Genomic DNA, 132,643 nt, shown 5'->3' on the forward strand with positions numbered 1-132,643 from the left:
CCTGGCCGCGGCGCTCACGTCTTTCCACGCCACCGGGCGTTCTTGGTTTTCCCCTAGTCAGGAGTCACCTCTGGGGAAGCCCCTTCTAGCAGGCCTTCCCCCGAGAATCCCCCAATTCCACTTCCTCCTTCAGACCTACTTGGCCAGGTTGACCAGTCATCCCAGTTTTATTCCTGTCTCAGCTTTAATTCTGGAAAGTCCCCCTTTGAGGGAACTTCCTCCTCCAACCTGGCCACCCCCTGGGACCGTTCCAGGGCCGTTCTGGCCGGTTTTCCATCAGCTGCCGAGGTGTGGGGAGAGCTTGATACTATTTTTCTTTGGATCGGGGCACACCCAGCAGTGACTACTCCCACCGGGTGGAAATGAGACTCGAACCCAGGGCTTCTGCCTGCAAAGCCCGAGCTCAACCCACCAAGCTGCCTCCTGGGCTGGCAGCCCAAGATGACTCAAATGTCTGGAGCGTTTGCTTTGTTGCAGACACCACATGACTTCTCAGCACGGTGGGGTGTAGCTCTGGGGGCCCCAAAAAAACTCTCCAGAGAAGCCCCAAATAAAATTAAGAAGGAAAATAAAAAGCACTGGAGAGGATCCAGAGAATTCTAGGCACCCGGCCCTACGGCCCAGCAGGGGAAAGAAGAGGAAAATGATTGTCCTGATTTATTGTCCTGACTAGGTTTATTACCATCATTGTTATTATTTGGCCCTTGGGAACTTCCTGTGGAACTTGTCCCAGGTCCCACCTCAAGCCCACTGCACCCCTACGAAAGGCTGGCTGGGAAAGAATTTGGCTCCCCAGGGTCCAGGGGTGGAATTCAATGCACTGAATCCAATGTGCTTGGTGGGCAGGAAGCCCAGATGTCACCCCTGGCACTGCATGGCCCCCTGAGCACTGTGCCAGGAGTAGTCCCTAAGCTCCATTGGGTGTGGTCCCAAAATCAAAACTAAAAACCAGAATCTGGCTCTCTAAGGTTCTTCCTGCCACTTTTTCAGAGATGGGGAAGTTGAGACCAGAAAGCCAGAGCCAGCCCTTCCGCCCAGGCCCGACCAGCTCCCAGCCTCTTCACTCCACCCGCCTCTGGCTGGCTCCCAGGAACCAGACATAGTGCCAGGGGCTGTGGACACAGTGAGGAGCCCGGTGGGGGACGGACATTCTGAAGTGCCATGTGGGAACTGTCTATAGGCCTCAGAGAAAGCAAAACAAAATAAGGGAGACAGTGGCAGAATGGGAGCTAGGGTCGGGGTAGCTGGGAGGGTTTCTTGTTGCTTTTGTTTGAGGGGTGGGGGGGGGCGCACCCGGCTCTGCTCTCCTGGCTCCGCGCTCAGGGATCGCTCCTGGCAGGGCTCCATATGTGGTGCCAGGGATTGCACCCAGGTTAGCTGCTTCCAAGCAGTGCCTTGGGGCCCGCGAGTACCACCCACAATCACGTCCGAGGGGCTGGAGCACTGGGGCAGCGGGGTGGGTGCTTGCCTTGCATACTTCGGACCCGGGCTCAATCGCAGGCATTCCAGAGGGTCCCCCGATCTAATCCCTGAGTTTAGAGCCAGGAGTAAGACTGAGCAGCGCTGAGAGTGGACCCAAAGCGAAATAAATAAAACAGCGGCTATGGAGGCCGAGAGACAGCGCAGTGGGGGCGGCGCTAGCCTTGCACGCGGCAGACCCACCCGAGGTGGGTCCCCCAAGCGCCGTCTGGAGTGAGCTCTGAGCCGCACCACGGGTGGCGACTTGCTGCACTGGAGCTCAGAGCAAGCGGGGCGCCACCCTGAGAGCAAAAGGGGGCTCCGAGGGGGGAACCAGCAGGTGGCCAGGAAAGGGATGTAGCTTGGGGGAGCCGGAAACACCACCCCGAGCAGGAAAGGGGGGTGGGGAGTCTCAGCAATGTTGGAGGTCGGCCAGGAAGAAAGCCAAAGGGGAGCGGGGTTCCGTGGGACCGAGCGGCGGCCGGAGGCAGCCGGGGCCCGCGAGGGGCAGCCGCGGGAGCGGATTTCACTCTCCAACGCCCGCGGGGTGACAGCGACCCGCGAGTGCGTGGGAAGACCCCGCCCCGTCCCCCCTCCCGCCGCGCCCCGCCCACTTCGCAGCAGCCAATCGTAGGCCCCGAGGGCCAGGCAGGGCGACCAATGGCTGTGCGCGTTTCAGCTGGCCAATGGAAGGCGGCCTCTCTGCGGGCTCGCTCGGGACCTCTCAGGGCGGCGGGGCGGGGTCTCGGGTCCGACGGAGCCCGGGCGGCGGGTGAGTGTGGCCGCGGGGCCCGCGGGGGGCGCCCCGGGTGGGCGGGGGACTCGGGTGGACGCGGCGGGCGGGAGACGCCGGGACCCGCCGCACTTGGCCGCAGGAGGGTCGAAGCGCCTGCTGGCGGGTGCGTGGCGGGTTCCTGCCGTTGCGCAGCGGTGATGGCGTTTGTGGGGGCGCAGGTTTCCGGGGTGCAGGTCTCACCTCGGTCCCACTTTTCGACATGGGGTCGGGGTCCAGAGGGAGACCAGAGAGTGGTATAGAGCCCATTTGCATGACTTTCTTTTCTTTTCACTTGTTACTATTGTTGTTTTGATCTTGGGGCCACACCCAGCAGTGCTCAGGGCAGACTCCTGACTCTGTGCTCAGGAGTCATTCCTGGTAGGGCTCGGGGCGCCCTATGGGGTTCCGGGGATTGAACGCGGGTCAGCCATATGCAAGGCAAGTGCCCTCGCCACTGTACTGTCTCCCCCACCCCTCATAGTCATTACTTACTTTTCATGGATTTGCTTGAGTGGGCACCAGCAACGTCTCTATTGTGAGGCTTATTGTTACTGTTTTTGCATATCGAATACGTCACGGATGGCTTGCCAGGCTTTGCCGTGTGGACGGGATACTTTCGTAGCTTGCTGGGCTCTCCGAGAGGGGCGGAGGAATCCAACAGGGGTCGGCCTGGCAGCCGCTTGCAAGGCAAACACCCTACCTGCTGGGCTATGGCTCCAGCCCACTTTAAGATCATGTTTTTGAAAGGGACACTCCTGCCAATGTGGTTAGGGTCACATCAGGAGGTACCAAGCTACGTGGGGGTAGAGAGGTACTGAAACCCACCCACCCGACCACATTCCCTCCACATGGGTTCCAGCAGGTGCTTTGAGAGATCTCCCAGGTACCCCCTTTCCACAATCTTTTTTTTTTTAAGCTTTTTGGGCCACATCTGGGGATGCTCAGGGGTTACTCCTGGCTCTGCATTCAGGAACTATTCCTGACGGTGCTCAGTGCTTCAATCAGGGTCGGCTGCTTGCAAAGGCTGTCCTGTCGCTCCTGTCCCTTTCCACGATATTAGCTGGACCAGGGGAGCATTGTCCAGCAGTTAGGCTGCAACGGAGTCTGTGGAACCCTTTCTCCTCCTCCCCTCACTGAATCTCCACAGAAACCTACACCCTCATTTTCCAGATGAGGAAGCAGGAGGAATGGAGGATTCTGGGGGAACCTAACACTTCCCCTCACCCCCCACCCTGCATATTGCACCATTCACTTCTGTCTCTCCAGGTCTGTATTATTGGGCAACCCCTGATCACTCTTGGGAAGTCCAGCAGGGCTGAGCTCTGGCCCCAGGAAAAGTGCTCAAGCTGGGGCCCAGAGCACAGAGGGGAGGGCGTTAGCCTTGCTTTGATTCCCACCCCTCGTCCCCGCCTTGCCCCTCCCCAGCACTGCCAGGAGTGATTCCTGGGTGCAGAACAAGGAGTAACCTCTGAGAACCACTGGTTATGACCCCCACCAAAAAAATAAAATTAAGCCCTGAACTGGACTGGGGGTGGCATAGGGAGATGCTGGTTATGGGGGGGGGGGCTCCACAGGACCTGGGTGGAGGGTGTTAGAGGCAGGACAAAATTCAGGAAGATGTTGAATGCAATCTAAGGGCTTCATTATTATGATGATGATGGTGGTTTGTCTTGGGGCCACACCTGGTGTTGTCCAGGGTTTACTCTTGTCTCTGTGCTCAGGCGTCAGACCTGGCGGGGCTGGATGGAATCTGGGTGAGCTGTCAGCACCCTAACCCCTGTCCTGTCCCTCTGCCCCCAGGATTTTATTTTTCCGTCCTGTTTGTGATGTGCCCATGCCCATATCGAAGTGTGAGCCCAGCCGGTCACCTGCCCTGGACTCTTGACAGATCACCGCTGTCTTTCAATGGCTACAGCCTCGGCTTCTCCAAGTCCCAGATGGCGAAACTGAGGCCAGGCATGGCTCAGTGACTGGCCTGAGTTGGCCCAGGGGGCGCCAGGGCCTGGGTGTGCTGGTCCACGCATCCATGCCCGGCAGCCTCGGGGAGGTTTGTTCAGAGCAGCACCTGTGCTGGGGCATTTCTCTAAGTGACGGGCTGGTGTGATTGTGTGGGCGGGAAGGTCACCGTGCTCTCGCGAGGGCTTCCACCTGAGCCCCGAGGCCCAGTGGCTTGTCCCTTTGCAGCCAGGCCAGCGCTCTGGACCATGCCCGTGTGCCCCTGGGTTGCCAACGGCAGGGGCCGCCGGCGCAATGGGGATGGGGGGCAGCCCGAGGCCAGCAGAGATGGCCTGAAGGTGCTTCTGCACTGGGCCGGCCCCGGCGGCGGGGACCCCTGGGCCACCTTCAATGACAGCACCCTGACTGCGGAGGAGGTCTGCATCCATGTCGCCCAGAAACTCGGTGAGACCAGGGATGTGGGAGCATCTGGACCCCACTCGCTATCCACCTGTCTGTCTGTCCATCCATCTGTCCATCCGCCCATCCATCTGTCTGTCCAACCAGATAACTGTCTGTCCATTCTTCTCCCTGTCCATCCATCTGTCCCCCCTTCCATCTATCAATCTGCCCATCTATCCATCCATCCTCCAGTCCGTCTTTTCATCCATCCGTCCACCATCCATCCATCTATCCACCCTCTATCCAACTGTTCATCATCCATCCATCCATCCATCCACTTGTCTTCATGTCCATCCATCCATCTATCCAACTGTCCACCCTTCCATCCACCCATCTCTCCATCTACCATCCATCCAACTTCCATCCTTCTACCTACCCGTCCATCCATCCATCTATCCATCTGTCCATCCGTCTGTCCATCCATCCATCTGTCTTCCTGTCCATCCATCCGCCATCCACCCATCCACTCATCCGTCCGTCCGTCCGCCTACCATCCACCCATCCATCTGTCCATCTTTCTACCTGTCCATCCATCCCTCCGCTCGCCTGCCCGGCCCTGACCTCTCGACCCCCTGCAGGCATCACTCCTCCTTGCTTCAGTCTCTTCGCGCTCTTCGATGCCCAGGCCCACGTCTGGCTGCCCCCGAACCACGTTTTGGAGGTCTCCCGGGCTGCCCCGCGCACGCTGTACTTCCGCATGAGGTGGGGGAAGCTGGTATTCCCTGGGCCTCTGTGCCGTCCTGCCCCTCGGATCCTCCCGTGTCCTAGCCATGTGCCACCCCTGCAGGTTTTATTTCCGGAACTGGCACGGCCTGAACCCCCAGGAGCCCACGGTGTTCCGCTGCGGGCCCCCAGGCAGCGAGGCGTCCTCAGCCGAGGCCCAGCAGGGTTTGCCTCTCCTGGACGCGGCCTCCTTCGAGTACCTCTTCGAGCAGGTGGGTACTGGGCGGGGAGAGCCTGGGCCCCACTGAAGGTCCCCTGGCCCCACTTCCTGCCATCAAGGGTCCAGGCCATGCCTGAACCAAAGGGTCCTGGGAGCGATGGGAAAGCCGGAGTGAAGGGGGCTGGAGAGTACAGTGGGCAGGGCGCTGGCCCAGCATGTGGTAACCTGGGTTCAAGTCCTGGCACTGCAAAGAGTCCCTGGAGCCTGCCAGGAGTCAGCCCTGTGCACCACTTAATGTCCCTCATCCCTCAAAAACACAGGTGCTCCACTCCTGAGCCCAAGCCCCCACCCTCATTTTGTTTTTGGTTCAATTTATTGATGTGGGGCCACACCCTGCTGTGCTCAGGGCTTTCTACCAACTCTTCTCAGGGGTCACCCCAGGAACCGTGTGCTAGGCCAGAGATTGAACCAGGCTCAACAGTTTAAGGCAAGCACCTTAGCCCTCATTCTGTCTTTCCAGCTCTGGCCCTCTTTCTTATCTATTTTTGTTTGTTTTTGGCCCCTCCTGGTGATTCAGAGCCTACTCCTGGCTCTGTGCTTAGGGCTCGCGTCCAGTAGTGCTCAAAGAACCGCAGTGCTGAAGATTGGAGATCCAACCCAGACCTCCCATATGCAAAGCCTGTGCACTGCCCATTGAGCAACCTCTTTGGCCCCCATGGAGTCTTTATTCTTGTAGCCTATCCCAGTGTGCCATATGTCAATGACCCCTCTCTGTGCCTTTCTGCCCCATCCTCTGTCCGTAGGGCAAGCACGAGTTTGTGAATGATGTGGTGTCTCTGGGGGAGCTGTCCACAGAGGAAGAGATCCATCACTTCAAGAATGAGAGTCTGGGCATGGCCTCTCTGCACCTGTGCCAGCTGGCACTCCGCCGGGGGGTCCCCTTGGAGGAAGTGGCCAGGAACATCAGGTGCCTGGAACGAAGGGGGGGGTGGTGCCCAGGGCTATTGCTCTGCCCGTGTCCATCCCATAAACACAATCTGTCTGCAGGCACTAGTTTTGGAGGTGCTCGCACTGGTTCTGGGGATGCACTGAAGTGGTACAGGAGGTAGCTAAGTCTTGATACATATATAAAAGACAAAAAAGCCTTCACTTGCCTTGCATGCAGCAGACACAGGTTCAAACCCTGGCATCCCACAGGGTCCCCCGAGCACCACCAGCCATAATTCCTGAGCGCAGAGTAACTCCTGAGCATTGTTTGGTGCAGCCAAGCCCCCCCCACCCCCATATCAAAGGGAACTCCAGAAACTGAAGTTACAGCCACAGAGGAAGAGATCATCACTTTCCCGTCACCACCAGCTGCCCTTTACCACGGCTACTGGTGTGTGTGTGTGGGGGGGGGGGGTTGGCATTTGAGGTTCAGAGAGGTTAAGCCACTGGTCTCAGGATGCCCAGCAAGGCAGCCCCCCCCCCCCCCCCCACTGACCCGCTGCCCTCCGCAGCTTCAAGGAGTGTATCCCGCGCTCCTTCCGCCAGCAGATCCGCCAGCACAACGCGCTGACGCGGCTGCGCCTGCGGACCATCTTCCACCGCTTCCTGCGCACCTTCCAGCCCGGCCGCCTCAGCCCGCACCTGGTCATGGTCAAGTACCTGGCCACGCTCGAGCGGATGGCGCCCCGGTTCGGCGCCGAGCGCGTGCCCGTGTGCCGCCTGCGCCTGCAGGCTCAGGCCACCCCGCCCGAGCCCGAACCGCAGTCGGACCCCGGACCACCGACCCACGAGGTGCAGGTGTCCGGCACGCGGGGCCTCCAGTGGCGGCCAGTGCCCGCAGCGGTGAGCAGACGCCTCTTCCACCGGGGCCCGGGAGGGGGCGCTCGTGCTCAGCTTGGCCCTTTGCTGCTGCTGCCTGCTTGGCAGGGTGGGGGTGGGGGTGCGTCTGGGGAGCGCTCTGTCGCCTGCAACTCTGGGGAATATGGCCTTGGGGGGCGTTCATCGGTCTGGGGAAGCCAGCTGTCTTCTGGCTTGGAGGCCCCCCACTCCGTGATGCTGGAGGGATACAGATCTGTGCTCCAGGAGATGGCAGGGATAGAACCCCGGCCCCCGCTTGCATAACGTTTGTCCACTTCGTCCTGTTTTGGTTTAGGGGTCACTACCTGGGGGTATTCGGCAGGATCCTGCACCCCTCTGGTGCAGTGTTGTGGGGAGGGGGGACAGAAGGGGCGGTTCACACCCAGTGGTGCTCAGGACTGACTCCTGGCTCTGTGCTCAGGGGTCTGGGGACCCTCTGCGATGCTGGGATGGAGCCACGTACAAGGCAGTGCCCTTCCTACTGTCTTATCACTCTGGCCTCAGGGCTATTTCGCCAATCCTCTTTTCTCCTTTCCTTTTTATTTCTTTTTTTCTTTTTGGGTCACACCTGGCAATGCACAGGGATTACTCCTGGCTCTGCACTCAGGAATTTCTCCTGGCGGTTCTCGGGGGACCAAATGGGATGCTGGGAATTGAACCCAGGTCGGTCGCGTGCAGGCAGACACCCTACCCGCTGTGCTTTTGCTCCAGCCCCTTCTCCTTTCCTTTTTACTCGCTCCCTTCTTTTTGACTTCTTTCCCGTTGCCTGCCCTTTGGGGTGAGTTCCAGGGTTCTCCACTTTTCTCTGGGGCCCAGCTTCTGTCCTGTATGATGGTGGGGGGTAGTACCTGCCCCCAAACTCCCCCTCTCCCAGGGGCTGTGTAGGGGATTAGCCAGGCACAGCCCTGCTTCATTCACCGACCACATGTGCCGGTTTCCAGGGTCCCAGTGATGATGGCGGCGGTGCTGACAGTGATGGGGAACCCCAAGCTGACCCATCTAAGAAGAAAGCCAAGGCCCAGGGGGTGGACAGACCCCGCGAGACACCCTGGGTCTATTTCTGCGACTTCCAAGATGTCACGCACGTGGTTCTGAAAGAGCATAACATCAGCATCCACTGTCAGGACAAGTGCCTGGTAGGGCCTGGGGTGAGGGGATTGGGATGCCTCTGGGACACCCCATGCCTGCCTCACATCTCCCACCCCCTGCAGGAGCTGACGCTTCCTTCCCGGCCCGCCGCCCTGTCCTTGGTGGCCCTGGTGGACGGCTACTTCCGCCTCACGTCTGACTCAAGCCACTACCTGTGCCATGAAGTGGCTCCCCCGCGGCTGGTGATGAGTATCCAGGAGGGGGTACACGGGCCCCTGCTGTGAGTTCCGGGAAGGGGGGCTTGGGGATGTGCACTGCAGTTGCTGATCAGGCTGGGAGCTTGGGGCACTGCATGGCTCGAATGAGCCGCGTGTGCATGCATGCCCGTCTTCCCATCTGTGTCGTGTGCTTGCTCCCGTGTGGGTACATGCACGCTCTTCTGCATGCGCACTCCTGTGTGTGTGCTGGGGGTGGGGGCCAGCTCCTGTGCACGTGTCTTGGCATGCAGGTGCCTTGGGCTGGCCCCCGGGTCCGTGCACTCGTGGCCTTGCTGATGTGCCTGTGCGTGAGTGTGTGCCACTGGGTCAAGGGTGGGGCACGAATATGCGCCGGCTTGGTGCATGTGGTGGCCCCAGGGATCAAACCCATGACCTACTGTTTGTGAGGCAGCTGCTTGCTCCTGGGGTCTGGGATTTTATGTCCTGGTACCCTCCCCTCTGCCCGATGCCGTGCCCTAACAGGGGCCTCCCCTCTGCCCCACAGGGACACCTTTGTGTTGGCAAAGCTGCAGCCAGAAGATGGGCTTTACCTCATCCACTGGAGCTGCCACCACTTCCACCGCCTCATTCTCACGGTGGCCCAGAGGGACGAGGTGGGCTTGGGGTGGGGGTCCTGGGCTGGGACTGCTTGTACTCCCTGCCTGGACCCCTGCCCACCGCCCCCCATCTTCCGCAGGCCTCTGACGGTGGTGCCAGAAGCTGGCGGCTGCGCAAGTTCCCCATCCAGCTGCAGCCAGGGGCTTTCACCCTGGAAGGCTGGGGCCGCACCTTTGCCAGTGTGGCGGAGCTGCGAGCCGCCTTGCAGAGCTGTGCCCTACGGGCCGGCCCTGATTCCTTCATGCTGCGCCGCTGCTGCCCACCACGACCTGGAGGTAGCCTCGGGCTTCTGGGTTTGGGGTGGGGGGACGCACATCACTTGCTACTCAGCGACCCTCCACCTGCCTGCCCCCGCAGAGATCTCCAACCTCATCATCCTGCGGGGCTCCCAGGCCAGCCCCCGGCCTCTCAACCTCAGCCAGCTCAGCTTCCATCAGATCAGCCAGGACGCGATCACCCGGGTGGGTGCAGGCTTGGGAGGGGGGTCCTGGAGGAAGGAGGTGACGTGGGGGGAGGGCTGTGTCATCCCCGAGATGACGTGTGCCATGTTCCCCCCACTCCCCCTCCCCAGCTCTCCCACTTGGGCCAGGGCACCAGGACCAACGTGTATGAGGGTGTCTTGCGCGTGGCCGGAGGAGACCAGGAGGAGGACAAGAGCGATGATGAGGGCTGTGGGCAGGAGCTCCGAGTGGTGCTCAAGGTGCTGGACCCTGGCCACCAGAACATCTCCCTGGTGAGGAGCCAGCTGGGCTGGGAGCGGGGCAGGAGGTGGGGTGGGGCCAGGACCGGCTGACTGGAGGGAGGCTTGGTGGCAAGGGGGGTGGGACAGGAAGAGGCGGGGCCTGTCGGTAGGGGCGGGATGTGGTTGGCAGGGGCAGAACAGGAAGGGCGGGGCCTATCAGTAGGGGCGGAGTTTCAGGACACTGGGCAGTCCGGCTTGGAAAGGGCGGGGTCTGGTGAGGGGGCAGGGCCATGGCTATATGGGCTGGCAGGGCCGGAAGGGGCGGGACCTATCAGTAGGGGCGGGGCTGTGGGCAGGGCTGGAAGGGCGGAGTCTCAGTAGGGGCGGGGTTTGGGCAGGGTTGGCAGGGCGGAGCCTATTGTTAGGGTCTGGACAGGGGCTGGCCCAGTGGCTGGACCTACTGCCCCCTCACCAGCCATTCCTCCCAGGCCTTCTACGAGACCGCCAGTCTCATGAGCCAGGTGTCCCACATGCACCTGGCCTTTCTGCACGGCGTCTGCGTTCACGGCTCGGAGAGTGAGTGGTCTGTCCGCCCTCATCCCAAGGGTCTAAGTGTCCTCTAAGGGTCCTCACTGGCTGGGCAGACCCAGGCTGCTGACCACAGGGCCCTCTGAACCCCACTCCCCCAGTTCTGACCCACCTTTTACCAGCCAGCCCCTCATGCCCTGCAAAGACTTCCCATTCTCCCTGCACCCTGATCCCTGGCTCCCCCCACCCCTCAACCTTCACACTGACTCTTCATCCAGCCCCCAGATCCCGCTCCAGCACTTGCCCTCCAGGGGTACCCGTACCCCAACCTTCAGTCCCTACTCCCCACCCTCCTAACTCCTGGTATGCAGGGTGAGCCCTGCTGCCGATCTCAGCCCATTTCCATCTCCATCCTCCCTTCAGTAATGTGGGTCCCGGGATTCACCTTTTCCCTACCTTCTAGCCACACAGCCCCTCTTTGTGTGCACCCTCTGCTCCTCAGGGCCAGCCATGTTGCTGTCACTCATATCAGCCTTTCGGGGCTGTCCCAGGCCCAGCACTAGACCCTCCTCTCCCTAGTCACTCCTTGCCCGCCCCCAGTCTCCTGCCCCCAGCCCTGTCCAGGCAGGCAGATGTCCCCTGCAGTGTCTGGTCTCCCGTAGGCACCATGGTGACTGAGTATGTGGAACATGGGCCCCTGGACGTGTGGCTGCGGCGGGAGAGGGGCCACGTGCCCGTGGCCTGGAAAGTGGCCGTGACCCAGCAGCTGGCCAGTGCCCTCAGCTACTTGGTGCGTGGCCCGGGGTGCAGGGGGGCTGCTTCCCTCACAGGTGGTGACCCTGGCCCCTTTGCCTGACCTCCTGGATGGCGCCCTGCCCCCACTTCCTCCTGGCAAACACCTGCTACCTTGGCCACACCCATATTGGGGCGCCTGCAGCGGACTTGCCCCCCTCTGCCCTACCTCAGGAAGACAAGAGACTCGCCCACGGGAATGTGTGTGGCCGGAACATTCTGCTGGCACGGCCGGGGCTAGCGGAAGGCAGCAACCCTTTCATTAAGCTGAGTGACCCCGGCGTGGGCCTGGGTGCCCTCTCCCGCGAGGGTGAGGACATGGTGGGGAGAGGGGTGGATGGGTAGGGATGGCTACCCACATTGCTTTTGCCCACGTGACCTCTGACCTTCCCCCCCCAGAGCGGGTGGAACGCATCCCCTGGACAGCCCCTGAGTGCCTGTCTGGGGGCACCGGCAGCCTCAGCACAGCAGCTGACAAGTGGGGCTTCGGGGCCACCGTCCTCGAGATCTGCTTTGATGGGGAGGTTCTCCTGCAGGGCCGCAGCCCCTCGGAGGTAGGAATGGGGACCCCTTGGGCTCTTCCCACAAAGGGACTTTCACCTAGAGGGGTGAGCTTAGGATCCAGCACTGCGGCTGCTTCCTCTCTGATGGGGCCTCACTTCATCACTTGTATTTTGGGGGACCAGCAGGTCATTTGTCAGTGAGGGTCAGTGACCACATCAAAGCAGATAGGCAGAGACCAGGTCAGGGATGGGGGAGCACCTGCCGTGGGGTTCTGGGACCCCCCCCAAGACATCTCTGACCCAGCTGAATGCTTCCCCAAGGCAGTTTATTTCATTTTTTCTTTGAGGGGGTAGACCTCACAGAGCAGTGCTCAATGCTGACTCCTGGCTTTGTGCTTAGGGGTCTTTCTTGGCAGGGCTCAAGGGGAGCCTAGGTGGTGCCAGGTAAGGAACTGGGGCGGCTGAGGTGGCCCCTGCAGGGCAAACACTGTACCCTGCTGTGCTCTCTCCCTGGCTCCCAGAGACGATTTTCTGTTTGTTTTGGGGGGCATAGCTGGCAGTGCTGAGTACTTACTCCTGCCTCTGCATTCAGGAATTTCTCCTGGCCATGCCTGGAGACCATATGGGATGCTAGGGATCGAACCTGGGTCGGCCCCTTCCCAGAGGTGATTTTTGTTTTGTTTTGTTTTGTTGTTTTTTTCTTTTGGGGTCACACCCAGCGATGCTCAGGGGTTCCTCCTGGCTCTGCACTCAGGAATTACTCCTGGCGGTGCTCGGGGAACCATATGGGATGCTGGGAATCGAACCCGGGTTGGCCGTGTGCAAGGCAAATACCCTACCCGCTGTACTATCGCTCCAGCCCCCCAGAGGTGGACACTTTTAATATAAGTGTCTGCCCAAGAGGTAAGAGATAGAACTTGCACACAGCCGACCTCGGTTCAATCCCTGGCATCCCATAGGGTCCTCCGAGTCCTGCCAGGAGTAGTTCCTGAGTGTAGAGTTAGGAGTAACCCCTGAGCATTGCCAGATGTGGCCCCCAAATGAAAAATAAAAATAGATAAAATGAGGGTGAAGTGCAGAGCCCTAGCAGGAGCTGTGGACTTCACTCTCTCCGAAAAGGGCTGGGATCACTGACTCTCGTGGGGTCCCCATTCTCGCAGAAAGAGCGTTTCTACCAGAAGCAGCATCGCCTTCCCGAGCCCGCATGCCCGGAGCTGGCCACACTCATCAACCAGTGCCTGAACTACGAGCCGGCCCAGCGTCCCTCTTTCCGCACCATCCTCCGGGATCTTACTCAGCTGCAGCCACAGAGTGAGTTCGGCCACCCCCAGCACCCCGCGCTGAGATGCTGGGGGCACGGCCTGGTTTCAGTGAGGTCCTCCAGGCACTGGGGACCAGAAATGGAATTTTCGACCTGCCAGGTGATGGGGATGGGGGGCAAGATGTGTGTGTGGAATTTGGAAATCTGGCCTCACACACTGGACTCTTCCAGATCTTGTTAATGTCCTGACTGTGAACCCGGAATCCCCCACCGCCGACCCCACGATTTTCCACAAACGCTACTTGAAAAAGATTCGGGATCTAGGCGAGGTGAGGGGCATGGTCTCTACAGGGGGCGGGGCCTTGGCTGAGTTGGGAGGTAGTTCTATGTAAAGGTAAAAAGGTAAAGGTAAAGGCCCTCCCGTTGATCGTCGATTTGCTCGAGCGGGCCCAGTAACGTCTCCATTGGAGACTTTGTTGTTACTGTGTTTGGCATATCGAATACGTCACGGGGAGCTTGCCAGGCCCTGCCGTGCGGGCGAGATACTCTTGGTAGCTTGCCGGGCTACTGGTGATTTTTCTGGGATATGGAAGGTCCTCAAGTTCCAAGCAGGCTCTAAAAATTGGAAGGGTCACCTCGGTCTTTCATAGCCCCACCATCACAGTCAGTAAGACCTACGATTTTCCAGACCAACCTGTCATGGGCCGTGACTTACTGTGGCTCTCATGTGAGGCCCGAGGTTTGCTCCTTAGCCAGAAAAAAAAAAAAAATGAACCCAACCAACCTGCATGGAAGCTGAACCCAAAGGAGGCAGGTGGGGGCTGACGCTTCTGCTCTCTGACCAGGGTCATTTTGGCAAAGTCACCCTCTACTGCTATGACCCGACCAACGATGGCACTGGCGAGATGGTGGCCGTGAAAGCCCTCAAAGCGGACTGTGGCCCCCAGCTCCGCACAGGCTGGCGGCGGGAGATTGACATCCTGCGCACGCTGTACCACGAGCACATAGTCAAATACAAGGGCTGCTGTGAGGACCAAGGTGGGCGGGTCCTGGTGCGACCACACCCCTCCGGGTGGGCGTGGCCACGCAGGGGGCGGAGTCGGCTGCTGGACTTCCTAGCTGTTAGGGGGCGCCCTGGTGGACCAGAATGGGTGGGAGCCCCGTCAACTCTGCCCTTGGGGAGGGGAGTCCACTCCTGCCGCTGACCCTCAGACGGGCTGCCCCTCCACACACAAGGGTCCCTACCTCTGTTGCTTGCACGGCTCTCCCCTCTCCCTTCTCAGGCGAGAAGTCAGTACAGCTCGTAATGGAGTACGTACCCCAGGGCAGCCTCCGGGACTACCTGCCGAGACACAGTGTCGGGCTGGCCCAGCTGCTGCTCTTTGCCCAGCAGATCTGCGAGGTGGGCTGTGCTCACAACCTGCACCCCCCATGTCTTTGGCCTCGCTCAGCCCTGCCCCAGGGCGGGCTCTCCTCGCCCTAGTCCAATCCTCGGCCCGCCCCGCCCGCGCCCAGCCTGCTATTGGCTCCTCGCGCCTGGCCCCGCCCCTTGGCCGTAGCCCCGCCCCCTCTAGGTTCCTTTCGGGCCTTCGGAGGACCGGACCTCAGCCACGCCCCCTGGCCTGGAGCATCGCTCCGGCTTTGGGGGTTCGCTCCGTTTTGCTGCCATCCCGCTGGCCCCCCAGCTGAGCTGCCCCCACACCCTCCCCGTCCTGCGGGGCCTCTCAGGCGCTGCCCCGTCCACTGATGCGCCCCACCCCTCCAGGGCATGGCCTACCTACATTCGCAGCACTACGTGCACCGAGACCTGGCCGCGCGCAATGTGCTGCTTGACAACGAGAGGCTGGTCAAGATCGGGGACTTTGGCCTGGCCAAGGCCGTGCCCGAAGGCCACGAGTACTACCGCGTGCGCGAGGATGGGGACAGCCCCGTGTTCTGGTGACCAGGCGGGACCCAGCCGGAGGGGGGCGCCCAGGTCACTTGGAGTAGACAGGGTGGAGACAGAGGCTGGGGTCTCCTATGCCATGGGTGACGGCCAGTGAAGCCGGCCTCCCCTTCCCACCTGGCACAGGACAGGGCCCTCCCTGGGGCCAGAGAGAGCCTTCATTTCCAGATGCAGGTGTCAGCCTGGGCTGGCTGCGCCCTGAGTGTCCCCCGCCCACAGGTATGCCCCCGAATGCCTGAAGGAGTGTAAGTTCTACTATGCATCCGACGTCTGGTCCTTTGGGGTCACCTTGTATGAGCTGCTGACACATTGTGATTCCAGACAGAGCCCCCCATTGGTGAGAGCCCAGCTGATTTCTACCCCGGATTGGAGAGTTAGAAATGCAGGGCGCAGAGAGGTAGTGCAGTGGGTAGGGTGCTTGCCTTGCAATGCAGCTGGCCTAGGTTTGATCCCAGCACCCCTTCTGCCCAAGCCTCATCAGGTGTAATCCCTGAGCAAAGAGCCAGGAGTAAGACCTGGCTTACTGTAGCATATGTCCCCTCCCCAAGAAGACAAGAATCAAACATATAGCTGCAAACTCCTGGTTCAGGCTCTCAGCCTGGGTAGGAGTTATGTAACTTTCACCAATAAGGCTGCTCTCTGCAACGATGTTGTTATGACCCCATTTTACAGAGAAGGAAACTGAGGAAGCAAACCCTAGGGGGAGGGTCCGAGGCAGTTAAAAAAATATATATATATAAGCCTGTGTGCAGTTGAGAGGCCATGGAAGAAGAAGACAGACCTCCCTTCTTAAGATGAGCTTGACTTGTTTCTCCTGTAGAAATTCATCGAACTCATCGGCCTCACCCAGGGCCAGATGACTGTGCTGCGGCTCACAGAACTCCTGGAACTGGGCCAGAGGCTGCCACGGCCGGAGAAGTGTCCTTATGAGGTGATGTCATCCTTTTCGCTTATGGGAGTGAGGGGTCCTGGCAGGACTCGGTAGAACAAATGCAGTGCCAGGGATTAAACCCATGTTGGCTGCCTGCAAGGCAAGGTGCATGATCTGCTGCACTGTCTTGGGCTCCCTTTTATTTTATTTTTTATTTTTTATATTTTTTGCTTTTGGGGTCACATTGATGATGCTCAGAACTTACTCCTGGCTCTGCACTCAAGAATTACTCCTGGCGGTGCTTGGGGGACCCTATGGGATGCTGGGAATCGAACCTGGGTCGGCCACATGCAAGGCAAATGCCCTACCTGCTGTGTTATCGCTCCAGCCCCTCTTTTTATTTTATTCATTTATTTAGGGGGCCTACCAGAGTTCGATTCCTCCGCCCCTCTCGGAGAGCCCGGCAAGCTACCGAGAGTATTCGATATGCCAGACACAGTAACAACAAAGTCTCCAATGGAGACGTTACTGGGCCCGCTCGAGCAAATCGATGATCAACGGGAGGGCCTTTACCTTTACCTTTATTTAGGGGGCAGGGAGGCCACACCCGACAATACTCAGGGGTTACTTCTGGCTCTGCACTCAGATATCACTCCGGGCAAAGCCCAGGGTACCAGAGTACCATTGTGGAATGCCAGAGATCGAACCTGGGTCAGCCTCTTGCAAGGCAAATGCCCTTTCTGCTGTGCTGTCTCTCTGGCCCCTTATTTTACTGTATTTTAGTGGTTTTTTTGGGGGGGGTGGGGAGGGGTCACTCAGGGTTTACTCATGGCTCTGTGCTCAGGCATCTCCTGGTTAGACTTGGGGATGAGGGACTCTATGGTGCCCAGGACACACTTTTGGCTCAGGATTTGGGCATCGCTGCTGGTAATGTTTGAGGTACCCTGAGATGGCAAACATCCATCCCAGGGTTCCAGCATGGCCCAGCAGACCCTCCCCGTTAGCCCTTCAAGACTCCTCAGACTCCCCCACAGCGGATGTTGAGCCACCCCCTTCCCGTTTCCTCCCCCAGATCTACCATCTCATGAAGAACTGCTGGGAGACGGGTGCGTCGTTCCGCCCCACCTTCCAGAACCTCATCCCCATCCTCAAGGCAGCCCAGGAGAAGTACCAGGGCCAGGCCCCGTCCGTGTTCAGCGGCTCCTGAGCAGGGAGGGAGGGGAGGGGAGCATCTGGTACCCCACCCTACCCCAGGAGAAGCCAGACCCATGTTTTGGGGACCCCTTTCTAGAGGGAGCTGATCCCCAAGTGTCTCCTGCAGTGACAGATACTGTGTACCCCAGGAGCTGCCATGGTGGGGGAAGGGATTTCTCCCTGCATGGGGGCCTGGGAGCGAGTTGGGGGTCTTCCTGCCAGGGGAGAGCTCTCTCTGCAGCCTTGCTTTGTGGTTGCTTGGGGTTGTTTTTTTTTTGGGGGGGGGTGATTGGGGCATACTCATCAATGCCCAAAGACTACTCCTAACTTCGTATTTCTTTTCCTTTGCGGGCCATAGCTACCAGGGTTTACTCCTGATTCTGTGCTCAGGGATTACTCCTGGTGGGGCTCAGGGGACCGTTTGGGATGCTGGGGCTGCATCTGGGGCCAGCGCCCTGCACTATTGCTAAGCCCCCTGGGGCCATTCCTAACGTGCCTAACTTCCCCAGTTGTTCTCTCAGTATTGTGCGTGTGACTGTGTACAACACATTCCAATAAAAAGCCAAACAAGTCATAACATGTATGAGATGATTCCCTTTCTTTGTTTCTTTATTCGGTTTTTGGGCTACACCAGGTGGTGATTGCACTCAGGAATCACTCCCAGCGGTGCTCCGGGGACCCTATGGGACGTCAGAGATTGAAGCTAGGTTCAATCTTGTATGCAAAGCGGCATCAGGGGGCTGGAGCAATAGCACAGCGGGTAGGGCGTTTGCCTTGCACACGGCCGACCAGGGTTTGATTCCTAGCATCCCATGTGGTCCCCTGAGCACCACCAGGGGTAATTCCTGAGTGCAAAGCCTGGAGCAACCCCTGTGCATCACCAAGTGTGACCCAAAAAGCAAAAAAAAAAAAAAAAGCCAGCATCAGCTCCTGGAGCCACTTTCCAATCCCTGAATTTTCTTTCTTTTTAACATTTTTTAAAATTTTTTATTTAAAAATTTAATTTTTATAAAATTGTTCACAATAGTTTATTACATTCAATATTTCAACATCAATCCCACCTCCATTACCACCATTATTATTATATTTTTTATTTATTGAATCACCGTGAGAACAGCCACAAAGCCTTTCAGTTTAAGTCTCGTTTGTTCATACAATGATCCAACACCCATCCCTTCATCAGTGCACATTTTCCACCACCAAGAACCCCAGTATAACCCCCCTCCCAGTCCTACCCCTGCCTGCATGACAGATTTTCACTTTACTCTCTACGTTGATCACATTCAATATTACAACAGAAGACCCACCATTATTATTTGGAATTTTCCCCAACAATCAGACCTGCCAAAAAGACATCATTAGATAATTTGTTTTCTATTGCTGATTATGAAGAGCGTATGATGTCGTGCGGCTGCTATCACGGCCACGCGATTTTGGATTTCTGATATTTTAGTAATAAGTCTGGAGAGATTACTGCCAAAATCTGCTGGGTTCTTGGTTGGTTTGTGTGCCTCTGGGATCATGGTCATTCAAGAGCCATAGGAGGCGTTTGTGGGCGGCAACTTGGGGCCTTGTCAGGGCAGGGAGCAGGGCCGGTTCCTCCCCCCCTCCCATGAGGCCCCACCTGCCTCATCACTGCAGTCTCATACCTGGCTGTCCATTAGGCTCTGAAAGATGGTGGCCACCAGGCCGCCACTGCCAGGAGGAAAAGGAGGAGGGACAAAGACCCTTCCCCTCCCAGGGCGGCATGGCGCCATAGTTTGATGCACAGTCCAGATGCATTTCTGTTGGGCATTATATTTTGCTCGAATTTTCTCGCCACCACTCAAGCCTGCCTTCCAGGGACAGATGCTAGGTCATTTGCTTTCCATTGCTCACTTTGCATATCAAGTGGCCGAGCAGTTCGGAAGAAGAGTCCTGGTGCCTACATACCAGAGCCATGCTTGTAGGAGCTCATGGTTGCCGGGATTCAATCCACCACCATTATTTTATTTTGAATTTTCTTACCACCCCCCAAGCCTGCCCCAAAGGCACATGCTACATCATTTATTTTGTATTGCTTATTATTAATAATCGACTGAAAATGATCTAAAAAGTTTTCCTTAGAGGAAAATGTGTGAAAATTGTTTTATCTTACCTTGGAGCCATTATGCCGCTGTATAAGGGAACACTAACATGTGGATACAAATTAAGCCTTGTGTGCTAATATATATCTATATCTATAGCTATATATTTGGTCAAGATGGTTGCCTTTGGAGCTGGAGCAATAGTACAGTGGGTAGGGCATTTGCCTTGCACACAGCCGACCCAGGTTCGATTCCTAGCATCCTGTATGGTCCCCTGAGCACCACTAGGAATGATTCCTGAGTGCAGAGCCAGGAGTAACCCCTGTGCATTGCTGGGTGTGACCAAAAAAAAAAAAAAGATGGTTGCCTTCTGCCTTATACCACATCAAATGTGGTGTGCTAACTCTTTTCTTTTTGGGTCATACCGATGATGCTCAGGGGTTACTCCTGGCTCTGCACTCAGGAATTACTTCCTGGTGGTGCTTGGGGGACCATATGGGATGCTACTCTTTGAATATCAGTGGCACAAACTATGAGATGGTGCTGCTTTCATGGCCGTGTGCTCCAGGAATTCTAAAAATTTAAATAGGGTGCTACAGCTGGAGTTAAAATTTTAACTGGATGGTCATTTTGGGGTCTAGAGGCGTCTCTGCAGTGTGTCTGGATTTTCTTCCTTTCTTTTCTTTTGTATTCTTTATGCTAAACCCAGCAGTGCTCAGAGAGCAGTGCTCAGGGTCAGCCCCAAACAGAACAAGTGCCTTCTTAACCCTGCACTAGCACTCTGGCCCTCGGCTGCTTTCTTTCCTTGATTACATTTTTGTTTCTTTAGTTTTTGGTTTTGGACCTTACCCCGCGGACTCCTGGCTCTGTGCTCAAGGATCAGCCCTGGGGAGGCTCTGGGGACGCTTTGGATTGCTGTGGATCAGACCCACCTCGGCCGCCCTCTGGGACGGGAAGGGGCCCTGCAGCTGGAGTGTGGCCCCGCCCCTTTGCCACTACTCTCAGCCACGCCCCATAGGGGCTGGGCTTTGGGGGGAAGATCAGCCAGGTGAGACCTGTTTTCTAACCACCACCCCCCACCCCGCCAGCTGCTGCCTCCTCTTCTATACCCCTTTACCGTCCCACTCATCTGTGGAGGAAACATCTGTGGCTGTTTGTCTATAGATTTTTTTTTTGACTTTTTGGCTTTTTGAGATGCTCAGGGCTGACTCCTGGCTCTGCACTCGGGAATTATTCCTGGCGGTGCTCGGGAACCCTGTGGGATGCTGGAGATCGAACCCGGATTGGCCGCGTGCAAAGCAAACGCCCTCCCAGCTGTACTGTCACTCCAGCCCCTGACCCCTGATTTGAGCTCTCTACTGCCTCCCTTGCCCTGAAGCTTCAGGAGTTCCTCAACCCTTTTAACTTGACCTACCCAGGATCAGATTCTGTTATTTTGTTGTTGTTTTGATTTGGGGGAGCCACACCCGGCGACATTCAGGGCTTTCTCTTGGTTCTGAACTGAGGGATCATTCTTGGTGGGGCTCAGGTCAGCCACATGCACCCCAGATTCAGTTCTCATTTGTTAGGGATGAGGTCAGAGGCTGGAGTAATAGCACAGCCAGAAGGGTGTTTGCCTTGCAAGTGGTCCGCCCTGTTCAATTCCCAACATCCCATGTGGCCCTTGTGGTTCCCCAGATCCCACCAGGAGTGATCCCTGAGCGCAGAGCCAGATAAAAGACCTGAGCTTAGCCGGGTATGGCCCAAAAACAAAATTAAATTAAAATTAAAAAAAAAAAAACTCAGATAAGTCAGGGCAAAACTCTAAGAGCAATGTGGGTTTTTTTGTTTGTTTTTCTGTTTGGGAGGACCACACACAGCAGTGCTCAGGGATCACTTCTGGTAGAACTCGGGAACCCTGTGTGGTGCAGGTGATCAAACCTGTGTTGACCATGTGCAAGGCCAGCGCCCCGGAACCCTTGTCTTGTCTCTTCGACCTCAAATACAGTTTTGGGGCTGGAGCAAAAATACAGTCCGTAGGGTGCTTGCCTTCTATGTGCTCGACCTGGATTCATTCCCGGGGTACCCCATAAGGTCCCCTCATTCTTCTCAGGAGCGACCCCTGAGTGCAGAGCCAGGAGTAGCCCCTGAGCACAGGCAGGAGAGACCCAAAAAACAAACTAAAGTTTTATTTTCCAACACATTTTTCTGAAAAACTACAAACCTGCGGGGGCCCTGGGGATAGTGAAAGGTTTGGTGCATCTGGCTGGCTCCTTTCCAAGTCCAAGGTTCGATCCCTGGCACTACCTAGGGCTCCCGAGCCCTGCCAGGAGTGAGCGCTGAGCACTGCTAGGTCTGGCATAAAATACAAGGAAAAAAAAGTTGCCAGGACAGACTGCCTGCAGGCACCCAAAAAACTTCCTCTCTGGGTACTGGTCCCCACCACATCTACAGGAACACGCGTTTCATTCGTCACCCCTCTAAGACAGTTGCGTTAGCACTTCCTGTGTGTTCATCTGGGGTGAGCCCGCCCTGTGTGGGAGCTGCTGGCACCCTCCACCCTGCGCGCATCTCCCCCACCCCAACTCGGCACACACGCAAACTTGCGCGTAGCACCTCTGGGGGGCTGGGAGAAGTCCCCTGCCCCTCTGCAGAGCTAAGCAAGGTGGGGCCCGCTGCCTCCTGCGATCTGAAACCTCTGTGGCCGAGCTTCCCGCCCTGTGGGGCCCCCGCGGACGCCTCACTATCCTGTCTGACCTCAGAGACCGTCTTCCTGCAGAAGGCCGGCCACCATGGTTTGCTCGCGGCCACCTGCGCTGCTCGGCCTCTTGGTGCTCAGTTGCATGATGACCCCAGGTGAGGCCCATCAGGCTCTGAGGGCTGGAGCGGGGTGGGGGCACTTGGAGTTGGAGGGTGGCAGGGCGGCAGAGCATAGAGAAAAACAAATCTCTCCCGCAGCTGCGCAGGGCTGCCGGAAGCAGAAGAGACAGAAAAGGCGGGTGGGGAGGGTGGGCCGCATGTCCTGCACCCAGCCAACGTGGGTTCCATTCTCGGTGCCCCGTGGGGTCCCCCAACTCTTCAGAATTCATCCCTGAGCAGAGCCAGGAGTTAGTTGGCCTATAGCACCGCCGAGTGGCCTCTGTCCCCCATCAAGAAAAGAACATGAGGGCCCAGAACGATAGCACATTGGGTAGGGCATTTGCCTTGCATGCGGCCGACCTGGGTTTGATCCCCAACATCCAATATGGTCCCCCAAGCACTGCCAGGAGTAATTCCTGCGTGCAGAGCCAGGAGTAACCCCTGAGCTTTGCTGGGTGTGACCCAAAATGAAAAAAAAAGAACATGGGGCCCAGCCTGTCCTCAGGAGAAAGTGGGGCTCCCTCAGTCTCCGGGGTCCCCGAGGCATCCTCCCTTCCACTACCTGCTTTACCCTGTGCCCACCCCCCAACTCTTTCTCCCCCCCACCTCTCTTTGCTTCTCTTGGTTGACCACCCAAACAATTACCCTTCCAAATTGGTCACAGGGGTTCAGAGTGGAAATAGTGAAAGTATAGAGGGTCATGTGTTTGCCTTGCCTTCACCTGACCCGGGTTTGCTCCCCAGTACCCCGATGGTCCCCTAAACATTGCCAGCAGTGATTCCTGAGTGCAGGCCAGGAGTAACCCGAGTGTTGCTGGGTGTGCTCCCCCCCCCCCATTAAAATCAAGACAAAAAACAAAACCAAATTGTCTGCAGGGGCGTTGGGGAGATACTTCAAAGGGCTGGTGCATCTGCTTTGCATGAGGGAGCCTCAGGTTTAACCCATGCTGCATCACTCTCCAGGTGTGGTTCCCCTTCCCCCCCAAAAAAAACAAAACTGGGGTCAGAGCAATAGTACAGCAGGTAGAGCGTTTACCCTGCACGCCAACCTGGTTTGATCCCCAGCATCCCATAGGGTCCCCCAGGCACCTCCAGGAGTGATTCCTGAGTGCAGAGCCAGGAGTAACCCCTGAGCATTCCTGGGTGTGACCCACAAAGCAAAACACAACTAACTAGCCATAATTGTTCCTCCTCCAGGAAGTCTTCCCTGAGTCACTGTCTCCTTGCAGTTTCTATGGGCCCATCCTTGCCTCCCTCCAAGCTGGGCCTTGCGCCTGCTCTGTGGTCCTGTTCGGGACCGTTGGGAAGCTTTTGGAGCAAAGAAGCTGCAAGGACATCCCCTGCGGATACGAGGATGACAGGACTCCGTACTCTGTACTCCCCTTGAGCACCCAGTGACTCTCTGTTTCCGCAGGCATCTGGGGGCAAAAGTTCCAGCTCTGGGTAGAGCCCCAGAACCCTCTGGTACTTGCTGGCACGTCCTTCAAGCTAAACTGCTCCACAGACTGCCCCCAGCCCCAGAAGATAATCCTGGAGACCTACCTATCCAAGAAGACAGTGACCAGGGGCGAGGGCTGGGAGACCTTCCAGCTGGATAATGTGACCAAAGATGCTGTGGTCATTTGTGCTGCCATTTGCCAGCAAGGCCAGATCACCAACACCTCCAGGGTCATCACCTATGGTGAGTGCATGCGCAGGGGTGGCTAAGGGAAGGCTGGGGCTTGGGGCAGGAGGTCTCTGGCTGACGAGATTGAACTAGGGTGTCACCTGGCTGTGTGTATGAAAAATGACATGCGTGGCGGGGGGCGGGGGGAATAGACAGGAACCCCGTAGGCCGGATTAGAGCTGTGAAATCAATTTCTATTTTATATTTTGTTTGTTTGGTTTTTGTTTGGGGCCACACCCAGCAGTGCTCAGGGCTTACTCCTGGCTCCGAAATTCAGGATCAGCCCTGGTGGGACTTGGTGGTCACTATGGGGTGCCGGGGATCGAACCCTGGTATATGCAAAGCCAGTGCCTTCCCTGTGGTGTGTCTCCCTTGCCCTTATTTTAATGATTTTATTGATTTGGGCACCACACTTGGCAATGCAGGAAACTGATATCCGGGCTCAGGGGAATGTGTGGTGATGGGGTTGGAACCTGGACCTCCACATGCAAAGCCTGTGCTTGGCCCTTTGAACTCGCTCTCCTGCCTTTTTTTCTTTTTGGGTTACACCCGGCAATGCACAGGGGTTACTCCCGGCTTTGAGCCCAGGAATTACTCCGGGTGGGGCTTGGAGGACCATATGGGATGCTGAGAATCGAACCCGGGTTGGCTGCATGCAAGGCAAATGCCCTACCTGCTCTACTATCACTCCAGCCCTTCTCGTGCCTTTTAATTTGCTGTTTGTCTTGTTTTGGGGGTCACACCGGGGGTGCTCAGGGCTTACTCCTTCAGGCTCTGCTCTCAGGGATCACACCTGGACATGGACAAGGCAAGCAGTTTATGGGCTGGGCTATCTCTCTCCAGACTTCTTTTATTAGTTTTTTTTTTTTGCTTTTTGGATTCATACCTGGCGATGCTCAGGGGTTACTCCTGGCTCTGCACTCAGGAATCACTCCTGGCAGTGCTCGGAGGACCATATGGGATGCTGGGAATTGAACCTGGGTTGACTGTGTGCAAGGCAAATGTCTTACCTGCTGTGGTATCGCTCCAGTCCCCTATTAGTATTTTTAATTGTGGTGCTGACAATGGAATCCAAGGCTCCTACCTGGGGATATGGGGCCGCCCAGAATGACAGAGCACCCTCAGAGGATGGTGAGAATCTGAGTTGGGGTGCTGAATCTGGGAGAGGCCAAAGTCAGCATCTTGCCCCAGTGTGGGGAGGGACAGGGCTTGACTGGACAGGACATAGAGGTGGCCACATGGGGGTGGATTAGGGAGACCACATTCCTGGCTGTGTCTCTTGGGCAAATCACCTCCCCAAGTTCCTCCCTAAGCCACAGGTTCCTCTCTGGAAAAGGAAATACTTCGTTCCATAATCCACCGTACTTCATCACATCATCCTTACACCTGCCTGTTTGCTTTCTTTCCAGTCCAAAAATTGGTTTATAACCCTTTTAAAAAGCTTTGGTTTTAAAAAGCTTTACCTGTTCAGACCAGGGAAGTCCAAAAAATTATTTTAGAAAACCTGTCCTTCACATTGAAAGCAGCCAAAGAATACTAGTCCTGTCTTATTCCAGGCAGGAATAAACCAACGGCCCAAGAAGTATGGGGGCTGGAGCAATAGCACAGTGGGTAGGGCGTTTGTCTTGCATGCGGCTGACACGGGTTCGATTCCAGCATCCCATATCCCATATGGTCCCTTGAGCACCGCCAGCAGCCAGCAGTGATTCCCGAGTGCAGAGCCAGGAGTAACCCCTGTGCATTGCTGGGTGTGACCCAAAAAGAAAACAAAAAACCAAAAAACCAATGGCCCAAGAAGTAAAGTCAACCAATATTCTGTGTTTTGTACAGCCCAAAAGCTAAGGACGATTTTTACATATTTGTGTGGTGGTGGATCAACCCGAAACATTAACATGTGAAAACAATTGTTCGAAGTTCAATTTCAGCATCAATAAATAAAGTTTTATTGAAGCAAAAAAAAAAGTGGGGGGCCTGGAGAGATGGCACAGCTGGTAGGGAGCTTACCTGGGATCAGTTCTTGGTATCACTTAGGGTCCCCTGAGCACCACCAGGAGTAATTCCTGAGTGCAGAGCCAGGAGTAACCCCTGAGTATGGCCCAAAAAGCCAAAAAAAAAAAAAGAAGAAAAGAAAAGAAAACAAAGTAACAAAGAAACAAATAAATATATTTAAAATAACTGGCACATGTTGATTAGATGGTGAGATAGGGTCGGTGGGTAGGTGCAATACGTAGATGGAGCCAATTTCCTGTACGGCTGTGTGTGAATGAAATCCAGGAAATGTGGAAAGTTCTAAACAAAGGGATACTCTGGTGACCAATATTAACAAGTGTCATAAACATTCTTCTTCATCTTCCTTCCTTTTTTGTTAACTTGGGGGGGTAGCAGATAATCTTTTGTTTTCCAGTTTGGCAAGGTTGCTGAGCACATAGGAAATGATAATCAGGATGCTAATGACAATATCAACCCCGCTCCACACTCCTTGAGTTCAGGAGCCGAGTTCACACTTCTACACCAACCACGCCACCCGGGAGGGATGCACTGAGCTATTCTCTCCTCCCCTCCGCCTCAGGATTCCCCGCGAGTGTAGACCTGGCCCCTCTGCCCCCGTGGCTGCCGGCGGGTGAAAATCTCACTCTGAGCTGCAAGGTAGCGGGAGGGGCGCCCCGGGACAACCTCACGGCGGTGCTGCTCCGCGGGGATGAGGAGCTGAGCCGGCAGCCTGTGCCGGGGGTTCCCGCCGACGTGGTGGAGGTCACGGCCACGGTGCGGGCGCGCCGCGAGGACCACGGCGCCAATTTCTCGTGCCGCACGGAACTGGACCTGCGCCCCGTAGGGCTGGGACTGTTCGAGAACAGCTCGGTCCCCAGGCAGCTCCGAACCTACGGTGAGTGGAAGGGGGTTAGGGGGAGATGGAGAGTGGTCCAGGAGCTGAACTGGACCAAGGGAGGTCGCGGGAGTTCCCCGACCACGGGCTGTCTTGGACCCCAGATGGAAGGTGTTTGAGAAGGCAGCGCGGTGTATCCGGGGAAGGGGGTGCTCCAGCGTTTACGCGTGCTGCCCCCTCCCCACCCCACCCTTCATATTCACTCTTTCCCCCAGTCTTGCCTGGCAACGGCCCACGCAACACTGTGCGCCGCTATTTGGAGGTGGGGAAGTTGTGGCCGGTGAATTGCAGCCTGGACGGACTGTTCCCCGCCTCCGAGGCCCAGGTCCAGCTGATGCTGGGGAACCAGATGCTGCATCCCGTAGTCTCCACCCACGGGGACACGCTGACGGCACTGGCCATAGTCAACGCGAGCGAGGGGCAGGAGGGCGCCCACGAGATGGTTTGCAGCGTGACCCTGGGAGGCGAGAGCCGCGAGTCTCGGGAGAATGTGACATTTTTCAGTAAGGAGGGTGGGGGTGTGTGGAGGAGGGCCAAACCTAGTGGGCGGGGCCTTCACCGTGTGGGCGGGGTCGTTGCGTGGGCGTGGTCAGAGGGGCGTGGTGGGCGTAGCTGGAACTCCTGGCTCTGAAGGCAAGATCAACTCACCCCAGGGGTCAATGCCTCTCCCGTCTTTAGGTTTCCCGGGGCCCACTCTGACTCTGAGCGATTCTGAGGTCCACGAAGGAACCACAGTGAATGTTATTTGTGCAGCCGCGCCCCCAGCCCAGGTCTGGCTGGACGGTGTCCGGGCCACCAGCCCCGGGCAGCCGATCAAGCTTCAGCTAAATGCCACGGAAAAAGACGACAGGCGCACTTTCTTCTGCAATGCCACCTTTGAGATGGAGGGGGAGACCCTGTACAAGAATAAGAGCGTCCAGCTGCGGGTCCTCTGTGCGTTCTTTCATCTCTTGCTCCCCCCCCCCCGGCCCCCCCCCCCCCGCCGCCTTAGTTGTACCTTGGTTGTCTCTGATCAGTTGTCGCTTTCACAGACCGTCCCAAGATTGACAGAGCCAAATGTCCCCAGCGTCAGATATGGAAAGAGGAAACTACCCGTGTCCTGGACTGCCACGCCCAGGGTAACCCGGACCCCCTACTGAAGTGTTTGCAGAACAGCTCCGGGCACTCGGTGCCAGTGGGGATCCCGCTCTTCGTCAAGTTAAACTACAGCGGTACCTACCACTGCCAGGCGATCAACTCACTGGGCACGTACACTCTGATGGTGGAGATTAACGTTCAGGGTAAGCAAAGGCGCCTGGGCCGCGGATCTAGGCAAGTATACCGAGAGCCCGGGGAAGAGTGCATTGACTCTCTGCACTGGTTTGCTTCCCTGCACAGGGCGTAACCCGCTCAGCGTCACCATCATCTTGACAGTGTTAGTGATCCTGGGCGTGGCGACTGTCGGAGCCGGCCTTGTCTACGTCTCCCGGATTCATAAACGGAGCGACAGCTACCACGTGAAGCAGGAGGCCAAGTCGTCTCTGATGCCTCAGTCCAACGAGACAGAGGCGGAGGTGGCAGTCTGAGTCCGGGAGCGGGGTGGGGCAGGCTCCTGGGTTCAAGAGAACTGGCGTTTGGTTGTTTCTCTGGGTTCCGCACCAATAAAGTCTTCAAAATCCGGCGTCCGTAGTTTGATTCCACCTGAATGAGTTGCGTGTCCCTTGAGTGACAGCCCCGTGGCGCAAAGGGGCAGGGCCAGGGGAGGCTTCCGAGCCGGCGAGCAGCCGCCGAAGCGGGCTGGGTTTCAGCCAATGGGGTGAAGGGGTTGTGGAGGAGGCGGGGTTTCTCCCAGCCAATCGCCCGAAGCGACCCCCGCTTGCCGCTCTAGGCCGCGGCGCCTGGGCTCGTTAGTCCCAGAAGGCGCCGGTTTTCCCAAGATGGCCGCCGACGTGTCCGTTACTCATCTGCCCCCGCAGAGCCCGGAGGCTGGGGCCGAGGCTGAAGCCGAGGACGGTGCGGAGCGCCGGGCGCCCGAGGAGGAGCTGCCGCCGCTCGAGCCCGAGGAGATCCGGAAGCGCCTGGAGCACACCGAACGCCAGTTCCGTAACCGTCGCAAGATACGGATCCGGGGCCTCCCGGGGGACGTGACTAACCAGGTGGGGGGGCGCTGTGGGAGCGTGGCGGGAAGCGCCGGCGTGCGCGTGCGCTGGGGGTCACCGCGGGGGCGGCGGCCGCGTCCAGGGGAGCCGCCGGGGGGCTGCTGGTGGGGGCGTGCGCGGGCGGCGCCGACTGCCCGCGGGGTCCCGGGAAGGCCCCCGAGAGCGCTCGCGGCCGGGCGGCGTGGCCCGGCCGAGACCCACTTGGGGCCGCCTGAGGCCGTTGCTAGGGCAACCGCGGGCACTCGGAGCTCGAAAGGGGCGGGGAAGGGAAGGGGGCGGGGGGGACGACCGTGCGTGGCAGAGGCCGGCCGGAACCCTGCGAGTAGGGCGACCCGCGGCTTCCTACCCCGATTGTGCTTTGAGACACTAATAAAAAGAAGAAGAATGTCCCCCCCAGCGCCGTGACCACGGGGGCCCTCATAGCCCGAGGTTCCAGAGTCTCTTCCCGAGCACGCGCGTGTGGACGCCTCCCGCGCAGCCGGAAGTGGAGGCCGCTCCTGGACGCTGCGCAAAAGCCCGGGATTAATTGTTGGCGAGGCTCGTCTCCAGCCCGCAGACCTTGCGGGGGAGGGCGGGGAGTGGAGCGGAGTCTTGTGCTCGCTCGGGGCTCCCTTCCCCCTCCGTCCCGTGGCAGAGCTGCAGGGGGGACCCTGCTCGGTTCCTGGAGGAACCCGCATGCCCTTTGGACCCCGTGGAGATTTGCCGCCTGTCTGCTGCGCGCTGCGTTGGCGACCCGGCTTCTTCCTGCCCCTGAGGCTCCGTGCACACCTGAGCACCGGCCGCTGGGTCGTGCTAGCCCAGGTGGCGCCATCCCCCACCCCGAGAGTGTCGAGGGGCGTGGCCAGATGGATCACCCGGAGTCCGCCCGCCCGGGCCCGCCTGGGCAGAACTTGGGCTGATTTGTTTCCAGGGCCCGGCCCTCCTCCTGGCCCCCACACCTCCCCCTCAGCCCTTTCCCCATCCGTCGGGTGCACTCAGTTTCCCCACCTCAGTGCCTTGGGCTGCTGGACGCAGTTCTCCCAATGGGTGCCAGGGAGGCCCCCTGCCTGCTGGGCTTAGTGCTCCTGGGGGCCCGGTTGGTCACATGACCTTCATCAGGTCTCACTGTGCCCTTGCTTTTCCCCCTGCACCTACAAATGGGTTCACCTTTCCGCGCTGAGAGTCCCCACTGGCGGCCCAGAGGTGTTACTGAACCTCCTCTGCCTGCTTCCCAGGGGCCTGTGGCCCAGCCAGAATTTGAATTCACATCCTCCTAGTGTTTGTGTTTTGGGGGGCTAGTAGGTTGCAGGCTGCAGCTGACCTGCTGAATGCCAGCTTTGCAGAGCACGACCTGGGGCCCAGGGCAGCTCACCAGCTCCGACCTTCACAGGCGCGCTCTCTCTCTCTCTCTCTTCCCCCCCTCTCTCTCCCCCTTTTGGAGGGAGGGGCTGCAGCATATCCAGTGCTCATCAGGAATCACTAATAGCAGTGAGCCTGTGTGGGGTGCCAGGGAGTGAATCTGTGTCTGCTGCATGTATGACATCATCTTACCTGCTGTGCTGCCCCGCTGGCCCCCTCTTTTTTGGGGGGGCATCGCCTGACAGTGCTCACATATCACTCCTGGCAGGGCTCAGGGGACCCTGTGCGGGGCCAGGGGCCAAGCCCAGTGGCTGTGCTCTGCAGGCGCCTTCCCTGTGGCCATGTCCCTGTCCCCATCAATGTCCCCCATGCTCTCTTTCCTCCTGTGACACCTCCTGCTCACTGTGGGCACCCGGGAGCCACTCTGGATGACCATTTGTCCATGGATCTTGTTCTGACTGGGGTGCTTGGGGCCCTCGGGGGTCACAAAAGCCATCTCCTTGGATGCAGCTTTCTTGGGTTTTATTGGAGGGGCCACACCCAGTGGTGCTCAGGGGTCCCTGTGCTGCAGGGGAGGGACCCTGGGTTCCCACAAACAGAGCCTGTTCGCTGCGGTCCTCTGAGTGGGTCCCCAAGGGGGATCATTCCCATCTTTGTCCCTCTCAGCTCTGGTGACACCCGGCCCGTGCTTCTGTCTCCACAGGAAGTGCATGATCTACTCCGCGACTTTGAGCTCAAGTACTGTTTCGTGGACAAATACAAAGGGACAGGTTTGTGGGCAGAGGACTGGGCTGAATGGCAGGGCTACAGTCTCTGATGTTGGGAGCTCCAGGGCCAGGAGGTGGCCTCTCTCTTGCCCTGGGGGACTCCACTTCCCACGCCTTCTCCCCAGCCAGCCAGCTAGTCACCCCAGGCTTATCCAGCCTTCACTCTCCAGAGAATGGGGCCCTCCTCGCACTGTAGTCCCGGTGGGCTTCAGGGAGGAAGCAATGTTTTCAGTCCAAGGCCAGGGTAGGCATGTTTGACCAGGGACCACTGGGGTATGTGTTTCCTGAGGGGGGCAGACTCGGGAGTCTGGGTTTCCCTGCCTGACTGCGCCTCCGTGGCTTGGACCTGGGGCTCGGGGCCTCTCCTGCACCGGCCACGTGGTGGGCAGGAGGGGGGTTAGCCCCAGAGTCGGAGCTGCGCCCCTCGTTGGGTGGGACCCAGGCGGGGCCCCACCCTGAGCCCATGCCCGTCCCGCCCACAGCGTTCGTGACCCTGCTGAACGGGGAGCAGGCGGAGGCGGCCATCAGTGCCTTCCACCAGAGCCGGCTGCGGGAGTGCGAGCTGGCGGTGCAGCTGCAGCCGGCCGATGCACTCCTGTGCGTGGCCAACCTGCCGCGCAGCCTCACGCAGCAGCAGTTCGAGGAGCTGGTGCGGCCATTCGGCAGCCTGGAGCGCTGCTTCCTGGTATACAGCTCGCGCACCGGCCATTCCAAGGGCTACGGCTTCGCCGAGTACATGAAGAAGGACTCGGCCGCCCGGGCCAAGTCGGACCTGCTGGGCAAGCGACTGGGCCGCCGCACCCTCTACGTGCACTGGAGCGACGCGGGCCAGCTGACGCCCGCACTGCTGCACTCCCGCTGCCTCTGCGTCGACCGCCTGCCCCCCGGCTTCAGCGACGCCGATGCCCTGCGCCACGCGCTCTCAGCCGTCCACGCGCCCACCTTCTGCCAGGTGAGTCCTTCCCAGGCTCTTGTCTCCCCCACCCCGCTTCCCACCTGACGGTGCTGGGGACCACCTCTTGGCTCTGCGGGGCTGGAGGACCCTCTTGGGGGTTGGGGATGGGACCCGAGTTGGCGCCTGGCAGTAAACACCCTCCCTGCATCCCATCTTGCGGGCCTGGACCTGGTTCCCTTTGCAGCAAGTGGCGGTGGGTGGGGGCAGTGGGTCCCACGTGGGCCAGCAGGGTGCAGGGCCCAGTCCCAGTTCATGGTCAGGTCCCATTGTCCTCGCTGGGCAGGCCACGGGTCACTGAGCCTCTGATTCTCACCTTGACCCCCGGGTGGCAGAGGGGCCAGGGTAAGGCGGCTTCCCTGGGGGGGGCATTGGCTTAACACGTGTGAGGGACTGGCTGGAACCCTGTCACTCGGGGCCCCCCACTACAACCTCCCAGGCTGTTGTTTGTGGTCAAGTGGCCCACAAGACCGGGGACATGTCCTTGGGCCTGCAGCTCCTCCTCGCCAAGTTCTGTGCGTGTCTGGGACGAGGCCAGGCCCAGCTCCCAGGCAGGGTGGCCTGCAGGGGACCGTCCTGGCTCATGGCCACGTCCTTCCTGCCCTTGCCCGGGGGAGTTAGCACTTGGTTCCTGCTCAGAAGTGGGGTCACCCCTAGCTCTGCTCCCACGCCCTCACTCCCCGCCGCCCCACGACTTTGTGGGAGACACGAGCCCTTTGGGTCAGGGAGGGCTTAAGCAGCCCCACACCGGGGTTCGATCCTGGCCCCGCAAAAGCAAACCAAGGCCGATCCCGGAAGGTCAGGTGTCCTAGAGAGGAGTGTCCCCTGCGGTCCCAGAGACCCTGCCCACTGCACCTTCACTTCTCTTCATGACAGAGATGCTGGACACCGCGTGACCCTAAACTTTGTCCCCTGTGGCCCCACACCTGCACTCTAGGGGGGCTCTGCAGCCTTGAGCGTCTGGGTGTCTGGGGGGGTCCCTGTAAGGAGGCTCACCATTGCCAGCCCGGGTTCCAGTGGGTTGTCGTCGGGGTTGAGGGCAGGCGATGCCCCTGCCCGCCTGGGCACTGGGGTTCCCCGCCTCGCCCCCGCCCCCAGAGTGCCTCCCTAGGGCCTGCAGGGGGCCGCTCATGCCACTCCCCCCCACAGCTGGCCTATGGCCAGGACGGGCAGCTGAAGGGCTTCGCGGTGCTGGAGTACGAGACGGCCGCCATGGCTGAGGAGGTGCAGCAGAGCGCCGACGGCCTGGCGCTGGGGGGCAGCCACCTGCGGGTGTCCTTCTGTGCCCCGGGGCCCCCTGGCCGCAGCATGCTGGCCGCGCTCATAGCCGCCCAGGCCACGGTGAGTGTGTGCCTGGCTGCCGCCTGCCCCCCTTCCTGCGCCCCCCCGGGGTGGCCGGGAGCAGCAGGGCCCCGCCCTGAGTCCCCTCCGCTGGTCCCCGCAGGCCCTCAATCGGGGCAAGGGGCTCCTCCCGGAGCCCAACCTCCTGCAGCTGCTGCACCACCTGGGCCCCTCCGCCTCGCTCCAGTTGCTGCTCAACCCCCTCCTGCACGGCAGCGCGGGGGGCAAGCAGGGTAAGGGGGTCCCCCCCCACCCCGGGACTCAGCCCCCGAGCAGGGAGGGGGACGTGGCAGCCGGAGGGGTTCCCGCGGGCCCTTGGCCAATTTCCCAGCTTCCCCCAGGCCTCCTGGGTGCACCCCCTGCCGTGCCGCTGCTCAACGGACCCGCCCTGTCCACGGCTCTGCTGCAGCTGGCCCTGCAGACGCAGAGCCAGAAGGTAACCCCCTCCTCGCCCGGCCGAAACACAGCTCTGAATAACACCCCACCCCGCCCCCCGGCCTGAGGTGGGCGAGCCTCAGGCCGAGGGCCACACCGCCCCCTGCAGCTGATTGCTCTGTCCCCAGAAACCTGGGATCCTGGGAGACTCCCCTCTGGGCCCCCTCCAGCCAGCCAACCCCCTGCTCGGGGAGCTGCCCGCAGGTAACCCACCGCCCGCCCGCCGCGCCCGGCTCTGTCTGCCCTGCGTGCGTGGGTGGCTGCTGCCCCGCTTCTCTCCTGCAGGTGGGGGCCTGCCCCCCGAGCTGCCGCCCGGACGGGGCAAGCCACCGCCCCTGCTGCCACCTCTGCTCGGCCCCTCGGGGGGTGACCGTGACAGTCTGGGTCCCCCCATTGCCCAGCTCACCCCGTCGCCCACCACTGTGGGGATTCGGGGCTCCAGCCTCCGGGGCCTCCAGAAAGATGGAGGGCCTCTGCCGACGCCCCCCGGGGTAAGGCCCTGCTGGCTTCCCCCTCGTTGGCTCCCCCCGCTTCCCCATCCGCCTCTCCTGATCCAGACCCTCCTCCCACAGGTCTCCCTGCTGGGGGAGCCCCCCAAGGACTTCCGGATCCCCCTGAACCCCTACCTGAACCTGCACAGTCTGCTCCCAGCCAGCAACCTGGCGGGTAAGGAGGCCCGGGGCTGGGGGGGCCCCGGGAGAAGTGGCCGCGCCGCCGAGGGCCCCCTGCCGAACCCTCCAGCCGCGGGTGGCAGCGGCAAGGCCTTCCCGCTGCGGGCCCGCCCGCACCCCGAGCCGGGCCTGCCCGACGGCTACGGCGGCTTCGACTACGCCCCGGTGAGTGCCCGCCTGCCCCCAGAGCTGGCCCCACAGACTGGGACGCCCCGCTGGCTTCTCACGCCTGCACCCGGCCGCCTGGGGCCTCCCCAGCTGGCATACCGCCTGTCCTGCAGGGGCGGGGGGCTCCCCGGAGCAGAGGAAGCTGGACTGTGGGTGCTGGGGAGGGGGGCACCCCAGCCCGACGCGCTCGTCTCACTTTGGTGCAGGATGTGGGGTCTCGGCGGCTTTTTTCTCACCCGCGGGAGCCCGCCCCCGGGCCTCCTGGGCCCAGCCGCCACAAAGTAAGAAGCTGCCCCCCCCCCCCCCGCCCCCCACGCTTCTCTGGGATGCGGGAGGGGGTCCCCTCTGCGCTGGCTCAGGTGGAGGGGGGTGAAGTGTCTGTGAAGGGGAACTTTCCCACCTGCCCCAGCCCACCCCCTTCTCTACAGATGTCACCCCCACCCAGCGGTTTCAGCGAGCGGAGCGGCGGGGGCCCCCTCCCCCATTTCTACTCAGGCTCCCCCACGTCCTACTTCACCAGTGGCCTGCAGGCTGGCCTCAGGCAGAGCCACCTGAATAAGGTGAGGGCCTGCGAGGTGGACACGGGACGCCCACCGTACCCAGGGCGGAGTGTGGGGGGCTCTGCTCCTCTCCTGCCCAATCCTTGGCACCGCCAGACAGGTAGTTCTCAGAGCTGGGGTGCAGACTCTGATGCAGGAGCCACACCACACACCCACACCTACACCCACACTCACAGGAGTGACTCCTGAGCAGTATCTGCTGGCCCAGGGGTAGCAAAACCCCCACAGGGCTCTGAGGCTACCCCCCCCGCCCCCCAAGAGTGACTCCTGAGCCACACACAAGCGCGTGCATACAGGGCATACACACACCCAGTGACCACACACACGTTCAAGAGTGACTCCTGGGCAGTACATGCTGGCCTGGGCTCTGAGCTTCCCCTCCCTGCTCCTCCTGTCTCCAGGCCATCGGCTCCTCCCCGCTGGGCTCCAGTGAGGGACTCCTGGGGCTCAGTCCCGGACCCAATGGGCACAGCCACCTGCTGAAGGTATGGGCAGGGGGCGGGGACGCACAGGGCCGGGGCGCGGTGACCCCCACGTGACCCCTGACCCGCCCCCCCCTCTGTCTCTAGACCCCCCTGGGTGGCCAGAAACGCAGCTTCGCCCACCTGCTGCCTTCCCCTGAGCCCAGCCCCGAGGGCAGCTACGTGGGCCAGCACTCCCAGGGCCTGGGCGGCCACTACGCAGACTCCTACCTGAAGCGCAAGCGGATTTTCTGAGCGGACGACGGGCTCCAGCGTCGCTTTGGGGGTTTCTGGTGTCGCGTTTGACGATTTTCTTTCTTTCTTTATTGTTTTTAATCATTCCTCCTGGCGGTAACTGAAGACTCTGAAAAAGACTGACCGACCATTGTGGGGACCGGGGCAGTGGGGGGGCACTCTGCTCCAGCCAGCCCCTGCCAGTCCCTCCCTACAGCCTTAGGAGGGAGGGGTGTGGCCCACTCTCCCCCCTCCCACGCCCACCTGTGTGTGTCTGTCCGTCGTTCCATCAGGCGCTCTTTCCTGCCTCAACACTCCTGTATCTCGGCCTCCTGAGTGCCTTGGAGGTCCCCCTGACCTCCCATGAGGATCAGAGACTGTGTCCCCCCCCTTTTTTTTAACTTTGAGAAATGACATGTTCCCTTTTCTAGATTTTACGATTTCTTTTTAAACAGTCCAGGCTGGTGCCCCAGCTCGGACACCCCCGCTGTGTCCAGCCCTCCTGTGCCCCACTGACGGTTACACACGACTCCTGCTCCCTTTCTCCTACGGTTGCTGTGGGCACAGCTTTCTCCTGGCTGCTGCCCGCCCTCTGCCACAGCCCCCCACCCCCGACCTTCTGATGCCTTAAAGCCAGTTCCTCTCCTGCCAGCTCCCCTCCCCAGCCAGAGACTCACAGGAGCTCCAGGAGCTTGACTCGGACCAAACATCTGTGGCTGGGGCGGGTTCCGCCTTCTCTCCCCGGAGGCCACCCTGAGGATCCTAGGAGGCCACCAAGGGTTGGGGGAATCGGGTCCCACCATCCCTTCCACCCAGGCCTGGGTGCAGAGCCAAGAGCGCCCGCTTCACTCATCTGTGGGAGTCTGGGTCCCATTGTTCCTTTCGCTGGTCCTCTGTGGACCCCACTTCAGATGATTCCAGTCCCTCCCCTGAGGTCTCTTGGAGCCGGCCTCCCTTAAAAGGGGCCTCAGTGCTGGTAACCAGGAACTTCATGCAGAAGAATTCTGCCCCTGGCAGCTAGCATGACCTATCCACCTAAGGTAACCCTGGGCCCTCGCCCCAGCCCTTTCACAAACCTTTGCAGAAATAAAGTTCGTAAGGAAATGATTCTGAAGAAAACAGCCGACTGGTTCTTGGGATATTGGGATGTATAGACGGGCCTGGGTGCGAAGATGCGAGAGGCCTTGCTGGTCTTCCACCAGTGCCCAGCGCCGACTTCCCCGCCGCCCCCACCCCATCACTTCCCCCTCCCCCTCCCCCCCCCGCCGGAGCTTCTATTCGAGTCATTACGGCGCCCCGGGCTTCTGCGAGCTTCGGCGCAGGCGCGGCTTCCGGTCACGTGACGCCTGTCATGGCCGCCTCCGTGGCCTGTGGTGGTGTGAGTGCAGGATTCCTGCGAGCCGCGCGGGGCGCCTGGAGGAGCAGACCGGGGGGCTTTTCGGGGTCCGGGGAGGCGTCGGCGACCACGAGGAGGTTCTGGGCGACAGGTACCTGGGCTGGCGGGGCAGCGTGCGCCCGTGTCGCGCCGCGGGGCGCCGCGCGGCCGCTCACCCAACCGTGTTTTCCAGGCTTGCGCCCGGCGGGGGAGGAAACCGGTGGCCCGGAGCGGCCCGAGGGCGTGTGAGTGTGGGGGGGGGACCGAATCCTCCAGACTCTGTCCCACGAAGTTCTTCCAACCCCTCACCTTGGCTTGCAGCCTCATCCCCGGGTCCCCTCAGCGTCTCCCCCCTTCGTGCTCCCAGCCCCGGTCGAGTCCCGACACCAGCGCCCCAAAACCCGCGGTGTTGTGGCCCCAGCCCCCAGCGCGGCGTCCGCATCCCCATCTGTCCCCAGGGTGAACGTGGTGTTCGTAGACCGGTCAGGCCAACGGATCCCGGTGAGCGGCAGAGTCGGGGACAATGTCCTGCACCTCGCCCAGCGCCACGGGGTAGACCTGGAAGGTGGGAGCCGGGCCCAGGGAACTGGGGAGTCGCTTCTGGGATTAAGTCGAGGCCGGGGAGGACAGCGGACAGGGCGCTTTCCCCGCACGCGTCTGACTCGGTCCCCAGGCTCCCTGCCAGCTTCGCTCCGAGTGCAGTCAGGAGTGAGTGCTGGGCATCTCCAGGTGTGCTCCTCCCCTCTGCCCCCCCAAAAAGGAATAAAGCACCCCACTGATCACCTCCGTCTCATCATTAAGCAGTGGGGAGCAGAACCCAGACATGTAACAAAGTTCAGAGACCACCCAAGCCTAAGTCCCCTGCTCACCTCTTAACCATCTCAGCGCTTCCTTGTGGTTATAATCTCCCCAACCGTTCCTGCCTTCCAGGAGCCCCGGTTCTCAGTGTTCTCAGTCCCAGGCTAATAGGTGGACACTTGACCACTTCTCGCTCACACGTGAGCGTGGCTTAATTAACTCAGATTGCAGCGCCAGTGTGTTAGGGATGTTCCGGTGGACAGCAAGAAAATGGCAAAGTAGGAGCTGGAGCAATAGCACATCCAGTAGGGCGTTTACCTTGCACGCGGCTGACCCAGGTTCGATTCCCAAGCATCCCATATGGTCCTCTGGTGAGCGCCGTCAGGCCAAGATAGTGGTTTGTGACTGACAGCTGCTTTGGAGAGATGAGAGAGGCGGAGAGAGGCACAGGCTGGGGTAATTCCTGAGTGCAAAGCCAGGAGTAACATTGCCGGGTGCGACCCAAAAAAGCAAAAAAAAAAAAAAAAAAGTAGGAGTCCAGACCCAGCCTTTTTTCACCACATATTTAGGGTGTTCCTTTGGTGGGTGGGGCACATCCAGCTATGTTCAGGAATCACTCCTTTTTGGGTGATTGGGGTTTGTGGACACCCGTGAGGTGCTGGAGATGGGACCTTGGATTCCTGCATGCGGAGTTTGCTCCTTCACCCTTTGAGCCCCCACACCCAAGCCTCACTTGGCCGAGTATTGCTCACCTGATGTGTGCCAGGCAGCAGTGTACAAAACAGAGAAGATCAAGTGGGTCGAACTGGGGCTTTTCACATCCAGTTCAGCCTTCTGGGACCACTGGACCATGAGGAAACCTGGAATTGTGTGTGCAGGTGCTCCAGGTGGTCTGCAAAAACATAGAGTTCATTTGTTGAGGTACTCTAATCGGGTGTGGGCAGCACACGGTGTGGGGGACATGGCAGCCTGGACAGTGCTGAATTCTGGCTGGGACAGTCGTACTTGTGTATTTATTTATTTTGGCATTTTCGGTCACACACAGCCGAGCTGTGAGGGTGAGACGGGATGGAACCTGGCACCCCACATGCTAAGCCTGTGCTCCCGTCCAGTGAGCGGTTTGTGACTGACAGCTGCTTTGGAGAAATGAGAGCGGCAGAGAGAGGCACAGGCGAGGGGCTTGGGGGACAGCCCATGGGAAGAGGCTTTCCAGGCCAAGGGTCACAGCAAGGGTCCTGTGCTGAGGGGGAGTTGGGGGAGGCTGGAGGACAGAGGCGTCTCCAGGACGAAGTTTTTGATTTGTGTGTGTGGGTGTGTTTGGGTCACACTCGGTGGTGATCAGGGCTTACTCCTGGCTCTGTGCCCAGGCGTCACTTCTGCCAGGGGCATGTGAGGGGCCACTGGGGTGCCGGGGATGTGCTCTGCCCGCCGTCTTCTCCCTCCTCCCCGGAGGGGTTTCGCTTTTATTGGGTGAAGAACCCTGTGGTAGACTACAGAGCAGCTGTGTCCCCAAGCAGGAGTTGGGAGGCTCCATTGGGAGGTGGGAAGGTGGTCCCAGGGTTAGCATTAGGGCCTTGTAGGGAGTCAGTTCTGGGGACCCTTGAGCTGCTCCTTTGTTAATGCCAGCCAAGGGAGATGAGTCAGGTAGGCAAACAAAATGGCCACGCTGCAAGAAATGAGCTCCCCCCTTCCCCATTTCCCCTCCCGTTCCCCCTCCCCAGGGGCCTGCGAAGCCTCCCTGGCCTGCTCCACCTGCCACGTGTACGTGAGCGAGGAGCACCTGGACCTCCTGCCTGCGCCGGATGAGAGGTGAGGGGCGAGGGGGACGCGCCCCCGCGGCCCGGCTGCCCCCACCCCCCCCACCCCCGCCGCTCACCACCGCCCTCCCCGCCACCCCAGGGAGGACGACATGCTGGACATGGCGCCCCTCCTGCAGGAGAACTCCCGGCTCGGCTGCCAGATCCTCCTCACCCCGGAGCTAGATGGCGCCGAGTTCACGTTACCCAAGATCACACGGAACTTCTACGTGGACGGCCACGTGCCCAAGCCCCACTGACGGGCAACTGGACGGGGCGCCCGCCCCCCGGGCCGGACTAGCGCGGCCAGGCGCCGCGGAGTGCAGGGGCGCCCCCAGAAGGTCGCAAAACCCCCCCCCTTGCCTGCCGCACCCCACTGGGTCGGGGACCCTCCTGGGGTCCCCCTCTAGGCACCCCTGCTGCTGAGAACCGGGGCTGGGGGAAAAGGCGGAACTGAACCGAGGACAATAAAACTGTCTAAAGCCTCCAGCATTTTGAGTGATCTTGATGGGGGCCCGCCAGTCCCCCGCCTTTTTTTTTTCCCCAACCGCATCACTTTTTTTGTTGTTGGTGGGGGAGGCTGGGCCACACCCGGCGGTGCTCAGGGATCACTCCTGGCGGTGCTCGGGGGGACCCTATGGGATGCCCAGGGTCGGACCCGGTGGCCGCATGCAAGGCCAGCGCCCACCCCTCTATCCTGTCGCTTCGGCCCCTCAACTACTTCTTGGGCACTCCCCAACTCTCCCCGCCACGCCCAGGCACGGGGTGCGGGGCCGTCAGGGGTCTGCGGTAGCATCCGGGACCCCCCCTCTTCCGGCAGGGGAGAACCCACGTGGGCGAGCGTGGCCTGGCCCCGCCCCGCGGGCAGCGCGGAGGGATCCGGAGGGATCCAGAGGGATCCTCGGGGGTGCGCGGGGCTCACCTGGGTGTGCACGCCGGAAAGGGCAGAGCCGGGGGCTCAGAGCTGGTGTCCGAGCCCCGCCCCGTTCAGGGGAGGCTGCGGCGCCCCCACCCACCCGCGCATCCACCCACCCAGGTGCGTCTCATCTCCTCCTGTACACCGGGGGGCGGGGCCGGGGCCGGGCGAGATCGGGGCTACGCGGGGGCTGCGTGGGGGCGCGATGGAGGCCCAGCCAGGTCCGGATTTCGCCATGCTGCGAGATCCACAGGCGTCTCCGTGTCTGGGCCCCGACTCGCGCCCGGAACCCCCAGCCCAGCCGATCCCGAGGACCCCAGGACGACTGGGACTAAGCGGCAGGTGTGTTGGGCCCGAGCGCTAACACGGGGTGGGGTGGGGGGTGGGCGCTCGCCTCCCACGCACGCGGCCCACCAGGGTTCCATCCCCAGCACCCCATCGGGTCCCCTGAGGGCCCGGAGCCACCTTGAGCACCACCGGAAGTGGCCCCAAACAACCAAAAAAACAATGGCAGGTGCGCTCCAGGCAAGCCCCTCCCCCCACCAGGCCCAGTGGGCAAAGGGTCATGACCTCTGGGGCCCGGGTTGACCCAAGGGTCGCGTGCATGCGAGCTATCCCGGGCCTGACAGAGATTCTGGTCCATTCCTCTCCGCGGGAATATCTCAGATCATCCCCGGGAGGTCAGAGGTCAGGCAGCTTAGCCTGCCCTATGGGAGGCATAGGTGTGGGGGGTCCCCCCAGACCGGCTAACGCTGCCCCATGTCCCCAGGTCCTGGCCGGCCTGCGAGGATGCCGTGGCAGCACTGTGCTTCTTGCACGAGGCAGCAGAAGAGCTGTGCGGTACGACCCCCACGCTGGGGTCCTGCTGGGAGCCCCTGCAGGCGCTGGGGACTCTGGGATCCCCACCTGTGACAGGGGGTGCCAGGAGCATGCTGACCGCAAAATGCCAGCAGAGCCACCGCTGCCACCTGGGTTTCCCAGGAGCGCTGGCCCCTGCCTCCCCGAGGCCTCGGAAGCAGCCACACCCCCAGAAGGGCTTGGAGCTGGAGGACCCCCAGTTTCAGGGCGTGACCCTGAAGTTTGAGATCAAGCCTGATGCCAGCCTACATATCGTGCCCCGCTACAGGTAGGGGCTGGCCAGGGTGGGGGCACTCCAGAGTTCCCTGGGAGGGACCTGGGGAGGGGAGGGACTGGCACATCAGGGACCCCCCCAGCCCTCCTCTCATTTCCAAATGACCCAGACAGAGCAAGTCCCTGCTGGCAGGGTGGCAGACCCAGCGCCTCTGCATACCCCACAGATGGACTAATCCTGCCCCAAGATGCATTGGCCCATCTCCTTGGTAATAGCCGCTGCCCCTGGTCAGGTCTCAAAACCCTCAACCGCCCCAGGCTTGATCTCAACCTCTAACCCATCTGGGCCTCGCGAAGCCCATTTTACAGACGTGGAAACTGAGGCACCATGGGGCGCTGACTAACCAGGATTATACAGCCAAGTTGGCGGGCATAGGGGGCGGATGCTGGGATGGTACCCTACAGGCTGGCCCCCAGGCCCCCCACATCTTCAAACCAGGACCCTCAGGGTTTGGATTCAAATGAGGGACTGCAGGCGAGGGGACAGATGTAAAGGCTGGGCACCGTCGAGAGTGACCCCCGAGCAACATTCTGGAAGTAGTAGCCTGAGTGCCACCCAGTGTGACCCCAAAGCCAAAAGATAAAAAGATTTGGGGAAGGGGGCCGGAGCGATAGCACAGCAGGTAGGGCGTTTGCCTTGTAAGTGGCTGACCTGGGTTTGATTTCCAGCATCCCATATAGTTTCCCGAGCACTGCCAGGAGTAATTCCTGAGTGCAGAGCGAAGAGTAACCTTATGCATTGCCAGGTGAGACCCAAAAAGCAAAAAAAAAAAAAGGAAAAGAAAAGAAAAAATTGGGGGGGCTGAGCCGCAGGATGCTGCATTAAGGGTGAGTCCCTGGGCACCATCTTCTGCTGAAACGGAACAGAAAAACACCAAAAAGTCACAGGAAAAAAAAATAAGGTCAGGAGGGTGATGGCGTCAGGCCCTCGGGAGCTTGCGATGAGCCCCAGCACCCCAGGCCAAAGCCTGCCAGGTGTCCCTCCTCCCCAAGAAACGGGGAGGGGCAGGTGATCGGGCACTTGGAGGGCGCTTGCCTTGCACGCAGTTGACCTTGGTTTGATCCCCAGCATTCCCACAGGGCACTCTGAGCACCGCCAGAAGTGATTCCTGAGCACAGAGCCAGGAGTCAGCCCTGAGTACTTCCAGATGTGTCTAAAAAATAAAATATAAAAGAAGCAGAGTTGCTGTTGACGTGGGGGAGGCTGTCTGGGATAGCAACCCCCCCCCCACACACACACACTAATGCCTTACTTTCCCCCCAGCCTGGCCTTCAGCAGCGGCTCCAGTTCTCAGAGTCCCCCTGAGGAGGCCCCCAAGAGCCCTGAGGCCAGCCTAGGAGGCAGCGAGGCCCTGGGTGAGTGTGAAGACTCAGGGCTATAAATATTTGGGGGAGACAAGAGTTCCTCTCCTCCCCGTCTTTCTCCCATCCTGCTTCCCCATTTAGACCTTTCCAGGGGAACTCAAGGTGCCCCCCCCTTGGCTGAGTCACCCCACCCCCGGCTTCCTTCTTTGCCATATGTCTCCCTTGCCTCGCCTCGGCTCTCCAACATCCAGGGCTGGCCTAGATCCAGAGCAGTGGGTGCCTTCACCCAGGACCCCCCCAAAAAAAAAAAATGTGCCCTGCCCATACCGGCTTGCTGAGCTCAGGCCCGTGCCTCTGACCCCTGCCACCTGACCTTTGCCCCAACCAGAACCCCGGCGCTGTGCATCCTGCCGAACCCAGCGGACCCCTCTCTGGAGAGATGCGGAGGATGGAACCCCACTTTGCAACGCCTGTGGCATCAGGTTGTCAGCAGACAGGAAGGGGTCGGGGTGGGGTTCTGGTTCCTAGACTTCATGGGATAGGAAGAGGTCACGCTCCTGGGAGCTGTACCCCCTCCACCCCTGGAGCACTTCCTGAAGGTTCCACTTCCTGTCTCCCCAGGTACAAGAAATACGGCACCCGCTGTGCCAGCTGCTGGCTGGTACCCCGAAAAAACGTGCAACCTAAGCGGCTCTGCAGCAGATGCGGAACGGCCCTGGGCTCCCCCACAGACCCTGCACAAGAGGACTAAGCCCAGCCCGCGGTCCTGCCTCAGTTTCTCCTCCAGGAAGCATGGAACCAGAGAGCGGTGAGAGGTCCGGCCTGCTTCCTCTCTGCCCAGTGGAGAGGCCCTGAGCCCCCTTCTCCGCCGGCCACTTCTCCTCCTGAGCCCTGACCCCTGGGCCCTGAGCCCCCTTCTCCGCCGGCCACTTCTCCTCTCCTTGGTTTCCGCTCCATAGGGGCGCCCGAGCCTCCCAGCCATCCTCACTGTTCCCCCATGGTAATAAAGAGCACTGTGCGCAGAGAGGGGGTGTTGTGTGATTGGGGGTCGCCCCATGACCCTCCCTGCCTGCTCCCTAAGTCTTGAGGGACACATGGAGAATACGGGGAGCTGGAGGCCCCTGACCCCATGGGGAGAGCCACTCCACGGCACCCACACACATCTGAACGCCTATCCCGGCACACGTCTCTGGATGTACATACACAAACCTGAAGCACCAAGGCAGCCATACATGTGAACATCCCCCCATCAGCCCGCCAGCCCCCCAATGCGCTCTCTCTTTCACGTTAGCCCACCCCATAGCAGGCCCCCAAAGACCAGGGGTGCAAGAGTGACCATGGGCAGATGTTACCCTGCAGGCTACGCGGCGGGGGAGGGGGGGGGGTGCGGGGGGGCGGCCAGGGGTTCACTGCCCTCCTGTGCTCAGATACTTCTCTTGTTGGCTGGGGATCCCCAAAGTCTCTCTAGGGCTGTGTCTGCCTTTGCTTGGGGGAGGGACCAGCCCAAATAGATACACACACAAACCCCCATGGGCCCCTCTGCCAGACACACACACACATATACACACCAGCCCCCTCTGCCAGACATATACACACACATGTACACCCTCTGCCAGACACACACACACACACACACCCGGCCTCTGCCAGAAATAGACATATATACACACACACCGAACTGAACCCGGGTCGGCCATGTGCAAGGCAAACGCCCTCCCTGTTGTGCAATCGCTCCAGCCCCTGTCTCTCACACGCTTGCTCTTCTGTCTCTCACACTCTCTTGCTTTCTCTCTCTCTTGCTCACTCTCTCACTCTCTTACACACACTGTCTCACACATTCTCACTCTCTTGCTCTCTCTGTCTCTTGATTGCTCCTTACACACGCTACTCTCCCTCTTGCTCTTCTCTCTCTCTCTCTCTCTGGTTCTCCACGTTCCTGAGCTTGGGAGAGGAGCCTGGGGGAGGGAGGGCAAGGGGGGACCAGCAGCTGTTCTCTCCTTATGTTTTGAGGGGGCGGGCGCTGTGGGGGTGGCAGCAACAGAGCCCATTCCTGTTTGGAATCAGGAGGTGCCTGCTTGAAAGGCAGGCTTGGGTAAGCTGAGGCGAGGCTGATCACAGGGTGGAGCTGAATCCTTTTTTTCTCCCCGGGTTTTGTTTTGGGGGTGGGTGGGTCACACCTCTCAATACTCAGAGGGTTACTCCTGCCTTGTGCTCAGCATCTCGGGGATCACTCCTGGCGAGGTCTGGGTACCCTATGAGATGCCGGGAATTGAGCCCAGATTGGCCGCATGCGAGGCAAATGCCTTCCCCACTGTACTATTGCTCGGGCCCCAGAATGCTCACTTGCTTTTTGTTTTTGGAGCCACACCTGGCAGTGTTCAGGACTTACTCCTAGCTCTGTGCTCGGGGATCACTCGAGATGGTGCTCAGGGAACACTATGGGGTGCTGGGGATGGTACCCAGGCTGGCTGTGTGCAAGCCGAGTGCCTTCCCCGTGGTCCTCTCTCTAGCCCAAGGAATGCATCCTTGAAGAGGAGGGATCTGCCGGGAGCTGACACTCAGCTACAGACATAAGGTTTGCCCAGCCTCTGGGGGGGAGTGTGGAATGGGGATGGGCATGGCTGCTTCCTGGCAAGGGGGCCCCACCCGTCCTGGGAAGGCAGCCTCAGCTCTGCCTGGAAAGCTGCCTGGGGAAGCACCGAGCTCTCCCTGACGCCAGGAGTTAGCTGGGCGGAAGAGATAAGCACCGGAATGGGAGGATGCTCACCTCTGCCCCAGGATCCGGTGACCTTGGGAAAATGGCTGGCATCACAGGGGCAAGAGCCAGATCCCTGTTTCCCGCACTAGAGGGCCTCAAAAATCAAAGCCAGTGCCGAGAAGTGGCCGAGTGCACATCAGGACCTGGGTTTGATCCCCAGCATTGCCCAAAAAAGGGAGGGGAATACCCAAAACCGAAAATCAAAACTGGGGACTAGAGTGATAGAACAGTGGGGAGTATGTTTGCCTTGCACGTGGCCAACCAGGGTTTTATTCCCATTATCCCATAGGGTCACCCAAGCACCGCCAGGAGTAATTCCTGAGTACATGAGCCAGGAGTAACCCCTGTCCTGTACATCGCCGGGTGTGACCCCCAAAAATAAAATAAAAACTGGCTCTGGGGAGGGTGCTCAGCCAGGCTGGCCATGGGCTGTGTGTGTAGGAGGCCCCATGTTGGGTCCCTAGCCTCTCTCGTGTGGTCCCCTGAGCACTGCAGAGTGTGCCCCCTCCATAATGGCCTGCCTAAGGCCCCCAGTTGGGTTTCCTGCACTGTGTTTTGGGTTATTATTATTATTATTATTTTTGCTTTTTGGGTCACACCCGGTGATGCTCAGGGGTTACTCCTGACTGTGCTCATATGGGGACCATATGGGATGCTGGGAATCGAACCCAGGTTGGCCGCATGCAAGGCAAACACCCTACCCATTGTGCTATGGCTCCAGCCCTTCCAGCACTGTTTTGTGGTTGTTTTGGGCCAACACTGGCCGTGCTTAATAAGGGCTCATTCCTGGCTCTGCACTTGGATTCCCTTGCTAGGCTCATGTATGTGGCAAGTGCCCTTCCCGCTGTCCATCCCTCTAGCCCACTTTGCAATTTTTTAATTTATTTTTGGGGTTTTCTTTGTATTTGTGTTTGGGGGCCACACCGGTGATGTTCAGGGCTGACTCCTGGCTCTGCGCTCACGAATCACTCTTGGTGGGGCAGGGGAAACATCTGGGGTGCTGGGGATTGAACCCAGGTCTGCTGCATGCGAGCCAACGCCCTCCCACTTTACCATTGCTCCGACCCTGTCCCAAGTTTTTTAAATAAATTCCCAGGGTTAGAGAGGTGGGGACGGGTGCACGTGGTAGAGCTCCCGAATCCTTTATAAAAACTTTATTGGGGAGGGGTAGAAAAGAGGGGTAACCGCGCCTGGAGTCGAATAAATAAATAAATAGAGCAATGAGTTGGCCCCCAGGTGTGCCTGTGCGGGGGCGACCCCCGGCCCGCGGGGTGAGGACAGCAGGCTCAGGCCGACGACGTCAGCTGGATGGAGAAGACCTCACCCCCTGCGGGGGTCTCGGCTCCGCCCGCCGCCTCGGTGCCCCCTTCGGTGGCCAGGCTGCCCGCGCCGCCGCCCGCGCCGTTGAGACACACGGCCTCGCCCGAGCTCTCGGCCTCCTGCACGTTGTACTCGCCCTTCTTGCAGGCCGTGGACTGCACGTAGAAGGCCAGGCCGGCCCCGGCGGCCAGCAGCACCGCGCCCCCCGCCGCGCCGCCCACGGCGACCCACAGCCACGGACCTGCTGAGCGGGAGAGGCTTCCTGCAGGCGCCGCCGCCGCCGACCCCGACCCCGGCCGCCCCGCCCCCGGGGGCCGCCCACCCCACCCACCCCGGAATCGCTGGGACAGCCTCCCCGGGAGTCAAGCTACTCTCCTCCGCCCCCAGGAGAATTAGAGGAGACGGTGATTCGTCCGCCCCAGAAAGACCCCCACCTCCGAGACACACGGCTCCCACCTCCATCCCCTGCTCCGGGCCCCTCGCCACCCCCTTCCCCGTCTCCATGGCGACACGGTGGCGACTCTCCACTCAGAGGCCACTTCACCTTCACATATCTCTTCCCGATACTATACGTCATGGGATTCCTCCATATGAGCAATGATCAGCGACCTTGGCCTCTGTCCCCACCCCAGCTAGCCCACCCTGGCGGGGCGCCCCACTTCTACCCTAGCTCACCCTTCAGCATGGGGGGCTGCGTTCAGACGAGCCTCCGCCGAGGCCCCGCCCCGTGAGATAGCCCCGCCCTTGCGACCTTTCGTCAGGAGCCCCACAACTCGCTCGCCCCGCCCCCAAGGACTATCGCCCCGCCCCTGCAGCTCACACGCTCCGCCTTCCACGGCTAACTCACCCCAGCCGCGGCAGCTCGCTCGCCCCGCCCCCTAAGACAGATCGCCACGCCCCTTCATCTCGCTCGCCCGCCCCCAAGGATTATCGCCCCGCCCCCTACAGCTCACACGCTCCGCCCTCTACAGCTAATTCACCCCGGCCCGGGTAGCCCGCTAGCCCCGCCCCTAAGCCAGATGGCACCGCCCCCTACGGCAGCTAGCCCCGCTCCTGCATCCCGCTCGCTCCGTCCCCTGTCGTTCACTCGCTCCACCTCTACAGTTCGCCCCACCCCCAGAGTTCGCTCGCCCCGCCCCCGCCGCCGAGCGCCCCGCCCCCGATGCCACTTACCAGCCACGCGCACCGTGATCCGCCGCGCGTGGCGCCCGTGCGCGTTCGTGGCTGCGCACTCGTACTCGCCGCCGTGGCTGCCCAGGGCTCCCGCCACGCTCAGCGTGCTGTTGTTGCTGGACAGGCCGAGGTTGAGTGCCCCCGGGGGTGCGCGCCAACTGATCTGCGCCGGGGGCCAGGCTTCTGCGCGGCAGGTCAAAGTGAAGTTCCCGCCTGGCCGAACTCCTCCCGGGGGCGAGGCGGCCAACTCGGCCACCACCGGCCGGTCTGCCGGGGACAGAAATGCACGGGGTCAACCCAGTCCAGCCGCTTCTGCCCTCCCTAGTCTGGCGGCCTCATCTGGGGGGCCTGGCATCCAATATGTGCCTCCTCCGTCTAGAATGCTGTAGGTCGTAGGCGGGGCGGAAATCCCTAAATCGCTGCGGAGGGGAGCAGCGCCAGGACCCACCTTATCCAACATTTGGGGAAGGAGGCTTCAGCATTCATCAAGTTTTCTCTGTCCCCCCATAACGGGAGAGGAAACTCCCTCCTCGAGCGCTCCCACGCCCGACCGCCACCCTTGGAATGCCCCGCCCACTCACATTCCACGCCCACCGTGACGGTCCGGGCGTCCGTGCCATGTGCGTTGGTAGCCAGGCAGCGGTAGGTGCCCGCGTCCTCCCGGGACACGCGAAGCCGCTGAGGCCGGGGCGCACCCTCCCGGGAGCAATGCACCTGAGGGGCTGGGCGACCCCGGGCGACGCAGGCCAGAGCCGCCGCTTCCGCCCCTTCCAGCCAAGTCTGCACACTTGGGCAGGTGGATTCATCCATTTGTGGCGCGGCTGCAAAGGAGCCATGGGGATAGGGTTGGGGGAGGGGGTGAAGGAGGAGGGGCGTCAGGGTGAGACCGGACCCCGGGGCACCCCTGATACCCCACCCGCCTGGGCCCCGCTCACACTCCGTGCTCACGGCGACCATCTTGACGCTGGAACCGTGCGGGTTGGTGGCATTGCAAATGTAGATGCCAGGTGCCAGGCCCCCAGGGAGGTTTGCAGCTCCGGAATTTGGCTCTGCATGTGCCAGAGGCAGCAGCACTCCTTCGCTGGTGCCCCCGGAGCCTACACACTCCACGCTTGGTTCTGGCTTCCCCTCGACCTCGCAGGAAAACAGGCGTCCAGACCCTTCTACCCACGTCCAGTTGCTGGGACAGCTCAACTCCTCAAAACTGGGTCCATCTGGGGAGCAGACGGGGAGTTCACACGAGGAAGGGTGATCCCGGCAGCACCCGCTTCCCTCCGGCCCTAAACTGGTCTCCACTCACATTCCACAGTGACCGCCACGGTTTTGGACGCAGACCCTCGCGCGTTGGTGGCCTCACACAGGTAGGTGCCCGCGTGTTCTCGGGACACACGCAGGGGACCCTCCGCGAGCCTGCTGCCCCCGCCAGAACGCACACAGCTCACAGTGGGGGAAGGGACCCCGTGCGCCACACAGCTCAGGGAGACCTCGGTTCCTTCCAGCCACGTAAGGTCTTCGGGGCAGCTCACACTGTCCAGAGTGGGCGCGTCTGGTGGGAACAGCGCGGTGGAACTGGGCGCTTGGGAACTGGTTCCACACAGGCGCCTAGTAGAGGCGGTTTCGTGCACTCAAGCCAGTGGTGCTGTTTTGGTGCCTTTATTTGATTTCTTAGTCCCTAAGAGGGCCCCAGGACCCTCCCTACTTTGGACCTATCAAAGGTATTGGAAGGCCCGCTTTCTTGACCCCGCCCACTAACCCTAGAGCCACGCCTTCCCCTTCCTGCTCCCAGAGCTTCGCTTCACCCCTCTCTGCTGTTTTCAAATGCCCCGACTCCTCCCTGCAGGAGAGCAACCCCGAGCCTCTGAGCACCAGAGAGTGGCCCTGCGCATCCCCACTTACACTCGACCGTCAGCGTCACGTCCTTGACCGCCTCTCCCTGGACATTGACCGCGGTGCAACGGTAAGTGCCGGCGAGTGCACGAGTGATCGGCCCCAGCAGGCCCAGCGCCAGCACGGCCCCACCGTCGAGCCGCGCGCAGTGAACCGAGGGCTCCGGGTTTCCGCGGGCCTCGCAGCGCAGCGTTTGCTCGGGACCCTCTGGCCACGTCCAGTTCCTGGGACAGTCCCAATCTTCCAGCCGGGGTGCGTCTACGGGCGGGGCGGGAGTGGGGGCGTGGAATACAGTCGCTACCTATGGACCTGGGGTATTGAGGCCTTGCTCCACACGGCCTGGGTATGATTCTTGGCGATCACGCACGAGGAGAGAGGAGGAGGCCAACTCACAGAGTACGCGCAGATGGGCGCTGGCATTCTTGCGCACGACCTCCCCATCCACGTCCAGAGCGGCCTCACATTCGAAACTGCGCCCGTCGTCGATCTCCGTGGCGTTTAGTTGGAGCTGGGCGGGTTGCCCTGGGACCGCAGCTGGCACGCCATCCAGTGTGATGAGGGCTCCGGGTCCGGCTAAGCAGGTCACTGTCACTACTGTCCCCTCGGGGGCACTGGGTTCGCTCAGGGTCAAGCGGGGCCCTGGGAAGCCTGGGGGCGGGGCCTGGGGCGTTAGTCTACTGAACCCTGCGGGCTAAGACCTCCCCTTACGCGACCGCACCTTCCCGACACCGCGGGAGATCCTCATGGGTTTGCGACCCTCCCGGTCTCCCACCACCTTCAGATTCTGGATTCCCAGACTCTCGCCTCCATCTGCCCCGCCCCTTCAGACCCTCAGACCACGCCCACTCCTGCAAGGACCCGCCTGCTCTTCAGTCAAGCCCCGCCCACCCTGTCCTCCTGCTCTTTCCCCAGGCGTGCAGTCTCCGCTTACTGTAGACCGTCACGTTCTCTCTGCTCTCCCTGCTCTCGCCCCCTAGGGTCACGTTGCAGACCAACTCCCTGGTGCCCTCCTGCTCCGTGCTTGCTGTAGCGGTGGCCGCGGCCAGGAGCGCCTCCTCTTCGAGGGTCACATTGGGACTCAGCCTCCGGTTGCCCAGCGCCAGGTAGACCCCAGCCTCCGAGGCTGGAAATAGTCCCTCCAGGGCGCAGCTCACGAGCCTCTCTGAGCCCACTTCCAGGAGGCGGGGGCCGGTGAGGCGCGGCGGGTCGGGAGATAGGACTGGAGAGTGGAAAATAGGAACCACTCAGAAATGCGCGACGCGCCTTCCGGGCGCTCTTGACATCCTCAAGTCACGGGGGAGAAAACAAAATGACTCTGGCTGGTGACAGCTGCATTCGAATTCCGATTTCCTCTGCCTTTCGACTTTTTCAGCACCCGCCCTGCGGCTCCCGGTCCCCCTTATTCCCGCTTACCAAAGGTTCGCAGCTCTCTGGGGGCCGAGCTGTTTTCAAACAGCCCCAGACCGTGAGGCCGCAGGTCCAGCTCGGCGCGGCAGGAGAAGTTGGCCCCGTGGTCCTCTCTCCGCGCCAGGACCGTCGCCGTGAGCATCGCGCCCCGTGTTCGGGGTGGCTCCCCGGCGAAGCTGCGGCGGATCAGCTCCTGGGCGCCCCGGAGCAGGATCAGAGTGAGGCTCCCACGGGGCCCGGCGCCGGGGACCCTACAACTCAGCGTGAAATTCTCGCCCACGGGCTGCCAGGAGGGCAGCGGCATCAGCTCCACTAGATCGGGTCGCTCTGCACGGAGGGAGCAAGGGCTGTTGGGAAACTCCGGGACTTGGCGGCGGTACGCAAGGTTGCGCCCCCCGCCGTCGGGGGCGTGGGGATCCCGGGGGTGGGGCCTAAGGGGAGGCCCCCGTGACCCGGGAGGCGGGGCCGGGGAGGGACGCGATGTAGTGGAGTCCCAGCGCGGCCGCCGACAACTCACGGTAAGTGCGAATGAGCCCACGCGCCTGCAGCGTGCGCCGCGCGCAGCGGAAGAAGCAGACGGGCTGCGTCTCAGGCTCGCGGATGTCCACCAGCTGCCGCGCCAGCCAGCGCAGCCCCCGCTGGGTCCCGTTCCGGCGCAGCGAGGTCTCCAGGCCGCCCCGCTCGGGGCGCGGGCAGTTGGTGCTGCAGTTCAGCCACAGCGACCCCCCGCGCTCCACGAGCGCCACGCGGGGCTGCAGGTCCGCCCAGAAGGGCTCCTGGGCGCGCGCTGCCCGGGGAGAACACGGGTTCAGCCCGGGTCAGGGGAACCTCACCTCCCTGGGATCTCAGAGCCCCCCTCTGCCGAGGCTGGAGGCCCCTGCCCAGGGTCCAAAGCTCCAGGGTGCCTCCAAGGAGTGGAAAGAGGAGAGAAAAGCACAGGGCCGGGGAGGGAGGGAGGGAGAGTAGAGGCCAGATGGGTTTCGGAGCTGCGCTCAGCTGCACTTGGAGGAGGGGACGGGGTAGGAGAGGGCAGTGACTTGGGGCTGACTTAAGGAAAAGGACAGATAACAACAGCTGGAGAGCTGGCACAGGCGAGAGGCGCTGGTTTTGCATGCAGGGAACCCCGCTTCAACCCCTCGCCACTGGAGCGACCCCAGGGTAAAGAGGATGGATTTGGGCTCAAAAGCCAAAGAAAAGACAGAAAACGCTGACACGAGGCTGGGCTCCCGGGTGGAAGCGGCGGGAAGTGGAAAGATGAGGCTACCAGAGCGCCCGTGCTGCCCCCTAGTCCCTACAGTTGGGAAGATGGGGTCTCCGCGGACCGCGAGTGGGGGAGATGCCAAGTCCGGTCACCGGTCACCGTGATGCAGATCAGCGCGCGAGGTGGGACGGATGGGGTGTGGGGGAGACGAGAGACATGGGGGGTGAAGTGGACGGCAGGGTTCGAGGTTTGGGGCGCGGAACAGCACCCAGAATCTCCAAGGGGATAGGGCGAGAGAGGGGAGTGTGTGTGTGTGGGGGGGGGGGAAGCTGGGTCCCCAGCGTATGTGACCTGGAGGAAAGAGGGAGAGAGCTTGGAGAAGGCACCGGGTTCAAGGGGGGTGGGGAGAAGACGCGTGGAAGCGAGGTGAGGGCGGAGCTAGGCTGAGGGCTTGTGACCGCTGCTCGGGTGCGCGATCTCCGCCCCCCGCCGCCGTGTCCACCCGGAGCCGGTCCGGCTCTTACCTGAGAGGCCGAGGAGCCCCAGGCCCAGCGCAGCCCAGAGGCCGAGCAGCGCCCGGCGCAGCCCTGGCGAGGGCCCTGGCATCGCCGCGGCGGGGGAAGCGCACGCAGGAGGCGAGGGGAGCGCGAGCGCCGAGCTGGGCAGGAGGACGGCGCGGCGCGGCGGGTGGGGTGTGGAGGAGGCTGAGCCCCGCGCGGGGATTGGTTTAACGTTGGTAACTTGGTTTCCAAGGAGGGGGCGGCGGCAGAGGCGGCGGGGGGAGGTGGGGTGGCGGGAGGGTGAGCGTGCGCCAGGCATTGGGTCTCGCCGGGGGAAGGCAGGAGCGAGCGACCCCTGGGGTTTACATGGAGGCCGATCCCACCTCCGTTCGGGCCTGCTGGGGGCCGCCGCCGCGCGCACCCGCGTCATCCCGGCCGCGGCGCAGAGGTCGGGGGCGCGGGGCTGCCCTTCTCGAAACCCCCACCCCACCCTGAGCGGGGATGCTCGGCTGTTGAGCCCGACCGGGAGCCCCGCCTCCGTGCCGGGCCCCTCCCGCCAGCGACGCTGGGAGGCGGGGATTGCTGCGGAACCGATCGGAGAGCTTTGGGAGATGTAGGGGGCCGTTCTAGGGGGGAAGGGACCCATCTAAGGGAGGAGGGTGAAGCCAGCCCTGGGAGCTTGGGAGCCCGAGGGGAGCCGCCACGCCCCCGGTTCCCCTCCGGCTCCGCCCCCGCACGCGACAGCGGAGGCGGGGACCGAAGTGGCTGCGAGTCGGGGACACGTGCGCGCGTGTGCGCGCAGCGTTTGCGGGCTTCTAAATTCGGGTCGACTCGGCGCGGGGGTTTGTATTTACCCAGCGTGCAGCGGGCACGTGTCTCCCCGGCGTGTGTGAGCTCGGGTGGCCGAGGAGCGCCCCCCTGAAGCGGCTTTCTCGCGCGGCGGGCGGGGCGGGGGAACCCCGCATGGCTCGGGCCTTGTCAGGCGATCTAACGCGGGTCCCGCATTCTGTGTCCACTCGAGACCAAGAGACTCACCGACCACGCAATTAGGCCACGCATTCATTTGGATCCCCGCTTCAAGTGTTGACATCCCCACGTGCCTGGCAGACCAGGTGACTCCCCACCTCCCCGGACATTGCCGAGTCGCGAGCCTTTATCCGGTTCCCCCCGCCTTCCTCCACCCCCCCCTCACACACACACGTGTGCACCATCTGACTGCACCTTCCCGGCAACAAGCAAGTCCCGCAATATTTCCAGGTAGTCCCAGCACGAAGGAACTGGGAGAGATCCATTTCCCTCGCCCTCAGCCCCTCCTGCTGGAAAGCACCGTGTCTAAAGGGATGGTGGGTGGGTGGGGAAAAATGGGAAAGAAAACTTAGCATCCAATCAGAGCTGCTACGAGGTGGCGGCGGAGCCAATCAGGAAAAGCCATGGGCTATGGACACGCCCCCGCCCAAACCTCGAACCTGCTGGTCTGCGCCGCGCTGATAATATCGCCCCACCACCCCCGGGAAAGATGTCTCCTACTGCTCCCGGCTGGGAATAGAGGGACCGGGGCTCCCCAGCACCCCAGGTGACCCAGAGTAAGAAACCCTCAGGTGCCGTCAGGGATGCCGGAAGTTAAAGCGGGGAGTCAGAGGGGAGACCCCTTCCTCGCGGGAGGGATATCTGTGGGGGACCTTGAAGCCCCGAGTTCGATGCTGGCTGTGGAAGGCTTTATTGATCTGGTGACCAAGGGCACCCCCAAGTTGCCATTTTTCCATTCTGCTCAGCTGGCCTGGACCAACTCTTCCTCTATGCCCGGGGCTGCATCAGCAGACACTTTCGTAGGTAGGCGACCCCCACGAACAGAAGGATCCCCGCAAGGACAGCGATGGAGAGGGACGCTAAAGCTTGGGATGCGGGGTGCCAGGCTGGGGGGTGCAGGAGGTGAGAATTAGGGACAGGGCAGCTGGAACCCTCAGAAGCGTGATGGATGGCGGGCTGGGAGCTCGTCTCACCCCCTGCACCATCCACACCCTCCAGCCCCCCGCGGTTTCCAGGGGCGTCTCACCGAGGGCTGTGAGCGTCACGGGCGCCGAGCTGCTGCGGATCACCAGGCCATCGAGGTTCAGGCGCGCGTGGCAGGTCACGGGCAGCCCCAAATCCAGGGGCCGGGTGCGCAGCACGTAGGTCAGCGTTACGTTGGCCAGGTCCAGCCCGGTGAAGCGCTCCAGGCTCTCGGAGTAGAGCAGGCGGCCGCCGCGCCGCAGCGTCACGGCCAGGAAGCCCACGGGGAACACGTGCGTGACGTGGCAGCGCAGCGTGTACTCGCCGCCCTCCAAGACCGGAGCTTCCAGGATCACGCTGCGCGGCCGTTCTAAATCGAGAGGTGGGCGGGGAGAGGGGGTGTCCCCGACCGTTTGAGCCACGTCCAGGGGCTCCCCCTGGCGTTGCGAGCGCAGCCCCCCCCCCCACTATCCCGCCCCCTCCTCCCGCCCCCGCCACGACCTCCCACCCGTCTCGACAACTCCGGCCCCTCACTGTAGGCGGTTATCCTGGCCGTGGCCCCCCGCGTCTGTCCCGCGCAGGTCACGAAGCAGTGCGCCACGGAGCTCCAGGCCCGCACGTCCAGCAACTGGTAGGACACCCAGCCGGGCCCCTGCAGCGTGTCCCCGCGCCGCAGCAGGCTGCGGAGGCCCCAGTCTTCCGGCAGGGGGCAGCTGCTGCTGCAGTTGAGCCAAACGGAACCCCCGGGCGGCACGGCGGTGTATTCGGGGCTCAGGCGCACCCAGAACGGCGCAGGGGCCCCCGGGCGCGCCGGAGGCGGATCGCCGGTGGGGGCCGGTGCCCGCACCGTCCAGTGCCTTTGCGGGCTCCTGCCTCCCGGGTAGGCGGCGGCCCGCAAAGCCAGAAGCAAGAGGGGCAGCAGAGACCCCATGACTGGCAGGCGGAACTGAGGGGGCCCTGAACCGGATGGCCCAGGCTGGCTCGAGAGATAAGGAGGCCCTCACCCCGCCTCGTCTGCCCCACCCCGGGGAGGCTCGGAGGCCCCCTAGAGGACCTAGGAACCCGGCCATACCTGACTCCCATCCACCCCAGCCCGCCCGTCACCCCCCACCTCGCTGCGGGAGGGTCCAGACCCCTGGAAGAACAACGGCCATCGCGAGTCTTTGTAGAAAGTTTTAATTTTCACGAAAAAGCTGCTCACCAGCTCGGGATTTTGGCTCAAGCCTCGGGGCTGGCCTTGGCCAGCAGCCTCTGTTTGTGAGAGGAAGTGGGGGGCAGAAGGGTTGCAGCTGGGGCCACAGGCGCTTCCAAAGCGCGCCAGGGCGGGGGTGCAGGCGCACAAAGGCGAGGTTTCCGGCGCAGGGCGGACCTCTCCAGACTCTCTTCCTCCCCTTCCGCGGGGCCTTCATCATGCCAGCATTAGGGAACAGCCTGAGTATTCTGGTGTGATTCCAGGAGGTGTAAGTCCGTCCGCCCGTCTGTGGGTCAAGGCAGGGACTGGGGACCCTTTCCTGAGACTCTGCAGCTTGGTGGCCCCGGGAGTGGACAGGGATAAAGGCTCACATACTGTGTGGTGGCAGAACGGGGTCCAATCCTTGGCATAGGGTCCAAGTAGAGCCATAAGCAGCCCCTCGGAGTACTGCCAGGTATGGCCCCGAAGCCAAAAAAAAAAAAAAGCAGAGAGGAAAATCCTGCCCCGACTGTCATCAAGAGCATATGCAGAAGGCCTGATTGGTCACCTTCAAAGCAGGCAACCCAGGTTCTAGCTCAGGTACCCTGCAGGGTCCCCCTAGCCCGCCAGGGGTGATCCCGAGCACAGAGCCAGGAGGAGTCAGCTCTGAGCACCTCCAGGTGTGGCCCAAAAACCAAAAATTGAAATGGATTTTTTAAAAAATCAGAACACTAGCAGAGATGTATCTGGGTGGTGCGCTGGTGTCCTGGGGGTCTGGGGGAGAATTAGAGCCCAGCAGTTCATCTCCAGATGTCACCAGCTCAACCATGTCACCATGGCTCAGCTCCTGAAGCGTAGCAGCTGGGCCAACCATGGGAATTCCAGCCCCACCATCTTTGGGCCTGTCACCTTGTGCGGTGCACAGCCTGGACCACTGTGCCTGACAACCCAGAATGAGATTAGACCAGGGGAAGGAAGCTAAGTTCCTCCTGTTGACTGTGCTAGCCCATACCAAAGACAATAAATAGCTAGGAAAAGAACAAACGAATAAATATGTCATCGGGAGTCAGAGAGAGGGAACAGCAGGCATCAGTCAAGACGAAGGACAGGAATTTGTATTTTGGTACTGCCTGGACTGGCCTGGAGCCATTTCCTTAAACCCGAAGGACCCGGGCACACGTAAGAGGAATGGGTCGCAATCTACTCGCTTGCCTGCCAGGGGAGTCCCCATTATTGGAGGCATATGGCTCCCCGATGTGTCACTGGCCAGGTGTGATTTGGTCACCCCTAAGTCCTGTCCCCTTCTCTTGGCCCAATCCTGGGGTGGCAGTGGGTGTGAAGTCTAGGGGTCCTTTCTGTGGTCCCAGGTGTTGTCTGCGTTTCCACGAAGGTCTCTCTCCTGTCCCCGGAGATCTTAGGGAAGGGGTTGTATCTGTGTCTGTCCTCTACTGTTCATTTCAGTTCCGGGCCACCGTGGTGGGGGCTAAGCGGGCAGCCGTCCCTGGGCGGGCTCAGGGGGGTGTGGCCGCCAATTTCTGCTTCAAGGCTGCCCCGTTCTGGGCCTTCTGGAGCTTGTATTCCCTGATCTTCCGCTGCCGGTTAACCCAGTATGCTATTGTGGCCACAGTGGCCAGGAATGCCAGCACTGTCAAGGTGATGATGATGGGTACGTGATTCCTAGGTTTCGCTACAAGGACAAAGGGGCAGAGGGTGAGGGTGGAGCCGGCCGGACCTGGCCTTAGTCCAGCCCCAAGCAGCATCCCGCCCACCTTGGCCCCACCCCACTAATATTCCAATTAGCCCCTCCCCTGTATGATGCCCACCCCTGATCCCACCCCCAAGGTGCTGCCACTCACAGATCACAGTCAGGACCACTTCCGTGGTGATCATGCCCTGGGAGCTGCTGGCTCGGCATACGTAGGTGCCTTGGATGTCCTCCTTGACAGGCCTGAGGTCCCCAATGGGCAGCGGAGACTTGTCTTCCTTCCGGAGACACTCCAGCTGGGGGTTCGGGTTCCCCCGGGGCTGGCACCTCAGGGTCTGATGGGAACCTTCGTCCAAGGTCCAGTTCCGTGGGCAATCGCTGGGGTCCAGAAAGGGGCCGTCTGGAGGGAGAGCGAGAAATGAGGGGCCCGCTGCGGACCTGTCACACCCCGCCCCATCGAGAGATGCAGGAATCAAAAGGGCTGGGGGGACTGGAGGGCGGTGAGGCCGCGCGGCCTGAGGCCACTCACACAGGACGTTCAGCCTCCGCGTCTGGTTCTTCTGTAGCCACTGCCCAGCGACCTCCAGCTGGGCAGAACAGGAGAAGGCCCGCCCGTGGTCCTCTGCGCTGGCGTTGAACGTGCGTTGGGCACTCCGGTTGCCATATGAGACGCCGTTCAGCGTCACCAGTGTTCCGGGCTGGGCCTCGCACTCCACGGTCACCGAGGTCCCTTCGGTGACCTCTGGCGGGTTCAGGGTCAGGTTGGGAGTCCGGAAACCTAGGGGGCGGAGCAAAAATGAGCCACGCCCGGTTGGCCACGCCCCTTGCCCTGGCCACGCCCCATGGTACTTACTGTAGAACCTCAAGGTCTTGGAGTGCTGCCGCACCTCTGTGCCCAGCGTCAGTGTACATTTCAGCTGCTGCTCCCCCTCCTCGGCTGCCTCTACTAGGGCCCGCGCCGAGATAAAGTCTTCGTGGTACGTGGTCATGGTAGGCAACTGGACATCGCCCAGCACCAGTTCCACCCCAGCCTCCGACACTGGGAACAGCCCGTCCAGGGTGCAGGCTACTCGCCACTCCGTGCCCACTTCCACGAGCGTGGGAGCTTCAAGGCTCGGGAGGGTCTCGGGCAGGACTGGCAAGAGAAGGGTGGGTGTGTGAGAGTGGAAACCCTAAATGCCATTTCTGGGGCATTTTCTTCTTTCCTTTCTTCTTTGCTTTTTGGGGGACACACCCTGCGATGCTCAGGCTTTACTCCTGGCTCAGGAACTACCCCTGGCAGTGGTGGGGGAGTGGAGGACCCTGTGGGATTCCCGGGATCCAACTTGTTCAAATGTCCTGCCGGCTGTACTATCACTCCGACCCTGCCTGGGGCATTTTCATTCCCACACGCAGTATCCTCTTCCTTAGCGCCCTGCCATTCCATGACTCATGTAACCCTAACTCCTTGTCACAGCCTTATAGGATCCTACAGCCAGGATACCCCACCCCAGAGCCCCAAACATGCTCTTCCCAGACGCCTTTGCATCTTAGGTCCCCAGTTACCCTGGAAGGGATTCCCAGTGTCTCACCGAAGGTTTGCAGCTGCCTGGGGACTGAGCTGTTCTCGAACAGTCCCAGCCCTACGGGGCGCAGGTCCAGTTCCGTGCGGCACGAGAAATTGGCGCCGTGGTCCTCGCGGCGCGCCTGCACCGTGGCCGTGACCTCCACCACGTCAGCGGGAACCCCTGGCACAGGCTGCCGGCTCAGCTCCTCATCCCCGCGGAGCAGCACCGCTGTGAGGTTGGACCGGGGCGCCCCTCCCGCTACCTCGCATCTCAGAGTGAAGTTTTGGCCCACGGGCTGCCAGGAGGGTAGCGATGCCAGGGTGACAGTCTCTGGGAACCCTGAAAGCCGGGAGAAACCCAGGAGAGTGTCGGGTGAGCTGCTTGGCCCCGCCAGCAAGGGACGCTACTACGCCAGCCACCTCCACCCTCCCTCCTGTCCCATTCCCAAAAATTCCTAAATTAGAGACCAGGACTAAGAACTTCAGCCTAGGAGCCAGAGTGATAGCACAACGAGTAGGGTGCTTGCCTTGCGTGCGGTCAGTCCCAGTTTGATCCCCGCACCCCACAGGGTGCGCCCGAGGACCTCCAGGAGTGATTCTGGAGCACCACAGTCTGACCCAAACACCCCTCCTCGTGTCCCTTTAAGTAAGCACAGTAAATTTAACTTGTCTGTTCCATTAGAGATTTGTTTTGTTTGGGGGCCACTTCCGGTGATGCTCAGGGCTTGCTTCTAGTTCTGCTCAGGAACCATATGTGGTTCTGCAGATAGAACCCCAGGGAAGACGTGTGCAAGACAAGTACCCTACCCGCTGTGGTCTCTCTACAGTCCCTGGCCCTCCAGGCGCCTGCCCCTAAGGAAAAGAAGTTCCAGAATGTTCTGGGTGATGCCCTGTAAAGAAGAGCTTGAAGGCACAAACCACCGTGAACCTCCCCTGAGGGCTGGGGTTTCCCAGGCTGAGATCTTATTCTGCAGCTAGCCCAAACTGCAGCTAACCTGAGGGAGATAACACAAGGCTGACATTAGTTCAATCCCTGGCCCTGCAGAGACACCCCTAGGGGTCCTTCCTGAGCATAGAGCCAAGAACAGCCCCTAATCACTGCAGGGTATAACCCTAAACCCGCCTCACCCCACCCCCAAATTCGCCTGGAGTCCAGGAGAATATAACAGAGCCCCGGAGGTACAGTACCCCACCCAGGGTCCCTGTGAACTGTCCTCTATCTCGCCTCTGGAAGACCCTGAAATGTCCCTCGGAAATGCTGTTAAAGGGGGCGGGGGCTATATTGATAGCACAGTGGGTAGGGCACTTGCCTTGCCTGTGACTGACCCGGGTTCGGGCCCAGCACCCTGCAGGTCCCCCTGAGCACTGCCAGGAGTGATCCCTGAGTGCAGAGCCAGTAAGGCCTGAGCACCACCAGGTGTGGCGTGAAAAGACATTAAAAAAAAAAGGGGGGGTCAGAGTGATAACACAGCGGGTAGGGCGTTTGCCTTGCATGCGGCCAACCCGGGTTCAATCCCCGGCATCCCATATGGTCCCCAAGCATTGCCAGGAGTAATTCCTGAGTGTAGAGCCAGGAGTGACCCCTGAGCATGGCTGGGTGTGACCCAAAAAGCAAAAAATAAATAAATAAATAAAAATTTAAAAAATTTTAAAAAAGGGGGGGCTGGAGCAATAGCACAGCGGGTAGGGCGTTTGCCTTGCACGCGGCCAACCCGGGTTCGATTTCCAGCATCCCATATGGTCCCCCGAGCACCGCCAGGAGTAATTCCTGAGTGCAGAGCCAGGAGTAACCTCTGAGCGTCGCCGGGTGTGACCCAAAATGCAAAAAAAAAAAAAGGGGGGGGGTGGGGAGCTAGAGGAAAGGATAGAGGGGAGGGCACTGTCTTGCATGTAGCCAACCTGGGTTCACCGTCTGGCACCTCATATGGTCCCCTAAGCTCTGTCAGGAGTAATCCCTGAGTGCAAAGCCAGGAGTAAGCCTCAAGCACCACTGGGCATGGCCCCGAAACAAAAAGAAAGAAAACAAAACCAGAAAAAGTGTGTGTGTGTGTGTGTGTGTGTGTGTGTGTGTGTGTGTGTGTGTGTGTAGGGGCCAGAGAGATAGTACAGCAGGTGTAGCCGCCACTATATATGGTACCCCCAAGTCCCACCAAGAGCTCAGGTCAAGGGGCTGGAGCGATAGCACATTGGGTAGGGCATTTGCCTTGCATGCGGCCAACCCGGGTTCGATTCTCAGTATCCCATATGGTCCCCTGAGCACCGCCAGGAGTAATTCCTGAGTGCAGAGCCAGGAGGAACCCCTGTGCATCGCCGGGTGTGACCCAAAAAGAAAAAAAAAAAGAGCTCAGATCAGGCTCCTAAGTGCAGAGTCCTGAGCAGTCCTGGGCACTGTCCCAAATACACACACACACACACACACACACACACACACATGCTAAAAAGAGAGGGGGGAGACCTAGAGAGACAGTCCAGGGTTAAGGCACTTGCCTTGCTCAAGCATGAGGGTGATCTCAGCAACCCATAAGTTCCTCTGAGCACCCCCAGTAGTGCCCAGAAAACTGGGATGTGGCTCAAGAAAATAGAGAACAGAAACAGAAAGAGAAAGTAAGTGTGGAGCAGAAGGACTGGAGATAAAAGTCCAGCAGGCTCACAGACCTGAACCTGCAAACCCCATCCCCCCCTTGTGAAAATGAAGCCATACCCAGCAGTGCTCAGGGCTGACTCCTGGCTCTGCACTCAGAAGTCTCTCCCAGTGGTGCTCAGGGGACCCTCTGGAATGCTGGGGATGGCACCTGGGTTGACCTCATGCCAGGCTGGCGCCCTCCCTGATTGGGGCCAGCCAAATTTTGCCTGCACAGAGGGGAGCCCTTTGTTGGGCTTTGAAGGACGTGCAGGCCCAGATGGAACTCACACCAGGCCAGACTTAGGGGGGAAGCAGGACCCGTCCTGGCCCACAGGCTCGTGGGCATGGTCCCAGCAGGAAGCCCACGGACAGCCCTTTGCAGGGCTGTGCTCAGCAGTGACACATGGCAGTGCCAACCAGAACAGCTGCTGCAAAGCCAAGGGCTCTTCCGCCCGCACTCTCGGGGTTCAGGAACCCGAAATTCAGCACTGGGGTGATGGGATGTGGGAGCAAAGGTCAGGGGCCAATTAGTGGTAAGGCAAGCCACACCTCACTCTTGTGCCCAGAGGTGCCAGGAATTGAACACAGGGCCTGCGCCCTGGGGCCCTCAGCTGCTATCGGGTCCACTCGGCCAGGAGAGCAAAGTCCCAGCCCTGCCTGGTGGCCCCTTGCACCCCCCAAAGTCCTTGCACTGCCTTTTGCTTTGGGGCTACACAGGCGACGCTCAGGGCTGACTGCTGGCTCTGCGCTCAGAAATCACTCCTGGCAGGCCTGGGGGACCCTATGGGGTGCTGGGGATTGAGGAGGGTGGGCCGCATGCAAGGCAAACACCTTTCCCACTGTCCTATGACTCCAGCCTCCTGGTTCAGAGCCTGAATTGAGCCATGCTGGGGACCGCTGGGGCTGCCCAGGCAGCAGTCTGGATGCCATGGGGTACTGTGGACTGAATCCAGAGACTAGTATATGCCCGGCAGATGCCCTTTGAGTGGCTTCCAGGCCTGCTACTTTGATGGGAAAGAGTTTTCAGCTTTGTCCACGTGTAGTAAATAAGAGGATCTGGGGGCTGGAGTAATAGCACAGCGGGTAGGGCGTTTGCCTCGCACGCGGCAGACCCGGGTTCGATTCCCAGCATCCCATATGGTCCCCTGAGCACAGCCAGGAGTAATTCCTGAGTGCAGAGCCAGGAGTCAGCCCTGAGCATCGCTGGGTGTGGCCCCCAAACAAAACAAGCAAAACACTTGGCAGTTCCTCAAGTTCCATCACAGGAGCGATCTAGGGGTGGGGGGGTTCCCAAGGACACCCCTGCAACCCCCACATCCGAAGTGAGTCTCTCCTTGGCTGTCCAACCTGCTGGGGACACCCTCCCCCCGCCCAGAGTGCTCGGACACTCACAGTACACAGTGATGGACACGCGTTGCGAGTCCTGTTTGCCGCAGTTGGAGAAGCATATGGGCCCGCTGTCCTCCTGCACGTCACTCAGCAGAAACGTCTTCCACGTGGCGCCGTGGGCCACCTCCTGCTTGCTCAGCGGCGTCTCCAGGCCCAGCGAGGAGCAGGAGTCGCTGCAGTTCACCTCCAGGCTGCTGCCCCTCAGGATCGTGGCCTCCTGGGGGAACACGGTCAGCGTGGCACCTCCAGGGCCTGGAAGGAAACAGCAGGGACAGACGTCACTCAGATCCCCTCTTGGGCCCCGCCCTGGCTGGCTGTGGTGTGTGTGGGGGGGGGGGGGGGGTGCTTCTTTGTTGGAAGTTTTCAGCCTCGTCCACGTGTAAATACAAGGATCTGGGGGCTGGAGTGATAGCACAGCGGGTAGGGCGTTTGCCTTGCACGCGGCCAACCCGGGTTCGATTCCCAGCATCCCATATGGTCCCCCGAGCACCACCAGGGGTAATTCCTGAGTGCAGAGTCAGGAGTCACCCCTGAGCATCGCCGGGTGTGGCCCAACCAGCCCGCCCCCAAAAAAGGATCCATGGGACCAGGGCTATAGTTCAGTGGAGAGGGCACCAGCCTCAAATCCACATACACTCTCTCATCTTTGCCCCAAACCTCAGAAAAATTATGTGGGTCGGTCCAGAGCAATAGGACAGAAGGAAGGGCATTTGCTTGCACACGTGGACTACTGGAGTTTGATCCCCAGCAGCCCATAGGGTGCCCCCAAGCCCTGCCAGGAGCGATTCCTAAGTGCAGAGCCAGGAGGCAACCTTGAGCACTGCCCAGTGACCAAAACCAAAAGAAAAGAAAAACGATGAGAGCCAAGAGGATAATAAAGAACGGGTGTCTGGGGCTGGAGTGCTAGTACAGCGGGGAGGACATTTGCCCTGCTTGGTGTGGACCTGGGTTCGATCCCCGGCATCCCATAGAGTCCCCCAAGCTCCGCCAGGAGTGACTCCTGAGTGCAGAGCCAGGAGTAACCCCGAGCATTGCTGGGTGTGACCCCCCCCCCACCAAAAAAAAAAAAGGATGTCAGGAAGAACATCGATGAAAACAAAGGGGGCTGTGGGGGGGGGAGGGGGACACACAGGCACAGCACGGGTGACAAGGTGGGGATAAGGAGGAGCCAGAGTGATAGGACAGTGGGGAGGGTGCTGGCCGTGCAGGCCGCTGACCTGGGCTCGATCCCCGGCATCCCATAGGGTCCCCCGAGCCCCGCCAGGAGTCAGCCCTAGGTGTGACCCCCCCAGACAAACATAACCCTAAGGAGTGCGCTGAGGTCTGGGGAGACGAGTCCCCCCCTACCCTCTCACCCCCACAACTCTTCCACCCCCAGTTCCACCCCTGTACACCCGGATGTGACTCAGATCAAAAAACAGAAACCTAATGACCCCGGAGTGAGTGCAAAGGTCCCCAGGCAGCCCGGCTAGTGCGGGCAGGGCCTCAGCGGTAGGACAGTGGGCAGGGCACAGAGACAGGAGTAAGCCCTGAGCACTGCTGGGTGCCTTCCCCCCTCCCCAAAAACAAAATAAAACAAAACAAAACAAAAACCCGCAGACAGTGTTGACCTGGCCAAAGGCAAAACCTTCCCCCTGGGCACCTTGGGGAGTCACAGAAGATCCTGCCAGGGGAGAGCCCTCCACTTTCTCATCTGTGAAATTGGTGACTAAGGCCCCCTAAATGGCTCTAAAGCCCAGGGGAGGAGGGGCTGGAGGTAAAGCAGGGCTGTGTGGGGAGGAAGTGTTAGAAGTCTTGGTTCCCTGGCTACACCACAGGCCACCCACCTTTGAAGAGAGTGGGGGGGAGAGAGTACGTGGGGGGTAGCCACACCGCTTCTTCGGGCCCTGTGCTCAGGGATCATAGCTCTTGGCAGGGCGAGCGGGACACGGGACTCTGAGGTGTCGGGGATCAAATCCACATCAGCCAGCTGTGCGCAAGACAAGCGCCCTCCCCAATCACTGTCTCACTCCCACCCCCCCAACCCCACCCCAGTGTGGATTCTCCAAGGGTGACTCAACCCCCAGGAGGAGGAGAAAAGCTTCTCTAGAAGGTGCCAACCCCAGGGGGGAGTGAGGGGCACCACACCCCACTTCTGGGCACTCAGGGCAGCCCTCCCCCGCTTCCCCTCCTTCCAGGTAAGAGATGGTGGGGTAGGGGGTTGGGCACTGCAGACAGCTCCCGGCCCCCTGGGTCAGTGAGGCTGGAATTCCCCTGGATTAGAAGGATCAGAACTTCCTCAAGGGCTGGGAAGAAGAAAGTAATTGTGTGTGTGTATGTGTGTGTGAGAAGAATGTTTGTGAAGAGTGTGTGTGAAGAAAGTGTGTGTGTCTATGTGTGTGTTGGGAAAAAGAGTGTGTGTGTGAGTGTGAGTGTGTGTGTGTGTGTGTGTGTGTGTGTGTGTGTGTAGGGCAGGAAGGGGCTGCAGCTGGGCCCGGCGCCAGATTCCTTCACCTCCTGGGGTGCATAACCCCCGCACCCCCCAAAACCGTGCGTGTACCCCAATCTCCATCTAAGCCATTTTACGGTTCCAAGAACCCCCCCAGACTGAGCCCGCTCGGAGCCCCACTTTCAGTCGATGGCTCTTCACCCCACTTTTCCGAACCAGCCGCCCCAAGACCCTTCCCAGCAGCGGCGGGCGGGGCGCGGTCGGGGACCCGGGGGGTGCGCGGCCCCGAGCCCCGAGCCAGCCCGCAGGCGCGGGCGCCTCCCCCGACTCACCTGGCAGCAGAGCCGCGAGCAGCGCCAGGAGCGCGGGCAGCGAGGAGCGGGGGGCGCGGGGGCTCATGGCGAGGTGCGGGCGAGCGGGGACCCCTGCGCGGCGCAGACTGGGGCCGCGACCCAGCGCGTGGGGCGTCTTATAGCGCCCGGCTGGGGCCAAGGGGAGGCGCTGCCTTCCGGGAAATCTGGGTCCTTCCCCTCCGGGTCGAAGGCCCGGCATTTCCGGACGGGGGGAGCACGCCCGGCCCGGTGGTCCCCCGCTTGGGCAACGCGAGCGCCGGAATTTCCCGGCGGACAAAAGGAGCGCGCGGTGGCCCAGTGGCCCGTGGCAACCCGGGGGCGGTGCCCGGGCCGGAGACGCCGCGTCCCCGAGTCCCGCCAGCTACACCCCCCCCCCCCCCCCCGTCTTAGAAACTGGCAAACCCGGATTAGCTTCGCGGTGGCCCCACCCCCAGTGGCCCCTCCACAGAGGGCGCCCCTCCCCCAAGGGGGCAGGTCCCCGTGCAGCTGACCCCGAGACGCCGGCTGGAGTGGGCGGAGCAGGCCCGGACCACCCCGGGAGTCCGCGGGGCGTGGATGCGCGTGCGGAGAGCATCCCCCGCGCCTCGATGGGCGCCCCCTTCTCCCAGTCCCAGGCCTCGCTTCCCCTTTTCGGCCGAGGCCGGGCCGGTTTTGCTTCCCAGAGAACAAGGAAGGAAGCCCCCCCAACCTACCGCGTGACCCCGACGCGCCCGGCCCCTTAGCTTCGGTTCCTAAGAGCCCTGGGGGAAACTGAGTCAGCGGCCCGGGACGGCGTGTGTGGGCGGGTCGGGGTGGAGGGCAACAGAAGCCAGTGGTGTTCGAACCCTTGCTTTGAGCAGGTAACCTGAGGCAGCACCGGGCCCCCAGGTGGGGCTCGGATAAGCGGGTACCAAGAACGGAACCCGGGGCGCCTGGATGGAGAGCGCGCGGGGCGCTCCCGGACGGCCCCCAGGTCACGCCCAGGACACCCGATGTCCGTTTCTTGGGGACAAAGGCTTCCTGTTGTGGGGCGCGCGGCGCGTTGCCGTGGAGAGCTCCTAGGGGCCACGGGGTCACGCAGCAGAAGGCGAAGGCGGGGACTGCGGGGGACGTGCCGGCCTCTCCGCGCGCCCGTCTCTCGTCGCCCCCGATCGCGCCCTCCACCTCCCAGGCCGTTGCTCAGGAATTTCCAGGGGCGTCTTTCTGGGTGGTGTGCGGGGTTCCGAGGGGCTCCGCGTGGCGTGGGCACCCGCGAGGGCGCGGCGCCGGGGTGGCGCAGGGAAAGTCCAGCGCTGGCGGATGCTGTTTCGGCCTCGGTCTGGCGGGGCGGCCAGTCCCCGCGCTCCCCGTGCGCGCGGCGCCAGCGCCTCCGCGCGGCCAGGCCGGGTCTCCCACCCGGCGCGCGGCTAACGTGCGCGTCCGTCTGTCCGTCTGCGCGCGGAAAGGGAATCCTTTCAGCCAGCCGACCATTTTCTGGGCGGGGGCGACAGAGGAGCAGGAAATAGTCCTGCGAAATAGTCGCAGGACTTCTGCCCGCTCCCTGGAGAAAACCCCAGTCGGGAAGGACGTGGGCAGTGCGAACGCGAATGAGCTTTTCGGGTTGGTTTTCTCTCTGGCCCACGCCCAGCTGTGCCCAGGGCTGATTCCTGGCTCTGCCTCAGGAATCACTCCTGGCAGCCTCGGGGACCGGGGACCGTATCCCAGGGGCATGCAGCACGGCTTGGCCCCCTGCAGGGCAAACGCTCTCCCGGTAGTCTATTGCTAAGATCCCTGATGAACTTTTCGAGAACCTTTTGGGCCGCTTCCACTGGCTTGACTGGATTTGATTCAGTCCCTCCTCATGGTACAGAGTGTGGCCTCAAAATAAATTAAAAATAAAGAAAACCTCCTGGGTGGATCTGAGAGAACTTTGATCCGTTAACAGAGCGGTGTGACAGGAGCCGAGACTTACCAGGGAGGGATTCTACAGAGAACCAACGAGGTGAATGTGCAAAGGTCCTGAGGTAGATAGGAACCCTGGAGCAGAAGGAGGCAGGAGGAGTAGGTGCAGCCTTCTGGGCCCCATGCTTGGAGACAAGCTTGCATGTTTGGTTAGCGCACTGCCCCTGCACCCTTGGGATGGAATATCTGGTTGCAGTGTTTGCACACTCAGATACTCAGCCACGGTGTTCGCACGCCGGGGCTGGGATTTGCATAGTGGTGCTCACCTGGCAACAGTGTGTATGTGACATGTTCTTTTTAGGGGGGCAGGAGGTGCACAGGGCTTACTCACTCCTGGCGCTACACTCAAGGGGATTCCTCCCGGCAGTGCTTGGGGACCCTGCAGGATGCCCGGGATCAAACCCAGGTTGGGTGCCTGCAAACTACAGCCCTCGCCGCTGCATGATCGCTCCAGCCCCCCGTGCTCCAGCAGGTGCTAAGGCCTTCTGAGTTACCATCCTGGCCCTGCGTGGGTTCCCTACACACACACACGCACACACACACACAAACACACACACACACACACCCCTAGCCGTGCTCTTCCTGGTGTTCCTCCAGGACTCCCAGGCAGCGGGAGCACTGCAGGGTCTGTGGGAGGCAAAGGGATCAAACTCGGAGTCTCACGCTGAAAGAGCAGGTGCTTCTTCCCACAGAGCCCATGGCAGGTTCTGAGGGTGTCTGGGGCAGCTGCAGGCACTATCTTCAGGGGAAGGGGGTGCCCAGCTGAGGCCTGTTGGAGCCCGGAAGAACCCCACTTGTGTGTGTGTGTGTGTGTGTGTGTGTGTGTGTCTGTTGGCTTCGGTGCTGAGACGAGCTGGAGTCAAGATGATGCTTTTTTTCAGGGTCTGAGCCCCTGAGAGGATCAAGGGCCATTTTTTTTTTCTTTTTGAGTCACAGGGGTTACTCCTGGCTCTGCACTCAGAAATTACTCCTGAAGATGCTCAGGGGACCATATGGGATGCTGGGAATTGAACCTGGGTCGGCGCACGCAAGGCAAATGCCCTACCCGCTGTGCTATCGCTCCAGCTCCTCAAGGGCCATTTTGTTTCCAGGACCAGGACCATAGGACAGCGGGGAGGGCGTTTGCCTTGCATACGGCAGACCTGGGGGTTTGATTCCTGGCACCCCATAGGGTCCCTGGAGCACTGCCAAGAGAGATTCCTGAGCACAGGAGTGAGCCCTGAGCATCGCCCCTGCTCCAGTAAAGGGCCGTTTCCTGAGATGTGGTGGCCGGCAGGTTGGATTCCCACGCTAAAGTTTTCTTAAGGGAAGCGGAAGCAGATGTTTCACTCTGCTGCCAGGAAGGGTACAGTTTCCTCGAGGGTGCCAGGGAGTCTCGGCAGCACTGCCAGGAGCCCGCTGCTGGCTGGCACAACTCGCCCCGGCCACAATGAACAGGCACACTCCTTACTAAGGTGGTGGGTCAGACATTTGAGGGGGTAGGGAGGGGTCTGCAGCCATCTTGGGGGTCCTCGGCAGGATCAAGAGCCTCCAGGCCTGCATCCCAAGTTACCAGGGGCCCTTCGTAGGAACAGCGGCCTTGATTGGGGGGGCAGGTGGTGCTGGGGGTCTCATGTGCCAGCCTCACTCCACGCCCCTGAGCACGCAGGCTGCCGAACCTGTATCTCTAGCCTGGGAGGTGGCAGTGTTGGGACAACTTTGGGGGGACTCACGGCTGATTCCTGCCTCTGTGCTCAGGGATCACTCCGGGCAGGGCTTGGGGACAGCCCTTAGCAGTGCCAGGGATCGAACCCAGGTCAGCTGTGTGCAAGGCAAGCGCCCTCCCCGCTATACTGTGGCTCTAGCCTGGCTGGTTTCCTTTTGGGAAACAAAAGCAGGTTCCAGGGGGACTCTCAGCTTTGTGCTGGCTTGGGGTTCGGCCGTTATGGGGGGAGGGACCTTGTGGCATTAGGGATGGAGCCGGTCTAGCCCACACCGTAGGGCGAGCTAAGGCTCAGCTGCCGGCCCTGCTGGACACTCGGTGGGACTCTCTGTGTCCCCTTCCTGGGGCCCATGTCACTGTGATTCTGCCTCTGGGCTGGCTCAGGGTTGTTCCTCCCTGCAGCTGAGGACAAGGCTTTTTTTTTTTTTAACTTGGGTCACACCCAGCGATGCTCAGGGGTTCCTCCTGGCTCTGCACTCAGGAATTACCCCTGGCCATGCTTGGGGGACCATATGGGATGCTGGGAGTCGAACCCGGGTTGGCCGCATGCAAGGCAAACGCCTTCCCCGCTGCGCAATCGCTCCAGCCCCATGGGGACAAGGTTTTGAGGAACAGCCAGATGCCCACAGGGCCCATTCCTGGGGTCCCATGGCCCCTGCCCCTCCGGCTCCCTCTCTTCCTCCTCCCCTTCAGCCTTCCCTCTTTCCCCTCTCCCTCTCCTCCCTCCTTTCCTCCCCATCTCCGTCTCCCTTTTTCTGCCTCTGCCTCCCCCCCCACAATCCTCCTCTTTGTCCCCTTCAGGGGACCCTGTGGCTGGTGCCTTTATCCGGAGGGGAATGTTAAGTGGCAGCCCTGGTGGATTTGCTGGCCGTTTCTGGGGATGCTGGACAATCTTTTTTATTTTTTTGCTTTTTGGGTCACACCCAGCGATGCACAGGGGTTACTCCTGGCTCATGCATTCAGGAATTACTCCTGGCCGTGCTTGGGGGACCATATGGGATGCTGGGAATCGAACCTGGGTCGGGCCACGTGCAAGGCAAACACACTACCTGCTGTGCTATCACTCCAGCCCCTGGGCAACCTTCTTTCCTGGGCCTCCCTTGCTGTGTTGGGGCATCTAGACGGGCCTGAGGCTCAGCTGTGTTTGCCGAGTCCCCCCGCTGCCGGTCCTCAGCACAGGGGGCCCCAGCCCAGGCCTGCTGGACCTTCTTCTCCTTCTCCCTGTTTTTAGGGTGGGGAGGGCATGGGATCTTGCCAGGGGCGCTGAGGTCGAGACCTGGGGAGGTGTGGGACGTGGGAGACCAGGATTAAGCCAGACCTCCAGCCACCCATGAATCCTGGGCTCCCTGACCACGTCCTCTGTCAGCCCGGGGACTCCAGGATGGAGGAACTGCCCAGGTGTAGACCCCCTTTTTTTTTTGCTCTTTCCCTGTGTTGTTTTTAGACCTCATCCGGCGATGGTCAGAGGCTTCCTCATGGCTCTGCACTCTGGGATCAATCCTGGTGGTTGTAGTGACATGGATGACTGAATGGGATGACCGTCTGGGGTGGTTATATGGGAACTATCTGGGACACTGGGGGTCACACCCAAGCAGCCGCGGGCAAACAGGCCTCTCACCACTGGGCTGTCTCTGGTCTTGACCCACTTTTAAAACCCCCGTGGCAGGTGTTTCCGTGTGTTTGGGGTGAGGACTGGGGGCTGCCCATGGGGACAGCAGCTGCTTAACTCCCAGCTACAGTATCTAGAGGGTCTGCTGTCAGGACAACAGTGAACACATCCTTTGGGACTCAGTGTCCCTGTGGGGCCAACGAGAGGCTTCGCCAGAGGCAAAGGTCAGTTTGGCTTCGGTTCACACAGCAGAACAGAAGCGGTCATCGATGGTCTCTTTGTTTAATGCTCGTTTTCTGAAAATCTCCCAACTTGCCCAAGATGAAACAGGGGCTTCCCTGGAGCTGGAAGCCTGCGTCATGAGCAGAGGGGAGAAGGCAGCTGGAATAGAGAAGGGGTCACTAAGGAAATGATGGCTGGAGGAAGCGGTCGGGATGGGAGATGTGTGCAGAAAGTAGATAATGGACCAAATATGATGACCTCTCAGTGTCTGTACTGCAAACCATAATGCCCGAAAGGAGAGAGAGAGTATGGGGAATATTGTCTGCCATGGAGGCAGGGGGAGGGTGGAAGGGGGTTATACTGGGGATATTGGTGGTGGGGAACGTGCACCGGTGGAGGGATGGGTGTTTGATCATTGTGTGATTGTAACCAAAACATGAAAGCGTGCAACTATCTCACGGTGACTCAATAAAATTACAAAAACAATAGGGGGCTTTCTCCTCCAGGAAGTCCACGCCGCCCCGCAGTGGAGGAGTCCTGCCTCCCCAGCCGTTTCGCATCCCAGGACCAGCTCAACTTCAAATCCCTGGATTTAACTTAGTGTTGGAGGGGGCCTTGGCTGGCGGCCCTTCCTACCCCTTCCTGCTTTTTCCAGCCTCGCCCAGCTGGGTGCTCAGGGGAGCACTTGGTGTCGCAGTGGCACAGTGGCACTCGGGACCCCTTGACCTTCCCATCTGCCCCTGTGCGCCTCCAGCGCAGACCCGCCCCCCCTTCCTCCAGAAGCCTTTGGAGACGGAGTTTCTGTTCCCAGAGGCTGCTCAGGAATGTGCCTGGCGGTCTGGCCCCTGGGGTGGGGTCTGCCAGGCCTCACCTGAAATTCCTCAGCCACTTCAGACTATCGCAAAAATGCACTTTTGCGGGGCCAACACCCGTGGCTGGCCCCAGCAACTTGGCTCTAGTCTTTACGGAGGGGATTTAAACTATACTTAATTTTCTCTAAATCTGGGGCACTGTGACTCACAAAGGGGCTAGTCACAGCGTTTTGGGGTCTTTAGCGTGCCTCCCTCCAAGCCCAGGGGGGTGGCCTTGTGCCCACCCCCATTTCCTTAGCAAACTCATCTAAAAAAAAAATTTCCTTATTTAAGTTTTGGTCACATGGTCCTCCGGCTGTTGACTTTGGGTGACCTCACCCCTAAACCACCCGAATGCCTGAACAACCTTGATACTTTGGTGTTAAGTTTATATTTTTTTGGTTTGGAGGCTACATCCAGTGGTGCTTCGAGGACCCTAAGGGACGTCCAGGATCAAACCCAGGTCCAAAATGCATGCAAGGCGAGCGCCCTTTCCACTGTACTATCGCTCCCGTTTTTTGTTTTTCTTAAAAACATTTTTATTCGCACTTTCCTACCGCCTGCCTCGGGGTGCTCGGGACCCCATCAGCCCTGGGAGGGCTGGCACCGTGTCCCTGCCCCAGATGCCGACTCTCTCGGGAACAGCAGGGAGTTGGGCCCTGAGTGAGTGCACCCCACCTGTCTGAGAGTGGCGAGGGTCCCCACTGGTTGCCGGTTGGGGGGGTGGAGCCCTCCGGGCTTGGGCTGTGCTAAGCCGCATCCTGGGGTCCTGGAGCAAGGCCAGGCTCCAGAATAGGGGGCTAAGGGCCACTGCCCTGAGGGTCCTTTGGGGGCCCAAGGGGGAAGTCGCGGTAGGGCAGGCGGAAGGGGTAGAGTGGGGTATAGCGCGACCCCTGCCACAGCAGCTTCTGCTCCAGGTGCGCCAGCACGGGCAGCGTCAGGACCAGCGTCTGGTGCTTCAGCATGCTATGCACGTTCAGGCCTGTGGGGCGGGGGGCGGGGGTCAGGGAGGCCTGCCTCACCCTCCCTCCCTATACCGGGGTGGGGGTAGGGGGTCTAGGGCAGAGCAGGCAGGAGGAACCCCAGCCCCTCCTGGCTCCGCGGCGCCCCCTGGTGGCCGCCAGCGGGACTGGACTGCCGGCAGGGGCCCAAGAGCTGCTCCAGGTTTGGGGGCGGGGGTCAGCCTGGATATAGGGGGTGCGTGGGGCTGGGCTCACCAACTGCGGGCACCAGCGTGAAGGTCTTGAGGGCCGAGGCAGCCTCCACCATGTTCTGCGGCGTGTCCTCATACTCTCTGCAAGGCCCCGTGGCCGGGTGAGCAGCGCACAGGCCGGGCGGCACCTCCCGCTCCGCCGCCCTCGCCCACCCCCTGCACCCCTGCGCGGCGGCGCCCTCACAAGTCCACCAGGAGCACCGAATCCCCCCAGCGGCGGTAGCGCGCCAGCTCCGTCAGGTACTGGGGGTCTGCTGTGGGCAGCTCCAGGGAGTCCACGATGTGCAGGTTGTCCTGGGTGGGGGACACGACCATCTGGTCTGAGCACCCCGCAGCCGCCCACTTGCGCACCCCCCAACTCCCCCCAGATGACGACTCTGGGCCAAGGTGACTGGCTCCTCCCGCGGGCAGGGGTGGTACCTGGGCCAGCTTGACCGTCAGCGCCACGGTGAGGCCTTGCACGCGAACCTTCATGGGCAGCATGTAATAGTAGCTGGTGGGCCCCCGAGGGCCGTGGGCGACGCCCCCTGCGGGCACAAACGTGGGGAGGTGGTTGGGGGCCGTGCGCGCCCTCTGGCGGCCACTCGGGGGAACAGGCCGCAGAGAGCCCAGGGCTGGTCCAGGAGGGAGGCGGCCCCTGACCCCACCCCACTCCCCAATCAGTCCCAGAGGCTTAAATGAGCTGGGGCAGGGGGGGCGGCCAGGAGACAGGCTCAGTCCTGGCGATAGGAGGGCAGGGGGAAGCCGGAACCATAGTACAGCCGGGAGGGTGCTTGCCCACCCAGGTTCTATCCCTGGTTCTCCCATATGGTGCCGGAGACCAGCCAGGAGTGATCCCTGAGCACAGAGCCAGGAGCACCGCTGAGCACTGCAGGGTGTGGCCCCCAAACAAAAGTTTGGGCGGGAACTCCTGGTGCATTGGTGCCATGGGGTCACTACCAGGTTTAGCCCAACTGCAGCCCTGATGGGCCAGGGGGTGCTCTGTTTGTGGGGGTGCTCCAGGTGTGAGGGGGGGATACACTGCGATGGGAGCCCAGAATTTGCCCCCTGCCAACCCTCTGTAGGCGGCAGGGAAGATGGGTGGGAATCCCTTCCCTCACACCAACCGCACTCAGACACACGGGCAGGGGAATCGGCAACATGGGAGGCTGTGCCAGGGCCTGTGAGGGGACTGCAGGAGGGAGGGCTGCCTGGAAGAGGTGCAATGACTGTAATCCATCAGTCTGGTGGGAGGGGACAAGGGGGAACCGTGGGCATTATTGCTGCTACAGCTGGGTGAGAGCCAGATCGGAGTTGCTGCTGAAGGGGGTCTGGGGAATCTGTAACAGGTAGGGAGGGCTACTGGGCCCTGGAACCCTGGCCCGGCTCACCTCCTCGCCAGATGGGGGAGCGGATACTGCCATGCCGCGCCCGCCCGCTGCCCTTCTGCTGCCAGGGCTTCCGGCCTCCGCCCCGCACCTCTGCCCGGGTCTTGGTCTTCGCATAGCTCTGTGGGTTCAGGGGGAGGCGGGGGTCGGCTCAGGGGGCTAGGGTCACTGCAGCTCCGAAACACAGAGGTGGGTGGGGAAGGGCACCGAGGGAGGGGGCCTCTTCCCCCTCATCCACGGGGCAGCACTTACAATTCTCTTGAAGTTCTTCTGCCAGATGGCCACCTGGTGCAGGACATCCAGCCTGGGCAGGAGACAAGATCAGGGGTCCCCTCTGGTTCCCTATCCCCGCCTCCCCTCTGGGTACATGTTCGTCTGCCAGTTCTCTCTGCCCACAAAGTCCCTTCCGCCTGCTTCCTCCTCACCCCCGCCCAGAGAAGCCTCCTCGATTCCTTCCTCCCCTCAGCACCTGGCCTGGCCTTTCTCTCCTTAGAACTGATCTGACCCCAGCCAGTCTGAACCCACCTGTTCTGCGCCCACCGCTGACGAGCACCCCTATGGCCCGAGCCTCAGCGCTTCCTGGACTCCAAGAGGCATCCACTTAATACCAGTCTTAGGTTTTTTTTTTTTTTTTTTGCTTTTTGGGTCACACCCGGCGATGCACAGGGGCCACTCCTGGCTCTGCACTCAGGAATCACTCCTGGTGATGCTCAGGAGACCATATGGGATGCTGGGAATTGAACCCGGGTCGGCCGTATGCAAGGCAAACGCCCTCCCTGCTGTGCAATCATTACAGTCCCAGTCTTAGTTTTTGTTTTGTTTCGTTTGAGGGTCATGTACTCCGAGGGGTGGACCCTGGAACTGCCCGGAGCTGAGCACATTTCCAGACTTTGGAGCAATCTCCTGGGCTTCTTTTCGTTTTGTTTTTGGGCCACACCCAGCAGTGCTCAGGGGTCCCTAGGAGGGGCCGGTGACTAAAGGGTGCAAAGATGCATGCCCCTGTACTGTCTTTCCAGCCTGCCCCCCAAACTTAAGATCACATGTGCACTGCATGTAACGGGTACTGGACATAGCTGCTGGGGTCATCTGCCCAGCTGGCAAACCACAACCAAGAGGTCTGACGGGAGGCTGGAGAGATAGCACAGCGGGGAGGGCGTTTGCCTTTCACGCGGCAGGCCTGGATTCGATCCCCAGCATCCCATATGGTTCCCCGAGCACCACCAGGAGTGATTCCTGAGTGCAGAGCCAGGAGGAACCCCTGAGCATTACTGGGTGTGACTCAAAAAGCAAAAAAAAAAAAAAAAAAAGAGGTCTGACAGGCACATAAAGCCAGGGCTGGCGATGGCTCTGATGTAGATGTGCAAAGCAAGAGCTCTCGCCTTGCACGTGTGAGGCCCTGGGTTTGATCCCTGCACCATAAAATAAAACACAAACAGTACAGTGGGTAAGGTGTTTGCCTAGCACATGGCCAACCTGGGATGTTCCATCCCCAGCACCATCCCATAGGGTCCCCCAAGCACTGCCAGGATTGATTCGAATGCAGAGCCAGGAGTAATGCCTCAGCATTGGCTAGTGTAGCCCCCAAACAAAAATAAACAGAATAAAATGCAAACAGAGGGGCCAGACAGTACAGACAGCAGGGCACTGGCCTTGCATGTGTCCAACCCAGGTCCAATCCCCAGTACCTCAAAGAGTCCCCTAAGTCCCCCAGGAGTAAGCCCTGAACACTGCTGGGTGTGGCCCCAAAGCAAACAAATAAAGCCGCAAACAGACTATGTCAGGGCATATTAGATGTATTTATTAGTGCTCATTCTTACAAAAGCCATTAACAGCAATGACCTTCAACAATTTTTATTGTTCTATAGATGTGCCAGAGCCTGACAAACACAAGGCAGTCTTCCTACGACTGAGCTAAACCCCTCAACTTTGCTAAGTTCCTATAAGCTTGATTAACATCTTTTAACACCCTACCCCCTGCCAAGGGCTGGAGCAATAGCACAGCGGATAGGGCTTTTGCCTTGCACGCAGCCAACCCGGCGAACCCGGGTTCGATTCCTCCACCCCTCTCGGAGAGCCCGGCAAATTACCGAGAGTATCTTGCCCCCCGCAAAGCCTGGCAAACTCCCCGTGACGTATTCGCTATGCCAAAAAGAGTAGCAACAAGTCTCACAACTTGTGAGATGTTACTGGCGCCCGCTCGGGCAAAAACGATGAACAATGGGAGGACAGTGCAGTGCGTGCAGTGCTACCCCCGCCAATATGCCACTTCTCAGTTCTCAACTTCATACAAATCTGCGGCTGGGAAAAACGCCTCCCTGAGGCCGGTGATGGAATCGGGGCTCAGAAGCTCGGCTCTCTTCCATGCAAACAACCCGGCCCATCCTGATCCCTCAAGTCCCTCTCATTCTCCTCAGCTCATACTGACCGCTCTCACGCACCTGGGCGCCACGGAGAAGACGTCGGGGTGCAGCTCGGCCAAGCCCACGCGCTCCTGATCGTAGCCCCGGAGAGATTCGATCCAGGCCTGCACCGGGCGCCGGTGCGCAGGGACGGGAAACTCGCACTGGCGGAGCACCGGCGCCTGCAGCCCTGGGGCGATCGGGAGGTCGGGGGTCACAGGTTAGGGCATCAGAGCCCGAAGCACAGCTCCACGCCGCACCCCCTCCGAGGATGACACCCCGCAACCTCACCCGAGCTCGCCACCGGCTCGGACCTCTGCGCCGGCCGCACCGCTTCTTCCGTCCGCGCGGTCAGGCCCTGTAAGCCGTGGGCGAGCGTGAGAGGCCGTTCCCGCCGCTGCCCACCTTCGAACTCCAACCCCGCCCCCAGTGCCCGGCCTCACCCGGCAGCCCGGGGGTCGCAGGCAGGCCCGCGCCCCGGCGCGGACAAGCTGCAGCATCGCCGCACGCCGAGAGGTCACGGCGCGGCGCCCAGCGATGATGTCACGCCCACCAGCCGTCGCCCCCGTGATGACGCCACGCCAGCGCCGCCGCCTCCTGCCCTGCTCCGATGGGCTGCGGAAAGCCGAGCGGGCGAGAACGGCGACTCGGGGTCCGGGCCCGAGTGCCCCTTTTTACGCCCCAAGACCAGCACAAACTCCATCTCCCGTCCAGCACGAAGTGTCTCTGGCGACCCCCGCGCACAGATAGAAGTCCCGCCCCTCTAAAGGCTCGCTCTCGGGCCCCGCCCCCTGGAGAGCAATCCAGCCAGTCGCCAAAGGGAGTTCTTCCGTTCAGCCAATGAGATTGAAGTATGGCTAAATGGGCGCCCAGCGCTAGGTCTGGGGCGGTGCTTAAGGGAAGGTGGCCAATGAGTGTTCCGCTTTGGGTCCCTACCCCGCCCTCAGGGCCCCGCCCCCACCCGTCTCCACTAAACTCGCGGTTTCTCTGTAGCCCAGCCTTTTTGTTTCTGCGTTTTGTTTGTTTGGTTTTGGAGAGCTCAGGGATCGCGCTTCCCTCTTTGCCTAGGGGCACCACAAAACTTCGTGCTTTGGGGGAGTATGCGGCATGTCCACCAGGGGGCGAGAGAAGCACATCCCTGGCCTCCTGTGTTCTCTGGAGGTCGGGGGTCACAGGTTAGGGCATTAGGGCATCAGAGCCCGAAGCACAGCTCCACGCCGCACCCCCTCCGAGGATGACACCCCGCAACCTCACCCGAGCTCGCCACCGGCTCGGACCTCTGCGCCGGCCGCACCGCCTCTTCCGTCCGCGCGGAAGAATCCAACTTGTAGAATGTGGGTCCTGCCGGTGGCTGACCTGGGTTTCATCCCAGGAAGCACCACATAGTATCCCCGGAGTACGGCTAAGAGTGATCCCTGGGTACAGAGTCAGAAGGAAACCCAGATTACTGCACGATACCCCTTTCTTCCCCTGCCCATGAAGATGTGTGAGCAGGGCTGGAGACATAGTACACACAGCAGTGTACTATGCCTGCCTTGCAACCATGTGGTTTTGAGTCCAAATCCCCGAAGTCCCAAATGTGCTCTGCACACACACTCAGAGGTTTAAGTGGGTATTTTCTGTGTATGAAGCCTAGGTGTTTCTCCTTGGTTCTATCAGTTTCCATGCTATTTGGCACACCCTGGCCTGCCAGTCTTTTTTTTATGCCACTGATATGTTCAATGATCTTTGTCTTTTTCTTCGTTCTCCAGTCACAGGTGGCTGAGTAATAACTGCTGCTTTGCCTGCCATTCTCCGGGGCACAGGTGTGGGGTCAAAGAGGAAGTTGTCCCCTGTCCATTTTTGTTTGTTTTTTGCTTTTTTGGTCACACCCAGCGATGCTCAGGGTTACTCCTGGTTCTGCACTCAGGAATCACTCCTGGCGGTGCTCGGGGGACCATATGGGATGCTGGGAATTGAATCTGGGTCAGCCACGTGCAAGGCAAATGTCCTACCCGCTGTGCTATTGCTTCAGCCCCCCCTCCCCCCTCCATTTTTATGCATTGTTTATCCCCAGGCTTTGCTCTTTCTATGACCTCTCTGGCTGTTTACACCTCATGGAGGTGAGATTTAAAATGACCAACTGAAAGTCCGGAGAGATAATAAAGTGGAGAAGAAGCTTTCCTTGTATGAAGCTGACCGGGTTCAGTACGGTCCCGCGAGCCCTATCAGGAGTGATCCCTGAGTGCAGAGCCAGGAGAAAGAGGGGAGCACAGCCAGGCGTGGTAAAAAAAAAAAACCCAAAATGACCAATGAAGAGGTGAGAGAAATAGTAGAGCGGATAGAGGCGCTTCCCTTGCATGTGGCCACCCTGAATTTGACCCCTGGCCACCACCTTGGGGCCCTTGTGCAGGCTGCCAGGAGTGATCTCTGAGCACAGAGCCGGGACAAGCCCTGAGTGAGCAGTGTGTGAGCCCCAAATACCCCTCCCCCCACAAAAAAGCGTCCTTTTTTTTAGGAGGTGGGATCAAACTGGTCCTGCCATGGACAAACAAGCTCCTTAACCCCTGGCCTATCTCTCCGGCTCCCTAAATGCCTGTTTCATGAGTGAATCCTTTTCTTATCTAGTTGAGGGTTTTTACCAGAAGCCAAGAAAAGCTGTCCCTTTGTCTCCTGAATCTCAAGGTCCCTATTCCCCTGAGGTCACATAGGAGCCCAATAAACAGTTCTCCCCAGAGCTCTGATTCACAGACACCCTCTCCCCCACCCCAGCACCCAAGTGGCTAGCTTTCCCAGCCTCTGGTGCTCTTCCCTAATAAATGGGAAACCTTCCCCTGAGGAACTGGCTGGGATCACAGCTCTCCCTAGCACCCTTTCTCCCTATATTACCCCTCACCCCCCACCCCCTGCTCAGAAAGTGACCGCCCACTTCACAGAGCAAAGACCAAAGTCCCCATCCATCCCCCACCCCCTGGCCCAGAGGCTTCCCGGGCTCAGCCTCCTGCCAGCCCTGGTCAATTTCACGTCTGGCTCGTTAGCTTCACTCCAGCTTTGGTGGAACTGGGACTGTTCTCCCCTAGACTTCAGGCCTTTTCCACAGTGTCCCCATCCCAGGTGACCCGGGGTGAGACAGCCCTGGGCCCCTGCTCACCCTTCTCTCCTCCTCTGCCTTCCCAGTTTTTCATTTGTTTCCAGAACGTTCACTGTGTGCTCGGAGACACTCTGTTCTTACCCACGCTGCTTTTTTTGTTGTTGTTTTTGGCTGTCGGTCAGTGCCGGGCAGGGGATATGAGGTGCTTTGGGTACTGGGGATACCCCAGGCCACTCTGGCAGGCCCCTGGATGGTGTGGGGCTTGAACCCAGACAGCTGCTTGCAAGTCAAGTTGCAATAACGTTGTAGTAACATTATTAACAAAAGGGGGTTGGTGCTCTGGATCCTAATCACTCAGAGAAACCAGTTTGACCCCTCCTGATCTTTACTGGAAGTCCCAGCACCCATGGACGCCAGCTCCTAGGATCAAAGGCTCGGGCGCAAGGGACCTTTGTGCCCAACGGTGCAGGGCCAGCCAGCCTTGCTGCCCAGACAGATAGTTCTTCCTTGGCTCCGGGCATCATGGTGATCGCGGGCACGGCTCCCCTCGGAGGCTGGAGTGCCTGGACACTGGGACTGTGCTAGCCCACTCCACCAGACCAGAGTGTGGGGCGGTGCAGGGCTGTGGGGTGGGCCCTGCATGTGGTGGGGACCAGCTACATAGTACCTTAGGGGGATGGGTGAGGGGAGCCTTTTGCATTGGGGGATGTGGGGGCGAGGGGGCTGGGACACGACATACTCGTGCCTCTCCCCCAACTGCCAAAACATCTGCTGGGTGTTTGTTTGCAGCTGGGTTTGTGGGTAACCGCCTGGTTGTGCGGAGGAACAGTCAGTGGAGCCCGCCCCCAGCCCCTGGGGCGGGTCTTGGGTTTTGCATACACCTTTTTGTCAGCTTTGGTTCCTGTCTCCTCTGTGGCCTGGGCACAGAAAAATCATAAACTGGGGGAAGGAGAGATGACAGCTCAGAAGTGAAGGCACTTTTTTTTTCTTTTTGCGTCACACCCAGAGATGTTCAGGGGTTACTCCCGGCTCTGCACTCAGGAATTACTCCTGGCAGTGCTCGGGGGACCATATGGGATTCTGGAAATTGAACCCAGGTCAGCCGTGTGCAAGGCAAACGGCCTCCCCCACTATAATATGGTTCCGCCTCCTGAGGGCACTTTCTGGCATGGGGTGGACATTGGTTCGAACCCCTGCCCCTCACCTCATAGGATCTCCCGGGGCTCTCCAGGAGTGATCCCTGAGTGCAGAGGTAGGAATAGCCTGAGCAGTGCTAGGTGTGGCCAAAAAAAGGCGTGTGTATTTGGCTGTGGGGGGGGGGAATGTCACACACCTGTACGCTCCGGGAGACCATGAGGGGTCTAGGAAAAATGAGGTTAGTAGTATGTAGGGCAAGTGCTACACCCCTGAACTATCTCTCCAGCCCCTTCAACATATTTTGCTTTAGGGTCACGCCCAGAAGTGCTTAGGGCTCCTGGCTCTGCACTCAGGGATCACCCCTCGCAGGGCTGGGGAGATTGTATGGGGTACGGGGTGTCAGGGATCAAATCCGGGTCAGCTGAGGGAAAGGCAGGGGCCCTACCTGCTGCCGCCCCTCAATTTGTTTTTTTGTGCCACACTCAGCAATGCTCAGGGGATCATATGGGATGCCGGAAATCAAACCTGGATCTTCTGCATGCAAGGCAAGCCCCCTGCCCGCTGCACTATGTCTCTGGACCCTCAAAATCTTTTTTGAGGGGGAGGGGTGTCTCAAGTGGTGCTCAGGAGGCCTGGGCGGGGTCCCCCTCAGCAATTCCCAGCCAACCAGGGTGGAAGAAGCCTGGGGTGATGCTCTGGATGCAGGTGTTAGGAATTTCCCAGGTCACAATGCACTGCTGGGTGTCTGGGTGGGGAGGCACTCCCTTGCCCACCCTACGATGGTTTGGAGACCCCATGTTGCTGAGTCTAATGAGCCTGGGCACTCTCTAAGGAGCCCAGTTCCTTATTTTTCATTTTGGAAGACAAAAAAAAAAAAAAAAGCCTTTTTCCCTTTCCCTTCCCCTTTCGGCGTTTGTTGCAAAGAAGCCCAGGAAACTAGAATTTTGGCTGCTGTTGCTGAAAACTCGCGCACTTGGTTGTGGCAACAGGGACTCAAACAGCAGAACTGCTGAGATCATTCTTCCCCCCCTCCCCGCCACCCCGTCATAAGGCTGGATCCCAGTCAGGCACAGCCCAGGATGTGTCTCATTTGCATGAAATGTAGGGGACCCCCCCCTCTCACGAGAGGGAGGGTGTGCTGGCGACTCTCTCGGCCTGCTGTGCACTCAAAGGGCTGTGCTGGGGTGCCAGGGATGGAACAGACAAAGCCTTGGCAGCCCTGAGACCTGAAGGCCCCCAAGATATTTACAAAACACTCAGGTAACTGATATATCCCCTGCTTAGATGTAGCGACTTGGGAGAAGAAAGTGTTTCTAGTGGCTCTGCTAACTGATCTGGTGGCTGGGGAGGTGGGGGTGGGGGGAGAGGGAGAAACGGGCCTCTCAGGCTCTGCAGACCAGTCACATCTGGTGCCCTAGAACCAGGGGGACCCGCCCTTCTCCCCCACTCCTGGCTGCAAACAGACAGCCACCGCTGCATCTCAGCCGCCTGCCAAGATCAGCATCTGGAAAGCTTCTCGGCACCCCAGCCGAGGGAGGCCTCCCCCGGTGCTGGAGTGAGGATGAGAAATGTGGGACCCGTCCCAGACACTTCTGCAGTTCCTCCCACCAAAAGCCCTGGCCCCTGGTGTAGGGCCTGCAGGGACTATCAAGTGCCGTCTGGGCCTCAGCATTTGGGGGGCTCCGAGGAGACGGGGAGGAGGGATCATAAATCAGCTTTGGATCCCTGTTCTCTAGATTAGGGATCCCTGTTCTCTAGATTAGGGACAAGAACGGCGGCCCCCCTGGAGCTAGTGCGGAGGGTGTGTGTGTGTGTGTGTGTGTGTGTGTGTGTGTGTGTGTGTGTGTGAAGGTACTCGTCTTGCCTGTGGCTGACTCCAGTTTGATTCCTGGCTAGGCTTATGGTCCCCTGAGCCCAGCCAGGAATGTTCCCTGAGCACAGAGCCAGGAATAAACCCTGAGCATCGCCAGGAGTGATCCCTGAGCACCGCCAAGAGTGGCCCCCCAAAAAACAAAGAATCTCCAGAGGGGCTCCTGGACCCCCTACACTACACATAGCTCCCACCGGGGCTGGCTCGATAGTCCAAAGGGTAGGGCATCTACCTTGAAGGCAGCCGATCTGGGTTCGATCCCCGGCAATCCATAGGGTCCCCCGAGCACCACCAAGAGAAGTTCCTGAATGCAGAACCAGGAGTAACCCCTAAAGTTCACCAGGTGTGGCCCAAAAAGAAAGAAAAACAAAAAGATAGCTCCCACCAATAAATAAATAAATAAATAAAAGAGCATGGCAGAGTGGGCAGGCAGTGAAGGAAAGATAAAGCCACAGAGAACCTCAGTGGTGGGGCTGGGGAGAGGGCACAGAGGCAGACCTTCGGCTATGTAGGTGGGACCCCTAGTTCCGGTTCCAGCCCCAAATGGCCCCCTAAGTACCACCAGGAGCAACCCAAAAGCATGGAGCTCCGGGCGGCACCCCAAACAACAACAGCAACTAAACATTCTGCCAAAGCGAAACCGCAACAAAACCTTCCACGGTTGCCAGGGGTTGTGGAGAGAGCGGGGAGGGCAGGCTGACTCGGGGGAGCACGGAGTTTTTCGGGGTAGCAAAATTACTGAGACAGTGACAGCGACACCCCCCTCCTTACAAAGCTGTCCAAACCCAGAGACTCCCAGCCCCCAGAGTGTGTGCAGACTCTGCACGGGGCGATAAAGATGCGGCCAAGAAGCTCTTGGCACCGACTCAAATGCACAAGGTGGGGATGGGGGAGCATGCACGTGCTCGCAGGGGAGTTGGGGCCTCAGTGCTCTCCTTTCGCTGCAACCCCCAAAACTGTTTTCAGATAGTGAACTCTCAGGTGAAGATGGTGGCGGGGGGCCAGGGGTTCGCCTCCAGCTCCCCGGGGTGCGGGGTGCATGCAGGGTTCCGGAGCAGAGCCGCACCCACCCCATCTCGGAGCCATTATTGTCCCGAGCCCTATAATTAGTGGAGGCCCATCCCAGCCTCTTCCTTTTCCTCTGTTACCCCTGCCTGGGAGGTCCCCAAGAAAAGGGCCCCGGTTTCCTTCCTCTTCCCCTCTTTAAGTGCCGTCCCCCCCATCACTACCACCACCTAAGGCAGGCCCCGAATTCTCCTGGCACTGCCCCAACACCCCCACCCCTCCAACCATCGGGAAGTCATCGAAGGTTCCAGAAGGTTCCAGACTTTTCCAGTCTGCCATCGTTCCCTTAGCTGACCTGGCAGAGACGCAGAAGTTGGGGGCTGGGGGGAGGCGGAAGTGGCTCCGCGGGTGTCTACACAGCTCCCATGGGACATCACCTTTGTCAGGGAGCCCCGGTCGGTCGGTCCCGCCAACAGACAACCGGATGTGTCTGTGGCCTTGACCTGCCCCCCTCCCCCCCGGGTCCCTGGGGGAATGGCAAACTGCTGAGCCAGCCCAGGCAAGTTGAGGGGGTCACTTCCTCCCCAAGCCTTCAGATCCCCCGCGGAGGGTGGAGATTTCCGCTCACTCTCTCTTAAGGCTTCTTGCGGCCCACAACTAACCTATGGGCGGAGCACCTGCTCCCAGAGGTGCCCCCCACCCCCATTCCGCGGGGACTCCAGGATCTGACCCAGCCCCGACTGGAAAAAGGAACTGCGTCATGCAGGGGGGGGCATGTTCTCCAGTTCCTACCAGTTACCTATGCTAGACACAGCTCAGCTGTCACCTTGGCTTCTGTTTTCTCTTGTTTTTGTTCTTTTAGGGGGCTACAACTGTCAATGCTCAGGGCGTGGTCCTGGTTCTGCGCCCCGAGATCACTCCTGGTGGGGACTGGGGGATCCTAAGGGGTGCCGGGGATTGAACCGAAGTGGACCGTGTGCCCAGCAAGTATTTTATCACACCCTGGTCTGTCTCCAGCACTTGTGCTCACTTGTTCATGGGAGACGTTTGCTATTGTTGTGGTTTTGGGTTTTGGGGCCACACCTGGTGATGCTCAGGGTTTACTCCTGGGTCTGTGCTCAGGCATCACTCCAGGTGGGGCTCAGGGGACCATATAGTGCTGGGATCGAACCAGGTGGGCCACGTGCAAGGCAAGTGTCCCTTTGATGCGCTATCTCTCTCGACTATACACCTGTTAATATGAAGCTCTTGAATAATAACTATCATGTTTGTCGTTATTTAACCCTGCTCAGTTTACAACTGAGTTGATAACAGTGTTGTGCATTTATGACCATGATGCTATCCATGACTTCTATGACTATAGGAGCTGCTTTCTGTGGGTTCCGGTCACTGCTGCCTTTTCAGGGGACTTGGGGTACCCAGGGGCCACTCCCAGCTCCTTTGAGCCCAGGGTTTCTCCAAACGGTGCTTGGAGGATCACAGGAACCCAGGACTCCAGCATGGAACTAACCCTGCAACCTCTTAGTTAGTTTTGTTTCATTTGGTTAGGGCTTACTCCTGGCTCTGGGCTTAGGGCTTACTCCTGGCTCTGGGCTCAGGGCTCACTCCTGGCAGTGCTCTGGGGACCCTATGGGATGCTGGGGATCGAACCCTGCAAGGCAAGCGTCCGTCCTCCCTGCTGCTCTATGGCTTCACATTTACACCAGCTCACAAGGTCCAACCTGCCCCCAGGGGTCTGGCCCCTCCCACCTGTCCCCCTGTCCCCAGCGCCCTGAGAGGTGACTAACCTCTGTGACATACCTCATCCTGGTACAGGCCGGGAGTCCAAGGCGAATGTGTATTTATTCAGTCATTATAGATAGACTACGAAATGCAACAGCCACGGGTCCTGAAGCCACAGGACTGCGGAGAGGGTGTTTGCCTTGCACGCGGCTGACTTGTTTGATCCCTGGAATCCCAAGGATTGCACGAGCACTGCCAGGAACAATTACTGAGCACAAAGTCGGGAGTAAGCCCTGAGCACTGCAGGTGCAGCCCCCCCAATCAGAAAATATATTTTTTCAAAATGCAGCAACCAATGCATTAAATCTTTTCTTTCTTTCTTTCTTTCTTTCTTTCTTTCTTTCTTTCTTTCTTTCTCTCTCTCTCCCTCTCTCTCCCCTCCATCTCTCCCTCTCTCTCCTTGCTCTGAGCTCAGGTATCACTCCAGGTGAGCCTTGCTGGACTCTATAGGAAGCTGGAGACCGATGCTGGGCCAACTGTGTGCAAGGTTAGCATCCACTGTGACCCTCAACACTTTTTTTGGCAGGGGCCCACACTTGGTTGTGCTCAGGGGTCACTAATCCTGTGCTCTGGGGATGGAGTTTAGGTCTCCTGCAGGCAAAACCGGCCCTCAGTTCCATGGAGCCTTCCTCACCCCACCCCTTTCCCCTTGTTTCTTTTGATTTGGCCTGGGGGCGCCACACCCTCCTGTACTGGGGGCCACTCCTCACTCTGTGGTTGTTGTCTGCTCCAGGTGCAGCTCAGGGCCCCAAGCAAAGAATCCTTCAGCCCGCGAACAGGCCCCTGACCCTGCCCTGTTTATTTGTGGCTTTGGATGCCACTCCCCAACACCCAGAAACGACTTCCATTTTCATATTTTGAGGGTCTCTCCTGGCAGTGCTCACAGGATTTTGCTAGCGCTCTAACCCAAGCCTCCTGTGTACAAAGCCATCTTTCACCCTTTATTTTTGTACGGGGAGGGGGCTGTGTTGGGTGACACCCAGCACTGCTCAGAGGCTATTCCTGCCTTTGTGCCTGGGGGTCATTCCCCCCCCCCCCGACTTTTTGGGTCACACTCGGTGGTGCTCAGGAGTTGCTCCTGGCTCTGCTCTCAGAGGCAGAATTACTCCTGGCAGTGCTTGGGGAACCATATGGGATGCCGGGGATGGAACCCGGGTTGGTCACGTGCAAGGCAAGCATCCTCCCTACTGTACCATTGCTTGGGCCCCCTCAGTGGTCATTTCTGGTGGTTCTCATGGGACTGTTATGAGGTTCCTGCGATCGAATTCAAAGCAAGTGCCTCATACCCTGTACTGTCTCTTCAGCCAAACAGTTTTTTGCACCTGGTTGTACTCAAGGACCACTCCTGATGGTGCTCAGGGGACCCTAGAGGGTGCCGGGGATTGAACTTGGGTTGGCCGCATGCAAGGCAAGTGTGTTAAGTCCTGCACTATCTCTTGGTTACTCCTGGCTCTACACTCAGGAATTATTCCTGCAGTGCTGGGGGGGGGGCAGCATATGGGATGTGAAGGGTTAGAACCTGGGAGGGCCGTGTGCAAGACAAACATCCTCCCCCTGTACTATCGCTTCAGCCCCCGCCACGTTATACTGAAGCATGCTATCCAGGCAGCCGCGTGCACCCACCTCTCCTTTGTGGGTTTCTTGGCCTGCCTGAGACTAGAAGAGCACGAGTGCACACACTCCACTGATACCCAAAGGCACAGTGGCGCGCACAGTGGCTGTGCTGGGTGGCCACCTCCTTTACTTCCTCTCCCAGGAAACTTGCATGCTTCATCTTCTTGCAGTGCTCCTCATCTTCCTGCAGTGCTCCTCCTGGCCGCACACAAGCCCCAGAACATCCTCTCTCTGGGCTCAGGGAGCAGGATCTGCTCTGTGCCCTCATCTCTCCCACTGCTGAAGTGTGTCTGAGGCGGGGCAGATACCGTAAGTCTACGAGCTGGCACAGAGTAAAGCCCCAGGTTCAATTCAGGGGAGCAGCGTGATCCCCAGCATGGCCAGAGCGACCCTGTAGCCCCAAGCACACCAGGTGTAAAAAAAATAAAAGTCGGGGGGCTGGGGCGATAGGCGGGTAGGGCATCTGCCTTGCACGCGGCCGACCCGGGTTCGATTCCCAGCATCCCATATGGTCCCCTGAGCACCGCCAGGAGTAATTTCTGAGTGCAAAGCCAGGAATAATCCCTGTGTATCGCCGGGTGTGACCCAAAAAGCCAAAAAAAAAAAAAGTTGTGGGGATGCAGTGGTAGGGCAATGGGTAGGGTACTTGCCTTGCATGCAGCTGGTCCAGGTTTGATCCGCAGCACCCCAGATAGTTCCCCTGAGCACCACCAGGAATGATTACTGAGGCCCTGGGCCAGGAGTTAGCCCTGAGCACCTCTGGGTGTGGCCCCCAAACAAAAACAAACAAAGTTGCACCTGGAGCCAGGGAGATAGTGGCGCCTGTAAGGTGCTCATCTTGGCTATGGCAGAGTGGGTTCAATTCCAGGCCCAACACATAGGATGCCGGGAGCCCGGCCAGGACCCATCCCCGAGCACAGAGCCAGGAGTGGTAGCCAGTTGCGTACCCAAAGTGCAAAACTTAAATAAATAATACAAACAATGAGCTGCGGGGAAATAAGTGTACGGATACTTGAGTCCAAACTCGGGTCGGACACGGTTTGGGTAAAGCCCCGGGGGTGGGGGGGTGGGCGCGCCTAACCCTTGAGCTGTGGACCCCGTCCCTTTAGGGATGGCGGGGGGGGGGGTGCTCCATTCCCTCGTGATTCCGAATTAGGCCAATATTCTGACTCCATTTTTTCCAGGGGTTGGGGGGCCACGTCCCTTGCTGCTCGGGTTTACTCCTGGCTCTGTGCTCAGGCGCGGCCTCGGGAACCCTGTGGGGTGTCGGGGAGCGAACCCGGGTAGGCCGCGTGCAAGGCTAGCACCCTCCTGTCTCTCCAGTCCCCTCTGCCTAAGTTGGAGTCGTCAGTTGTCGGGCATGGGCTGAGCGCGAGCTCACCTGGCCAGGAGCGACGTGACGTCACGGACCCGCGTGACGTCACGCCGGGCCGGTTCTCACGGGTGGGGGCTGGGCGGGGTCGGGCGGGCGGTGGGGGTTGCGGACAAAGGGACCCTGCGCACCTCCCACGCCGGCCCCCGCGCGCCCCGGCTGGCCACATCTGGAATTCATTCCCGCCGCCGCCGGAAAGGGGAGGAGAGCGGGGCGGGGCCAGCGGGGGGCCGAGGCGGCGCCTCTCCCCGCCCCCCATCCGTCGCCGGTCCCCAGCCCCGGGACGCAGCGGAGCCCGGCGGGCAGCCCCAGCCGCGGCCGTCCCGGGGACGCCGGAGCCAAGGCCCCCTCCAGCCAGGGCAGGGACCCGGGCCGGCCGAGCCAGGTGAGCGCGCGTGGCCGGGGCCGGCTGGAAGGGCGGGCCCCGGCGCCCCTGGAGTCTCGGGATCGGGGCTGGGGTGGGGGCGCCGGCAGGGGTCGGGGCCGCGCCCCCGCCCGCCGCCCGCTCCTGCTGCACGGAGGGCGCCGCGCCCGGGCTCCCTGCCCGCGGTTCCAGGCAGCCCCCACCGTCTTGGCCGTGCACCCCCACACCCCGGGGCTGCGCTCCCCGCCGTTCTCGGCGGCAGGAAGTTGGCGCCGCGGAGGAGACGGAATCGGAGGGAGGGAATACGGTGGGCACCGGGCTCGGGGGCCCGGGGAGCGGGTGTGGGGGATCGGAGGGCGCCCCCCCTGGCAGGGTCGGGCTAGAGCTCGCGGCCAAGGGGCGGAGCCTCGGGGGCCGGGCAGTAGACCCCCCGTCTGCGCGCGCGGCCCGTGCCTCAGTCTCCCCGTCTGCACGCACCCTCCTGCCCCCTTTCCCGCGGGGCCTTGGCTGTTCTGGAAGGGAAAGGGAAAGTGAACGCGCGATTCCTGGCACCCCCTTTCCCTTGGGGCCCGGCATGGGGCGTGGGCGCGGGCGCTTGGGGCTTGCAGACCCCGCGGAGTCCCCGGGGCCCCCCTTCCTCGCGCACTAGTTGACTCACCCGGGGATTTCCACCCCTTGCCCCCGCTTTGCCCCTCGTCCACGGCCGCGCGCTGAGCCCGCGGTGTGCCCCGAATGCCCCGACGGCTGCTGACTCTCTCCTGCCCTCCTCCATCCTGTCTCACGTCCCGGGAAGACCCCAGCGGGGCTCCCGGCGGGACGGAGAGGCAGCTCCCCAGCCGCTGTTAGCAGACGCGGGGGCCTCGTGTGCGTGGCCGGCGCGGGACAGAGGAGGCGCGGCCGGGCAGTGGATACCGCGCATTCCACGGCCAGATAAGGAGGCCCAAGAGTGCGCCGGAGGGCGGGGCGGGTCCTGTCGCGTCTCCATGGTGATGCATTGCGCTTCTCCCCGCGGGGGCGGGGGGGGGGGTCGTCTTGGACCAGTGGTATCTCCATCCTCTGCTGATTTGTGAGCCAGGCTGAGTTTAGGAGCGTCCACCTTGAGAAGGGGGTGCCCACCGGGGCGTTGTTTGATACCTATCTGTCCCCCCATCCATCCATCCATCCATTCACTCATCTACCCTTTCGTCTATCCGTTCTTCTTGTACCCCTCCACCCACTCATCCATCCATCCACACGTTCTGAGCACCAGGGCGTCATTCCAGGGCCGGAAAAATGGCAGACTCCCTAACAGACGCATTGTGAGAATAAGGCCAGATGGGGGGATCGGAGTGCCTGGGGGAGGGGTTCTGTGGGTGGCCAGCCACAGGCGGCCCCCAACTCCATCCAGAGACTTTTAGACTGAATCCTGAGATGGGGAGGAGAGGAGAGATCCCATTATGGGGTTTGCAGGAAAGGCATGCAGAAGGAACAGCAGGTGTCAAGACTTAGAGGGAGGGGCACAGTGGCAGGAGTCACAGGGCCCTGGGGGAAAGCAAGAAGAAAGGTGGGTCGTGGGCCAGTCATTGGGGCAGTGGGGAGCTGTGGAAGAAGTCGGAAGGGGTGTGTGTGTGTGTAAAAGAGAGAAATTTATTTATTTATTTATTTATTTGGGGGCCCTACAGGGCGGTGCGAAAGCTGGGAATTGCATCCGGGTCAACCACGTGCAAGGCAGGCACCCTATCTACTGTCCTGTCTCTCTGGCCACCAGAGAAAGAGAGATTGTTATTTTTTTAATTGAAGCACTGTGCAATACAGTTACAAGCTTTCATGTTTGAGCTTCAGCCATACAATGATGGAGCACCCATCGCTCCATCAGTGTGCGTTTTTACCCCCAATATCCCACTCCCCGGTATCCCTCCCATCCCATCCCAGTCCTCACCCTGCCTCTATGGCAGACAATTTCCCCAATACTCTCTCTGGAAGAGAGAAATTTAAAACTCTCCCTGGTTGCTGAGTGGCCCATACTAGTGTGTGTGGTGTGGGATGTGCGTGTAGGGTTTCTAACTGTTGAAGGGAACCAATGCGAGGAGCCTGGGTTGTGTAGCTGGAATCTGGGGTTACTCCTCAGCCAGCCTTAACCTCTGGTTCCGGCCTTCTCCCCCCTTCTGGGAAGCTCTAATTTATCAAAACCGTTTGCAAAATTTTAAGCAGAAGGAACTTGAGTGAGTGAGCCTCAGTTTCCCCTTCTTGAGACAGCTCTGACCGCCTTGCAGAAAGGGAGCACGCTGGCCGCTAGCTCATTCCCCCCTCATTCCCCTCCACGAAGCTTTTCTTTTTTTTTTTTTTGTACACTTCCCGGGATGTGAGGGCCGAACCCATTTCTTATTTCTGCAGGAAGCGCCCATAAATCTTTCTCTTGGCTGCCAGAGTGGAGAGGGCTGATGGCCGGGGCGGGAGACGGGAGGGGCCGCTCCCACCCCCCACCCCCCCATTTTTCCCACCAGGATGTGTGCCTCAGGGATCCTCGCTTCTCAGTCAGGAACCCCAAGAAAAACCGAGGAAGCCAAGGCAGCCTTTGGCTGGGGGTGGGAAATGTCTGATGGGGGTGACCCGGAGGGCAGGTCACGGTTCCGACTCAGCCCCTTGGACCGTCCCACACGGGTCTTAACTTGGCTCTGGGTTCCCGCGCTTGCAAAAGGGGCGGGCGGAAGGTCTTCACAGCCAATCCAGTGCCACGAGGGCTCAAAGCTCCACTCCGATAGGCAAATAGCGCAGGCCGAGATTGAAAATGAGCCAATCAGCGCGCAGGCTGTTTGGACCTGGCTAGCCGGCCGGCTGGAACTGATGGAGGCGCAGGTCCAGCCCGCTCCTGAGCGGCTGCATCAGGCAGAGGGCACCGGGCTGCCCGGGGCCCTGTCCGGCAGAGGAACAAGGGGACCTCTGTGTGGTGATCTGGGGCGGGGTGGCGGCCCCAGGGGACGCTCACAAGGCTCTTCTCTGTTCCCAATCTAGGACGGATGTCCCTTCGCCCCCCGGGGGAGTAGCTGTTTCGGTAGAGCTGGGGGCCAGGGCTCCCTTTTGAAGGGGCGACAGGGTTGGGGACCCAGATGGCTCCGCCAGTACCCTCCAGGCCCCCCCGCCACCCACCCCCCCCAGCACGCGCGGGCTCACGAAGAACCGGCCTAACCAGCCTTTTCTGGAACATGCTTCTGATGCGCATGCACGCACATGGTTCTTGGCACTTTCCCGGACACCTGGGGAGGGCTCCCCCCCCTTTTCTTTCAGTTCAGCTAACGCCTGCATGCTGCTGGAGAAATGCAGACGCCCCACCAGCTTCTTTGAATCCCTTCCCAAGTCCTCAGCGAGGCCGTCCAGCGGCTTCTCAGATTCTCTGCCCACGCGCCTCTTCCCGCACCCCCCAACCCCCCTTTGCATGGCTCAATTTTCCTAGAAGAGGGTGTGGGGTGCTCAGGATGCCATGGAAACAAACATCCCCTTCCCTCCCCATGGGCCAGTCCGCCCCTCAAGAATAGGCCTGGAGCCCAGCTGCCCCGTGCCTCCCGCCAGGACCGGTCCCTGGAACTCCCCAGGAGGCCCTCAGCCCTCTCTGGCATCCCCCACACCGGATGCAGGACTCCACCCTGTTTGTTCCAGGGGCCTCACATCTGGATTTCATCCTGGGTGGGGAGGGGCGTGTGTGCCAGGGCCCTGCCTTCCCTGCCCCCTGTCTGCTGGGACCCCGCTGTCTGCTGATGAGAACAGGCTGTTGGGATGCTGGCCTGAAAGCCAATGATCATCCATCCCCCCCTCCTCCCCAAAATGAGGTGGAGGGCACCTAGTTCCCCCAGCATGGTACGCCCGTGTGGGGTGCTGGTTTGCTGTGTGTTGAGACTGCCTCATGCGTCACCCCATCGGATTTACCCCCTTCCTCTGGGGAAGAGGGGCTGACGTGGCCTTGAACTCCGAGATTGCAGCTCAAGCCTCTGTCCTTAAAGATGATGTGACCTCGGGGATGTGGCACCTCAGGGCCGCCCCGCTGTCTCCCTGAGGAGACCTTATCTGGCCAGCAGCCGCCGTGGCCCCAAGGCCCAGCCCCAGCCTAAGAGTCAGGCCAGTGGGCGGTAATGAACGGGCCGTGCGGGTGTGTATCGGCTGCAGCATCTTGCTGACCTCGGTTGACAGGCGGCAGATCTATGTTCTGGAGAAAGAGGTTGGTTCTCTTGATCGGGCTGGGGTGGGGGGGGCAGACTTCAGGGACCCCGATGGACAGCCCTTCGTGCCCTGTGGGGAAACTTCCGGTCCTTAGGAGCCAATAGGAGGTGCCACCACTGGGCTGTTTGGCCTTGGTGCCCACTAGCTTGGAGATGCAGGAGGGGAATTGAACTCGCTTGGTTTGCCACCTGCCAAGCTGCCAGGATGGTGATGGTCAGAACCCAAGGGCGAGGGCTAGAGAGAGAGGACAGTGGTGGAGGGACTTGCCTTGCATTGGGCTGATCTGGGTTCACGCCTGGGTGCCCTATTTGCCCCCCCTGAATACCATCAGAAGTAATTCTTTTTTTTTTTCTTTTTGGGTCACACCAGTGATGCACAGGGGCTACTCCTGGCTCTGCACTCAGGAATTACTCCCGGCGGTGCTCAGGGGACCATATGGGATGCTGGAAATCGAACCTGGGTCGGTTACATGCAAGACAAACGCCCTACCTGCTGTACTATCTCTGCAGCAGCAGAAGTAATTCGTGAGTGCAGAGCCAGGAATAAGCCCTGGGCACCCTGGGGTGTGGCACCCCCCCAAAAAAAATAACTAAATCAGGCTAGAATCCAGGCAGCAACTCTACCCTTGACTGGTACATCTGTTGTTTTTTTGTTTTTGGGCCACACCTGGTGATGCTCTAGGGTGACTCCTGGCTCTGCACTCAGGAATTACTCCTGGCGGTGCTCGGGGAACCATGTGGGATGCCAGGAATTGAACCTGGGTGAGCCACGTGCAAGACAAACACCCTACCCGCTGGACTATGGCTCCAGCCCCGTTGCCTGTCTTTTTTTTTTTGAGGGGGGGTCACACCCGGCTATGCACAGGGGTTGCTCCTGGCTCATGGACTCAGGAATTACTCCTGGAAGTGCTCAGGGGACCATATGGGATGCTGGGGATGGAACCTGGGTCAGCCACGTGCGAGGCAAACGCCCTACCCGCTGTGCTATATCTCTCCAGCCCTGTTGTCTGTCTTTTTTCTTTTATTTGCTGATCCCTTGCAGTGCTCATTAGTGACCCTGGAGTTCCCATTGGCAAGGCCTGTTTTCAGTGCTTAGAGTTATCTCCGTGGCTCTGGCTGCTTTTGTTTTTGTTTTCTGGGGGAGTTATACCTGGATGTGCTCAGGGTTACTTCTGGCTCCCCTCAGGCCTCATTTCCGGTGGGGCTCTGGAGACCCTACATGGTTCCAGAAATCGAACGGGGGTCAGCCTGGTGCAAGGCAAGAGCCTTAACCCCTGTCCTACATCTTGGGCTCTAAATAAAGTCTTGTTTGTTCATTTGTTTTCCTTCTGGGGCCTGACCCAGTGATGCTCAGGAGTTACTCCTGGCTCTGCACTCAGAGATCTCTCCTGGCTGTGTTCAGGGGACACTATAGGGTGCCGGGGATTGAACCTGGGTCGGCTTCATGCAAGGCAAGTGTCCTGCCCTCTGTGCTATCCTCTGGCCCAAAGTCTTTTTTTTTTTTTAATTTGTTTTTGGACCATATCTGACAATGCTAAGGACTGGCTCCTGGCTCTGCACTCGGATTCCTCCTGACAGTGCTTGGGAGAACCCCATTGGATGTCCGGGATAGAACCTGGGCTGGCCATGTGCAAGGCAAGCGCCCTCTTTGCTGTGCTATCCCTCTAGCCCCAGAGTCTTTCATAGGGTGTCCCCTCCCCTCCCTTTTCCCCCTCCCCTCCTGGGGCTGGAACTTGGGCCCTCACCCCCACCCCCACCTGCTGCCTTTTTTCTCCACAGCGCTGACAGCCCCATGGCCCCGGCTGGCCGCTGAGCCCCATCATGGGCACCCCGTACTCAGAGTACCTGAACCCCGGCAAGGTCCAGGAACACTACAACTACACGAAGGAGACGCTGGACACGCAGGACACACTGTCCCGCCAGGTGGCCTCGGCGCTCATCATCCTCCTGTGCATCGCCATCGTGCTGGAGAACCTGCTGGTGCTGATCGCCGTGGGCCGAAACAGCAAATTCCACTCGGCCATGTACCTGTTCCTGGGGAACCTGGCCGCCTCGGACCTGCTGGCCGGCGTGGCCTTCGTGGCCAACACCTTGCTGTCGGGGCCCGTGACGCTGGGGCTCACGCCCATGCAGTGGTTCCTGCGTGAAGGCTCCGCCTTCATCACGCTGTCCGCCTCGGTCTTCAGCCTGCTGGCCATCGCCATCGAGCGGCACGTGGCCATCGCCAAAGTCAAGTTGTACGGGAGCGACAAGAGCTGCCGCATGCTCCTGCTCATCGGGGCCTCGTGGCTCATCTCGCTGGCCCTGGGCGGGCTCCCCATCCTCGGCTGGAACTGCCTGGGCCACCTGCAGGCGTGCTCCACCGTGCTGCCGCTCTACGCCAAGCAGTACGTGCTCTGCGTCGTCAGCATCTTCTCCGTCATCCTGCTGGCCATCGTGGCGCTGTACGTGCGCATCTACTGCGTGGTGCGCTCCAGCCATGCCGAGCGCTCCGGCCACGCCGACGTGGCCGCCCCGCAGACGCTGGCGCTGCTCAAGACGGTCACCATCGTGCTGGGCGTCTTCATCGTGTGCTGGCTGCCGGCCTTCAGCATCCTGCTCCTGGACTACGCCTGCCCCGTGCGCGCCTGCCCCGTGCTCTACAAGGCGCACTACTTCTTCGCCTTCGCCACGCTCAACTCGCTGCTCAACCCCGTCATCTACACGTGGCGCAGCCGGGACCTGCGGCGGGAGGTGCTGCGGCCGCTGCGGTGCTGGGCGCGCGCCGTGGGGGCGCAGGGACGGCGCGGGCGGAACCCGGGCCAGCGGCTGCTCCCGCTGCGCAGCTCCAGCTCCCTGGAGAGGGGCACGCACATGCCCACGTCGCCCACGCTGCTGGAGGACAACACCGTGGTCTGAGGGGGTCCCGGGCATTTGCCTGCCGCGTTCCCGTGGCCACGCCCCCGGCTCAGATGCTTTGGACCCGGGTCAGCAGGCTGAAGCTTGGCCCGCTCAGGGGCGGCCTGGGGGTGGGGGAGCCCCCAGAACTGGGTCCTGGTGACCCTGGGGGGACCCGGACCACTGGTGACCCTGGGGGGACCCGGACCAAAGGGCGAGCGAGGGTGGTCAGGAGGGACACTGGGGGTGAAGCCACGCTGCCACGTTTCACCCTCCGTCCTGCGCCCCGAGCTCCTCTGGGAATCGGCAACTTTGCCACCCTTTCCCTGGAGCCACAGTTCCCTGGGGCACCGGACACACCCCTGAGCCCCAGCCCCCAGCTCCTGGGCCCCAGTGCCCAGCTTCCCTTCCATTTCGCCAGCCGTCATCGGCTGTCTTCTTCCCTTTCCTCTTGCTCCACCAGCTGCCGGCAAACCGCAGGGCGCAGGGCGGTGTGTGGAGGGGGGAGCCAAACCCCGTTCTCAGACCTCATTGGCCAATTGCACTATTTGGGGCACAGAAGCATCACCCAGGGCTGGAAAAACCGGTCCCCACCGCTGGGGAGGGCTCAGGCCTCCTGCTGGAGCCGGTGGAACTTGACAGAGTTCTTGTGGGGGGTCGGGTCAGGGGAGCTGGTCACATAGGAAGCCCCCCAAAAGCAACCCCCAGGCTCCTCGGTCCTGCTGCCCCCAGACAGGTTCCCCCCAGCAGGCAGCCTACACCCTCACCACGTGCCTCCTTTCAAGTTATATTGAAAATGAAGCATGGGGGTGAGGACATCGGGGACACTCGCGGGGTGCCCCCCAGCCTCCCCAAGCCCCCATCCATCGCCGGGCGATGTCCTGTGGATCCACGTACGGTACAAACAACTATTTATGTGTGTCTGTGTCTGTGAGTCTATGTGTGCGGGTGTTGTCTGGGATTCGGCCCCTACACCCCCAACAGCACCCCCAAAACGGATGCTGTTGTACTCCTTTTGTCTGTGTGGAAATTGCCAAAGGAGGTTCGGCGGGGGCTGGGGGTGGGGGGGAAATCCCTTTCCAGTGACCCATCACCCCGCCAGAGAGCTGAGTATTGCCCACCCCGGCTCAGCACCTCACCCCTCAAAGTGATTGAGAAGGGGGGCTCGGGTGGGGGGCTCACTTCCTTCCCGGAGCCCTCTCCAGGCCGAAGAGCCAGTTCCTGGCTAATAAATGGTGTCATTCTCTTCCAATGGCTATTGTCTATGCAGTGAACCCCACCGTGCCCCCCTCAGCTGGGGTGCCCCAGGGACTGGGGCTGGGGTTTCCTAATCCCTTCGCCAATCTTCCCAGCATCTTTCCTCAGCCCAGAACTGTCTGAGCAGGGATGGCAGAGCCTTCCTGGCTGGCCCTCCCCTGCCGGCACTGTCTGGCTGCACCTATAATTAACCAGGGCCTGGGGCCTCCCTGGCTGGAGGCCCCAGATTCAACCCCAGCAACCCATGGGTCCCCCAGCCTCAGCAGGGGCGGCCCTAGGGGCCCCCAGCATCACTGGGCCTGAGGCCTGAACCTTCAGGTTAAATATATTGCTGGCACTGGGCACCCTCAGGAGAGGGGGGTGCCCCCACCAAAGCAAAAAACAAAAAACAAGCCAGGCTGGTGAGACAGAGCTCGGAAAGGCTCTTGCTTGCCAGTGCCCAGCTGCGTTTAATCCTGGGCACTCCCACCCCTGGAGTGGTGCCTCGAGACAGCAGAATGCGACCCCCAAACAAACAAGCTTGGCTGGTCATGGGTCCCCTTCTCCATCCCAAATCCACGTCCCATGCTGGGGAGGTGGTTCAAAGGTCTGGAGCTGCTGATCCACATGTGGGAACCTCAGACGGGGTGCCAGGGGTTCAGCCCATGTCAGCTGCGTGCAAGGCAAGTGTCCTGCCTGCTGTCCTGTCTCTGGCCCCATTTGTTTTTTCATCTTTAAAATAAAACGTCAGTGGCTGGAGTGATAGCACAGCGGGTAGGGCATTTGCCTTGCATGCAGCCAACATGGGTTCGATTCCCAGCATCCCACATGGTCCCCTGAACACTGCCAGGAGTAATTCCTGTGCATCACTGGGTGTGACCCAAAAAGAAACAAAAATAATAAAATAATAAAATGTCAGGGGCCAAAGCAATAGTACAGCAGGGAGAGCTCTGGCGACTAACGCTGGTCCCATCCCTGCCATCCCACAGGGTCCCCCGAGCACTGCCAGAAGGAATTCCTGGGCGCAGGGCCAGAAGTAAGCCCTGAGCATTGTGGGGTGGGGCCCCAAAACAATGACAGCCAAAGGCACCACGATGTCATTTTGATGATCCTTACCAGAAAACACAATTGCTGTTCAAATCCCCCCCCCTTGCCTTGTTTCCTTTGGAACATTTTATTTGATCAGACTTCACTCAAGGGCCTCATGGGAACCCTTCGAGTTCATGAGTCTCGGCACTATTGTTAGCTTGGTCTTCTTCTTTTTTTTTCTTTTTGGGTCACACCCGGCAACGCACAGGGTGACTCCTGGCTCTGCACTCAGGAATTACTCCTGGCAGTGCTCGGGGGACCATATGGGATGCTGGGAATCGAACCCGGGTCAGCCACATGCAAGGCAAATGTCCTACCCACTGTACTATTGCTCCAGCCCCAACATGATTAAAAAAAAAAAAACTATTTATGGGGCTGGAGCAATAGCACAGTGGGTAGGACATTTGCCTTGCCCACGGCTGACCCAGGTTCAATTCCCAGCATCCCATATGGTCCCCCGAGCACTGCCAGGAGTAATTGCTGAGTGCAAAGCCTGGAGTAACCCCTGTCCATCACCGGGTGTGACCCAAAAAGCAAAAAACAAAACAAAACTATTTATTTAAACAGATGATTCAGATTTCATCTTGTTCAGCAGGATTGGCCCTGGTCACCCCACCACTACCTGCTTTTCTATTTTTTTCTATCATTTTTGAGGGGAGGAAGAACCACACCTAGTACTGCAGAGGCCACTCATGGCTCTGAGCTTGCGTCACTTCTGGCGCTGCTCAGGGGGCCTCCTTTGCAGGGCCGGGAATCGAACTCGGGACCTCAGCACATGCTAGAGCTCTTTCAGCCATCTCCCAATCCTGTGTTTTACTCCTGACTAGGAAATTTGGTTAATGGGAAGGCTTGGGAACCGGTGAGGAGCAGAGACTGGACTCATTATAGAGATGCTGGATCTGACTCACCAAGGTAAAAGAAGGGCCAGCGAGGGTTAAAGAAGACTCTTCTGATTTGGGGGAAATGGAAAATGAACCCAGTGGGCTGAGAAGGGGCCGTTTATCCAGAGAAGTGGCGGTGGACACAAAGTCTGGGATGGATGGACAGTGATGAGGCCTGGTGAGCTGCCGCCTACTCCAAAGCTTTCAGAAGTTTCTTCTCCCGTTTTGTATTTTTGGGCCACACATGGTAGGGCTCAGGACGTACTCCTGGCTGTGTGCTCAGGCATCACTCATGGCGGTGCTTAGGGGACCCTCTGGGATGCTGGGATTGAACCCATGTCCGCCACATGCAAGGCCAGCTCCCTCCCCACTGTCCTATCCTCTCCCTCTTGCCCTCTTCTCCCTGCGTTCATGCGTAGCCCGTGAGATGTTGAGTCGGCCCAGGCTCACTGGACACTAGCGTGGAGGTTCCTCAAAAGGTTCAAAATAGAACAGTCTCATGATACTCCTTCTGGGCATTTATCCGAAGGAAGTAACAAGGAGTGTCTGGCAGACAAGGTCGCAATATTCAGTTTGCTGTTTTATTGGTGGCAGTGCAGGTTCGAACCACACTTTTCCTGGCTCCGTGGTCAGGAGTGACCTCTGGTGGTGCTCAGGGGATCATTTCCTGTCTTGGGATTGAGTGGGAGGCCAGGTGCCTCCAAAGCAAGCACCTGACCTCTGCTCGCTCCCAGCTCCTGCTACATCCATTGCAGAATTGTTGACAGAAGTTGAGCTTGGGAAGCTGGCAAGATAGTGCCTGGGATGGGCATTTGTCTGGCATGCCGCCAACCCTGGGTTCCATCCTCAGCACCCCATATGGTCCCATGAGCCCCACCAGGAGGAGTGATCTCTGAGCGCGGTGGCAGGCATAAACCCTGAGCACTGCTGAGTTTGGCCCCGAACAGAAGTCACACAAAAAACAATTAAAAAGATGGGCCAAAAGGGTGACCCACACAAAAAACAAAGAAAGCTGAGATGTGGAAGAATCTGTCCATCAACAGGCAAGACACGCCCACCTACTGGAATATTACTCAGGCACAAAGAAGGGAAGCTTGCTCTTTACAATGCATACAGGGCCCAGTTTGCTAAGTGAATTATAGGGATATAGATAAACAGTGCATGGACCAGAGAAATAGGACAGCGGGTAAGTCACTTGCCAGACATGTGGCCCACCCCGGTTCAATCCCTGCCACCACATATGGTCCTTTGAGTATCACCAGGCGTCGCTCCTGAGCACAGAACTGGGAATAACCCCTCAGCACATTAGGAATCACCCCAGCCCCACAATAAATCCCCAAATCGAACAACCCAAGGCTTCTTTCTGCCAGCAAAACATGTTCTAGCCTGTGACACTGTCCCGCCAGGCCAGGACTCTGCATCTCCAAGTGCCAGTGCTCCAGCTGGGAACCTCCCTGACTTACCATTTTCAACTGGCGCCTTTGGGGGCGAGTTTTCATCAGCAAGAACATGCTCAGAGGAAATAGCGCCTTTGCCTTGTCATTTCCTGGTGGCTAAATCAGTCCCTTCACAGCCAGGCCAGCTGTGCACCTCTGTGAGGACATTTGACAGTGCTCAGGAACTTCAACATTTCAAAATTTATTTCAGGGGTCAGAGAGATAGTACAGTGGATAAGGCACTTGCCCTGCACCCAACCTATCCCAGCCTATCAGGGTTCGATCCCCAAGCTCATTGAGGGCGGGGCTAGGTGGGGCCCAAAACCAAAAACTTTTTATTTATATTATTTTTTTGGCTACACCTGGTTAACACAGGGCTGAGGGATCATTCCTGATCAGGCTTGGGGGACCCTATGGGGTGCCGGGGATTGAATCTTGGTCAGCCACGTGCAAAGAAAGTACTCTACTTGCTGTCTTCCTCTCTGGCCCTAACGTGCTTTTAATCTCTTTGCTTCGGGACCACAGGTGACGGTGCTCAGGGCTTACCCTGGCTCTGTGCTCAGTGCTCACTCCTGGTGCTGTTCAGGGTTCCTGGGCCATGCTGGGGATTGAACACTAGGCAGCTGTATGCAAGGCAAGCATCTTCTGACGCTTTGACTCAGAATTAATGGGCCCCACACATCCGTGTCCATAATGCACCGGGGAAGGAGCAACGGCACATGCCCTTTGGGCTTCTGTGAAAGCAGATGTTTCCAAACTCCATGGTATACTCTCTGGAACGAATGGCGGAAGGTTCCAGAACCATTGCCCGGGGCCTAATTGAAAATTCCCTCCTGATCCTCATCTCGGCACCAGCTCTTGCGAGTCAGGCCGATGAGGGCTAAAGAGACACAGTTGCGGGTGATTTCCACGCGGGAAGCCGCTGCACGTGTGGTCCCCCTCATTTAAGTGCTCCTGGTGGGCCAGGGCCTCACTTGGCTGGGAGTAAATTTTCTCTGCAGTGCTCGGAAGAAGTTGGAGCTCGTGGATTCCTCTTTCCAGTGCCAGGAGGTGAAGGCAGAACATCACCACATCCCAGGGCCCGGCTGGTTTGTGTGTGTGTGGGTGGGTGGGGGGGTGTCAGCAAACCAGGCTAGGGGAGAGGGACCCCTCGAGGGTGGCGAGGAAGGAGGGTCGCCCAAGCACCTAGTTGGGGGGTCAGGTTCCCTGGTGGCTGAACCAGAGAGAACACTAGCCAGTTATTGCTTTGTTTGGCTTTACTTGTTTGTTATGGGGGCCACACCAGGCAGTGCTCAGAGGTTACTGCTGGTGGTACTCAGGGGACTATGTGGGTTTCCAGCGAGGAACCCTATGGGATTCTGGGGATCAAACCTGGGCCATCCATGGTGCAAGGCAAATGCCCTCCACTCTGTGCTATGACTTCAGCCCCAGGCTCTTGCTTTTTTTTTTTTTTTTTTGCTTTTTGGGTCATACCCAGTGATGCTCAGGGGTTACTCCTGGTTCTGCACTCAAGAATTTCTCCGGGGCTGCTCGGGGACCATATGGGATGCTGGGAATCGAACTCAGGTCGGCCATGTACAAGGCAAACACTCTACCCAATGTTCTATGGCTCCAGCCCCTCTTGCCTTATTCTTGCTTTGGGGCCACACTTGGTGGTGCTCCGGGCTTGCTCCTGGCCCTCTCCTTGGAGGGGCTCAGGGAACCTTATGGGACACTGGGGGTCACACCTAGCTCAGCTGCTTACAAAGCAAGCGCTCTCCCCCTTCCTATCTCTCCAGTCCCTCTTTTTAAATTTTTGGAAGGGCCACACCCCAGGGTGCTTCGGGGCTACTGGAGTTACACCCAGATGGTGCTGGGGATAGATTGACGGCCGTGCCATGCCAGTGTCGGCACGAGCCTTGTTGTCTGCGCTATCTCCCTGGCCCAGTTTGCTCCACTCTTTTCTTTCTTTTTAACTTGTGTGAGTGTGTGTGTGTGGGGGGATGGGGGCTCCCAAGCAGTGCTCAGGAGGATTGGGGACCCCTCCCAGGAATTCTTGACCAACTGGGCTGGAGGATCCAAGTGAGGGTGGAGGCTGTGGGGGTGTTGAGGCTAAGCTCTGCAGGTGGTTTCCTGGGAAGGACTCCCAGCAATGGGGCTGGAACAATAGGACAGCGGGAAGGACACCTGCCTTGCATGCGGCAGACCCGGGTTCGATTCCTGGCATCCCACAGCATCCACCGAACACCACCAGGCGTGGTTCATGAGTGCAGGAGTAACCCCTGAGCATCGCCAGATTTGCCCCAAACCCCTCCCCCCGCAAAAAAATAAAATAAATAAGACTCCCAGGAAGAACAGCCCAGTGAGGCCAGCACCGTACCACAGCACAGCTGGAAGGTCACTTCCCTGGCATGCTGGGGTCTAGAAACTGACTCAGGGGTGCAAACCTTGCTGTGCCCTAAGATTGACTGTTTATATATATAAATATATATAATTTATATATATAAAATCTTGCTGGGTGCTGATAGAGTTGCATGGGCCTGAGGCAGAATTTATTTAACTCACTTATCACTTTAAAAGATTTTTCTGAAAGCCTTTTCCAGTGTATCTGCCCCAATTTTTTGGTTTGGGGCCATACTCAGCAGTGCTCAGATCTCACACCTGGCTCTATGCTCAGGGATCATTCCTGGCAGGTTCATGGGGGGGGGGGGAACCACATGGGGTGCCAGGGATTGAACCCAGGTTGGCTTTGTACTCTCCCCACTGTACTATCGCTCCATCCTCCCCTTTTTTTCCCCTGAGGGGAGAGCACCTGGGTTTACACCTGACCCTGGGCTCAGGGCTCTCTCCTGGCGGGCCCAGGTGACCCTCTGCAGTGGCCGCAGTTGAATCAGGATCTGCTGCATGCAAGGAAAGTGCTTTAACCCCTATGCTATCTCTCCTTGTATGTATGTGTGCATTTGGCATTTGGCGCCATGGTCAGTGATGCTCAGGGGCTACCCCTGGCAGGGTTTGGGGGCTTCTGTGTGGCGTTGGGGTCCAGCTACACTGGGTTGTGCAGGATTATCTGCACCTTGCTATCACGTGGGCATTTTTCTTGTTTGATGGGAGCCGCTGGGCTGTGGATGGGCATGTGGGGGGTGATTATCACAGGGAACATTATTTTGCATTTCCGGATGGCTAAGGAAACAGGGCGGCTTTTCTGTATGAGGATTTGGATATCCTTTTTAGTAAAATGCCGATTCAACGCTTTGTCCTCTGAATAGAGACAGCCAGTCTCATTGGAAAGCAGCTGCAGTGGATTAGAGCTGGAATCCCGGCTGAATGCGTGTCTGTCGTTGGCCTGGGAGCGACATCTTTTGATCAATTCATGTATTTTATTTGTTTTCTTGGTTTGGGTGCCATGATCATTCCAACCCCAGAACTCATGTATTGTAGTATGGAGTAACAATTTTTGCTTTATGATATATATGCTGGTTTTTTTTTTTTTGCGTTTTGGGCCACACCTGGCGATGCTCAGGGGTTACTCCTGGCTCTGCACTCAGGAGTTACTCCTGGCCGTGCTCAGGGGACCGTATGGGATGCTGGGAATCGAACCGGGTCAGCCGTGTGCAAGGCAAATGCCCTACTTGCTGTGCTATCTCTCCAGCCCCCGGTTTTTTTTTTTAAGAGACAATTTAGAGATAGTACACTGGGTAAGGTGTTTGCCTTGCACCTGGCTGACCTGGATTCAATCTCCAGTTCCCTATAACGTCCCCTGAGCATTGTCAGGAGGAATTCCTCTGCACAGAATCAGGAGTTAGCCTTGAGCACTGCCAGGTGTGGCTCCCCCACTTTCAAAAAGAAATCTAGCTCCGAAAATGAGATGGTCCAGGGGTTAAAGTGTTTGCTTTGTATGTGGCCACCCTGATGCAGTCCAGCACCACGTGTGGTCCCTTTGTCACATCTGGCCTTAGTCAAGTACTATGCCTAGCTCTGCTCAGGAGTGCCCCCTGGTGGTGCTAAGTGGACTGTTTCATACGTAGTGCTGGGGATTGAACCAGTGAGTCCCACTCAAGGCTTGAGCCTTGCCCCCTTGACCATCTCTCTGGCCTTGTGACAACTGGTCAAGGTTCACTTAAATTTCATGTTGCTGTGGGTGCCCATAGATAATATGGTTCTATCAGGTTCCGCCATTGCCCAGAAGTGTGGTTGGCTGTAAGTACTTGCAACTTGCACAGTGATGAAATGGCCTGACTGCATTTTTTTCTTTTGGGTCTCCCAAGCAGTGTTCAGGAGTCCAGGGTGGGGTGGGCCTTCCCAGAAACTTGACTCGTTGCTCAATGTGAGGGCCTGAGAATGAGGTGCTGGAGATCACCCCAGCCACCCCAGCGGTGTTCTGGGGCCCGTGTACAAGGAATAGAATTGGGATCCGCTGCATGCAAGGTAGGAGCCTTAATTCCTTGACTTTCTATGACTACTGACGATGCATTTCTCAGATCTATTCCTGTCTTTCTCTGAAGTATAAGTGGCATCTGATAGCATAAAAAAATCCTCAAATCTGGTGGCTTGGAGCTCAAATCTCCTCCCACTCTTTTTGTATCACCTCTGTTTCTGTGGACTGAGGACCTGTGAGGTGCAGAGTGAGTTATTCCTGGCTGAGATCTCGCGAGATTACAGGCAGGGGCTGCATTTCATCGGAAGGCTGGACTGGGACTGGGGGAGTCAATTCCCACATGTTATCGTCAATGACTGACAGCCGAGTTGTCTTTCTTGTTTTGTTGCTGCCACACCTGGCAAGGCTCAGGGATTACTCCAGCTGATGCCCTGGGGACCCTATGGAATGCTGGGGACTGAACTCTAGTTGACTGCATGCAAGGCAAAGGCCTTTCCCGCTGTATTATCCGCTCAGCCCTGGGTTCCTTTCTGCTGGCTTCACTCCTCTAACGCCACACGGCTCCCTCTTCCCCCACCATCCCCACCACCTCATTGGGAACACCTTGTTTTGTTGTTGTTATTGCCTTTTTTGTTTTTTGGGTCACACCCAGCAATGCTCAGAGGTTATTCATGGTTCTGTGCTCAGAAATCCTCCTTTGCCATGCTTGGGGGAACACTTTGGGATACTGGGGATCGAACCTGGGTCTCCTGTGTGCAAGGCAAGTGCCCTTCTTACTGTTCTGTCTGGCTTCCCGTCACCTTGAGAATAGCTCGGTACTGCCACGCCTCTCAGAACCAAGACGCTTCTGCTCCTGGTCACCTGCACCGGCCCTGACTCAGCGTGGGATTGGATCCCGGGGGAGCCAAGTGAGAGAGATGGGGCTCCTGAGGATTGAGATGTGTCCAGAATGGAAGTGGGCAGGGCTGGGTGAGGAGCCATGGGGGTACTCCCAGGGGAGCTCAGCTAGCCTCTCCCTGGGTGGAAAGAGGGGACCTGAGCAGAACTGGGTTTTGTCAAATAGCAGTGCAGGTAGGTGGAGAGACATGAGGTTCACAGGGCGCCCCCCCACCCCGCCCCCAGGTCAGTGATTCTACAAGGGACCCATCGAGATTGGCCCCCTGCAGGGTCGTCGGGACAAAGGGACCTACCCATACGGTAGCTGGTGGCATCCAGGGATCCAGAGGAGACAGAACGGCCTGATCAAGGGCGGCCCCACGGCCGCCCTGCCCACTACATGCACATTCCAGAGTCTGTCCTAGTCAGATGGATTCCTGGTAACTTGAGCCCCGGCACTTGGCAAGTCCAGCCCCAGGGGTCTCCCTGGCTGCCTTGCGGCCTTGCTGCAAGGCCTTGCTGCCGGCCTCCTTGGCTTGAGGGGCCCCCCTCACCCCCGCTGAACTCCCCAGTGCCTGCCGCAGCACGTCCGACTCTCTGCTGCCTCTGACACCCCCGGGATTGTTCCGCAGGGCAGTGTTTCAATCTCGTCCATCCCCCCCACCTGTGGTGTGACTCAGCACTGGCCTTCCGAGTGGCCCTGGCAAGCGGGGCCATCCTTCCCCAGCCCTGGCATCTGTTCCGGGTGGCCCTGACCTTAGATGTGCCCCATACCTGGCTTCCCGAGGAGCCTGTGGAGTGTGGCCCTCTAGCCAGAGACCGGAATGTACTGAGGGAGGGAAGGAGGGCGGATCCAAGCGTGGGTGCGGGGTTCAGAAACAAGGCTTGGGAGCTCAGAGGTGGAGTGAATCAGTTTCTTTTTCTTTAAATGGTTACTTATGGGGTGGGGTTTGGGGCCCAGTCAGCAGTGCTCAGGGCTGACTCCTGACTCTGTGCTTGGGGATCACCCCTGGTGGTACTCAGGGCACCCTCTGGGCTACCAGAGATGGAATCTGGGTCTGTTGCATGCAAGAAAAGTGTCCTACTGTCTGTACTAGATCTCTGGTTTCTGAATTTTTGTTTTACATTTTTTGTGTTTGTAGGGGGGTGGCTCATACCAGCCGTGCTCTGGGTTCTGGTTTTGTGCTCAACCCTTGTCAGAGCTCAGGGGACCATGTGGTGTCAGGGATGAAAATGGATTGCTTATGTGCAAGGAAAGTGCCTTTTACCCTTATTCTTTCTCTGACCATATCTTCAATTTTGTAAACTTTTTTTTTTAGGGGTGTGGGAGGGGCTACACTGAACAGTGCTCAAGGATTACTCCTGGTTCTGTGCTTGGGTCACTCCTGGCAGGCTTGGTGGACCATGTGGGGTGTTGGGAATTAAACCTGCATAGACTGCGTGCAAGGCAAACACCCTACCTGCTGTGCTATTTGCTCAGGTCCCATTTTTTTTAAATCTTGAAAATTAAAAAAAAAAGCATTTAAAACAACTGCCATCAAAGTCGTTCCAGAAGCATTTTTTTTTGCTTTTTATTTTATTTTATTTTTTTTGGGGGGGGGTTATACCCAGTGATGCCCAGGGTTTACTCCTGGCTCTGCACTCAGGAATAATTCCTGGTGTTGCTTGGGGAACCACGCGGGATGTCAGGGATTAAACCCGGGTCAGCTGCGTGCAAGGCAAGTGCCCTTCCCACAATAGGACCATTTTGGCCCCATCTCCAGGAGCATTCTGATTATCCGTACCAAAAATAGCGAACAGGGATTCCAGACTCCACATCTGCTTTATTTGTTCATTTATTTATTGTGGGTGCTACAATCAGAGGTGCTCAGGGTTTACTTCTGGCTCTACGCTCAGGGATCACTCCTGGTGGGCTTGGAGAATCCTAAGGGATGTCAGGGATCGAACCCAGATCAGTTGCATGCAAGGCAAGTGCCCTCCCCACTGTACTTTTGCTCTGGCACCCCCCTTTTTTTTTTAAAACATTTTATGTGTTTGACTCAGACTTCAAACAAGAAACTCAAGTGACAAAGAGACAGGGTGATGATACAGAGTGGGAGTGAGAAGGTGCTTCTAGGGTGCTGGGGGGGCCTCCAGTCAGTTTTTTTTTTTTTTGCTTTTTGGGTCACACCCGGCGATGCACAGGGGTTACTCCTGGCTCTGCACTCAGGATTACTCCTGGTGGTGCTCAGGGGACCATAAGGGATGCTGGGAATTGTACCCTGGTCGGCCACGTGCAAGGCAAAAGCTTGCACTGTGCTATCGCTCCAGCCCCCAGAGACCATTTTTGTTGTGTGACTCTTCCAGCAGAGAGGCCTGGACAAAGGTTCTGGGGTATATAAGAGCTTGGCATAAAGTTTAAGGGGCGGTGCATAACCCCCCAGCCGAGAGCCAGGAGTCAGCCTTGAGCATAATTGGGTGCGATCCATTCCCCCCTTACCACCCACAACAACCAACCCTTTAACTAAATTGAAGCAAATCCATCATGGCCTCAAGGTTTATACATTTATATCGGCATGTTACTATTTTTATTTAGTGGCTTTGGGTTGAGGCTTGTATACCGTGGTGCTGAGGGGCTACTCCCAGCTCGGTGCTTGCAGACCAGGCAGTGCCAGGGATTCAACCTGGGCTTCCTGCCCTCAAAGTCCCTTGAACATGAGTCCCTTGCACTGTCTCCTGTATCCCGCCTTGTCTCTGTTCATTCAGACAGGAACAGCTGGCTGACTTCTGTCTCATCGTAAATCATGCTACAGTGAAGACACACGTGCAAATTTAAGATCCTGTTTCGGGGCCAGGGATGTGGCTCAGTGGTCAAGTGCATGCCTCACATGTGGGAGACCCTGAGTGTAATTCCTCGTATTTCAAGGCGAGAGGAAAAGATCCTGTTTTCAGTGGTTCCGGATATATGCCCAGAAATGGGATTGCTGAATCATATGACGATTCTATTTTTAATTTTTTTTGAGGAACCACTGCACTTTCTAAGCAGCTGTGCCTGCTCAGACATCCATGAGCCCGACACAAAGGTGTTAATCGGCACCTTCTCTTCAACATTTGGTTTTCGGACCCCACTCTGGGGTGCTTGGGGGTCCATGCAGTGTTAGGAATCAAACCTGGGCTTCCTGTCTGCAAAGCATGAACTCCAGTCCCACACTTAGCTGTTTTTTCTTTTTGGGCTACATGTGGTAGTATTCAGGAGATAGTCCTGGCCCTGTGCGCAGAGGCTGTTTCTGAAGATTTCTGGGTCCCATATAGCTGCACACAAGCTGCACCTTAACCCCTGGGCTAGCCCGCTGGCCCATTCTGTTTTTGTTTTCTTGGGGGCCACATCTGGCAGTGCTCCAGGCTTACTCCTGGCTCTGCTCAGAGATCACTCCTGACAGGTCTTTGGGGACTATATGTGGTGCCAGGAATTGAACCTGGGTCAGCTGTGTGCAAGGCAAGCACCCTCCCCCTTGTGCTACGAATCTGGTCCTCTTGACTCCTTCTTTTCTATTTTGGGCAAAGGTCATCTTCAATCTAAGAGGGCATAACTCCCTGGGCATAGCTTTCTGGGCTGTGATTGGTGAAGCTGACCCTTCGGGTATTTTTTGAGAAACGCCTTTTCAAATCTCTGCCCATCTATTTATGTTCTGGGGCCACACCCAACTGTGCTCAGGGTTCACCCCTCGGCACTCAAGAGTTTAGGATGGAACCCAGATTGATTGCATGCAAGGCAAGGTCCTTATCCATTCTATCTGTCACCACCCGATTTGAATGGATAGTCTCTTTGGATTGTTTTCTTTTGGGGGGTGTGGGGTAGTAACTAACACCCAGCGATGTGCAGGGGTTCTTCTGGCTCTGTGCTCACAGTTTTTCTTGGTGGAGGTTGAGACCAAATAGGATGTTGGGCTAGAACCCGGTCAGAACCCGAGTCAGCTGCGAGATGTTTTAGTTTGTGTTGCCATTCAAGAAATCTTAGGCAAATTCACAGCACGTGATTTTGAAGCTTTCCCCATGTGATTTCCGGTTCTAAGGTCCTTGATTCATTTTGAGATTTTCATATAAGATGGAACGTTCAGCTGGACTTTTCTCAGTGGGATTAACATACTTTTTAATTTTGAGTCACACCTGATGGGTGCTCAAAGCTCACTCCTTGGGTGGGTTGCTCAGGGCACCCTATGGGGTGCTGGGGATCCATGGAGTCAGCTGCGTGCAAGGTCAACTCCCTATCCGTTGTACTTTCGCTAAGGTCGCATCCTTAAGCACCTTTGTGTAAGAGTGTTACCTTTCCTAAATTCTGCTGAGTTCTTTAGTTTTTGGGTGCTCCTCTTACCGTGCTAGGGAGATCACTCCTGGCAGAGCTAGTGGAGGGACCCGTGCCGGGGATCGAAGCATTTTGTGCATTAGAAATTGTTTCCAATGGGCTGCAAAGTGGGCTGGATCTTCCTACCCAGCGAGATTCCTGGTCCCAGCTCCATATTTCGCGCCCTCCCACAGTCCCTACGACCAGGGGATCTATTCTTATAGACTCCTCCAGCGCCTAAAAAGACCCCGCCGCAGGGATTTTAGGGAGCAAGAGGTCGCTAGGGTGGGGACTGAGGGCTTTAACTCGAGAGAGCCCCTCTCCCCCGCCGCAGCCCCCCTGCCCTCTGGGCGCGCTCCCCTGCCAGCCGGAAAGGACCTGAGAATGAATGAGAGCCGGCTCGGCTTCCCAGCGAACCGCGGGGCGCGGACGAGCCCACTGGGCCGCGCGGAGGGGTGCGCGCTCGGCGCGCGCATGCGTGGCCCCTGCCCGGGCCCGGCGTGGCGCTTGGGGCATCGGGTGCGGGGTCCGGCCTCGCCCGCCTGGTGCGCGCCGCCTTCCCCGCGCCCGCGCCGGGGTGGTACGTTCCGCCTCCGCTGCTCGCCGCCCCTCCCTGTTGGTTTCGGCGCGAAAAGCCAGGCCGCTCTGTGCTGTTGCTGCCGCCGCCGCCGCCGCCACCGCCGCCACCTCTGTCAGCGCTGCCGTAGCCGCAGTCCGCGCCGCGCGCCCCGCGATGCCCGCCCGCACCGCCCCGGCCCGAGTGCCCACGCCGGCCTCCCGGGCCGACTCCCTGCCTGACGACGTGCGCAGGCGGTAGGTGCTCCCGAGCGGGATGCTTGGGGGTGGTGCGGGAGACTGGAGGCGCTCAGGGGGCTGGGGGTGGGGGACCGCGGCGGAGGTCTCCGCCGGGGTCGCGCGTGGCCGCGACTGACAGCCGCGCGCGCATGCGCAGAGTGCTTGGCGCGCGCCGGGCGGCACTTCCGGTCGCGCGCCCTGGGCCCCGTTTGGCGCCAAAACGGGCCTCGGGGCTCTCGCGGCTCCCTGGTGGCTGGAACCTGGGGGGCGCAGGGTGACGCCTCAGGGTCGGCGAGCAGACGGGGCCCGGGGTGGGAGTCCTGGGGCCAGAGGGGTCCCCCGATTTCCGGAGCCGCCGTGGGAGCCGGGTGGTGGCACAGGAAGTGGGCAGCCCTGCGGCCTCGGGACACCCCTGGGTCCCCCTCACCGGCCACTCCGGCCTCCACTTCCGGTGCCCGCCCCACTTCGGGGTTCAGGCCCGGCGGGATTCCTGGGAGGGTTTTTTTTCTCTTCTGGGGGGTTTGGAAGAGAGGTCGCCTCCTCGCCCCACGGTGTGTCCCCCGTGTCCCCTCATTGCTGCTCATTCCGATGGCGGCTTCCAGAGAAGGACGTCGCCGCCTCTCGGGGCCTGGGCGTGGCCGGCTCAGGTTTGCGAGCCCCTATTTTTTGGGGTGGGACCCCCTCCATCCTTCGCTGCTGGGGAAAGGCACGTTTTTTGCAAGGAAGTGCCGGCGCTGGGGGACAAAGGCTTGGAGGGGGTCTTTGACTTGGAGGCCCCGGACGGTGCACGGGGAGTCCCCTGCAGATTGTCGGGAGTCGGGGGGCCGATGATGGGTGGTAGCCGACATGGGAGATGCCCCTCCCCAGGAGCAAGCCAGTTTGCACCGGCTGGACTTGGATGGGGAGGCCCCTGCCGCTGAGTTCCAAAGGCTGCTGCTCCCCCACTTCCAGAAACCCCTCCAGGTTTTGCAGATGTTCCCTGACTTCACACAGGCAGGCCCAGGGACCCCCCCCCCCACTCTCCTCCTTCACCCCTGCAGGCCTGGACCCTGGAGACGAGATTGGCTGGCCCATCTTGCTTGATTGGGGTTTGGGAGCGGGGACAGAAGTGAAATTCTGGGGGTCAGGGTGTGGGGAGCGTGCATTTGGGTCTTCTGCCAAATTGAAGCCACTTTCATTTGATTTTTTTTTTTTGGATCCACTCAACAGTACTCAGGGGTGACTCCTGGCTCAGCACTTGGGAATTAGTCCAGGTGGTGCTGGGGGGGAACCCCTGAGGGATGCCCCGGTCGAACCTTGGGTGGGCTGCGTGCAAGGCAAACGCTCTCCACACTGGACTATCACTCTGGCCCCTGAAAACCACTTTTTATCCTGTGTGATTTTTGAAGTTGGTACCTGGGGGCTGCATCCCCCACCCTTGAACCCTGAAACCACTTGACCAGCAAGTGAGATGGGAGGGGGGTGTTGCTGAAGAATTTGTCCACAGCCATGGCTTGAAAGGGATCAGACTTTAAGATTCATGATAGAATTTAGGGCCCAGCCACCCTCCCTTGAACCAGAGCCCTGTGCCCCGCACCATTTTCTCCTGGTGTCCTTGTCTCGTGGTTGATGTTGAATAATTATTAGATCATTATTTTTTTGTATGGCTCTCAGGGATTACTCCTGGCAGACTCATGGGACCCTATATGATGCCAGGGATTGAACCTGGGTCGACCGTGAGCACAAGAGCAAGGCAAGCACCCACCCTGCTGTGCTGTCTCTGTGGCCTGCTGTATCTGTTCAGAAGCAGCTGATCTGCACTGGAGTTATTTACCTGCATCCCCGGGGCTACCTGAAAGCTGTCAGGTCCCCTATGTTGTTAGCTGGTCATCACTTCTTTTAGCTGGGTTTTATCAGCACTGCTGTCTGTCGCTAATTGCTTTGTTGTCCTTTTAATCCTCCTGGCATGGCTCTCATTGTGCCGGGCAGGGGCTGCGGGAACCCAAGATTCCCGCCTGCGTCTGTTCTTTCTGCGCAGACCTTGCTGTGAGACAGCTCAGAGCTGGTTTGTTGGAACTTGGAATGTTCTTAGACCCACGATCTGCTGTTCTGTGCTAGGATTGGCCACTGACGATTCAGAGGGTTTTTGTTTGGGGGCCGCACCTGGCAAGGTTCAGGAGTTATTCCCAGCTCTGTGCTCAGGGATCACTCCTGGCGGAGTGATTGGTGGACCTTAGTGGACCCTACTGGATGCCGGGGATTGAATGGTGAACGCCCTCCCCACTATACTGATGCTCAGACCCTGTTCCGTGCCCCTTAACCCTGCACTTGCAGACTGTTCCCTCGCCCTCACAAAGGGTCGTCAGGGCTGGGCCTGCCTTACCACTCTGGAACCAGCCACATTCATCGTCTTTGGTGCCTTGGCACGCAGCTGCGAGCTTGCCCGTCAGACTCCGCCCTTCAGGGGAGCCCCGTCGTGAGCCTTAGCTACGATACCAGCTTGCTTCTCGGCTCCTGGTGCTGGGTTCAGCAGTTCCTGAGATCTGGTGACTTGGGTATTAGCCAGGGCAACGCTGCTGTCGTTCTCCCCTGTGGAATGACAGGAGAGCAGCTGTGAGGGCTAACATATTTGGGGGTGCTTTGTGGTGGTGCTCTCCGCTGTCCCAGGGCATTAGGGATGGCCATGGGAGAGCCGCCGTATGGGGGCGGTCAGAGCAGGCATCTCTGTCAGGGGACTCTGAAGTCCCAGCCTGCAGGACACATTCGGGAACACATGATAGTGGCAGTGCATGCTGGGTAAGAAAGTGCTGAGTTCTAACCATTAGGCAACCGGGGAGGGCTTCCTGCCCCCCCCTCCTCTCTTGGAGGTGGGCATGGTTGCAGTCCGCGTCTAGGGTCACTTGGGGACTGATGTGGCCTCTCTCTACTCTGTATGTTGTCCCATTGTTGAGACCCTGATCTTATGTGACGCTCTCTGCTCCCCGGGGCCACTCCCCACCTCGCTGTCATTTCTCAGCCCTGATTTCTCCCAGTCCTGGCCCTGCTGTCACCTGGGGTGCTGTTAGGGTTGCAGCTACCTCCAGTTTCGATGCCTCCACCCCTGTCTCCAGCCAGTTCTGACTGCCAGTCGCCAAGCGCCCCAAAATCAGTGTTGCCTGAAACGCTGGCCAGCGCCCCCCACGAGCCCCACCCCCATCCCTTCTTTCCCACTGGGAAGTTGTGAGCTTCTGATGCTGTTTTGAGAGCTTGAGTAAAGCAAGGGTTGAACCTTTTCTTTTTTCCTGCTTTTTGGGTCACACCCGGTAATGCACAGGGGTTACTCCTGGCTTTGCACTCAGGAATTACTCCTGGCGGTGCTCAGGGGACCCTATGGGATGCTGAGAATCGAACCCGGGTTGGCTGCCTGCAAGGCAAATGCCCTACCGGCTGGTACTATCGCTCCAGCAGCCCCCAGGTTGAACCTCTTTAAGTCTAACCTGTTCCCACCTATGTCACAGATCGAATGTTCTGGAGGGCCAGGAAAGAATTCTCCTCTTCTCATTGTGCCTCGTGGGACAGATTCAGGTGCCACCGAGGCCCCTCTGTTTTCTGGCTTTAGTCCGAGGCCCGTTCTTCGTGCCTTTTCTGCGCACGTTCCCATGTTCAGGGGATCAGGGCTTGGAGCCCTCTGGGCGTCTGTGTGAACACCACAGCCCTTCACACCACACCCATTCTCCCGTGCAGCCTGGCCTCCAAGGCGCAGTGAATGGTGGTGTTCCTCACCCCAGCCCTATTTCGCGCCTGTAGTTCTGGTGTTGGGCAAAAGCGAATGTAATCTCTCTGCAGCTCATCTGTTTGTCCGTCCTGTACATTTTGGCTGGACCCATTTTCTTGTAGCTTGCCACTTCCCCTTCCCGTCCCCCTTCAGTGCGTTGCTCACTCCGAAACCAGCCAAAGACTGGCCCAAGGTTCTGGCCTCCATCAGACTGGCCACCGGCCTCTTCTCTCTGGACCTGCTTCCCTGCTGTGCAGCCACCCTGCGCTCCTCTCCACCCCCCCACCCCATCCCGGACCTTTCAGTGCTCCGTCTCTGGAGCGGGGGACCTCGGATTTGCCCTGTCCTTGCACTGTGGGCAGATGTGGCAGGAAGTGAAGCCTGTGGGCCTGAGCCTGACAGCAGCAGGCCTGGCTCTTTGTAGAAGCTGGCAGCAGCCTCAGGCCCCCCTTGGAGAGGGAGGGAGGTCTCTGCGGCGGGCACCTGGGTTTCAGGGTGCTCCAGTGCCAGCAGTTTTACTTCCTACCCGGCCCTCAGCTTCTGGGGTGCCTGCCTGGGGTGCCTGCCTGCTTCTGGGGCTGTTGGTTTGGTCTAGTCTTGCCCTGGGCCAGCCACTCCTAGGAATGGTGGCAGGTTCAGACTCCAACCTCAGGAGCCCAAAGCAGACAGTGAGAAATCTGCTAGATTCTCACTCCTTTGTCTGGGAAAGGGCACCAGGAGCTTCTAGGGAACTCGATTTGGAGTTACCGGGTGCAGGTTAAGTGTGTAGCCCACAAGGCGGGTAAGCACCACACATAGCCCTGCAATTGGGAGAGCCCTGCCTGGCTGCCTGGAGCCCGTATGTGCAGCCACACGGCCCCTGCCTGCCTGTCCCTGGCCTGGCGTTTACACTTGGTCCCTCTTCGGACAAGAGGGAACTCTTCTCTGCCCCTGGGTACCTGGCCCCTGTGGGTGCTGGGGTGAGGCCCGCTCAGCGCCCAGACACTTGCCCAGCTGGTTAGACCTGCGTGTGTCTTGCACAAACACACACACACCCAGACACACGCACACGCACGCAGGCCCCAGGCTGGGAACAGCCGTTCCTTGCCTCCCTCTCATCTCCTGCTTCTCTGCTTACCCACCCAGTGGGGCAGACCCTCATCTACTGGGGTGGGGGATGGTGCAGGGGCGTAGCCCACTGCCTCATGCACGCCCCCAGGGCAGCAGGTCTTCAGGGAGTTGCTGGCTGACTTTTCCCGCCAAACTGTCAGATGGTTCCGCGCCACCGAGCGCTGCGGTGGGAGGCGCCTGACAGCTGCCAGCTTCTCTGACTTGTGCTGCCTCTCCAGCGGCACGAGGGCACCCCCTGCTGCCCGGATGCCTGGATACCCCATTTTGCATTTTGCAGCTGCCTCTCCCAGACAGGACTGGAGCTGTTCCGCCCTGCTGTGGCCTCTGTGGCCTGGCACTCCCTGCAGGGGGCGGGGTCCTGGTGGAAAGACACCCCCCCTGCATCCTCCCTTCCCGGTTCCTACAAGCAGCCCTTCTGGGGGACCCTCTACCACCAGACTCTGCCCCCCTCCCCCAGACCGCCAGTGACTCATGACATAGACATGGCCCTGTGGATTCCCACGCCCTGGACGTATGTGTCTGTGTGCGTGTGTGCAGTTGAGCCTCACTGTTCCCCAAAAACCTGCATGCTTCTGGGGAAACAGCGTTGCTTAATGGGCCTTTCTTTCTCCCCTGCTTCCTTCCCCAGGCTCAAAGACTTGGAACGCAATAGCTTGACAGAAAAGGTAATTATTATTACTATTATTGTTGGTCTTTGTTTCCTCCCCAGTGGGGAGGGTTTGGGCCATACCCAGGGGTGCTTAGTGGCTGTTCCCGTGTCTGTGTTTTGTGGGGACTGGGAGTGGAATTGGGGTCAGCAGCACTTAGGGCCAGCGCCTTAGCTCCTGTAGCCTGTCCCTGCCCCGCCACGGTGGGGCGGCCACCTAGAAATGCCTCATTTCTTTGGCCCCAGGCCCATCAGCCCACTTGGTCGGTTGTATGTTGCTTTGCTCCTGAGTTCCAGGCTTCTAGGGCCTTACTTGAAACCCACGTCTTACCCTTAGGAATGTGTGAAGGAGAAATTGAACCTCTTGCATGAATTTCTGCAGACAGAGATCAAGACTCAGTTATGTGACTTGGAGACCAAGTTACTGACGGAAGAGCTGTCCGAGGTAAGCGGGTTCTTGAACTGCTAGAAATGGGGGGTCGCTGCCCGCACGACCTGGCGTGACTGGGGCGGCCAGGCTGTTCCACCGCGCCTCCTTCCCTGCTCGCTCAGAAGGAAATGCTTGTGATTCCTGATTGATTTCTCTGACCGCCACCGGTTTCCATTCACTGTTCCTTAAATTATCCTTTCCTGCCGTAGGAGGGCTACCTGGCTAAAGTCAAATCCCTTTTAAATAAAGATTTGTCCCTGGAGAACGGAGCTCATGCTTTCAGTCGGGAAGTGAACGGGGCACGTGCGAACGGGAAGCACCTCGGTAGGGAGGAGCGGAGAGCGGCCATGGCCTTCAAGTCACCCCGGTCTGCGGCCAAGCCGAGCACGCCCCGGAGAGGCAGGGCCGACCGAGAGACAAGGGGTAAGACGTGCGCAGCTTCTGTGACCTGGAGTGGACTCGGGGCCCCGGGAATGAAGAGACGGACTCCTGCGCAGCATTGGGGTCCCTGGGCTTATTCCTTAAGTTCCTTGCTCTTGGCCTGTGGTGACCGTTGCTTCCCCGACAGCTTTAGCAGGATTCTCCTTCCTGCCTGCCTCCGCACCCTGGCGTGTGGGCCAGATTCCTCACTAAGCGTCAGAGGGACCAGCCACCCAGGGCGATACTTGTTATTTTGGGGAAGGGCTCCAGCTCGCAGCTGCATCCCTTCCCACCTGCTCAGCCATTGAGCAGGCCAGCGCCCCTCTATGGGACCTTCTTCCTCATGGGGCGCCTTCCTTCCTTCTCAGAAGCCGAGGATTCCCCGACACCCCGGGTTACACGGCAGAGCACCAGACAGACCACCATCACGGCTCACTTCTCGAAGGGGTCAGTATGTGGTGTGTGGCCAGCGGCCTCCTCTTGGGTATAGGAGAAAAGCAGGAAGGGCAGGTGTAGCTTGCCTTTCGTCAATTGCTACTTGAATGAAGGATTATTTTGAGGGTGGGGCCAGAGCGGATAGCCTAGTGGATAAGGCGTTTGCCTTGGCACATGGCCTACACAGTTCGATCCCCGGCATCCCATATGGTTGCTCCATCCACGGCCAGGGGTCACTCCTGGGCATCACTGGGTGTAGCCCAAACACCAATTTTAGGGGGTTAGGGGAACCAAGAGACAGTACAGCTAGTAAGACACTTGCCTTGTACGTAGCTGACCTGGGTTTGATGCCCAGTGCCACATAGGGTCCCCCAAGCCCAAAATCATTCTTGGGAGTTCTGTGACACCCCTGGTGGCGCTCAGGGGCTGTTCATTCCTGACTCTGCTCAGGGATCGCTCCCAGTGGTGCTTGGAGACCATCTGCGGTGCCACGGATAGAACCCCGGCACTGGCCATACGCATGGCATGCACCTTCACCTGCTATAACTAAGCTCTTGAATTTTTGATAAGCAGTATCTTTCTCTGGGGCTGGCGGGGGTTGGGGTGGGCTGGCATTGCCAGTATTGCTCAAGACTCAACTTCCGGCTCTCTGCGCACTTATTTGTGTACTCACGGGACCATCTGTGCTGCAGGTGATCTTCTGGGGCCTGCCACATGCAAGGTGGTGCCTTAACCCCTGTACTTTCCCTCCAGCTCTTCAACTATTATGTAAGACAGCATGAAGACTAGTGAGGACATTTTTATTCTAACTTCTAGGATACCTCTACTATCCACCCCACAAAGTGAAGGTAGGGCTGGAGAGAGAGTACAGGCTTTAGGGTTGCTTATCATGTGTTCTGCCAAGTCTGATTTGTATCCCTGGCACCATGCTGGTCTCTCAAGCACTCCCCACACAAAAAAAGTGAAGTTAGTACAATTTTGTTTTGTGTTTTGTTTTAAAGCCACACCTGGCGATGCTTAGGGCTTACTTTTGGCTCTGTGCTCAGGGATCACTCCTGGCAGGGTTTGGGACTGTATGGGGTGCAGGGCGTTGCACCCGGTTGGCTGTGTGCAAGGCAAGCACTCTCCCTGCTGTCCTGTTGCTTGAGTCCTGAACTTAGTCCAGTGGATTGTGCACTCACGTGCCAGTGGTCAGTGTGAATCCTGAGTGTAGATGGGTCCATCATGCTCCATCCCACTCTGCCCCCGCCACTAGGGTTCCTTTGAAATAGATGCCAGCTGTGTGGTCTCATCTGCGGGCACTCGGTAGTTTCCTAGATGTGACCTCGGGGCGGGCGGGACGTACACATGATGCTTTCGTTCCGATTTTGCTTTAATGGCCAACGTTGGCCAACGAACGCCCCCCCACCCTCAGGAAAGGAAGCGGTAGCTCGAACCCTACTCTTGTCTCACAAAGCAGAATTAGCATGGCAGCTACCTTCTGGGATCCATGGGACACGCCCTGGGGGACCCCAGCACAGCGTAGCATTGCACGGCTGGTGCATGGGAGGGGTGTCTGGGTAGAATAAAAGCAGGGGTGGGCTGGAGTGATAGCACACCTGGGGACATTTGCTTTGCAGGTGGCTGACCCGGGTGCCTACCCTGGCATCCCATAGGGTCCCCTAAGCCCTCCAGGGGGTGATTCCTGAATGCAGAGCCAGGAGTCTACCCCAAGCTTCGCCGGGTGTGTCCCCAGAACAAGACCCAAACCAAGAGTGCAATAGGTGGCGAGCGCTCACGTTCTCCCCAGTGTCCTTCCCTCTGATCTTTCTTGCCGGTGGCTCTGTGCTCAGAGCCCCTTCCATACTGTGGGTCGCCCCTTCCCTGCTCGTGTGCAGATGAGTTGGCCGTTAGGTGTGGAGACCGGGGCACAAGGAGCTGCGCCTGCTCAGGCTTGCGCAGAGACGGGGCTGTGTCCTGCTGTGGCCCTGGCCATGACTGGTGCATGGTGAAAGCCACGTTTTCCTGGGGCTGGCAGGATGGTGGCCATGTGCACCTGTGGCTCGGTGGGACCATTCAGCTTCAAGCCGCGCCCGCCACGTTTGCCACAAAGATGCATCGGGGAGAGTGAGGGGTGTCAGTGCCACAAGCCTGTGCTGAGGCCGTCGGGCAGGGCAGGACGGGGTTGCTGGAGGCCGGGGTCAGCCCCTGACAGTTGGTTTTTGCTGTGTGGACAGTCCGGCCAAGCGGAAGCCTGATGAGGAGTCTGAGAGGACATCCACAGAAGACTCTGGTGATGAGAAAGACCAGGTGGGGACCCTGGGTTCTCCTTCCCTGTGTCCAGTCTGCCTTCAATTGTGGCTTGGCCCTGGGCCTGCCTTCAGGGGACATGGCCCTGAGGTGGCCCAGCACCCGGGACAGAACCGTGGAGATGGGCTGAGATGCAAGACTTGGGCCTCTGGGGACAGCCTAGGGGAGAAAGTGGACCATGGGCAGCATTTGCTGCTGACCTTGGAGTAACTTCTTTCCTGGGTCAGTTTCTCTATAAACGCTGAGAATTTCGGGGCCTGCGAGGTAGTACAGCAGGGAGGGTGCTTGCCAGGCTGGATCCCTGGCATCCATAAGGTCCTCCGAGCACCATCAGGCGAGGATTGCCAGATGTGGCCCCAACAACAAAACCCTGAGAATTCTGGCGTGGTTCTGGCCCACTCAGGAGCCAGTGGGTGGGGCCTGACCAATATCCACAAAACAAAAACAAAAGCAAATTGCTTTTACTTGGAGTTAAGGTAGCACCTTCCACCAGTGTTAACTTTGTTTGACTTTCTGGGCTGTGGGGCTGACTCCTGGCTCTGTTCAGGCATTGCTCCTTGGGCTGGGGGAGTGTGTCTGGTGCAGGGGGTGGAACCGGGTGGGCACATGCACAGCCGAGGCCTTACGCCCCATCCTGTCTCGGCTCAATGCTGATGTGTGGATGTTTTGTCTCAGCACTTGGTGCTGGACACTTGGAAATGAATCTTCTTTGTAGCTCCCTCCTTTCTCTGGGCAGGATGAGAAGCGACGGCGAGTCCTTACCCAAGAATCGTAAGTGCCACTTGCTACCTTCTCGTTTTGGGAGTCCCTGTCTTTTGTACGCCAGGAACGTGCCCTCACCTGCGTGAGGGGAGCCGCGCGGTGGCACCCGTGGACACTGGGCCTGGGGGCTCGTGTGAGTCCTGAGGTCAGGCGGGTTCTGGCAGCAGCTGTTCCTGGAGCTGGAGTCCACACTTGGGGTCCACTATGCACCTCTGGGGGCTCCCAAGATGATGCCGTGGGTGGGGGGTTGGTGAGGCCCGGGTTGGTGTCCCCAACTCAGAACCCTGTGGTCTCGCTGGCAGGGTTGCAGGTCCATCCTCTGAGGACGTGGGGCAAGTCCCAGCAGAAGCTGGCATGGAGGATGGCGCCCGTGTGAAGAAGGTAAAGCCAGCCAAGTTCATTCCTCCCTCTGCAGCTGCCCTTGGGGGCCTGCAGGCTGGGCAAGAGGGAGCAGAAGGACCTTCTATTATTATTATTATTATTTTTTTTTGCGGGTCACATACAGCAATGCACAGAGGTTATTCCTGGCTTTGCACTCAGGAATGACTCCTGGCAGTGCTCAGGGGAGATGTGGGATGCTGGGAATTGAACCTGGGTTGGCCGCGTGCAAGGCAAATGCCCTGCCCGCTGTATTATCGATCAGCCCTCGCAGAAGGACCTTTTATACCTGTCTTTTGGGGGGAGGCCACATCTGGTGATGTTCGGGTTACTCCTAGCTCTGCACTCAGGGATCAAACCCGGGTTTAGGCAGATGCCCCTCCCCGCTTTCCTGTCTCTCCAGCCTCCTCGCTGGAGAATTTCTAAGGCAGCTGGTCTACACCCACCGTTGAGGGGATGGGATCGGTTTAGATACTTTTTCTTTCACTGGAATATTCTTTTTTGTTTGCTTTTTGCTTGTTGGGTCACACCTGGCTATGCTCAGTGGTTACTCCTGGCTCTGTGTTCAGGAATTACTCCTGGCGGTGCTCAGGGGACCATATGGGATGTTGGGGATTGAACCCTGGTCAGCCGCGTGCAAGGCAAATGCTGTCCCTGCTGTGCTATTGCCCCAGCCTCAAACGGCTGTGACTATTGCTCCAGCCCCTCACTGGAATATTCTGAACAGGAATATCCTAACCAAGCGGGGGAAGAAACTCACCCTTTCTTTCTCCTCTTAGGAAGAAAAGAGATTCAGAAGTCCAACTACAGAGCTGTAAGTAGAGCTGAGGTGGTTCTGTGCAGTCTGTGTCACACTTGCTGCCAAAACGGAGTGGCGGGTCACCAGGTGCCCCTAGGATCCTGGTGACTGGGGGCCGGGGGGTCACAAGGGGCTCTAGTTTGGGGACGTCAGGCCCACTGCAAGGCCTGCTCAGACCTTCCACATGGGCCGCAGATTGGGGGGTGGTCACAGCATGGGTGAGCCGTGCCTGTGACCCAGGGCTTGGGGCATGCTGGGGGACCTAGCCTGGGTACCCCGAGGAGGGAGGAACCTCGCCAAGACCCCGTGCCGGATTGGCTAAAGCCCCAGGGTGGGTGGGGCCTCGGGACCCTGTGACCTGGCCAGCTGTGGCAGTGGGGAGAAGGCAGGAGGACAGCCTGGGTCCCACCATGACTCTTCTCCCACCGGCCATGTGCTCAAACCCCGTGTCCCTGTGGGCCCTGGCAGGCAGTGGCGGGGGGTGCGCCCCTTCGCTGTCCCCCTCAGGTGGCAAGGTCTGGGCGAGGGGCCTGTGAGCCTGTGGTAAGACCCTTTCTCTGCTCTGCCAGGACCCCCAAGTCGCGAATGAAGCTGGAGGCAGACACAGCTGTGGGACCCGGAACCTCTTCTGAAAGCGCGGATGAGACGGTAAAGACCCCCTGGGACCCTGCTGCTTGCTCCTCCACATGGCTGCTGGCCCAGCTTTGTATCAGGGCGGAGCGAGGTGGGGTGCGGAGGTCTCAGCTCTGCCTGCTCCCCTGCCTCCTGTACCGCCTTCCCAGTGTGGCGTCACAACCCTGGGCCCTGCAGACACTGACTTTGCCCTTCGCCCTCTCCAGGAGGAAAGGAGACCCCAGAGTCAGTCCCGAGATCTGTAAGTGGCTGTGGCTCGGAGTCAGTCGCTGGGCTGTGCTGGTGCAGAGCCCGGCTGGGCAGGGGCCTGGACGGGCACGGGAAGTCACTCTGGGGACCCCATCTGAGCCTGCCACCACACCTGCTATCCGTGTCCGAGCATCCCTTTCTTGGCCCCTGCCCTGGGCCCCTGCCATGGGCTGGGGGGTGGGTCCGCCTCAGGCTGGAGAGGCGCCTCCCCTGGGCTGTGCTGAGGGGGTCCCCCTAGACCTGGTCCTGACAGGGCGATGATCCCGGTCCTTCCCTGGCGAGTCAGGAGTTCCGCTGGACTCCAGGCTCCCCTTGACTGCCTGTCCCCTGACAGCACTGCCAAGCGGAGGTCAGAGGAGGAGCTCGAGGAAGGCAGGCCCCAGGTTTCTGACGAGAGGGACGAGGACGAAAAAGTAAACTGGGCAGCTGACGGGGTGGGCTTGGCGGCCGCGTTTGGCCGAGGCTGCATGGGCAGCGCAAGCCCGGTCTGGCGGGAGCCCTCTTCACCCTCCCCCTGTTCTTGCCAGGATGAGAAGCGCCGCAGGACGACATTCTCAGAACCGTAAGAGCCACCTCTTGCCTTTCTGTCCAAGGCACCGTTAGACTTATGGGACCTGGAGAGGAAGTGGGGGTGGCAGTCGGAACTCCCGGCCGGGAGCGGGGAGGAGGCACCCAACAGTCCTCGCTGTGTCCGTCCTCAGGGTGGAGAAGAAAGTGGCACGAGTCAAAGCTGTCATGACCTCCAAGGTACACACAGGAGCTCCGGGAGTGAGCGGGGACTGGGGGAGGCCCTGGGCACTGACGCATCCCCTTGTGCCCCCCCCAGAGTGACCCCCTGAAGTGCATCCACTGCGGACAGAGCCTGGACAATGCCAACCTCAAGTACGAGCAGCACCTGCCCGATGCGGTGAGTCTCTGCCGCCCCGCGGAGCCCGTGTCCCTGCCCCCGCCCCTTGCTGAGTCCCCCTATTTCTCCCCCAGCTGGAGGAGCCACAGATGCTGACCAACGAGATCCTCAACATCTTCGGCAGCGAGTCCGGCTTCGGGAGCTACGAGGAGCTGCCCCAGCACAAGCTGACGTGCTTCAGGTAGGCGCAGCCAGGGGCCAGTGCGGTGTGACCACTGATGGGCGTCTGGGGGCGGAACCCCGTCACAGGAGGGCAGAGGGACCGTGCTTCTGGTGGGAGTGCGACAGACACGCGGGGAGCTGACTGGCGCCCTCTTCCTGTGCAGCATCTACTGTAAGCGCGGCCACCTGTGCCCCATCGACACGGGCCTCATCGAAAAGAACGTGGAGCTGCTGTTCTCGGGGTCAGCGAAGCCCATCTATGACGATGACCCATCCCCCGAAGGTGAGTAGGGCCAGGCCACAGGGTCCTCTTGGCCGTCGCCTCTGGGAGCCCGGCCCACTCGGGCGCCCCCATCTCTGCTCTCGCCCAGCTCTCTGCGAAAACGCTTTCCCCTAGGCGGCGTGTACGGCAAGAACCTGGGCCCCATCAACGAGTGGTGGATCACGGGCTTTGATGGCGGCGAGAAGGCGCTGTTGGGCTTCACCACCTGTGAGTGTGACTGCCGCTTCCGGGACCAGAACTGACCTCGGTTCCTGTTCCACCTGGGCTGTGGGGGGGCCCGGGGCTGGGTCTCCGCTAACCTTGGGGGTGCTATGTCAGGTCCAGCTGGGGTGGCCAATTCTTTCTCCGTCTGCCCTGGGCCAGAGCTTCCGGTTCACGGGTGCCTCCTCGGCAGTGCTTGGGGCCCCAACCGGGGGTGCTGGAGCATGTGGTTTCTGGGGCTTGAGCAAGCGGGGCCTGGGGTCACACCTGCAGGGCCTTGCTCTGAGCCCCCTCCCCCCATCCACACCTGTCGTGGTTTCCCCAGGCTAGCCCTTCAGCCTGGTCTCCCTTCTTGGGCTGGCTCGTGCTGCCTCAGCTAATGTGGCTGCTGGTGCTGGGAGGGCATTGACTTCCTGTAACTGGCCTGTTCTTGAAGTTTCCTCAGTTCTTCCCTGCCCTCTGAACACGCGTCCACCCCACCCCCCACACCCACAGCATTCGCCGAGTACATCCTGATGGAGCCCAGCCCGGACTACGCCCCCGTGTTCAGCCTGATGCAGGAGAAGATGTACATGAGCAAGATCGTCGTGGAGTTCCTCCAGGGCAACTCGGAGGCCACCTATGAGGACCTGATCAATAAGATTGAGGTGCGGCCCTAGGCGGCAGCACCCCCCCCCCCCGCCCCCCCCCCCCCCGGCCGGCGGGTGTCCAGTGTGGGCCTGTGCCCCGCCAGCTTGCGCCAGCCCCCAGCGCATCTGTGTCCTCCTGCAGACCACCGTGCCTCCTTCCTCGCTTAACCTGAACCGCTTCACTGAGGACTCGCTGCTGCGCCACGCCCAGTTTGTGGTGGAGCAGGTGGAGAGCTACGACGCGGCGGGTGACAGCGACGAGACGCCCATCTTCCTCACGCCCTGCATGCGAGACCTCATCAAGCTGGCCGGGGTCACCCTGGGGAAGAGGTGAGGCCGCGGCCCCCATCCCCGCTCACCCAGGTTGGCCCCCTGCCGCTCTCCCGCCATCTCCAACCGGCCTTCGCACCCCGCCCCTGCAGGCGGACAGAGCGGCGCCGCGTCAACAGACAGTCCAAGGAGAGCAAGGCCCCGACGAAGGCCACCACCACCAAGCTGGTGTGCCAGATCTTCGACACCTTCTTCGACGAGCAGATTGAGAAGGACGATCAGGAGGACAAGGAGAACATGTACAAGCGCCGGCGCTGTGGCGTCTGCGAGGTGGGGGCCTGCGGGGTGCCCGCCCTGGGGACGGCGGCTGTCACACGGGGGCCTGCGGGGTGCTGCCTTGGGGATGGTGATTGTCACCTGGAGGCCTGCTGGGGCTCGTGACACAGCGTCCCTGGGAGGAGGGTCTGTTTGGTCTGGATCCGAGCAGGCTCCTCCAGAGACCCGAACGCTCGGTTGCCCCCTTGCAGGGCTAGGGGTCCCCTCCTGCAGGCAGAGCCTGTGCCCAGGTCTTTTTAAGAAGATCTGCTTGGGGAGACCACCACGTGTCCATCCCACAGCCTGGGAAGCAGATGGGACTTTGTGTCAGAGGGTAATGACTGCAGGGGCTGGAGCAATATGATAGCGGAGAAGGCGTTTGCCTTGCACACGACCAGCCCGCATTCGGTCCTCAGCATCCCATGGGGTCCCCTGAGCCCTGCCAGGAGTAATTTCTGAATGCAGAGCTGGGAGTAAGCCCTGAGCATCGCCAGGTGTCACCCCCAAGCCCAAACCAAACCCATGACTTTGGACAGGGCCTGGGCGGCTCAGCATCTCCTGAGCTGAGTGCTGGGGGCTCGCCCCCAAACTTGCACTTGTTCATGTTTATCTGGACCCCACGCTGCTGGCAGTGCTGAGGGGCGTGGGCATTGCTCACAGGGTCCCCCGAGTACAGAGCCAGGGAGGTCTCTTGTGGCCTGAGAACCAGTGAAACGTGGGGCCAGAGAGACCAGATTGTGGGGAGGCCTCTTGGCCCGAGTACCCCCAGTGTGATCCCTGAGTGCAGGGCCAGGAGGAAGCCCTGAGCACCGCCGGGTGGGGCCCAAACACTGGAACCCAGCTCGCTTGGAAGCGGAGCCCAGCCACTGACCTGCAGCCCCGCCCCGCAGGTGTGCCAGCAGCCCGAGTGCGGCAAGTGCAAGGCCTGCAGAGACATGGTGAAGTTCGGCGGCACCGGCCGGACCAAGCAGGCCTGTCTGGAGAGGAGGTGGGCCCCCCTCCTGCCCCGCGCCCTCCCCTGCCCTGCCACTCACCCCCATCCACCACAGCCCTCATGCCCCTCCCACTGTAGGTGCCCCAACTTGGCCATGAAGGAGGCAGATGAGGACGACGAGGTGGACGATGACATCCCCGAGGTCCCGTCGCCCAAGAAGATGAATCAGGGCAAGAAGAAGAAGCAGAAAAAGAACCGGATCTCCTGGATCGGGGACGCCATCAAGGTCAGTCCACAACCCCCCTCCGGGAGCTTCTCCCATGGGGAGTCGCGCTCTGCCAGTCTCTCTGTGGGCAGCAGCTGGGGGTTCCATTGCTGAGGGGAGAGCCATGCCCCGGCTCGTCCCTGCACAACATGGCCCTGTGTGGGAAGACTGGGGCGGCCTGGAGGGCTTCCTAGAGGGTAGCCGAGCTGAGGCCTGGCAGCGCCCTGGGGTGGGCCGGGAGATGGGGGCTGTGGACCGGATGGCAGAGCCCCTTAGGCCCCCGGCCCTCCTGCCACGCCACCCTCGTTCCCAGGTTGAGGGCAAGAAGACCTACTACAGAAAGGTGTGCGTTGACTGGGACACTCTGGAGGTGGGCGACTGTGTCTCCGTCTTCCCTGACGACCCTTCCAAGCCCCTTTACTTCGCCAGGTCAGGACGCCCCCTTCACCCCCGACCGCGCTCGCCCTACTGGGGTGTTGGAGGGGGGCTGCCCCCGCCCGGCCAAGGGTCCCAACTTCCTCTCTGGGCAGGATCACGGCGCTCTGGGAGGACACCAGCAACGGGCACATGTTCCACGCCCACTGGTTCTGCCCAGGCAAAAACACTGTCCTGGGGGCCACCTCGGACTCACAGGAGCTCTTCGTGGTGGACGAGTGTGAGGACATGCAGCTGTCCTACGTCCACAGCAAGGTGACCGTCCTCTACAAGGGACCGTCTGCCAACTGGGCCCTGGAGGTGAGCACCCGCCTCCTCCCCCCCGCTTCCACCTCGTCCCCCTCCCCTGCGCCCACTGCAGGCCCCACTGTGTCCTTGGCCCCCTGCAGGGCGGCATGGAGCCGGAGCCTCTGGTGAAGAACAAGAAGGTCTACTTCTACCAGCTGTGGTACGACCAGGACTACGCGCGGTTTGAGTCCCCCCCCCAGATCGAGCCCCCCGAGGACAGCAAGCACAAGTGAGCATGCACCAGGGGGCCTCTGTCACCCTACCTGCCATATACTGGGGGAGGGAATGGGGGTGTCTCGCGTCTGTGGCCCGTATCCTGCCACCTGTGGCCTTAGAACTGGGGATTGGGGGTGGTGGGGGTGACACTGAGGTGCCTCCCTTAGGGGCCGGAGCAATCACCCAGCGGGGAGGGAATGCAGCAGGCCCGGCACCCCATAGGGTCCCCCAAGCACCATGAGGAGTGATTCCCGCTCGCAGAGCTGGGAGTAACTGGAGCATGGCTGGGTGTGGCAGTCCCCCGCCCATCCAAAAAGATGCCTCCCTTAGCTGGACGCTGCCCCTCAGGGCCACTGGACTCCAAGCGCCTCTTCTCTCCACCCTTCTCGCCATGCTATCTTGCCGCAGACACTCCTGCGGGCATGGTTGGCAGTGGGGTGGCTGGGCCCACGCCGGGGCTCCGAGGCCGGCTGCTCAGGACCCCGTGCCTGCTCTTCCACCCCCCACCCCCCACCAGGTTCTGTGCCAGCTGCGTGCGGCTGGCAGAGATGCGGCAGAAGGAGATCCCCCGCGTGCTGGAGCAGCTGGAGGACCTGGACAACCGTGTGCTCTACAACATGGCCACCAGGAACGGCGTCCAGTACCGTGTGGGCGACGGCGTCTACCTGCTGCCCGAGGCCTTCACCTTCAAGTGAGTCCCCGCACCGCAGCCTTGCTGCTGTTCTCGTCATCCCCTGAACCTCTGGACGGTGCAGGGTTGGGTGGGTGTTGAGTGGGGGGTTGTCATCTCCCTGGCTAGGTGCCCGTGAGGGAGACACTGGGCTTCCCGAGGGTGGGGTAAGCTCTGAGCCCGGCAGGGCTGTAAGTGGGGGGAGGTAGAATGGAGGTAACTCCAGTTTGTGTCCCCAGGTAATGCTCAGCGTTCCCTTGTGGAACCCCATCCCTGTCCTTTGTTCTGTGACTAAGAGTCACAAACCCCCAGTGAGGCTTTTTGTGGTGGGGTGGGCTGCTCAGGTCAGGGGCGTCTAGAGCCTGAGTCTGCACAGATCCCCCCACCCCAGGCTGTAGACACTGTGTGGCCTGGATCGTGAATCCAGTGTGTGGTGCCCGGGCTTGGCCCATTGTGACCTCTGGGCTCATGCCTCCGTCACCCCGAGATGGGCTGTGCCCCTGCTAAGTGCTGGCCTCGACTTACGGTGGTATCTCTGCAGCATCAGGCTGTCCAGCCCCGTGAAGCGTCCACGGAAGGAGGCAGTGGATGAGGATCTGTACCCTGAGCACTACCGGAAGTACTCGGACTACATCAAGGGCAGCAACCTGGATGCACCCGAGCCCTTCCGCATCGGCCGCATCAAGGAGATCTTCTGCGCCAAGAAGGTCAACGGCAAAGCCAACGAGGCCGACATCAAGCTCCGCGTGCACAAGTTTTACAGGTTGGCATGGGGAATGCAGTCCTCACCGTCCACAGCAGGACCCCACAGTTATGGGGGGACTTCCAGGTCCATCTCTGCTCCACCCGGCTCCCCGGCTGGCTTCTGGGTTTTTCGTTGGGATTTTGTTCTGTGTTTTATTGGGGGTTCACATCTGGCAGTGCTCAGGAGTTACTCCTGCCCCCGGTGCTCTTGCTCCAGCCCCTCGTGGTGCTGCTTTGCCCGAGGCCTTGGCCCCACTCACCTTTCCTGGGACCCCAGAAGTCTCTGTAGTTCTCCCCACGTCTGTAACTGGCATTTCCTCTTGGTTTCGAGCATCGGGGCCTTCATGGGTGGGGAGCCTGGGATCTCCCCAAGTCTCTAGACCTCCAAGCAGGGGGCACACTGCACTCAGCCGGCTGCAGAGCCCCCCGAACCACCGCTTGTGCCCACAGGCCAGAGAACACGCACAAGTCCACGCCGGCCAGCTACCACGCGGACATCAACCTGCTTTACTGGAGTGACGAGGAGGCAGTGGTGGACTTCTCGGCCGTGCAGGGCCGCTGCACGGTAGAGTACGGCGAGGACCTGCCAGAGTGTCCACAGGACTTCTCGGCCCGCGGCCCTGACCGCTTCTACTTCCTGGAGGTACAGCTGGGCGCCTCCCGCCCCCCACTGCCTCCCATACAGGGTCGTGTCTCGGGCTGGAACTCTGAGGGGGCCGGCCCAGAGTGTGTGTGCGGAGCGGGGAGCTGCGACACGGCTCCTGAGCCAGGGCCCTGGGGTACCAGGCCCGGTTTCTGGAATGTGTGGTCGAGCTCCCCTCGGGGCCTTCGGGGGTGACCCATACAATCCACTTTTGGTCTCCAGTGTTAGGAAGTGTGGGGGTGAAGCGCCTTGGGGGCGCACTGTAGCGGCTGTGTCTGGGCCAGGGACCGAGCTCTGCCCTGCCCAACACTCCCGCGCTCCTCATCCTCAGGCCTATAACGCCAAAAGCAAGAGCTTCGAGGACCCTCCGAACCACGCCCGCAATCCCTGGAACAGAGGCAAAGGGAAGGGCAAAGGTGGGTACTGGGGTGCAGCCTCGCGGCAGGGCTAGGACAGCCCCGGGCGAGGCCGCCGGCTGACCGCAGGTCGGGCCATGTCTCCACAGGGAAGAACAAAACCAAGTCGCCGCCGAGTGAGCCGAGTGAGCCCCAGGCCACCATCCCGCTGCCCAAGCTGCGCACCCTGGACGTGTTCTCGGGCTGTGGGGGTTTATCCGAGGGCTTCCATCAAGCAGGTGGGTGCCCCGGGCATGGGCCCCTTGGGGCCCCCGGCCTCTGCCAGCTCCCCTGCACTCAGGGGGCATCAGAGACTCTGCCCATGTCCCCCCAGGCATCTCGGAGACACTGTGGGCCATTGAGATGTGGGAGCCCGCGGCGCAGGCCTTCCGGCTCAACAACCCAGGCTCAACCGTGTTCACGGAGGACTGCAACACGCTGCTGAAGCAGGTCATGGGCGGCGAGCGCGTCAACTCACTGGGCCAGTTGCTGCCGCAGAAGGGTGACGTGGAGCTGCTGTGCGGCGGCCCGCCCTGCCAGGGCTTCAGCGGCATGAACCGCTTCAACTCGCGCACCTACTCCAAGTTCAAGAACTCGCTGGTGGTCTCCTTCCTCAGCTACTGCGACTACTACCGGCCGCGCTACTTCCTGCTGGAGAACGTGCGCAACTTCGTGTCCTTCAAGCGCTCCATGGTCCTCAAGCTCACGCTCCGCTGCCTCGTGCGCATGGGCTACCAGTGCACCTTTGGGGTCCTGCAGGTAGGCGCCCCCGGGGCTGCAGGGGCGTTGGCTGAGGGAACTGGATGAGCCACGTGGAGGGCCCGAGCTGCCCTTTCCACAGTCCATGGGAACTGGGGAACCATGTCCCCAGCAGGGTGGGGAGATGGGCCGGGCTTGGCATGGGGTGGGCAAACACGTTTTTCCCAGGGAGGTGGCACACTGCCCCTTCTGAAGGGACCACAGTGACAGGGATACTCGGGGCTGTAGGGCTCGGGCCGGTGGGTCAGCGCAGCTCAGTTTGCGAGTGTCCGTGTCCACTCACAGGCTGGCCAGTATGGCGTGGCCCAGACGCGCCGGCGGGCCATCATCCTGGCGGCGGCCCCCGGGGAGAAGCTGCCCCTCTTTCCCGAGCCGCTGCATGTGTTCGCGCCCCGCGCCTGCCAGCTGAGCGTCGTGGTGGACGACAAGAAGTTTGTCAGCAACATCACCAGGTCGGGCCCTCACGGAGGATTTGGGGACTGGGACACTCAGCTGCCCCTGGAGCCTGCCGTGTTGTGTCTCTAGAAGGTCACGGGTCCACCGGGCTCTGTTGCAGGCTGAGCTCTGGCCCCTTCCGAACCATCACGGTGCGGGACACCATGTCGGACCTCCCAGAGATCCGCAACGGGGCGTCGGCGCTGGAGATCCTGTACAACGGGGAACCACAGTCCTGGTTCCAGAGGCAGCTGCGAGGCTCCCAGTAC

General features: G+C 59.7%; 11 protein-coding genes across 14 annotated transcripts in view; 7 read left to right on the forward strand and 4 right to left on the reverse strand.

Annotated features, from left to right (window-relative positions):
- Nucleotides 1–4,316: 4,316 nt before the first annotated feature.
- On the forward strand, nt 4,317–17,141 carry TYK2 (tyrosine kinase 2). 3 transcript variants are annotated; one of them, XM_056119852.1, is made up of 23 exons: nt 4,317–4,633; nt 5,209–5,332; nt 5,418–5,565; nt 6,317–6,480; nt 7,013–7,343; nt 8,300–8,494; nt 8,570–8,727; nt 9,210–9,318; nt 9,402–9,597; nt 9,680–9,783; nt 9,894–10,055; nt 10,493–10,580; nt 11,195–11,322; nt 11,499–11,634; nt 11,724–11,878; nt 12,988–13,138; nt 13,320–13,417; nt 13,934–14,126; nt 14,372–14,490; nt 14,854–15,026; nt 15,253–15,370; nt 15,854–15,964; nt 16,977–17,141. In XM_056119852.1, the coding sequence occupies exons 1-23, from the start codon at nt 4,438–4,440 to the stop codon at nt 17,109–17,111; spliced, it is 3,492 nt and encodes a 1,163-aa protein (XP_055975827.1). In that variant the 5' UTR covers nt 4,317–4,437; the 3' UTR covers nt 17,112–17,141. The 3 variants fall into 3 exon arrangements, 2 of the variants coding, with proteins under 2 accessions (XP_055975827.1, XP_055975828.1); XM_056119853.1 differs by having other exon boundaries at nt 4,474–4,633; nt 5,209–5,291; nt 16,977–17,140; XR_008793239.1 differs by lacking the exons at nt 14,854–15,026; nt 16,977–17,141.
- A 4,626-nt stretch (nt 17,142–21,767) lies between these two features.
- On the forward strand, nt 21,768–28,290 carry ICAM3 (intercellular adhesion molecule 3). Its single transcript, XM_056119888.1, has 7 exons — nt 21,768–21,999; nt 23,416–23,682; nt 26,237–26,551; nt 26,767–27,054; nt 27,230–27,484; nt 27,583–27,831; nt 27,929–28,290. The coding sequence occupies exons 1-7, from the start codon at nt 21,936–21,938 to the stop codon at nt 28,114–28,116; spliced, it is 1,626 nt and encodes a 541-aa protein (XP_055975863.1). The 5' UTR covers nt 21,768–21,935; the 3' UTR covers nt 28,117–28,290.
- Nucleotides 28,291–28,334: 44 nt separating this feature from the next.
- On the forward strand, nt 28,335–36,676 carry RAVER1 (ribonucleoprotein, PTB binding 1). Of its 2 annotated transcripts, none has more exons than XR_008793240.1 (13): nt 28,335–28,686; nt 30,731–30,797; nt 31,277–31,746; nt 32,896–33,087; nt 33,191–33,320; nt 33,429–33,523; nt 33,651–33,726; nt 33,808–34,013; nt 34,095–34,188; nt 34,568–34,642; nt 34,790–34,921; nt 35,323–35,406; nt 35,491–35,544. XR_008793240.1 is itself a non-coding variant. In XM_056119878.1 (13 exons), the coding sequence occupies exons 1-13, from the start codon at nt 28,468–28,470 to the stop codon at nt 35,635–35,637; spliced, it is 2,157 nt and encodes a 718-aa protein (XP_055975853.1). In that variant the 5' UTR covers nt 28,335–28,467; the 3' UTR covers nt 35,638–36,676. The 2 variants fall into 2 exon arrangements, 1 of the variants encoding a protein (XP_055975853.1); XM_056119878.1 differs by having other exon boundaries at nt 34,095–34,358; nt 35,491–36,676.
- Nucleotides 36,677–36,944: 268 nt separating this feature from the next.
- On the forward strand, nt 36,945–40,072 carry FDX2 (ferredoxin 2). The gene is made up of 5 exons (XM_056119914.1): nt 36,945–37,103; nt 37,185–37,236; nt 37,450–37,556; nt 39,511–39,598; nt 39,689–40,072. Exons 1-5 carry the CDS (start codon nt 36,968–36,970, stop codon nt 39,843–39,845), a joined length of 540 nt encoding a protein of 179 aa, XP_055975889.1. The 5' UTR covers nt 36,945–36,967; the 3' UTR covers nt 39,846–40,072.
- A 136-nt stretch (nt 40,073–40,208) lies between these two features.
- Nucleotides 40,209–43,725, forward strand: ZGLP1 (zinc finger GATA like protein 1). The gene is made up of 5 exons (XM_056119910.1): nt 40,209–40,843; nt 41,271–41,627; nt 42,897–42,988; nt 43,326–43,419; nt 43,559–43,725. The coding sequence occupies exons 1-5, from the start codon at nt 40,707–40,709 to the stop codon at nt 43,686–43,688; spliced, it is 810 nt and encodes a 269-aa protein (XP_055975885.1). The 5' UTR covers nt 40,209–40,706; the 3' UTR covers nt 43,689–43,725.
- A 3,047-nt stretch (nt 43,726–46,772) lies between these two features.
- Nucleotides 46,773–53,365, reverse strand: ICAM5 (intercellular adhesion molecule 5). Its single transcript, XM_056119854.1, has 11 exons — nt 53,208–53,365; nt 52,000–52,269; nt 51,489–51,809; nt 51,007–51,294; nt 50,469–50,723; nt 50,085–50,333; nt 49,489–49,734; nt 49,124–49,402; nt 48,770–49,009; nt 48,189–48,455; nt 46,773–47,256 (listed from the first exon to the last, which is right to left on the reverse strand). Exons 1-11 carry the CDS (start codon nt 53,287–53,289, stop codon nt 46,982–46,984), a joined length of 2,772 nt encoding a protein of 923 aa, XP_055975829.1. The 5' UTR covers nt 53,290–53,365; the 3' UTR covers nt 46,773–46,981.
- Nucleotides 53,366–54,755: 1,390 nt separating this feature from the next.
- ICAM4 (intercellular adhesion molecule 4 (Landsteiner-Wiener blood group)) lies at nt 54,756–56,253 on the reverse strand. Its single transcript, XM_056119909.1, has 3 exons — nt 55,707–56,253; nt 55,237–55,542; nt 54,756–55,096 (listed from the first exon to the last, which is right to left on the reverse strand). The coding sequence occupies exons 1-3, from the start codon at nt 56,101–56,103 to the stop codon at nt 54,978–54,980; spliced, it is 822 nt and encodes a 273-aa protein (XP_055975884.1). The 5' UTR covers nt 56,104–56,253; the 3' UTR covers nt 54,756–54,977.
- A 78-nt stretch (nt 56,254–56,331) lies between these two features.
- On the reverse strand, nt 56,332–66,676 carry ICAM1 (intercellular adhesion molecule 1). Its single transcript, XM_056119886.1, has 7 exons — nt 66,367–66,676; nt 63,610–63,858; nt 59,620–59,934; nt 58,902–59,183; nt 58,578–58,826; nt 58,200–58,448; nt 56,332–58,030 (listed from the first exon to the last, which is right to left on the reverse strand). The coding sequence occupies exons 1-7, from the start codon at nt 66,584–66,586 to the stop codon at nt 57,855–57,857; spliced, it is 1,740 nt and encodes a 579-aa protein (XP_055975861.1). The 5' UTR covers nt 66,587–66,676; the 3' UTR covers nt 56,332–57,854.
- A 6,542-nt stretch (nt 66,677–73,218) lies between these two features.
- Nucleotides 73,219–78,236, reverse strand: MRPL4 (mitochondrial ribosomal protein L4). Its single transcript, XM_056119905.1, has 9 exons — nt 78,114–78,236; nt 77,962–78,028; nt 77,710–77,860; nt 75,524–75,575; nt 75,275–75,392; nt 74,325–74,431; nt 74,089–74,198; nt 73,909–73,985; nt 73,219–73,673 (listed from the first exon to the last, which is right to left on the reverse strand). Exons 1-9 carry the CDS (start codon nt 78,168–78,170, stop codon nt 73,492–73,494), a joined length of 921 nt encoding a protein of 306 aa, XP_055975880.1. The 5' UTR covers nt 78,171–78,236; the 3' UTR covers nt 73,219–73,491.
- An 11,380-nt stretch (nt 78,237–89,616) lies between these two features.
- S1PR2 (sphingosine-1-phosphate receptor 2) lies at nt 89,617–97,022 on the forward strand. The gene is made up of 2 exons (XM_056119901.1): nt 89,617–89,905; nt 95,854–97,022. The coding sequence occupies exon 2, from the start codon at nt 95,896–95,898 to the stop codon at nt 96,970–96,972; it is 1,077 nt and encodes a 358-aa protein (XP_055975876.1). The 5' UTR covers nt 89,617–89,905; nt 95,854–95,895; the 3' UTR covers nt 96,973–97,022.
- Nucleotides 97,023–111,816: 14,794 nt separating this feature from the next.
- Nucleotides 111,817–132,643, forward strand: part of DNMT1 (DNA methyltransferase 1) — a 22,868-nt gene continuing 2,041 nt past the window's right edge. Inside the window, exons 1-34 of the mRNA XM_056119851.1 lie at nt 111,817–111,957; nt 117,411–117,447; nt 117,766–117,873; nt 118,068–118,281; nt 118,647–118,725; nt 120,930–121,002; nt 121,739–121,773; nt 122,067–122,145; nt 122,922–122,956; nt 123,511–123,589; nt 123,781–123,815; nt 124,158–124,236; nt 124,351–124,385; nt 124,525–124,570; nt 124,650–124,730; nt 124,805–124,911; nt 125,057–125,175; nt 125,290–125,382; nt 125,872–126,023; nt 126,148–126,335; nt 126,428–126,605; nt 127,481–127,578; nt 127,663–127,810; nt 128,103–128,218; nt 128,320–128,524; nt 128,614–128,741; nt 129,246–129,419; nt 129,940–130,161; nt 130,593–130,785; nt 131,117–131,201; nt 131,291–131,419; nt 131,515–131,939; nt 132,225–132,391; nt 132,496–132,643. The exon at nt 132,496–132,643 is cut by the window's right edge and continues 30 nt beyond it. Of these exons, the coding sequence (XP_055975826.1) occupies nt 111,878–111,957; nt 117,411–117,447; nt 117,766–117,873; nt 118,068–118,281; nt 118,647–118,725; nt 120,930–121,002; nt 121,739–121,773; nt 122,067–122,145; nt 122,922–122,956; nt 123,511–123,589; nt 123,781–123,815; nt 124,158–124,236; nt 124,351–124,385; nt 124,525–124,570; nt 124,650–124,730; nt 124,805–124,911; nt 125,057–125,175; nt 125,290–125,382; nt 125,872–126,023; nt 126,148–126,335; nt 126,428–126,605; nt 127,481–127,578; nt 127,663–127,810; nt 128,103–128,218; nt 128,320–128,524; nt 128,614–128,741; nt 129,246–129,419; nt 129,940–130,161; nt 130,593–130,785; nt 131,117–131,201; nt 131,291–131,419; nt 131,515–131,939; nt 132,225–132,391; nt 132,496–132,643 (4,170 nt within the window). The 5' untranslated portion in view covers nt 111,817–111,877. The remainder of the gene's footprint in view (nt 111,958–117,410; nt 117,448–117,765; nt 117,874–118,067; nt 118,282–118,646; nt 118,726–120,929; nt 121,003–121,738; nt 121,774–122,066; nt 122,146–122,921; nt 122,957–123,510; nt 123,590–123,780; nt 123,816–124,157; nt 124,237–124,350; nt 124,386–124,524; nt 124,571–124,649; nt 124,731–124,804; nt 124,912–125,056; nt 125,176–125,289; nt 125,383–125,871; nt 126,024–126,147; nt 126,336–126,427; nt 126,606–127,480; nt 127,579–127,662; nt 127,811–128,102; nt 128,219–128,319; nt 128,525–128,613; nt 128,742–129,245; nt 129,420–129,939; nt 130,162–130,592; nt 130,786–131,116; nt 131,202–131,290; nt 131,420–131,514; nt 131,940–132,224; nt 132,392–132,495) is intronic.

This window comes from Sorex fumeus, unplaced genomic scaffold (genome assembly GCF_029834395.1).
Source record: "Sorex fumeus unplaced genomic scaffold, SorFum_2.1 ptg000041l, whole genome shotgun sequence".
Classification (NCBI taxonomy): Eukaryota; Metazoa; Chordata; class Mammalia; order Eulipotyphla; family Soricidae; genus Sorex; species Sorex fumeus.

Bases quoted from the DNA above. Each gene is read 5' to 3' on its own strand.
- FDX2 (XM_056119914.1), top strand. From the start codon at position 36,968: ATGGCCGCCTCCGTGGCCTGTGGTGGTGTGAGTGCAGGATTCCTGCGA. The intron at 37,557-39,510 runs GTGGGAGCCGGG...CCCCCTCCCCAG, and splicing joins CCACGGGGTAGACCTGGAAG to GGGCCTGCGAAGCCTCCCTG. The intron at 39,599-39,688 runs GTGAGGGGCGAG...CCGCCACCCCAG, and splicing joins CTGCCTGCGCCGGATGAGAG to GGAGGACGACATGCTGGACA.
- ICAM4 (XM_056119909.1), bottom strand. From the start codon at position 56,103: ATGGGGTCTCTGCTGCCCCTCTTGCTTCTGGCTTTGCGGGCCGCCGCC. The intron at 55,543-55,706 runs GTGAGGGGCCGG...CTCTCGATTTAG, and splicing joins GGCCAGGATAACCGCCTACA to AACGGCCGCGCAGCGTGATC. The intron at 55,097-55,236 runs GTGAGACGCCCC...TGCACCCCCCAG, and splicing joins CGTGACGCTCACAGCCCTCG to CCTGGCACCCCGCATCCCAA.
- MRPL4 (XM_056119905.1), bottom strand. From the start codon at position 78,170: ATGCTGCAGCTTGTCCGCGCCGGGGCGCGGGCCTGCCTGCGACCCCCG. The intron at 77,861-77,961 runs GTGAGGTTGCGG...CGATCGCCCCAG, and splicing joins CGAGCCGGTGGCGAGCTCGG to GGCTGCAGGCGCCGGTGCTC. The intron at 74,432-75,274 runs GTGAGCCGGGCC...TTGTGCCCGCAG, and splicing joins CTCCCCCATCTGGCGAGGAG to GGGGCGTCGCCCACGGCCCT.
- ICAM5 (XM_056119854.1), bottom strand. From the start codon at position 53,289: ATGCCAGGGCCCTCGCCAGGGCTGCGCCGGGCGCTGCTCGGCCTCTGG. The intron at 52,270-53,207 runs GTAAGAGCCGGA...CTCCCCGGGCAG, and splicing joins GGGGCTCCTCGGCCTCTCAG to CGCGCGCCCAGGAGCCCTTC. The intron at 49,735-50,084 runs GTAAGTGGGGAT...TGTTCCCACCAG, and splicing joins CGTGACGCTGACGGTCGAGT to ACGCGCCCACTCTGGACAGT.
- S1PR2 (XM_056119901.1), top strand. From the start codon at position 95,896: ATGGGCACCCCGTACTCAGAGTACCTGAACCCCGGCAAGGTCCAGGAA.
- ICAM1 (XM_056119886.1), bottom strand. From the start codon at position 66,586: ATGCCGGGCCTTCGACCCGGAGGGGAAGGACCCAGATTTCCCGGAAGG. The intron at 59,935-63,609 runs GTGAGTGTCCGA...CCCGGCTTTCAG, and splicing joins CGTGTCCATCACTGTGTACT to GGTTCCCAGAGACTGTCACC. The intron at 58,449-58,577 runs GTGAGTGGCCTC...CTCTCCCTCCAG, and splicing joins GCGGAGGCTGAACGTCCTGT to ACGGCCCCTTTCTGGACCCC.
- RAVER1 (XM_056119878.1), top strand. From the start codon at position 28,468: ATGGCCGCCGACGTGTCCGTTACTCATCTGCCCCCGCAGAGCCCGGAG. The intron at 28,687-30,730 runs GTGGGGGGGCGC...CTGTCTCCACAG, and splicing joins CGGGGGACGTGACTAACCAG to GAAGTGCATGATCTACTCCG. The intron at 34,014-34,094 runs GTAAGGCCCTGC...CTCCTCCCACAG, and splicing joins CTCTGCCGACGCCCCCCGGG to GTCTCCCTGCTGGGGGAGCC.
- ZGLP1 (XM_056119910.1), top strand. From the start codon at position 40,707: ATGGAGGCCCAGCCAGGTCCGGATTTCGCCATGCTGCGAGATCCACAG. The intron at 41,628-42,896 runs GTAGGGGCTGGC...CTTTCCCCCCAG, and splicing joins CATATCGTGCCCCGCTACAG to CCTGGCCTTCAGCAGCGGCT. The intron at 43,420-43,558 runs GTTGTCAGCAGA...CTGTCTCCCCAG, and splicing joins TGCAACGCCTGTGGCATCAG to GTACAAGAAATACGGCACCC.
- TYK2 (XM_056119852.1), top strand. From the start codon at position 4,438: ATGCCCGTGTGCCCCTGGGTTGCCAACGGCAGGGGCCGCCGGCGCAAT. The intron at 5,333-5,417 runs GTGGGGGAAGCT...CCACCCCTGCAG, and splicing joins ACGCTGTACTTCCGCATGAG to GTTTTATTTCCGGAACTGGC. The intron at 8,728-9,209 runs GTGAGTTCCGGG...TCTGCCCCACAG, and splicing joins GGGGTACACGGGCCCCTGCT to GGACACCTTTGTGTTGGCAA.
- ICAM3 (XM_056119888.1), top strand. From the start codon at position 21,936: ATGGTTTGCTCGCGGCCACCTGCGCTGCTCGGCCTCTTGGTGCTCAGT. The intron at 22,000-23,415 runs GTGAGGCCCATC...CTGTTTCCGCAG, and splicing joins CAGTTGCATGATGACCCCAG to GCATCTGGGGGCAAAAGTTC. The intron at 23,683-26,236 runs GTGAGTGCATGC...CCTCCGCCTCAG, and splicing joins CTCCAGGGTCATCACCTATG to GATTCCCCGCGAGTGTAGAC.